The following is a 119,195-nucleotide window of genomic DNA, read 5'->3' as shown; positions in this document are numbered from 1 at the left end:
CTGTCTATGTTTAAACCAACCATGGCTTAGACATAAAAGCAATTCAAATCCAAGACAGATCCCTGCTGGGATAAAGATCTCCATTTAGAAAGCTTGTTGAAAGGGGAATACCTTTAGCAAGTGCTGGAAAGACAATAGGGAAGGTGCCCCCTCTGATATATGGTGGGATGGAGTTCCACAGGAAAGGTACCAGCACACTAAAGGCCCGATTCTGCTATTGTGTGGAACTGACCTCTGTTGCAGATATTAAATATTGCGCAGTTTGAAGCAACTGGAAGCATAAGAACTGGTCACAGATGAATGGATGGAGGCAAGATCCATAGAAAGCAAGGCAGATCTTTATTTTTCAACAGAGTTCCCTCCCCTCCTTGCAAGGAGGTAGGAGAGACCCAGAATGATGGTGCGCAAGCCCCTATAAAGACTTTTGAAATTGCCCACCTTGTACCCCAAGACCCCCCCCCCCCCCAGAAACATCATACATACATCACAGAAGGAGGCAGTCTCCAGCGGAAATTTGAGAATGTTGCTTCTCTCCTGTCTGCCAGGATACCTGATCATGCCTTACTTGATTGCATTTTCTGGGTAGCCTGGCCATGAGATGGTAAATACTTAGTTCCTGGATCTCTTACACCTATTGATAGTTTGCTCAGCTTAACATATACTTTCCAGACTGTATTTGCAGGAAATGGCCTTACAGTCTAAAGACAACTGGAAAGCTTTTCCGATTTCCTTCCTCCTTGCAGAGAAATATCTGAGGTCAATTTGGGAGAGTCAAAATGGCTTCGGTATTGCTCTCCTGTACAGTGGAACCTCAGGTTACATACGCTTCAGGTTACATACGCTTCAGGTTACATACACTTCAGGTTACAGACTCTGCTAACCCGGAAATATTACCTCAGGTTAAGAACTTTGCTTCAGGATGAGAACAGAAATCGTGCTCCGGCGGTGTGGCGGTGGCAGGAGGCCCCATTAGCTAAAGTGGTGCTTCAGGTTAAGAACAGTTTCAGGTGAAGAACGGACCTCCAGAACGAATTAAGTACGTAACCCGAGATAGCACTGTACAATCATACCTCTTGTTATGTTTGCTTCAGGTTGAGAGCTTTCAGGTTGCGTCCCGCAGCAACCCGGAAGTACCGGAAAGGGTTACTTTCGGGTTTCGCTGCTCGCGCATGCGCAGACACGGAAAATGAGGTTACGCGCATGCGCAGAAGCGGCGAATCGCAACACGCGCATACGCGGGTTGCGTTCTGCTCATGTTGCGAACGGGCCTCTGGAATGGATCCCGTTTGCAACTAGAGGTACCACTGTACTATTTCAGACATGTGGTTTATATACTCATGTGTATGTGTTTGCCTTGTACATTTATGAACATTTATTTTATATTTGGGACCTAAGAATTATTGTAACACACCCTCCAAGTTGCATGTTCCTTTAGTGAAGAGATGAAGAACGTGAGGCCTCTATCTCTCTCTGACTCCTTGCTCTGGGTCCTCCAGTGGCGTAGCGTGGGGGGTGCAGGGGGGGGCTGGCCGCACCGGGCGCAACATCTGGGGTTAGGGGGCGCAAATCCACGGGTTAGGGGGCGCAAATCCACGGGTTAGGGGCGCAAATTACTTGCCTTGCCCCGGGTGCTGACAACCCACGCTACGCCACTGGGGTCCTCCTCTCCTCATTTTACGTGGCTGAAATGTATCCTTGAACTCTGACAATGTCTTGCTTGCTAGGATGGAGGGCAGTGCCTGTCTGGCCCCCCCACATCTATGTTTGCCACACACACACACACACATCAATGGTTTGCGGCCCCTGCAATGCTGCTTGCAAGGGAATGTGGCCCTCAGTCTGACCTAGCATGCTGTGAGTGGAGCTCTCTGGATCAAGACCTTCAAGGTTTCCTCTGCTGGTGTTGCAGGAATTAATGTATAGGTTGGGGGGGGGGGTTGCCCCTCCAGCAGATATCATGCACATGCAGCCCACTACCGAAATCAGCACAATCACTTTTGTGACTTTTGTGATTTGTCCCCACAAAACGCTTCATCACAGTTTCCTCCTCCTTATTCAAAGGGCCTCTGCTGCACGATACCAAATGTAACAATTCCCTGATAGATGTATCTATGCACTGGCTCACTGGGAAAACTTCAGAAATTCATATAGACATGTGAGGTCAGCTACTCAGCAGCCCCTCTGCCTGAGTGATAATTCCTGGCATCCTGATACCTGAGTTCCAGACAGGTAGCCATTCCAGAAATAACAAACCCAGATGAAGACAAAAGGGTGTGATTAACTTGGCTGGGAAACAGGGAAATGTAAATATCTTTTTTGTTACACTTGATGGGTGTTTGGTGGAGGGCAAGGAGAACCATGGGGCAGGGTCCAGGATGCTCAGATTACTGCCACCAGACCTCCCCTTTCATGATGTAACCATGATGTATTAGTGATGTAGTTTTTTTGGGGGGGGTAACATGGGGATTAGCAGCTAATAAAAGTTTGGGTTCTCTTTTGTTCGGAGCTTCCATCTTGTTCCTTCTGGTGGCAGGTGGGAGTCCTGTCACGACAGTCTTCAATAAAGACCAAGCTACTGTTTTGCTCTGGTATTCCTGGCTGGTGTCCTTGTTTTTTGTCCAAGGGAGCCCTCAGATTTCTCTGTTAACACTGGTGTTATCAGGTTACTTCCTTACAGCATAAAAGGTGGGTAAATCCTCTTCGTCCCTGCCTGTAGAAAATTTGCTGCCGTGAATGAACCAGCTCGGCAGAGTTCGGTTGCCACAACAACCAAGCCCTAACACACCAAGCACACATGCTTAACGGCGCTCAGTTGTCTCCTTTCTACCGGGAGGCAAAGATTTGCCGCTTTGTGAAAACTCTGAAGCCAGCCAGCCAAAGTCTGATACAATATTTGCACACGTCTTAGCTGCCAGATTTTGTGTGGAATTTTGCTACTTTCACCTGCTGGTATGTATTCTTCCAATTGCAATTTTAGCTAAGAACAGTTGTAGTTCTGAGAAAACACACCCAGGTCTAAGCCCCACAGAAATATGGACTGCGGTTGTGTGGCAAATTCCATCTTTTTACAGTGTAAAGATAATCTACAAACTTCAGTTTGATCCTGCAAGTTTGGTGGTTGGAACCATGTATGTATGTATGTATGTATGTATGTATGTATGTATTATTATTATTATTAACATAGTGTTGTTGTTTTCCAGATGCAAGGAGAAAATGCCCTTTAAATGCTTTCAAAAGCGTTCCCTTAACAAATCCGGGCTTTTGGATTCCTTAAACGGCCAGCGCTGGCGTTTCCTGAAAAATGGCTTGGACGATTTCAGGGATGGTTTCCCTCCCCCTTGTGACAACATTGTCATCCGACGCCCAAAGGGGCTCACCCCTATTATTCTCCCTAGTAAACCTGAGGACCCAGGCAAAATGCAACAGAGGGCCAAAAGGATGCTAACCAAGCCCCAGACGAAGACCTCCAAAATCAGCCCAAATCTGCAAGCCAGAAGGGACTACATTGCTCAGATTGAGTACTGCCTTAGCCAGCACCCCTTAGCCCTCTACCCTCATCTAGAAGAAAGCATTCCACCAGAGGTAAGGTTCAACATTTGTGCAAAAATTATTTCAGCTAATGCTGAAACAAATCTAAAGGGTTGTCATATGGAGATATGATAGCCATCTTCAAATATCTTAAGAGCTATCACATAGAAGATGGAGGAAACTTCTTTTCTCCTGGTTAGGCCTCGAACCAATAGCTTCAAGTTACAAGAAAGGAGATTCCCACTAAACAACAGGAAGAATGGGGGAGGATTTTGTTTCAGGTCACATAGAAAGGCAAATCTACCTAATGCACACTTCCTGCAGCAACACATGAAATGAAACCAACTCATCTTTTGACATTCACACAACACATGGTAGAATTACCATTCTCTTAATTTTTAAGGGCAGTTTTCTGAACAAGCAATGTGTAGAAAAATGCATGTACAGTGGTACCTCAGGTTACAGACGCTTCAGATTACAGACTCTGCTAACCCATAAATAGTACCTCGGGTTAAGAACTTTGCTTCAGGATGAGAACAGAAATTGGGCAGTGGCAGCGGGAGGCCCCATTAGCTAAAGTGGTGCTTCAGGTTAAGAACAGTTTCAGGTTAAGAACAGACCTCCAGAACGAATTAAGGTCTTAACCTGAGGTACCACTGCACTAAATGCATGCATAAAAGTGGGTCTATTAATTAAAACAGCATGCAAAAATGCATTACATTAGGCAAAGTCACATAGAAACTTGTATACATTAGGAGAAATTTAAAGCAAGCTGCCGACAAATATTAATGAGGACTCTTTTTAAAAAATTGCAAACAGATGTGGAAATGTAGAGAAGATTGGAAAAATGAGAAACTGAGAGAAAATCAACTTGATAGATTTGCCTATCCCTAATTGTGACACAGGCCGTTTCCGGCTCACTTGTTTATTGAGCATGCATCCTGATCAGTCTGCGGGCAACTTAAATGACATTGTGTCGAAGCAGGCACTATCCACACTTTCCATTGCCTTTTTCTATCACTTTCCTTCTTGCAAACAGTCTAGTCCTTTGGGGAAGTGGGATTGTTTGCAAGAGCTACAGATCACATTTAATTGCACAGCTTAAATTTGCTGGTATTTGATTTGGATGATGATATTGTAAAGTTATATTCCCTCCTTCCACCCAAAGGGGCACAGGGCAGCAAATGAGAAAACATCTAATCACAATTTGCATGCTACCACTGAGATTTCACCACTGAAGGGGAGTTAGTGAAAGGAATAATCTGCTGTGCACCACCGGCATCGTTTGCTATATCTCTCACGCGATACCAACAGGGGATTCTCTGTAAAATACAAATGAGAGGAACTTCCCTTTTCGGGCTCTCACACCTCACAAATACGGTGGGGGAACAGGGTTCTTACTGCAGGGGACTTTTACTGATGTTGTAAGGGGCATCAAAGAACCATGCTCATAATAGACTGAAGCCAACCCGAAACTGAAGCCATCAATCGCTTGGCAGTTTGTGGTCCAAACTGAAAGGCCATCATTATTCCCATGCATTTTCCTGAATTTTGTTTATAAGGATTATATGCCCAGCTCACAATGAGGTCCATTATTTCTAATGCATTTCTGAGAAGTTTCCTTACATCTACGCTTGTTTGTAGAAAGAAGTTTTGGCTGTTTCCAAATGGGATTTTCTTGTGGTGCTGCTCACAGATGCAAATATTTCCCCACCAGCAGCAGCAACTGTAGAATGTTGTTGGCATCAAGATGCCAGCCTGTATTCCAACCCTCATCTAATCAAGGTTTGCCATTTCCTTGGAAAATCCCTTAAATTTCCTTTTTAAGAACATAAAACAGTGGTACCTCAGGTTACATACTGTTATGTACTGAGTTGAATAGGATCCAAACTGCAGCAGTCTGACTGGTCCTAGAACAATAGGATCCAAAATGCAGCAGTCTGATTGGTCCTAGAACAGTAGGATTCAGAATGCAGCAGTCTGATTGGTCCTAGAACAATAGCATTCAGAATGCAGCAGTCTGATTGGTCCTAGAACAATGCAGCAGTATGATTGGTTGGCAGGAACCACCCAATCATGCTCCAGACAGAAGTGAATCCACAACCTGATTGGCTTACAGTAGAATTCCGGAATTAGCCAGTCATGTGCAGCTCATTGTGTAAATAATGTATATAAAGCAGATACTTTGAGGGGACTTTCATTCATTCCTCCTCACCACTATGAGCTGATTAAAGAGCAGTAAATCACTTTGCGACTCTGAGTATATTTCACATACGCTTCAGGTTACATATGCTTCAGGTTACAGACTCCGCTAACCCAGAAATAGTGCTTCAGGTTAAGAACTTTGCTTCAGGATGAGAACAGAAATCGGGCTCCGGCGGCGCAGCAGCAGCTGGAGGCCCCATTAGCTAAAGTGATGCTTCAGGATGAGAACAGTTTCAGGTTAAGTACGGACCTCCGGAACGAATTAAGTACTTAACCCGAGGTACCACTGTACTCACAATATCCAAATGACCATTGCATATACCAAGAGTCTAATGACAGTCCCATGGCAGAATATCAATGTTTGGCAATTATAAGGCCCGCAGCGGCTAGAATAAAGATTAGGCATCCCCTGTTGCATAATTGCTGATTTGATTCATCTATATTCCCCAGCAGAACTAAGAGAGGGGATTGTACAATTTTCATACTACAAATTGATTCTATTTCTTTAAAGACAACAGACCAAAATTTCTACACCATGCTGGTGGCTGGATCTTACATTAGATAGGGATGGGAGAGTCTGTCACTTTTGGTTTCTCTCTGTTTCTCATTTTTCCAGTCTTCAGTTTTCCACATTTCCGTATCAGTTCATGAATTAAAAAAAATATCCTCATGAAAATTCAACAGCATTTAGTGCAAATGTCTCATGACATCCACATGTTCTCTGCTGTTTCCTCTAATGTACAACCTGAGGCAGAATTGCAAAATATGTCCCCGTCACCCCAAGCCAGCTAAGGTGGTATATATATCACCAGAGGCACAAAATCCCTTCCTCCTGAGATAAGGTTACCAGATGTCCCTGTTTCCCAGGGACAGTCCCTGGATTTGCAAATAAATCCCTGGACAAATTCCATCCCTGGAGTGTCCCCGGATTTCATCTAATGTCCCCGGGAAATGCAGCAGCGGCAGTCTCAGCAGCCCAGAGCAGTTGGCTCTGGCTGGCTTCAGAAGCTGCTCAGAAGTCCCCATATGATGGTGGTGCAGGGGCTCTAAGATGCAGCTTCCGGGCTGCCTCCACCTTCCCTGACCCCAGCAACTAAGCTGTGAAGGGAAGCTTCATGCTACCTATCGGAGCAGCCTCCCAACTCCTACTTGCGTGCAAGCAGGAGCGGGGCAGGGATCTCTCAGCTGTGAAGGGAGGCTTCAGCTGCCTATCAGAGCTTGCGTGCAAGCAGGAGTGGGGAGCAATCTCTCAGTTAGGCAACAGGAAGCCTCCCTTCCCAGCTGAGGGATTCCTGGTGAGGAATGTAGGAAAAAGAAACAAGATCTAAATAGATTAGCAAGGCAGACTATACAATTGGGAAATGAAATATGGGTAATAGAAATGGTGCAACAAGGAAGGAAATGCAAACATTTGCTAAAAGTAAAAATGTGCTTCGTTGCAAACAACTTTGCCAAGAACTGGAACAAGCTGCAGTTGGGAGCGATGCAGTTAAATTCTGGGCCTTAGTAGCATCAAAATCTGAGCAATGGAAAGCTGAGGTTGATGCACATATTATGGCTGGTAAGTGGGAAGGTTTCTTTTAAACAAGTTTTTAATTCACAATTTCTTAATGGCAAAGTATATTCTGACATCTGCCCCCCAGAATTGAATGAAACTGATCTGTGAACTCCTTTAAAGGTCAAATAACTGATAAATGCATTCAAATTGTCTTACTAGGTACAAAACTGAAACATCCCGTTCATCAAGCAGAAAACATTGCTATGCATTAGAAGTGCCACTTAATTTCCATATCGTGGTTCCCAGGTCTATCAGCATCCCTGGGACTGTCCCCACACGTCCTTGGTCCAACGCATGTAGGAGGTCACACTCCAGGCTTGCTGTTCTCATCTGTCCCAGGAGAGGGTGACCTAGCATTGATGACTCATTCTCATGACTCATCATAATAGTGTCATGCTTGGACCACTTACTCTGGTAAGGTTCATACTGCCTTCATCATCCATCCCTGCATTGGTGGTGAACTTCTATAAAATATTTCCTATGGTGATCTCCACACTTCCTATGATTGTGCCATAGTGCAATCAATTTAGCCTTAATTTTTAAAAAGAGTTGTCCCCCAGGGGTGCTGAAAGATACTCAGAGTTGCAAAGTGATTTCATGCTCTTTATTCAGCTCATAATGGTGAGGAGGAATGAATGAAGGTCCCCTCAAAGTATCTGCTTTATATACATTATTTACACAATGGGCTGCACATGATTGGCTAATTCTGGAATTCTACTGTAAGCCAATCAGGTTGTGGATTCACTTCTATCTGGAGCATGATTGGGTGGTTCCTGCCAACCAATCATACTGCTGCATTGTTCTAGGACCAATCAGACTGCTGCATTCTGAATCCTATTGTTCTAGGACCAATCAGACTGCTGCATTCTGAATCCCATTGTTCTAGGACCAATCAGACTGCTGCATTCTGAATCCTATTGTTCTAGGACCAATCAGACTGCTGCAGTTTGGATCCTATTCAACTCAGTACATAACACCCTATTCAACTCAGTACATAACAGGTGCCAACTTGGAAAAATATTGGGTTGGGCAGGTACATCCCGTCTCATATAATGATGAATGGCAATGCCCAATAAACAGCAACATCCTACAACCTGTGTGCAAATTTTGTGCAAATAAACAAAGATGAATGTAATGCATCACAGATGAAAATATTCCCCCCCCCCAAATTTTAAGGGGTATATGAATGCTTTTAAATAAATAAAAGTAAAATAAAAGCCAGCGACTGATACCTCAATGAGGGCTGGCTTAAATTTTGTTCAAGGAAGCCAAACTCTTGTTCCATTTACACTGAGAAATTATTTCTGGCTTGTTTTATTCTTAGCTTTTCAAGGAAGTTCTAAGCATCTTGGACCCAGAGATGCTTCCGATGAATGAAGATGTTGTTGCTGATGCTGACATTACACAGGAGCACCCAGTTCCCTCTGCAGTTCCGTCTCGGTTGGAGGACAAAAGAAAGAAGCAATCAGGGGCCATGCTCATTGGCTGGTGAGTGTCAGGGATCACACAGCAAAAGAGCATGATGGGTCGCTTCTGAAAGAATGAAGGTACTGAAATAATGATGGCGGTGGTGGTAAGGAAAAGATAAGTACCATATATAAACCAGAATTCCCTGAATGCCAAGATCCATGTTTGGGGCAGGTTCTTACACCAAAGGAGAACCCCAGCAGAGAATTAAAATCATGAAATAAGTGGCAAAGTAAAGCAGGGAAATATAGGCTGTTCATCCTTTAAAATATGTCCTTGTGAGTTCCAAAACTTCCCTCTTCCCCTAGCATAGAAAAAAACCACATGTTAGGTATGTTAAAATTTGTTTACTTACAACTTCTTCCAATATTAGTTTCAAACGCTTTTCCTTACAGCAGTCAGGAAAAGCTGCATAGGCAGTCATACCTGGCTTAATTACAGTGGTGAAAGTTCCTAATTATTGGGTAGGATTGGAACTCAAGAGTGGCTTGTGAGAGCCATGTGGCTAAGCTGGAGCAACCAGCTTAGTCCCTTCACATGCTGAGCTCCTCAGGCTGACTGAAGGGAAGCAAAGGCTTGATTGCCTGGTCCTTCCTAAGGTGAATAAAGCCTGGCAGGACAGCTTGCTCTATGGTATTAACTCCTTCATGCATTAATTAGACTTAAACTTGTTGGCTAAATGAGGTTGGTTATCCCATAGCTGCAGCACCTAATAATGTGGACAGCAGAAAACAAGGGTCCAGTGATACTTGACAGATTATGGGCTCCTCTAAATAACATGTTGATTTGTTCTCGAGATGCTATTGGGACAGTCATATGTGATTCCACTTCCATCTATCTATCTATCTATCTATCTATCTATCTATCTATCATCTATCTTGTATACCACTTCATATTTCAAGAGAAATCTCTAAGTAACTTACACATCCCAAAGAAAAAATATGTACAAATTCCACATACAATACAAAACAATGCTCTTTGTCGTCATCCTCCTATAGTTGCGCTATAAGAAACATGATTAAGCAACAAAGATATCTGAAAACAATGTACATAAGTAACATAAATAAGAGCCACATATTCAAATTGTACACAAAGCATCAAGATACAATTATGAAAATGGAACATAATTACAATATATGTATCATCTGGAAAATCTCACAAATATTACCCAAAAGCGCACATATAAATAATAACACAATCACCAAAACCATTCATAAGCACTCTACTCAAAACTACTGTATTTTTCGCCCTATAGGACGCACTTTTTCCCCTCCAAAAATGAAGGGGAAATCTGGGTGCGTCCTATGGGGCGAATGCAGGCTTCGCGGACCTCTCCGCAAACAGCAGGAGCGCTCCCGCTGCTGGCGGAGAGGTGCCTGCATGCTGAAGCCTGCGCGCGCTGAGCTCAGCGCGTCCAGGCTTCGCGGACCTCTCCGCCAGCAGCGGGAGCGCTCCCGCTGCTGGCGGAGAGGTGCCTGCATGCTGAAGCCTGCGCGCGCTGAGCTCAGCGCGTCCAGGCTTCGCGGACCTCTCCGCTAGCAGCGGGAGCCAGCACTGGGCTCCCACGGCTTGCAGAGAGCTGCCTGTTTGGGGGCTGGGGTCGGGGGAAGCTCGGGCTTCCCCAACCCCGCGCCTGGGGGGGAAATATTTTTTTTCCTTTATTTCCCCCCCAAAAAACTAGGTGCGCCTTATGGGACGGTGCGTCCTATAGGGCGAAAAATACGGTAATCTGAACACAAAACCCCCCACATACCCTATTATTATTCAACAGTTGCACTCTCCTTACATCCATCTGCTTCCCATCTTGCTCAAATAAAAGTAAGAAAACCTGAAACCTTTCCATATTAAGTGATAGTCAGCTCTGTCTCTGTTGCACACCCAACACCTGGAACAAGACCCTGAGGGACTGCTGAGAACTATGAAGCAGCTTATAGGGTTAGGCCTTGTGATGGCCTGGGACTTGGGCTTGAACTCGGAACCAGAGGAGTCTCAGTCTGCACCGGATTCTTTGCCTCAGGCATCATCTGAACCAAGTCTGGGGCCTGATCCTGAAGAGTCCCAGTCTGCACAGGTTCCCCTGCAACAAACACCAGCTGGGCCGAATTAGGGGCCTGAGCCTGCCCTGACTCCAGATGCGGGGATTACCTCATTGCCTTCTGCTGTGCCATCACTTACAGCTGCTCCACTACCGGTTGGGTCAGGGGAGGCTGAGGTGGCCCCTGGGTCTAGTAACCCACAGACGTCTCCCGAACTGCAGGGACTAAGATCTGAGAGAAGGAGAGATTCGCAGGAGGAGTGCTTGCCTTCGGGTGAAACAGGGAGGTGAGTCACCGGGGGATCAGGACCAGCCGCTACCCTGACAAAGATAAAAGGCTGTCGGACCCTGCCCCAGGTTGCGGGAGCAACATTGCTGTTTGCTAGAACCTGCCTCTGCCTGGTCTCCTGCCTTGTGTCCTGCCTGACTGACTCCCAGCGGAACCTTTGGACAGCGTTTCATGGGTTACCCCTGGGCCAGCACAGGCCTTTTCTATTTTTCCCCCCTCAGTTTGCATGTGCCAAAGTTTTGGGGGTGGTCCATTTCCAGTAACTGCACACCCCACAACTTCCTGCTGAAATCCCACGACTTTTTCTACGATAAATGTTCTGGCTTATTTTTTGTTCCACTTTACGGACAACCAATATGTGGCAGACAATATGGAGCTATATGGTCCAGTGGTCCGACATGGTAGAAAGCATCTCCAGATGTTTCTGTTCACGTTCCTCTGCCTGACTTCCCCTGAAATCATTTCACCCCAAATGTATTTTCTCCTGTCAAGGATTACTTCTGGTCTCAGAACCATATTAAGAGAAAAACAACAGGGGCAAAGCACTTGTGGGGAGATGGGCAGTGAGGTGCAGGGAAGGTTCCTCTGCCCCCTTGAAGTTGCCCTCGGTCACCCTGTTTTATAGCACAAGGACATACATTTTCCACAAAGATCTGCTGCAGCGTGTAATTTTGCCATGCTTAAGGTTGGTTCGGTCTGTCTGAAGGCCAGTGTAAAACTTGAACCACAGATGCACTGCCTGGCTCTTGAATGCCACCTTGTGGGGTTCAATGGGTCCAGTGCTTGCAGAGCCTTTGGAGAAAGAGAAAACGGTAGCTTCTGAGAAGAAGAGCCTGCTAGATCAGGCCAATGGTCCATCTACTTCAGCTTCCTCTTCTCACAATGACCAACAAGATGCCTGTGAGAAACCTTCAAGAAGGATCTGAGGACTCTACCCCCTACTTTGGTTTCCAGCAACTGGTCTTCAGAAGCATTGCTCCCTCCAGCTGTGATTTTGTTGTTGTTGTTTGGTCGTTTAGTCGTGTCCGACTCTTCGTGACCTTATGGACCAGAGCACGCCAGGCACTCCTGTCTTCCACTGCCTCCCCCAGAGCACGCCAGGCACTCCTGTCTTCCACTGCCTCCCCCAGTTTGGTCAAACTCATGTTCGTAGCTTTGAGAACACTGTCCCACCATCTCATCCTCTGTCGTCCCCTTCTCCTTGTGCCCTCCATCTTTCCCAGCATCAGGGTCTTTTCCAGGGAGTCTTCTCTTCTCATGAGGTGGCCAAAGTATTGGAGCCTCAGCTTTAGGATCTGTCCTTCCAGTGAGAACTCAGGACTGATTTCCTTAAGAATGGATACGTTTGATCTTCTTGCAGTCCATGGGACTCTCAAGAGTCTCTCTCCTCCAGCACCATAACTCAAAAGCATCAATTCTTCAGCGATCAGCCTTCTTTATGGTCCAGCTCTCACTTCCATACATCACTACTGGGAAAACTGATAGCTGTGATAGAATCATAGAATCATAGAATCATAGAGTTGGAATAGACCACAAGGGCCATCGAGTCCAACCCCCTGCCAAGCAGGAAACACCATCAGAGCACTCCTGACATATGGTTGGCAAGCCTCTGCTTAAAGACCTCCAAAGAAGGAGACTCCACCACACTCCTTGGCAGCAAATTCCACTGTCAAACAGCTCTTACTGTCAGGAAGTTCTTCCTAATGTTTAGGTGGAATCTTCTTTCTTGTACTTTGGATACCAGTGATAACTGGTAGGAAACATTTATCCAGCAGAGGAAGCTTCTAGGCAGGCGTTCAGTATTGGAGGAAGAACATAAACATAGACTTGATCTCCTCCCGCAGGGCCTGTAAGACAGAGCTATTCCGCCTGGCCTTCAGTTTGAATTAGCATGATTCTCATGGGAAAAATTAATGTTGTATATCGGAAAGATAAGGTGAAATAATGAAACCAGTTGAACTGAAATAAACCTCATAATATGAAATACAAAGAAATTTACTGGATAATAAAAATAACAAGAAGCAAAATGTATAACAGGACAAATGTAACTAATAGTAGTTGCAAATGAATATAGATAGACAACAAGAATTGTGTAAATAGAAGGATTTATTTGTGTACAAATATTCTATGGACAAAAATGGACAAATATGGAAGAGGAACAATAATATGCAAAATGGATAAATAGCAAGTGTGTATGTGGAGTATGTGACTGAAAAACCAATAAAGATTATTTTTTTAAAACAAAGGAATTAGCCTGATTCTCTATTCCCTTTTCCCTTTTCTCTTCTATGAAGAAACCCTTTCTGGGACCCCACATTTAAATTCTTCCCTGGTCTCCTTGCTGGCTCTAGTAGGACCAACTTGGCCAGTTAGCCCTGGTGATCATGTCTACTGACTGGGTCCCCCGCCCCCCATGACCCCTGAATTTTTGAATTTTATTGATATTGATGCTGCATTTTATGTTGTATTTTATGCTGTTTTATGCTGTTTTTAAGTCGCATTTTAAACAATGTTTTATATTCGCTGATTGCTGCCCTGAGGCTGGTTTTTAAACCGGGAAGGGCAGGGTATAAATAAAAAAAATATTATAATGAATTTATTATTATTATGGCTAGTAGCCACTGATATCCCTCTCCTCCATGAATTTGTCTAATCCATCACTGCCTTCTGTGGGAGTGGGTTTCATAGTTTTAACCATATGCTGTGGGGAGAAGTCCTTTCTTTTATCTGTTTTGAATCTTCCAACATTCAGCTTTGTTGTATGTTTACAAGTTCTAGTAAAAAGTCTAGTTCTAAGGATGTGGGTGGCGCTATGGTCTAAACCACTGAGCCTCTTGGGCTTGCTGATCAGAAGGTTGGTGGTTTGAATCCCTGCGACGGGGTGAACTCCCGTTGCTCTGTCCCAGCTCCTGCCAACCTAGCAGTCCGAAAGCACGCCAGTGCAAGTAGAGAAATAGGTACCATTGCGGCGGGAAGGTAAACGGCGTTTCCGTGCACTCTCATTTTTAGTAATGCTGTTTAGTCATGCTGGCCACATGACCCGGAAAGCTGTTGGTGGATAAACGCCGGCTCCTCAGCCTGACGTGAGATGAGCGCCACACCCCATAGACACCTTTGACTGGACTTAACCCTCTAGGAGTCTTTTAGCCGCCCACACTTTTTTTTTACAAGTTCTAGTGTTATGAGAGAGCGAGAAAAACTTTTTTCTATCCATATACTCCATGCAATGCATTTTTTTTAAAAAAAATAAATTTCTATCATCTCGCTTCATACTTGCCTTTTCTCTAAATTAAAACACTGTGAGGACATGTGACTCATTTATGCTTTTAAATATATTTTTTAGATGTTTTACATTTTATTTTAAATTGTATTCTTTCACTGCTTTGGTGTTTGCTGCCTTGCCCTTCCTCCTTGAGAGGAGAGGATAATGGAAATTTAACAAACAAACAAGGGAATGGGTTGCACCGTTAATGGTTTTGTTCTACAATTGCTTCCAGCAGCAAGGACCCCAAAGGCAAGGACCCGTACAAGTGGTTCACTAAAACAGAAATAGCAGCAAGAGAAAGAGAGGCCAGGATGAATTATGTCCCTCCCGTTGGCGAGAATGTGAAACAAGCTGCCAAGGAGTTCTGCAGGTGGTTTGATTCTCTGGTGAGCAAAATAATCCCTGCATGCAATCTTGCTGAAAGACCAGAAGTAGGTTTTATGCTGCAGATTAATGTCTCAATGTTGCATGTGGGGAACTGCAAAAGCAAGGACTGACTTGTCCGGAAGGTCCGTAACTCTGTGGCAGAACATTGCATACATTGCAGAAGGTCCAAAATTACAGTATTTTTCGCTCTATAGGACGCACTTTTTACCCTCCAAAAATTAAGGGGAAATGTGTGTGCGCCCTATGGAGCGAATGCAGGCTCCTTGGCTTCAGTGATAGCAACACGAAGCCTCCGAAGCACAGAGGGAGCGCTCCCTCTGCGCTCCGGAGGCTTTGTGTTGCTTTCGCTGAAGCCTGGAGAACGAGAGGGATCAGTGCGCACCAACCCCTCTTGCTCTCCAGGCTTCAGGGATAGCTGCCTGAAGCCTCCGGTGTGCAGCGGAAGGTCCCGCTGAGCTCCGCAGGCTTTGGGTTCCTTTTGCTGAAGCTGGGAGAGCAAGACTCTCCCGGCTTCAGCAGGGAGGGAGTTGCACAGCGCCCCTTCAGCCAAGCGGGAGGAGAAATGGAAGGGGCTCCGTTTCTCCTGCCGCTTCGCTGAAGGGGTGCTGAGCAGAGAGGGGGAGAATTTTTTTTCTTGTTCTCCCCCTCTAAAACAAGGTGTGTCCTATAGTCAGGTGCGCCCTATAGAGCAAAAAATATGGTAAATTCCCAACATCTCCAGGTAACACTGAGAAATACCTCCCTCTCTGAAACCCTGGAGAGCTACTGCTGGTCAGTGCAGACAGTATTGAGCTAGATGGACCAATGGTCTGACCCAGTATAAGGCAGCTTCCTCTTTTTCCTGTTGTGATTCTGTACTGGGGATCGGTGAATCTGACCATTTCTGTTCCGTATTATTTTCAGACCTTTTCATTCCATTTTCACATTAATCTGTGGGTTTTAAATTTACTCCCAAATTTGTATTTTCTCTCAGAATATGCAATGTTTGTATTTGTATTCCCTGCCATGTTTTCCTGTCAGAATTGATGCATTTCAACTTTAGCAAAATCCAGAACAGGTTAAGCTCCAGTCTGAGAGGTGTCGCTCATCAAGTCATATCAGTTGGAAGAGGAAGAGAGGATGGGGGGTGAGGAAAGAGATGTGAGTGGAGGGGCCCCTCTTCCCACCCTTTGGAGCCCCTGGGAAGCTCAACAAACCTGCTGTAACTGGACCTGGGTGTGGAGAGAACGTCTGAATGGGACACAATTGTGGGCAGCTCAGGGGCGGAGCAAGGTGGGTGTGGACCGCCCTAGGTGTCATCACTGGGTGGGTGACATTCGGCGCACCGCCTGCCCGCGACTCCTGCCTACCCCGAACCGTTGGGGCAAGGGGAGAGTTGAGCCACTTTGGCGGCCTTTTGCCCTCCCCTCTTTGTTTTGACAGCCCCACGCTCCCGGGAGCATGGGGAGATGATAGGAAGGAGGCTGGTGAGCAAACAAGCAGAGGGGTGGAGGGAAGGAGAGAGGCAGAAACTCCCTCAGGCCATCCTGTAACCCCCCCCCCCCAAAAAAAAGCTCAACAACTTTGGCCAACCCTCCCCTAAAGAAAGCTCAACAACTTTTGTCAATCAACAACTCCTGGCAATCACAATGAGTAGATCACAGCCAATATTTTTATACTGGGAGTAAATTGCAGTCTCTTGGGAGTCCAACTAGATTTCAATGCGGGGTGTGATTGTGACAAGAAATTTTCCGCACCGGGTACCACCTGACCTTGCTACGCCACTGGGGCAGCTGAGGAAGCAACATCCCCCTTGGGCCTGCCCATAGAAAACAAGTCAAGAGTTTCAAATTAGTGTGATGTCCACCGTTTCCAGAAACTCTTCTTGTCATGAGACTTTTGTGGATTAGCGAAGAGTTTGTTTGGACCTTGGCAAGAACCTAGAGGCTGAGTGGGAGGCTGTGTCAGAAGGAAAATGAATCGATACTGATTTTTATATATCAGTAACTTTGTATTGGGACGCGGGTGGCGCTGTGGTCTAAACCACAGAGCCTAGGACTTGCCGATCAGAAGGTTGGCGGTTTGAATCCCCATGACAGGGTGAGCTCCTGTTGCTCGGTCCCTGCTCCTGCCAACCTAGCAGTTCGAAAGCACACCAGTGCAAGTAGATAAATAGGTACCGCTCCAGCGGGAAAGTAAATGGCGTTTCCGTGCGCTGCTCTGGTTTGTCAGAAGCGGCTTAGTCATGCTGGCCACATGACTTGGAAGCTGTATGCCGGCTCCTTCGGCCAGTAAAGTGAGATGAGCCCCATAGATCTGAATCCAAACTGGACCTGCAAGCAGCCAGTGTGGGGCTTGCTATCAGTCTCAATCAGCTGATCAATAGGGAACTCCTTAGGTGCAGCTGATCCTTGATTGGTTATGTTCTGAATCACTAGAAGCCTGAGCTTTTTGTAAGTCGCCCTCCTCGCAAGATTTCATGCTGTTAAGACCTAAAACTGATTCTTAAGTTTACTAAAATAAAGATAAAAATCAAATGATTTTTTTATCAAGGGATATTTACCAAGGCTAATCTGCAATTGTGAATGGCGAAAATATACTCGAGTTAATAAATATCCCTTTTGTTGGAATATATTTATAAATAATATAAACATAAATATAAATATAAACCTGTTTTAATTGAATTACCATTCCAGGGTGGAGAGAAATACGACATTGATGAAGCCACCATTATAAGCCTCTTTGATACAAATTACCAAACCAAGCCCCCGTTGTCTGGCCCGATACACGTTGAGGAGCTGAACTATTTGCCTGCTGAGTTGCGGAAGTATGTAGGGATGCCATCTCCCCAGACAAGCCTGAGAAGCGATGCTCATCAAGGTAGCCATTCCAAGGTAAGCAACCCTTGGGTCCCCAGGTTTAGTCATCTTGTACTTGCTATGCTGTTCTTTGGGATAAAGCAAAGAGCTTGGGCAAAGGAGTGCTTTAATCTGCTTCAGTTGCATACAACTGAAGTGCTCTAATCCCTCTTGCAAAAGGGTGACTGTTATGTACTGAAGTTCTCACCCTGGGCCAGCAGGGGGATACTGCAGATAGTTCAGGTCCACATATGCAAATAAGGGATCGAAAGTGACGTTCAGTGATTGGATAGTTAGAGAAAGTTGTTACAGTTACGTTGTACTGGAGCTCTATATAAGCAGACTGGCTGAACCCTTCAGTTCAGTTCTGTTCTGGCCTGTGAATAAACAAGAGCTGTTTGAAGAATCGCTGTGTCGTCTGATATGTTCACCCACAACTTAACCGTGACAGTCTGGACGCAGGGGTCAGCAATTTTTTTCAGCAGGGGACCGGTCCACTGTCCCTCAGACCATGTGGTGGGCCAGACTATATTTTTTAGGAAAAAATGAATGAATTCCTATGCCCCACAAATAACCCAGAGATACATTTTAAATAAAAGGACACATTCTACTCACGTAAAAACACGCTGATTCCCAGACCGTCCGCGGGCCGGATTTAGAAGGCAATTGGGTCAGAACCGGCCACCAGGCCTTAGTTTGCCTACCCATGGTCTGGAGGCACCCAGTGTTTGAGATGCAGTTTTAAAAAATGCAATGAGAGATGATATTATTATAATATTATTATTATCATTCAGGAATCTTGTCAATCCAAGTCTGAGAAGATCAGGTATGGTGCCTGGTACCTGGACCCAAAGACTTGGAAGAAACAGAAACCTTTAGAAGATCCAAAAGCAAAAGACAGAAGCTCCAGGAATTCAAAGAGGGCATTGGGTGAAAAGGTATTACCAAATACTTGGGGGTGTGTGTATGTGTATGTGTGTGTGTGTCTTTCTCCGAATGAAAGACTCCGCATCAGTCATGCAGTCAACGAAAGAGTAACATTGGGATGTATAATACTACTACTAGTACTAATAATAATTTTATTATTTATACCCTGCCCATCTGGCTGGGTTCCCCCAGGCACTCTGGGAGGCTCCCAACAGAATTAAAAGCACAATAAATCATCAAACTTTAAAAGCTTTCCTAAACAGGGCTGCCTCCAGATGTCTTCTAAAAGTCAGATAGTGGTTTACCCCTTGACATCTGAAGGGTTCCCCAGGGAGGGTGCCACTACCGAGAAGGCCCTCTGCCTGGTTCCCTGTAACTTGGCTTCTCACAGTGAGGGAACCGCCAGAAGGCCCTCAGAGGAGGACTTCTGTGTCCAGGCTGAGTGATATATATCATGTATGTAGCTGTCACAAGATGTATGAATACTGGGACCTTAGGATGAAAGGTGGGTAAAAATGATGATGATGATGTGCAAAATGGGACCAGAAAAGTGAATGGAAAGGCAGCAGCAGCATCTCAGCCGCCTCGATCTTGGTCTGATCTCTGCTCAGATACATATTGCCCCCTCTTGCAGAATCCCTAACAATTGCAGTTAAGGCTCTCCCCCTAGTGGACTTAATTTGCACATCTGCTGGCTGAAGCCACTCCAGGAGGACCTCAACAGATTAATGGCTATGTAGTGCTCTGTAGATCCAAGTTGTTTAGGGCTTTGTAAAGGTAAAGGGACCATTAGGTCCAGTCGCGGACGACTCTGGGGTTGCGGCGCTCATCTCGCTTTATTGGCCGAGGGAGCCGGTGTACAGCTTCCAGGTCATGTGGCCAGCATGACTAAGCCGCTTCTGGCGAACCAGAGCAGTGCATGGAAATGCCGTTTACCTTCCCGCCGGAGCGGTACCTATTTATCTACTTCCACTTTGACATGCTTTCGAACTGCTAGGTTGGCAGGAGCAGGGACCGAGCAACGGGAGCTCACCCCGTTGCGGGGATTTGAACCACCAACCTTCTGATCGGCAAGCCCTAGGCTCTGTGGTTTAACCCACAGCGCCACCCGCGTCCCTAGGGCTTTGTAGGTCAAGATAAAATCCCTGCGCCTGGTTTACTAGCTTATATTGGCATCCGAGGCACTTAATGCCATTGAACTTAATGGGGGCTGTTGCGAATCATGCCTGCTCTGACTGCATAGCCCTGCTCATAATGAATGCCATCAGGCCAGTGTTCCACTTCTGGGGGCCCTGGAAACACAGATAATACATTTGTGTGTGTTCGCACTCAGTTGAGCGGTGAGGGAAAGGGAGAGACGCAGAGGGGGTGAAGAAGAAGAAAAGAGCTGGGGTGGGGGAAGGGAGGGGGGAAATAGTCCCTCAATGTGCATTCCCCCCCCCTGCCCAATTTTTTTATTGATTTTCCACATTTATCAAAAATAAAACATAACACATCACACAACCAAGAAAGACACAATACACTACAATAAACTACCGTATTTTTCGCCCCATAAGACGCACCGGCCCATAGGATGCACCAAGTTTTTTTGGGGGGAAATAAAGAAAAAAATGTATTTCCCCCCCAGGCGCTTGTGGGGCCGGCAGTGGGGAGAAGCGCTCTTCTCCCCACCACCCGCCTGCAGACCAGGTCCGGGGACAGCAGGAAGACGCACTGCGCCTCCCAGCTGTCCCCGGAGCTTGCAGGGCTGGCAGCGGGGAGAAGCACGCGTCTCCCCGCCGTCAGCCTCCAAACCACTTCGGGAGACAGCATGATGGCGGTGTTCCGCCTCCCCGCTGTCCCCCGCCCTTGTGGGGCTGGTGCTGCGGCTCTCCTGAAGCCTGGAGAGCGAGAGGGGTCGGTGCGCACCGACCCCTCTCGCTCTCCAGGCTTCAGCGAAAGCCTGCATTCGCCCCATAGGACGCACACACTTTCCCCTTCATTTTTGGAGGGGGGAAAGTGCGTCCTATAGGGCGAAAAATATGGTAAACACGAAAGAAAATTAATGTTAACTACCTAAATCTCTTTATATTGGTGACTGGCTTCCTCGAATCCCCTCTAACTGAATTTCATTATATCACCTGTATAACAGTTCTCCAAATTCATATTTCTCGTAATATTAACTCCTTTCATTTACTAACCTCTTCACCTTTGTTAATATTCAAATCCTTAATATTAAATGCCACATATTCTTGTTCTACTCCTAGTCCTATTTATTACTTCCAAGAATTTTCTAATTATCTTATCTCACAATATTTAGCTAGGTATTCTTTAAATTTCTCTCAATGTGCATCTTAACATGCTTTGGTTTGGAATCACTTTCCAGGATATGGAGATCATGCAGCTTCATGGAACGTACGCTTTTAAGGAATTCCTTGAAGGAAAAGGCTACCGGATCCCAGATGTAAGGCTTAAACTCACACATTTATTATCAGTGATCAAGAACAAGTTTGGTTGCTCCCTTTCTATATACTGAGGCATTGTTTTGGGGGGCTAGAAAATGCTTCTGAAAACCAGTCACTGGGAATCCCAAGTCAGGACAGCGGTATTTATATTGTGTTCATTAAATTCGTATACCGCCCTTCATCCATAGATCTCAGAGCGGATCACAACATATAGGGCCTAGGACCCTCTCGTACCTACGGGACCGCCTCTCCTGGTACGCCCCACGGAGGACCTTACAGTCTACAAATAATAACATCTTGGAGATCCTGGGCCACAGAGAGATTAGGCTCACCTTGACCAGGGCCAGGGCCAGGGCCAGGGCCTTTTCGGCCTTGGCCCCATGCTGGTGGAATGCTCTGCCACAAGAGACCAGGGCCCTGCGGGATTTGACATCTTTCCGCAGGGCCTGCAAGACGGAGTTGTTCTGCTCAGCCTGACTCCCCTTTTCTTTTTGTATAAGAACAAATATGAAAGAGGCCTCCCAGAATTCTCACAGGCCCATATAAGCTCAGTGTAAACACTTGGGCTGATGAGCACTTATTGTTCCCAACCCTAGCCCTGCGGAAAGCCTTCTAATTAGAATTTGATTTTGACCTGTTTTTAGGAGGTAATTTAATTATTGTTTGATTTTATACTAATGTTATGTATATACCGTATTTTTCGCTCTATAAGACGCACCAGACCACAAGACGCACCTAGTTTTTGGAGGAGGAAAACAAGAAAAAAATATTCTGAATCTCAGAAGCCAGAACAGCAAGAGGGATCGCTGTGCAGTGAAAGCAGCAATCCCTCTTGCTGTTCTGGCTTCTGTGGTAGCTGCGCAGCCTGCATTCGCTCCATAAGACGAACACACATTTCCCTTTACTTTTTAGGAGGGAAAAACTGAGTATTATAGAGCAAAAAATACGGTACTTGATGTTAGCCGCCCTGAGCCCGACTTTGGCCAGGGAGGGCAGGATACAAAGTTTTATTTATTTAATTTTATTATTATTATTATTATTATTATTATTAAACTACAATATGAAAAACACAAAATACGTAATAATTCTAAAAATTGTGCTCATCTCCTGCTTAAGGGCTTCTCATAAGCATCTGGTTCCCTACTGCGAGAACAGGATGTTGGAACAGATGAGATTTTGGTCCAGCAGAGCTCTTCCTTAGGAGGAAGAGGGCCTCCTCATGAGTCAGACCTTTGATCCATCTAACCCAGTATTGTCGACATCAGGGGTAGTCAACAGGATGGCCTCCAGATGTTGATGGACTCCAGTTCCCACCATCCCTGGCCATTAGCCATGCTGGCTGGCTCTGCTGGGAATTGTATTCTGGGGTGCAACACGTTGGCACTTGCTGGTCTATACTTAGCAGGAGTGCCAACTTGGCCCCATGACTGTGGGTGCTATGCAGCATGCATGGCCCTGGCGCTGAAATTTGTGGGTGCCCGGCTCCTTCATGAGGAATTTTGTGGGTGCTCAGGCACTCAAGAGCCCCAGGGAGTCAGCACCTATGGCTCTTAGGGTTTCAAAGGGCAGAGCAGATACCATATAGGAGCAGGAGTTTCTCAAACATGGGTCCCCAGCTGTTGTTTGACTACATCTCCCATCACCCCTAGTCGGCTAGGGGTGATGGGAGTTGTAGTCCAACAACAGCTGCAGACTCAAGTTAGAGAAGAAGAGAGTTTGGATCTGCTATCCCGCTTTATCACTACCCTAGGGAGTCTCAAAGCGGCTAACATTCTCCTTTCCCTTCCTCCCCCACAAAAAACACTCTGTGAGATGAGTAGGGTTGAGAGACTTCAGAGAAGTGTGACCAGCCCAAGGTCACCCAGCAGCTGCATGTGGAGGAGTGGGGAAGCGAACCCGGTTCACCAGATTACGAATCTACCGCTCTTAACCACTACACCACACTGGCTCTCAAACAAAGGAGAAACACAGGATTAGATTGTAGTCACTGGAGTGGCCTTCAGCAACCTAGTGCCCTCCATAGGTTTTAGACTACAGCCCCACCAGCCCCTTCCAGGTGGGAGTTTTAGTCGAGAGGTGTGAAAGACGCACTACAGAAAATAGTGAAGAGTTCCATTTTTTAAAAAAACAAACCAAAGTCTGTGTGTTTTGATCCAGTTCTTGCAGCAGATGTTGGCTGTAGAAGAAGCAGCTGGACCAAGAGTGGGGGTCCTGAGACGCTCCAGGAATGAACTTCAGAGGTGTGAAGAGCCGGGAGAAGATTTTGCATCAACAGTGGGGAATTAATATAAAAGCTTGAACTTATCAAGAGGAGGCCTAAGTGAGCGTGGGTCTACTGTAGGCCAGCCTAGTGGTTGGAGCGATTGCCTGGCTGGGTTGAGGGAGGTGTGGGGGTGAGCAAGCTGGTTTTGAGGGGGGGGGACTGGAATTGAGGTTCAATAGCAGGGAGCCAGGGGTCCTAGGGGGGGGCAGTGGAATTGGGGAGGGAAGAAGGAACCAGGCAGAAGATTTGGGGTGTCGTTTTGAGGGTTTTCACAACAGCACTTAAAGTGAAAGTGTTTTCGTACTAATGAATTTTTTTTTAAAAAAAGGAATCCTCCTATTGGGCAGGTTACTACCATTTTACTAATATTTTAATTATTATCTTCCCCCAAATCTTCCAGCAAAACCTTTCAGAACACTTTAGAATAGATAGATAGATAGATGATAGATAGATAGATAGATAGATAGAGAGATAGAGATGATAGATAGATAGATAGATAGATAGATAGATGATAGATAGATAGATAGATGATAGATAGATGATTGATAGATAGGTAGATAGATAGATGATAGATAGATAGATATAGATAGATGATACGTAGATAAATAGATAGATGTAGATAGATAGATAGATAGATAGATGATAGATAGATAGATAGATAGATATGATAGACAGATAGATGATAGATTAGATAGATAGATGATATGATTGATTGATAGATAGATAGATAGATAGATAGATAGATAGATAGATAGATAGATGATAGATAGATAGATAGAATTACTAATTTAAAAAGTGATGAAAAGGATTGGTGCATTTTAGGTGAACAGACCCTTCCCAACCCACATGGCTGCATCAAGCCTGCTTGTTTGGGCGAAAATGCAGCAGGCTATACATGCAGGCAAAATGCAGTAGTCCCGCTATAGTGTTGAAAAACCAGTTGCAATTCTGTTTTGCATTTTAAAGCAGAAACGACAGAAACGACAGTGATTAGGTTACCACAGGAAACTACTGCTAAGGTCTACTACTGCCAAGGAGCTCAAGGTAGAGTACACAGTACTCCCTTTCTTCATTTCATCCTCATAATAACCCTGTGAGGTAGGTTAGGCTAAGCAACAACTGATCCAAAGTCACCAAGTGAGCTTCATGACCGAGAGGGGATTTTAATCCTGGCCTCCCAGCTTCAAAGTGAATGGCAGATTAGGCATTTATGCGTAACTCGTGGTGCAAAAGGGACGCAGGTGGTGCTGTGGTCTAAACCACAGAGCCTAGGGCTTGCCGATCAGAAGGTTGGCGGTTCGAATCCCTGCGACGGGGTGAGCTCCCACTGCTTGGTCTCAGCTCCTGCCAACCTAGCAGTTCAAAAGCACATCAAAGTGCAAGTAAATGCAGTATTTTTTGCTCTATAAGACTCACTTTTTCCCTCCTAAAAAGTAAGGGGAAATGTGTGTGCATCTTATGGAGCGAATGCAGGCTGTGCAGCTATCCCAGAAGCTAGAACAGCAAGAGGGATTGCTGCTTTCACTGCACAGTGATCCCGCTTGCTGTTCTGGGCTCTAAGATTCAGAATATTTTTTTTCTTGTTTTCCTCCTCCAAAAACTAGGTGCGTCTTGTGGTCTGGTGCATCTTATAGAGCGAAAAATACGGTAGGTACCGCTCTGGCGGGATGGTAAAAGGTGTTTCCATGCACTTCCATGCACTGTTTTTGTCACAGTGTCCCATTGCACCAGAAGCGGTTTATTCATGCTGGCCACATGACCCAGAAAAACTGTCTGTGGACGAACACCGGCTCCCTCGGCCTGTAAAGCGAGATGAGCGCCGCAACCGCAGAGTCGTCTGCGACTGGACTTAACAGTCAGGGGTCCTTTACCTTTAACTTTTACATGGTGCAAAACAGTGTAGCTGCAACAAAGAGGACTAATTCAGCATGTCAAAAAGTGTAAACTGCTAGTTGCTTAGTGTCCCCAAAATGCTTTAAGGCTGCAACGAAGGGGTGGTTTGCTATAACTATGTTTTGTATTGCAGTTTGAATTCTTTGTAGTGACTTCTGCATTGGGATTGCCACTTTACACATGCAAAATAAATGTTTATTGGTTTATTACCTTGTTATTATTGACCTCCAGAAAGGGAACGTGGTAATTCCACTAGTCCAGCACCCTAACTACTATACCACACTCCCTCCCGGCTGTGCCCCAGAAGTAATTTGATGTAGCGCCAGTACTTCCAAGGAATTATGATAGCTTTATGCCTGTCAAAGATGTCGAACGCACCATGTGGAACCGGTAGAAGAGTTTGGATTTGATATCCCGCTTTATCACTACCTGAAGGAGTCTCAAAGCGGCTAACATTTTCCTTTCCCTTCCTCCCCCACAACAAACACTCTGTGAGGTGAGTGGGGCTGAGAGACTTCAGAGAAGGGTGACTAGCCCAAGGTCACCCAGCAGCTGCATGTGGAGGAGCAGGGAATCGAACCCGGTTCACCAGATTACAAGTCCGCCGCTCTTAACCACTACACCACACTGGTGCTTAGTCCCAATAAAATGACTGTGGAGATAATGAAAGGCAATATTTATTGTGACAACATGTAGGGGCTGCAGATAGGGGGAGGGATTCTATAAACTGCAAGAAATTATGGGGAGGAAACAGTAGGAGATCATTCTGCTGATACAGATATAGACATATTTTTTTATTTCAAGCATGCAGGGCAATGTGGGTATGTCTCTACACCACAGACTTCATATGGTTATTTCCCTCAACCAAGAGACCTGTACTTCTGTGAGGGGCGTTCGGAATCCCTAGGGATGGACAAATCCAATTCTCATTTTTGCAATCTGAAGTTAATTTCTGCACAATTCCACACCAGTTTGCAATTTTAAAAAAGAATCCTCATACAGCAAATTGGATTTCTGAGTGAAGTGCTCCAACTATACATGTTTTCTTTTAATCCGGTTTCTTTTCGATCCGGTTTCTCAAAAGCAACTTTCCGAGCATAATTTTGTATGCTATTTTCACTAAAAGGTACATTTATACGTAGATTTTAGCACAGGCCATGCATTTCTGTACACGTCAGATTTGGAGACATGCAAATTTTGAAGGGGAGCTTTTTTCGGAAAATGTGAATTGGGGGAGTTTGCCTTTAGGTGAGAACCGTATTGATTTTCCCCAAAGGATCCCTAACGGTGAACCCTCACTGAACTACAGTTCCCAGGATCCCTTGAGGGAAGCTGTAACTGGCACTATGAAGCTGACATAAGTCTCTGTGGTGGTGTAGATCTGCCCCACCATGCCTTGCACGATGATTTGGCTCTATGATCTAATCAGCATAGCAGGACTCGGGAGTCAAGGCTGTCTGGATGACCTCCGTCTTCCCACCGTTCGAGAACAGGCAGGAGGCCGTGTAGCACTTATTTCTGTCGTAGGTGTAGCAGGGTTGGTCGGGGTCGTTGCACATGCTGCTCTCCCCAGGCGCAGGGCGGTCGTTCGTGGCCTCGCCGTCTGCTGCAGCACATTTATCACAGCTAGAAGACAGGTGGCAGAGGAGGAGAAAGGTTAGCCAACAGATCCGTACAAAGAGAATCCACAGGAGGAATAGCCAATGCTCTGCCTTCCAGTTGTTGTTGGACTACAACTCCCATCGCCCCTGCCAGAGAAGACACGCCGATGCATGCTGCCCAGATCTGTTTTGGAGGGTAGGCGGGGGGGGGGGGGGACCCTCTAGAACAGCCTTTCTCAACCTGTGGGTCCCCAGACGTTGTTGGACTACAACTCCCATCACCCCTAGCTAGCAAGGCCAGAGCTCAGGGGTGATGGGAGTTGTAGTCCAACAACATCTGGGGATCCAGAGGTTGAGAACCACTGCTCTAGAACATGCTTAGGAGGTGGGGGAAGTTCTGTTGTGCAAGTATAAATCCTATTGCCCTTGGGATGAATTAGTTCGGGGTTCCCTAAACTAGGGTCTCCAGCTGTTTTTTATGGACTGACTGACTGATTGATGGATTAGATTTATATACCACCCTATACCTGGGGGTTTCAGGGTGGTTCACAGAATAAAATCAAGATATAGAACCACAAAATACATAATAAAAATAAAAACAGCAACCCAATAGCCCCCCCGCCCCCCAAAAAAACACATTTTAAAAGGGCAAAGGATGTAAATCAGATCAACCAAAGGCCTGGTTAAAAAGGAACGTTTTTGCTTGGCGCCTAAAGGTGTGTAATGAAGGCGCCAGGTGAACTTCCCTAGGGAGAGCATTCCACAGATGGGGGCCACTGCAGAGAAGGCTTGTCCTTGTGTTCCCACCCTCCGGACCTCTCGAGGAGGTGCACGAAGGAGGGCCTCAAAAGGTGAGGTTCATATGGAAAGAGGCGGTCCTTGAGGTATTGCGGTCCTGGGCCGTTTAAGGCTTTATAGGTCAAAACCAGCACTTTGAATTGGACCCAGAAACTAATTGGTAACCAGTGCAGTCGGCTGGGAGTTTTTGGACTACAACTCCCATCATCTCTAGCTAGCAGGATCAGTGGTCAGGGATGATGGGAATCGTAGTCTGAAAAACAGCTGGAAATCCAAGTTTGGGAAACCCTGCATTGCTGGATACTGCCCTTACTGCCCAAGGCAAGTGTTGGAGGTGTGTCCAGGGCTGATAGCGCTACATTCTGGATATGACCCAAAGCCAATATAGCCAAGATGGCACCAACTGTGCCTATGCTTTGTTGCAACTATAACACACTTTTCAGTGGCCTCAACTCTTTTAGTGCTACTTGAGCTTATTGAGATAAGTGCAATCAAGGGAAGCCCTTACAGCTTGGAGAAGTTGTAGACAAATCTGGTTCTCACTGGCGATGTGGGGTCAGAGATGTTCTCTCTGGTCATCAGGGGAACTCTGGAGAAGGCAAAGAGGAAGAGGAAGTTACAAGCCACATGAAATGCAGGAATGGAAACACAACTGTCATTGCTCTGGACCAGGAGTCAGCAAACTTTTTAAGCAGAGGGCCGGTCCACTGTCCCTCAGACCTTGTGGGGGGCAGGAGTATGCAGTGGAACCTCGGATTGTGAACGTGATCTGTGCGGGAGGCACGTTCGCAACCCACAGCGCCGCGTCTGCGCACACGCATGGCCCGATTTGGCACTCCTGCGCATGCGCAAAGCGCAATTTAGCACTTCTGTGCATGCATGAGCACCGAAACCCGGAAGTAACCTGTTCCGGTACTTCCGGGTTTCGGCGCATCCATAACCCGAAAACACACAACCTGCAGTGATCGTAACCTGAGGTATGACTGTATTTTGAGGGGGGGGGGGGATGAATGAATTCCTATGCCCCACAAATAACCCAGAGATGCATTTTAAATAAAAGGACACATTCTACTCATGTAAAAACACACTGATTCCCAGACCGTCTGCGGGCTGGATTGAGAAGGCGATTGGGCCAGATCCGGCCCCCAGGCCTTAGTTTGCCTACCCACGCTCTGGGCTGACAAGTTCTCTCCCATTGTTGCTGCGGCAACATAAAAACACTAGCAAGGGTCACAGTGCCAGCATGCCAGCTCCTGTGAAAACCAATTGGCTTGCAGAGGAGTGACGCCTATCCAAGCCGAGTGGTGGACATGAGTCTGAGCAGCACCAGGGTTACTATCAATCATTCTTTATTATTGCTATTGCAGATCTGCCATTACGTTGCAATCAAACACTTTTGAAGTTTGCAAGCCAGCAGAAAGATTTTTGGAATTGACAGAGCAGCAAAGGGCTAGGAAGTGTCTGCCCACATTGTGGCACATTCACTCTAGAATGGATCACTGACTACTGGCGTGGTAAGTTAGATTTAACCACCTGGTTCTTAGAAATACATGCTGATGCGTAGAATTTTGCTGCTTTAATAGCCACTAGTGCCCGAGTTCCCTGCAAAACCAGTTCCTCTGGACCAAATGCTGGATGAACCAATTCTTCTGGGCCATTCCGTAGATCAGTGGTGGGGAACCCCTAGGCTCTGGGCCGAATATGACCCAGAGGCCTCCCTGTTTGACCTGCGAGTTCATTCTGGCAAAGCCATGTCCACCTGCTGTCTACCTGACACCATATATAATATCAGCCATGAGGCAGGTACAGGCATAGCTGGGACAAAAAGGATTAGCAGGCACAGCTGATCAGTGGACTGGCAAAGCCCAATGCACAGCACCATGTATGGCTCTCTGCACATAGCTGCATGTGGTGCTTTGAAGTCCCGACAATTACCTGATCGTTGGGACTGCAAAGCACCGCACACAGGATTCTTGCCTGCATACAGTTTACTTTAAAACTGTGCTACTGAAAATGGGTCAACAGGTGATTGACAGGGAGGCAACCCCACACATCTGTCAAACGCGGCCTGCAGTGTGTGTGTGTGTGAAACAAGATGAACCGCTTCCTTCAGGCCAGTCCTCACATCTGGTGGGCTGTGGCAGCTTTGTGGGATTGCCACTGCACCAGCGTAAGCTCTGCTGTGTTGAGGGAGGAAATCACAATTTTGATTTGGCAAGGCGCGTCAGTGAGCCCTAATGCTCAGTGAGCGCTCAGTGAGCGCATCCGTGAGCCCTGATACTGCAGATGGTGACTGCAGTCATGAAATTAAAAGACGCCTGCTTCTTGGGAGAAAAGCAATGAAAAACCTAGACAGCATCCTAAAAAGCAGAGACATCACCTTGCCAACAAAGGTCCGTATACCTGTAGTTAAAGCCATGGTTTTCCCAGTAGTGATGTATGGAAGTGAAAGCTGGACCATAAAGAAGGCTGATCACCAAAGAATTTATGCTTTTGAATTATGGTGCTGGAGGAGACTCTTGAGAGTCCCATGGACTGCAAGAAGATCAAACTGATCCATTCTTAAGGAAATCAGCCCTGAGTGCTCGCTGGAAGGACAGATCCTGAAGCTGAGGCTCCAATACTTTGGCCACCTCATGAGAAGACTCCCTGGAAAAGACTCTGATGCTGGGAAAGATGGAGGGCCCAAGGGGAAGGGGACGACAAAGGACGAGATGGTTGGACAGTGTTCTCGAAGCTACCAGCATGAGTTTGACCAAACTGCGGGAGGCAGTGGAAGACATGAGTGCCTGGCATGCTCTGGTCCATGGGGTCACGAAGAGTCGGACACGACTAAATGACTAAACAACAACAAAGGCGGCTGCTCCCCGGGGTTTCAGGAATGAAACAACAACAATCAGTGAGCCTATGCAGATGGCTGAGCTCTCTCTCTCTGCAGCAGCTTGGTCATCTGTATGATGTTGTCAAGCCATTGGAAGGGTTTTATGGCTGCCAATAGCAGAGGTCAAGTGCAGTGCAGGCATTTCTCCACTTACGCATTACAGTGTGATGCCGGGAAATAAATAAATATGTTTAAATGGAAAAAGGGGTGCAGAAAAAGAAGGAAAACGGAAAAAATGGTGGAGAAAAAGTTGGCAAATGGCTAGCAATTCCAGGAGCCTTTGCACTGACCTCTGAGGCCTGTGGAGAGTTGGAGCTTGAGAAAGGAGGGTGTTCACAGGCTTTAAAGACTGTGTTCCCCACTATACACAATTTCATGTATATGTGTGGTACCCAGCAATGTAACCCCCATGTAAATGGGGAGATGCCTGTAATTGAATGTGTAGTGAGAGGGCCTTCCAGGATGTTCTCAGAGTCGAAGGAGGATTGGATGTGAGGAACCACCAGAGAGTCTTGTGGCATCTTGGGAGTTCACCCACCACAAATCTGTTGGTGCCACAAGACTTTTCATGGTTTTCGTTGCAAAAAGACTTAACTGGGCTACACCTGTGAAACTGGCAAAGTGATTGAGGTGGCGGAAGAGGGAGATACTAGAGGGCTGTACAGTACTGGTGTCCTGCTTGCTCTTCCGTCTTCACCACAGAAGCTGCTTGAAGAGTGAGATAATCCCGCTCCCCAAATTATAGAAAGGCTATGCAGCATTTATTTCGTCCCATTCGGTGGTTATGGCTTTGACAGTTGTGTATATGCCTCAGGAAAAGGAGAAACTTTATATGAAGTACCACTTACATGATGCGGATGTTTCTCTCCAGTATTTCCTCTTGTGGGTTGTCTTTGGAAGGGACGAATTTCGATGTCACCTTCACACACTGGCACTTGTTATCAACCAGGACCTTCTCTTCATCTTCATCCAGGCCATAATAAGCTGCCCATAAAACACAAGGTTTTTTAGACTGAGGAAGAAAAACGAGAACATTCTCTGGTGCCGATCTGCCAGATGTTTAGGGCGCACCTATTTTATCACATGCACATCCCGAAAAAAACGACGCCAACGTAATAATGAGATGCAAAGGGTGGGTTACTGAGTCATACTGAGATTTGCAGCTGAAAGATCCTGGAAGCCAAATTTAGGCTGCTAGGGAGGAAGTTGAAACCCAAGGCTTCAACGTGGCATTTTCAGACTCGGAGGTCTACGTATCTCAGGTTCATCACTGGGTTATAGGCTTGGGCTGGTTAGGCCTTCTGCAGGGCACCAGCTTGGGAAAGCCTGGACTAGCTGATAATATATGAATTTATGAAGCTGATTTACGCTGGATCAGAACACTGGTCCAATATTTTTTTATTCCAGCTGGTGACACAGCTCCCCTGGGGCTCGGGGCATTAATTGTTGCAATGCATCCCCAACTTTTATCATTATACAATTGTGGTATTATAATAAAAGGGGCGCTGCTGTGAGGGGGTATGGCTGCGACTGTCATGAAGACAACCTGCACTTTTGACTTTGCCACTGCACTACTTTTGCCACCCACTGTTTGGGGTCTCTGCCTTTTGCCCTACCCAGTCGCAATCGGCCCCAGCCTCCTTCCACTGCTGCCGTCCAGCATAAACAGCACAGGAGCCCTGCCAGAAAAAAGTAGCAACCCTGCACTGGCCACAATCCTCTCCACTACACTTCCTCTTCCTCCTACATTACTATGGGTCACCCCTGGGGCCATGCTGGATTCTTTTTCTTTTATCTGTCAGTCTGTATTCCTTCCCTTTCCCATATCTTAACCCCTTAATTCCATCTTACTTTCTGAATTTAATAAGTGGTTTCTACCATGAAGCTGCCATTATTAATTATTATTATTATTATTATTATTATTATTATAATCATTATCAACAACTACTACAACCATCAGAGCAGAGTCACTAGGGTCATTGGCAGGAATGCATGCAAACTCCAAGACATATTAAGATTCATATAATAATAATACATTTTTATTTATACCTTGCCCTTCCCGGTTCAGAAAACCGGGCTCAGGGCGGCTAACAACAAATTTAAAACACTTAATTGATGCAACAAAAAACAGCATAAAATACAGTATAAAACGTGAATAACAATAAATTCAGAATTCAAAAATCAATTTAGGGGGGAAATCCATCCAATAAACATTAGATGATCACCAGGGCTACCTGGCTAAATTAGTCCTATTTGGGCAATTGAGGAGACCAGGGGAGAATTATAGAAAGCAATGCACCAACCCCCAAAACCAGAAAAAAAATAGATACTTTAGCATTACTGGACACCTGGTGATCACCATTTCAAAACACAGCTCTGACATTGTAAGTATATCTAATGCACATTGTAGATTGCCTTAATCCTGATTTCAGAGCAGCCCAGTAGGATAAAATAAGCATCCCTTTTACTTTTAAAATGTTCAATCTAGATACAGTACCACCTTCTAGGTAAGAATTTTAGAGCCAATTAATATAGTGACGATTCTTCCCGGCACAAAAGCACTTTCTTTGCTTAAAACATTGTATCTGAGTTGCTTTCAGTGGACAAATGTTGCATACCTGTTCCAAGAATAGCTCCCCAAAAGACAGCCAGGGTTCCGCAGAGGATCCAGTAATTCTTCATTCTCTCTGCCTGCCTTCAAACACTCTCTGAGTTGTGCCTCTCTGCCAAAAAGCAGTCTGTGTGGCGGTGGCAGCCCGAGTTTCCTAAAAACGCCTGCCTAGATTGCAGTCAAGCTGTGCTAACGGTGGTGCAAAACACATCCGGACAGAATGAAACCACAAACTAATAGTGGTTTACTAATCAGGGAGGAAAACCCCGTTCTTCGAAAACTCTACTGGTGGGCATGATTATAACATCTCTCTCTCTCTCTCTTTGAACTTGGGTTTGCAATACACATAAAACACATACAGTGGTACCTCGGGTTACATACGCTTCAGGTTACATATGCTTCAGGTTACAGGCTCCGCTAACCCAGAAAGAGTACCTCGGGTTAAGAACTTTACCTCAGGATGAGAACAGAAATTGTGCGGTGGCAGCAGCGGGAGGCCCCATTAGCTAAAGTGGTGCTTCAGGTTAAGAACAGTTTCAGGTTAAGAACAGACCTCCAAACTTTTCCCATTCTTCAGTAAATCTCTGATCTCGTCGATTTCGGATTCTTCCTGTCAGTCTATCAAGTTCTGCAAAGTCCATCATCTTCATTCTCCATGCATAATTTAAGTGAAAAACAAATAACGCTTGTAACTTTTAATGAAGCTTTGTAAAAAAGAAAGATTAGAACTGGAGTGAAACAAGATTTAATTTATAAATTAGATGAGATTTTAGAAATGTGTAGGAAATTAAGAAGGGAAGGAATACCAGCCAAGTTGAGGGAAGTAAAAAAAAAAAAAGAGTGGATTTAAAAATTGTATGAATTGTATTAATTTGTTTTATTTGTAAACTGAATAAAAATTATATTGGAAAAAAAGAAAAGAAAAGAAAAAAGAACAGACCTCCAGAACGAATTACGTACTTAACCTGAGGCACCACTGTATAGACATAAAACACACATATGCAGGGAGATTAGAGAACTAAAACAGATTAGACTGCGAGAGTATTCTAAGAAGTATGATGCTTAGATTGTTTGCCTCTGGGTTAAGAAACTATCAATAAATTGTCTGGCAGTGATCTGATGTCACAAATGTTTCTGAGAAAGGAACACAAGTGAACAGCACAGGCAACGCTGACACCAAACCCTACATACATTAAGCATAATAGAAACATTGCCACCCGACCCCATTCCCACCCATCTTCCCCGCCTCCACCCGTTTTTTTCCTCCCCCTAATGTCTCAACAAATGAAACGGATTTGTAAAAATGTTACATGGAAAAAATACGAGAGACATTACACATACTTCTGTAAAACAAGAAAATCTTTAATTAAAAAAAAAAAAGCTAAAAAACAACCACAAATGCTTCTGAGAAGGTGATGCTGTTTGGCATAGAATGAATTTGGCTTCACTCCACTCCTGGCAAACTTGTTATTTTATATCAGGGTTAGGGAGTCTCAGGCCTGAGGGCCAAATGTCTGGCCCCTGGGACACTTTGTCCGGCCCCTGAGAGTCTCTCCAAGCCACACCCTCTCCCCAGCCACACCCTTTACCAGCATCTCTTGAGCATTTTGGGATTATTTATTCGCCCGGGCATTTTAAGTTTTGTAACCAGAGTCAGGCTGCTAATTTAGGATTCCCCCGACCTCACTGGGACTCTTTTCCTGCTGGCAGAGTCAGCAATGTTTGGCATCTTATCCCGGCAGCAAACCATTGGAACAGGCCTTGACGGCTGTGTTACTGTTAACTTCGGATTCTCTGCAGCTCACCTTAACCACAATCCACATCTATCCTGAAGTTTCTTGAGAAATTCACCAATAATAATAAAAATAATAATAAATTTTTATTTATACCCCGCCCTCCACAGCCAAGACCGGGCTCAGGGCGGCTGACAACCAATAATAAAAACAAGTTGATTAAAATACAATTTAAAATATTAAGATACAATATTAAAACAATTAGGGAGCAATCTCATCATAGGAGGAGAAAGGAAAAAGAAAAGGGGGGGAGGGAATCAAACTGATTCTGAGCCAAAGGCCAGGTGGAACAACTCTGTCTTACAGGCCCTGCGGAAAGAGATCAGACCCCGCAGGGCCCTGGTCTCATGAGAGAGAGCGTTCCACCAGACAGGAGCCAGTGTTGAAAAGGCCCTGGCTCTGGTTGAGGCTAATCTAACTTCCTTAGGGCCCGGGACCTCTAGGGTGTTGCTATATATGGACCTTAAGGTCCTCCGTGGGGCATACCAGGAGAGGCGGTCCCGTAGGTACGAGGGTCCTGCCTGGTGTTTTCCCCCTCAAACCAGCTCCCGTCTGATTTATAAACATAAGCCACATTCACTTTGCAGTTAAGCTGAGGCGTGCATATTTGAGCAGACGACAGCTTCATGGATAGGTGTTCAGGGTATGTGTGTTGCAGACAAACTAAATAGGAAATGTACATTGGGCATAAGGCATCCCCTCTCTGGTATGTACACCAACATGCAAAAGCATGGGACTGCTCATGTGTAGGGACCCTAAAAGGTGGGGATGTTTTACACCCCAAAGTTCACATTCTTTTAGAACCAAACATTCCTTGGTTTGGCCAAAGGCAAAACTAGGAACAGGCAAGACTCTAACCTTTGTGGAAAAAGGCAGACGTCCCAACAAAGGAAGAATGGATACAATAACTTATGGAACATGCAGAAATGGCGAAACTTACCGGAAGAATAAGAAATCAAGATAACCTATATATATATATATATATATATATATATATATATATATATATATACACACACACACACACACACTGGTACCTTGGTTTAAGAACAGCTTAGCTTATGAACAACTTGGATTAAGAATGCTGCAAACCAGGAAATAGGTGTTTTGGTTTGTGAACTTTGCCTTGGAATAAGAACATGTTTCACATTCTGTTGAGTGTGTTCCATTTGGAAATTGAGTCCCCCGCTGCTATGGGAAAGCATGCCTTGGTTTAAGAAGAGACAGAATCAGAATTCAAAATGACCTTAAAAGATTGGAGAAGCTAACAAAATGAATTTCAATAGGTACAAATGTAAGGTTCTGCATTTAGGCAGAAAGAACCAGATACAGAAATATAGGATGGGGGACACCTGACTTACTAGCAGTACATGTGAAAAGGATCTAGAGGTCTTGGTGGACCACAAGCTTAGCACGAGTCAACAGTGTGGTGCAGCAGCAAAAAAGCTAATGCTATTCTAGACTACATCAACAGAAGCATAGTGTCCAGATCAAGGGAAGCAACAGTACCACTCTATTCTGACTTGGTCAGACCACACTTGGAATATTGTGCCCAATACTGGGCACCACAATTTAAGGATGTTGACAAGCTGGAACGTATGCAGAGGAGGGCAACCATGATGATTGAGGGTTGGAAACTAAGCCTTATGAGGAGCGCTTGAAGGAGCTGGGTATGTTTAGCCTGGAAAAGAGGAGACTGAGAGGAGATATGATAACCATCATCAAATACCTTAAGGGCCGTCACATGGAGGAGAGAGCATGCTTTTTTTCTCCTGCTCTGGAGGGTATGACTCGAACCCATGGCTTCAAGTTGCAAGAAAGGAGATTCTGACTAAACGTTCGGAAAAGCTTTCTGACACTTAAAGCTGTTTAGCAGTGGAACAGTCTCCCACGAGAGGTTGTGGACTCTCCTTCCTTGGAGGTTTTTAAACAGAGGTTGGATGGTCATTTGTCATGGATGCTTGAGCTGAGATTCTTGCATTGCAGGGGGTTGGACTAGATGACCCTTGGGGTCCCTTCCAACTCTTAAGATACTGTGATTCCATATGCAGTATGTTTTACATTATTCGGCTCCTAACTTCGGTTTAATTTTGCCCCCAAACTCAAGATCCACGCCTTTAAACCAGTAAACTCATGTGCCTGCAGTGGCATAGCGTGGGGGGTGCAGGGGGGGCCGGCCGCACCAGGCGCAACATCTGGGGGTTAGGGTTAGGGGGCGCAAATCCACGGGTTAGGGGACGCAAATCCACGGGTTAGGGGGCGCAAATTACTTGCCTTGCCCCGGGTGCTGACAACCCATGCTACGCCACTGTGTGCCTGAAAGAGTAAAGTTAATTTTCTGATGACGCCTAGAAGTCACTTGCCTCTAGATCTCATGGCTCTTTGCTTTCCACAGTCCAGCTGCAGAGCTCCTTATATCAGCCTCTGTGCACATGGTTAAAAATACACACCTTATGACCACAGGAAGAGTTTCAGTTACTTTTCCAGTCATCAAGTACACGTTTGACAAAACCAGTAGGGGAAAATCAATAACAGGACAAAGTTACAAAAGTAGTTGATTCACACTCTGGACTTAATTTATCCAAGGGTTCCCCCGATTTTGTGTGTCAGACTCACACCTATTATGTCAATAGGATTAGCTGTAACTTATTTCACGCGGATGACAATGACTCGAGCTTGAAGCATGTGCAGAGTGCCCACTGATCACCAGTGAGTAACCACAGCCTGTCCCAAAGCATCTTGCATTATGGGGTTGGCCGGAGTCCTATGTCAGGTGTAATGGTTAGAGCAGGGGTCAGCAACCTAAGGACCATAGGCCAGAAGTGGCCTGCAGAGGTCATTTGACCGGCCCCCGAGCCGCCCTCGAACTGAGCTGCCCACTCGCGTGCTGCACTAAATCAGTGCAGCACAGCACGGGGACTCGCTTCTGTGGCGCTGTAAATTGCGTCTGCGCATGCACAGACACTGAAAATCGCAGGTGTGCAAGCGCAGATGTCAAAAATCGCAGGTGCGCCTCATGCATGCACGAGATCCAGCCTACGAAGGGATCTCTGCGGGACCGATCCAGCCCAGGCAAGATAAACCTTGCGGACCCCTGGGTTTGAGTTTCAGACCAGGCCGTGGGAGACAAGGGTTCAAATCTCTGCTCAGGCATGAAGCTCCCTGGGTGACTTTCGGCTAGTCACTGCCTCTCAGCGTAACCTGCCTCACAGGGTTGTCGTGGGGATTAAGCAAGGAGGATGGAGAACAACGGATGCCACCTAGAGCTCCTTTGAATAAAAACATATGCAAATTCATATTTTAATGAAGCTATTGAATTATATACATGGTATCTGAATATTTAAGCATCTTTACTTGGTTAAACGCCCTAATAGTTGCATTTCCTTTCCTTTAGAGAGCTGCAACTCTAAATTCCAGTTTAACTGGCCCTGCTGCACCTGCTCTGTGGTTTTCTTAAGAAGAAACTGGCACCTGCACTTATTTTGCATAGAACGGCTCTTGGGTTTGGTATCGGTTAGCCTGCTTGTTTCAGAGGCTTGTTTCAGAGGCACCATTACTTCACTCTGAGTGATTACAATGCCTTGCTGTATATCCCTTTGCTGATGTACACAGAGGGCACTAAGAAACAGCAGTCCAGCCCGACAGAACATATTGACTGTGGTAACTTAAGGTGGAAGGATAGCCCAAAAAGCAGCTTGAAAGCCTCCACAAGTAGATCAAAAAGGGAATTGTACTGGAAGCACAACTGGAAAGGTGGGAGGAACTGGTTGTATTTAACTTGGAGAAGAGAAGACAGAGGGACATGACAGCACTCTTCAAATCCCTGAAAGGCTGGCACTTAGGTCAAATACACTTTGGGACAGAGCTTTCCAAACTGTGTGTCATGACACATTAGTGTGTTGGCTGCAGTGTGTAGGTGTGTCGCTGAAAGAGGTTAGTTTAACCTCTGGTTTGGTAGCAAAACTGAATGACTGTGTTGCGAAATGATGCATGTCTAAAAAGTGTGTCACCAGCATGAAAAGCTTGGAAAGCTCTGCTTTAGCACCTTAAAACACAGCAAGGCCGCCTCTTCCCAAATTTCATCACTCAAAGCACAATTGCTTTCTCCACACCTGCAAGCTTTCCAACTCCTGTTCACAAAACCATCATCTGGGCATACGCAACAGTTGTCTCGAGTGCACACACCTCAGCTTAACTGCAAATTGAATGTGGCTGACATTTTTCAAATTGGATGGAAGCTCGTTTGAGGAGAAATGCACTGAACAGCAGGGTTTCTCAAGAATTACAGGACAGCTATGGGATTGTGGCTAACATCACGTGTACATGGTTTCAAACACCAGTGATGGGCGTACACTGGAGCCAGTGTGAAGGGTGATGCATATACAGTCATAGAAGAGTGCAAAAAATTGTTTTCTGGTGCCCTAGAAGACACTACTATATCTCATGAACTTAAGCTACAGGCAGGTAGGTGTCATTTCAATATTAGGAGGAAACCACTTGACAGTAAGAGTGGGTTAAAAAAAGAACCTGTTACTTAGATGGGTGGTGGGATCACCCACGCTGGAAGTCTTTAAGCAGAGTCTGGACAGGAAAAGTCATCTGTTGGGGAAAAGCCTCTGGGCTTCTTGCATCAAGCAGGTTAGACTCAGTGGCGTAGCGTGGGGGGTGCAGGGGGGCCTGGCCGCAACATCTGGGGGGGGGGCGCGCTCGCACTCGCAGCTCTCTGCCCCTACCTGGCTCACTCACTCTCTCTCACTGCAGTGCTGGCTGTGCGAATCCAAGCCGAGCCGCCGGGTTGCCGCCCACTGTGGAGGGGAGGGTGCCAGGCGTGCGGTGCGGTGCGGAGAGAGAGCGAGGGACTATCTGGGGGAGGGACAGTGCAGCGGGGGGGGGGGGGGCGCAAATTACTTGCCTTGCCCCGGGTGCTGACAACCCACGCTACGCCACTGGTTAGACTAAACCAGTGGTTCCCAATTAGCTAAGTACTGCAGACCTGTTTTTCAAAAGTGAAGCCATGGACTTGCTACTTTTGAAAAAACTTGATCTCTAGGGTAGTTTTTGTTATGTGACTGGTGCCACGGACGCTGCACCAATTCTTGCCTATTAACACCCTCCTATGTCATTTGGGGCTGTGGTTTTTACTCAGTTAACCAGTGATCAAAAGTCTTTTAATGGCCTCAAAACGTGCTTGCAAAACTCATGGAAGTGTTTATTGAATTTACGAGAACTGTAGGTGGAAGGTGTCCTCTCAGAAAAGGCAGCCTGTCTTCTACATTAACTACTAAGGCAGTCCCTGCTGAGGCAGGTACATGAATTATCTAGAAACAAAAAAAAGAATGTTCATTTCCATACAAGCCAATCGTTTTTATTAATATGCAAATTAATTTGGATTTACTATATTACCAGCAGCACGAGCCTTTGTAGGTCTACTCAGAAGTACCGGTATATTCCATGTATAGACTTGTATAGGGTTGCAGACTTACCGTATTTTTCGTCCTATAGGGCGCACCGGCTCATAGGACGCACCTCATTTTTTGGGGGGGGAAATGAATTAAAAAATTTATTCCCCCCCCCCCCAGCTGCGGCTGCCACCCCAAGCCTTGCGGACACCCGCCAGAAGCAAGGGGAGCCCTCCGGAGGACTCCCCGTGCTTTGGGCGGCAGGCTGCCGCCCCAAGCCTCGCGCGCTCGGCGGGACCTCCCGTCGGGCGCGCAAGGCTTGCGGACACTCGCCCGAAGCACGGGGAGTCCTCCGGAGGGCTCCCCGTGCTTCAGGCGGCAGGCTGCTGCCCGCAAGCCTCGTGAGCCTGTGGGAACTCCCACAGGGCTTGCAAGGCTTGCGGATAGCTTCCTCTAGCCTGGAGAGCAAGAGGGGTCGGTGCGCACCGATGCCTCTCGCTCTCCAGGCTTCAGCGAAAGCCTGCATTCGCCCCATAGGATGCACACACATTTCCCCTTCATTTTTGGAGGGGAAAAAGTGCGTCCTATGGGGCGAAAAATGCAGTACTTTGCTTAAAGTAATATATTTATCGATTCTGTTGATACATTGGCAGTCCTGAAGATGTAAAAATGTCAAGACCTGCCTTTCTGGATTAATCAAAGACCCATGAAGCCCAGGATTTTGTTTCTGATGGCAACTAGCAGATTATTCTGGGGAAATTCGCATGTGGCGGTCCATCTTTTGATATTCCAATGTACGCTTCAGTAATTGGATGTACACTGGCCAGCATCCATCAATAAACCTACCTTCTATGGCAGAAGCTGCTAATGTGTGGTACCCTACAGATGTTGTTGGACTCAAACTCCCACAATCCCTGACCATAAGCCATTCTGGCTGAGGCTGATGGGAGATGGAGTCCAACATCGAGAAGGCATCATGTTAGCTGCTTCCACCCTAACATACATTTTATCCTTTGGAAAAGCTAAAATTCGGCATCTGTCTCCATCTTGTGGCAACGAAAATGATCTCACGAGCAGAAACACCATTGCTTTTTCTGAATCAGGTTTCATCCAGAGAACCCAAGGCCTAGCAGTGTGAGCAGGGAGAGAAGAACAACACTGTCATTTCACACTTCCCACCACTCCTTCTGTTGCTAAAGCAGGGTGTCTGTGTGGGAGGCCTCAGGAAAAAATCCAGGTCTGTACTTTCTTTAAGGGAAGGGCCACCCTAGCTCAGTGGCTGCCTTGTAAGCAGACAACACCAGATTTAGGGTGGTGTGGAGCAGACAGGGAGCACAACAATACTTACATTTATACGGGTACCTACTGAGAAGACCCACTTAAAAAGCAGCTGTACCAAAATGAAATATTGTGGAAAATAATAATTATTTAGGGGGAAGGGGCGCTCAATCTTGGTCTTCTTCTGGGAGCCATATTACCAAACTCCACCCATGATGCAGCTGGTCCCAGGTTCGGTCCCTGCAGGCATCTTCAGGTTGAGTTGCGAGACTGCTGCCTAGAAAGCCGCTGCCAGTCAGTGCAGACAACACTAACCAAGATGGACCACAATTCTGACTCAGCATAAGGCAGATTCCTAAGGAGAAATAAATAGACATCTATCTGTCTATCAAGCTGAGTGAACAGTGAATTGCTAGTAACTGGCATCGATTAATATGTATCTTGGATCTGTGTGGCTGGTCGTTCTATTAAATAGAAGCAGCGGAAGAGGCTGAATGCACCCGCTGGGCAGTCCATTACGCTTCACGCTTTACGTCGGCCACGTGTCCCCCTGCGGTTCTCGCATGCGCACTTTATGCCTCGCCTCCGGCGCGCATCCTCCCCATCACCTCTCTATGCTTCTTATCGAAACCAGAGCGCCCCCAAGTGAGGCGGAAGGTATAAAGCAGGGCGCATCAACCGACCGGATGTAGAATTTACTCGCTTACTCCAGGCCGGAAGTAAAGCACCTCGAAAGCGAGGTCGCTGTACAGTTCGGGATCTACCGGAGACGCGTAGATTAAGGACGGGAAGCGGCAGGCTTACGGACGTCCGGTTATTTCCTGAACAACAAAATGACAATTGGGAATTAAGTGGCGGCGGCTTACCCGTTTCTCGTAAACCGGAAGTGAAAGCCTGTTTCCAAGGCGCACCGACCTTCGACCCGGAAGTAATATCGTGCGTTGGCGGCCGCACAGCAGCAATTCCGCACGCTGGTTTGCAGACTGCCGATCCGTCCGCGCTGCCGGCAACATGGGGAAGCCACGGCGGAGAATAGCCCCGGGCTTGAGGGCCTCGCAGCCGCGGGAGGAAAAGATGGAGGAGCCGGAGCCGGGAGCCCCGATCTTCACGGAGGAGGCAGACGATTTCCACCAGCGGCGTCTGGAGGAGGCAGTGCTGGCGGCGCTGGGCAGCGAGGAGGAGGAGGAGGAGGAAGAGGAAGATGGCGAGGAGGAGGTCCTGGGGCTAGAGCTCTCTGAGGAGAGTGAGACGGAGGAGGATGGAGGAGGAGGAGATGAGGGCGCGGACGACGACGAGGATGGAGGCGAAGGCGAGCCCCTGGATATGGACAGTGACCTGGAGGAGCAGCGGGGCGGCAGCGGAGACCCCGGCCTCCCCCATGAGTTCGCCTGGGGCCAGCGGAAACAGCTCTATTACGGCACTGACTACGGCAAGGCTGCGACTCGCTCCAAAGCAGCCAAGCAGAGCCAGGAGGAAGCCGAAGCTGAGGAGCTGGAGGAAGAGGAGGAGGCCCAAGCCATTCAGAAAAGGCTGGTGCAGAATCTGGGGGAGGATGACTACGGCCTGGACCTGATAGAGGCCTACGCTGCGGCAGCCCAGGAACCAGGTCGAAAAGAGTCCGGGTCGAAAATTGCCAAGGACTTGCAGTCTCTCTCTAAAAAAGAGAAGTTGAAGCTGTTGAAAAAGGAATCCCCCGAGTTGCTGGAGCTGATTCAGGACTTTGAAGCCAAGTTAACTGAGCTCAGAGATGAATTGGAGCCGCTCATGCAAATGGTAAAAGATGGGGTCATCCCAGAGGGAAAGGGCAGCCAGTATTTACAGACCAAATACCATCTCTATTTGAACTATTGCTGCAACATTAGTTTTTACTTGGTGCTGAAAGCCAAAAGGATTCCAGTCCACGGTCACCCCGTCATTGAAAGACTTGTAAGTTACAGAAATTTAATAAATGACTTGGCGATTGTGGACCAAAAACTGTCACCAGAGATTCGTCTGCTCCTTAATGAATTCCATAGTAGTGACACTGGTGATGTGGAAGGTAGGAAGCTTATTGTGCCTGCTAGAAAGCCTGTTAATAAAATCAAACCTAAAGTTGTTGGTGAGCTTTCTAATGGTAATGATGCTGAAGAAGCTACAGATGATTCAGATTTGGATGAGGAGGCTGCCCTGAATTATTATAAGGAGATGGAAGAAAAGATAAAGCTTAAGAAAAAGAGGAAAAGAGAAGAAACAGAATGTGTGGAAGACCTGATTATGGAAGAGGAAGCCGGAGATCAAAAGAGAGGTGCAACATACCAGATTGTCAAGAATAAAGGCCTCACACCCAGAAGGAAAAAGATTGATCGTAACCCAAGAGTCAAGCACCGTGAGAAATTCAGGCGAGCCAAGATTCGTAGGAAGGGGCAAGTTCGTGAGGTCCGAAGAGAAGAACAAAGATACGGAGGCGAACTGTCTGGCATTCGTGCTGGAGTTAAGAAAAGTGTTAAGCTTAAGTGATTCTCTTTGTATAATTCTTTTTTTTACTCGCTGAAGGCAATGAATGTGAGCTCAATAAATGTTCATTTTGGGGGTAAATAAATGCAATATGTATTTATTTTAACATGGAGAAAGCAGCATTGTTCATAGTATGCAAAGTTCAGGGCAACTGCCTTTCCCAGTTGTTTCGTTTGTCCAGCAGCTCATCTTTGCTCATCATCATCCGCAGTAACCAGGCACTGTGTTTAAATGTAAATCCCAATCACTGCATTGAGAACATAGCAGGTCAACAATCCTCTCACCTTCCACCACTTTTTGACCTGCTAGGTTGCATTTATGTGCAATTTTGACTTTTAATAACTGCATTGAGCTCAATGGGAATTCTCAGTTAATATGCCCAGGATTGAGTTCCATATACTTTGGCCTGACCCAGTAAGGCTCTCCTTAGTTAAGGGATCCGAGGAGTATTTAATCTGCATTAAGCTATCTTGAACATACACTTAGGGCTAGGCTGATCAGATCCAATGCAAAAGTGGAGACGGTCCTGTATGTTGTGGAAGATAAGAGCTTTGGCAGGTAAAGCTTCTAATGCATAAGTTTTATTTAATTTGCTTCATTCAGACTCACAAAAGCTTTCTATATACTTTCTATACCTTCTAAGTTACCTGTGTGCTCTACATTAATACAGTATAAATATTTGAAGCCACAGCTTAGCATATGGTGCATTGGTAGCTGGCTGAGTGGAACCAAAACCAGCCACTTTTTGATTTAGCAGGTATGTTTAACATAAAGACTAGAAACCATTTAGAAATGAACTGTGAGGGGATGCCTATAAGTACCGGTAGTTAATTTTTTAAAAGGGATATTAACCCTGCAGCATAGAGGCACATGCTGTGATGAGTTGTTTTTTTTGGGGGGGGGGTACTAACATTGTAATTAAAATTGTGAGGGGTTTTTTTTGGGGGGGGGGAGTTTAAGGCCACAGAAAATAGTGACTGGAAGTTACTTTGCAGAAAAGCTGTTATTTGTTGCAGGTGGGGAGAGGTCAGTCTTTTTGTAGAGCAAGCCATAATTTTGAGATGTGGTTTTAAGGACTGAAAGGTGGGACGAACTCTTGCAATGCATAGTGCTTTTTTACTGCTGCAGTCAAAGCCATGCTCTCTTTACAAAGCTTCATGATATTCCGTCTACCTTCCTCTCTACATCCTGTCCCCCCAAACAGCACAGTGGTCAGTAATCATGGTTGGTCCTCACTAGGCTGTTTTTGCACACCCCTTTAGTTCCCACCCCCAAAAATATTATTGCACTTTTGAAAATCTTAGCATTCCCCCAAGCCTATTGGATGGTGTCTTTGGTTTGATGCTTATGCTAGGGCATCAGAAATAAGAGTGAACCATGGTGTTTATTTGAAGTTTGTAAATCCTCTGTAATGTTTGAGAGATCACTTTGTAAAGGGAATAAAGTGGTGAAATGGAAGATTAGGGTAAGCTTTTTAAACGGGCTGCAGTTTTGAGTTTTTATCTTCTACAGGGAAAGTGCCCCTGTGCAGAAATTAGCAAACAGACCATGTCTGGATCATTTGAGGTAAGCAAATATAGACATATTCTTCTGTGTGCATTTACGAGGAGAGGCCATGCTTCACGGTGGCTTCTCAATATGCTTGCAGTAAAAGCCAAGCAAGTGTGTTTGATTAAGGAACCATAGGGTTGTTTTTTCGGCCTAGCCATAAATGGGGGGGGGGGGGCAGTCAAGGGGTAGAGTGGGGAAAGGGAACAATACTTTGATCTTTTGGTAGTAATGGCTGGTTAAGAGTTTCAAGCAGGAACTTTTCTGAGCGCTGCCTGGAAATGCCGAGGATTGAACCTCCCAGAGCGATCTTGGGCCAGTCAACTCTCTCAGCCTAACCGACCTATCAGGGTTGTTGTGAGGATAAAATGAGGAGGAAGAAAACCATGTACTGTGCCGCCTTGAGATCCCTGGAGGAAAGGTGGGATAGAGAAGAAATAAATATTAATTATAAACCTGAGACCTTCTGCAGGCAAAGCATGGTATCTACTACTTACCACCTCAAATACAGTATTTTTAAGAGAGCAGAGAGAAATCAAGTAAGGTTAATGTGTCACTCAGCCCTTACTAGGCATACAAAAGCAAATTAAATCCGCAAGGTGTGACATCTTCTGTACATGCTGAGGTGGTACAAATTTCCTTTCTAATTGCATCTGATATGAAAAAAGGCTCAGCCAGAGTATAAACTCAAATAGTGCATTTTCCTCAAGGGTTTTAAGCCCTAAATGGTAACGGTAACATGTAAATTACGTTTTTTGTGTGGCAGGGAAATGGGTGAGGGGATATAGTTCATTTTAGTTTAAGGAACTGACAACTGTGGTGGATTCGGAGTGGGAACTGCTCTCAAGTGTCCATTTCCTGGCAGATAGGAAGCCCACAGTGAACTTTAAGAAGGAATGGGAAAACTTTATACAGTGGTACCTCAGGTACCTCGTGCTCTGGTCCATGGGGTCACGAAGAGTCGGACATGACTAAACGACTAAACAACAACAAACCTCAGGTTAAGTATTTAATTCGTTCCAGAGGTCCGTTCTTAACCTGAAACTGTTCTTAACCTGAAGCACCACTTTAGCTAATGGGGCCTCCTGCTGCTGCCGCGCCACTGGAGCACGATTTCTGTTCTCATCCTGAGGTAAAGTTCTTAACCCGAGGTACTATTTCTGGGTTAGCGGAGCCTGTAACCTGAAGCGTATGTAACCTGAAGCGTATGTAACCCAAGGTACTACTGTAATGTACGGTACTTAAGAGAACACTAAACAACTAAAAACTTTGGCAGGATCTGAGTAACGCATGTAATGTATTAAAAACGAAGGTAAAATGGACTATTGAAAGAAAAAGAGAAATTAGTGATGGCCGCAGGAAAAATTTGATAATGGAAACCATGGAGGGGTGGTGGGAAGTCTTAAGGATTCTGGAAATCCTAAATGGGGATGATGCTGATGTTTGAATTCAAATGTAGAATGTAAAATTGAATAATATATATGGGGTGGGTGGGTGGATGTGTAGACACCCACCCACCCCACAGTGGCAAAAACTGACCAGCAAAGTGGTCTGTTCCCACACAGCCAGTCAAAGGGCAATAATGGTACACAAACACGCCATATTTCAGAGGCGGGAAGGGCACGAACTGACCCTAATGGGGTCGCCCTTCCCAGGGGGCAAGAACTGTGACCACTCCTGAGGGAGAAAGGGTCAAAACGGACCCACCCCACCCCACCCCCCAAAGTAAAGGGGTCAGAACCTACCGAAGTGGCCCCTCTTCTGAGGGAAAAGGAGAGGGGCAAGAACCTTCCCCTCCCCCACCACCACAAAGCGGCGGGAAAGCGGCCGTGAGGGGAGAAAGAAGAGCCAGGCAAGACGGGGGCGGAGCTCCGCGCGAGGCCGGGACGGCCCATCTCAACCTCCGGTCGGCCTGGGCCCAGTCAGGGCTTAGGAAGGGGGCTGGTCTAGGCGGGAGAAGGAGGCGCCGCCGCCGCCGCTTTCTTTCGCCCGCCCGCCCTGTGGAAAAAGTTGCCCGCTCACTCTCGCCGCCGTCCAGGAGGAGGAGGAGGAAGAAGGGAGAGAAAAAGAGGGAGCCGCCGCCACCCTCAGCCTCTGAGGGAGCATGGAGGGAGCGGGGAAGAGAGAGGCGGGCGACGGAGAGGGGGAAGCGGAGCGCGAGGAGGAGGAGGAGGGCAAAGCCGCCGCCGCCACGGAGGAAGAAGAAGAAGAGGCGCCCCCCGACTCGCCCCCTTTCTTCCTCCTCTACCCGGGCCGTGGAGGCGCCGCCGCGCCGGGCTTGCAGCCCCAGAGCGCCTGGAGAGCCGCCCCGCCGGGCCCTTGCGGGGTCCCCTTGCCCGTCCTGCTCAGCTACATCGGGCCCGAGAGCGGGCAGCAGCACCGAGCCGGCGGCGCCCGTGAGTAGTAGGCAACGCCGCTCCTCCCTTCCCGTCTCCCGGCAGAAGCTGCCTCTGCCGCCCTGGTTTCTCCTCTCTCTCCCCGAACCGCGCCCTGTGTGTCCGCCGCACATGGTGTGCTCGGCTGTCATCCGCCCCCCAACGTTGTGTAATGTTACGGGCAACTCTTGTCCCAGGGAGGGAGGGGAAGCCTCCTCCCTTCGCTTTCCTCCTCCTCCTTTTTTTGAGGGGAGTGGGCTCCTTTGCCGATACCCCACCCCACGAACAAGGTCCATGGGGTTGTAAAGCAAGCCAGACCATTTAGCACCGACCCCATTCATTACAGCAGCTGACCATCACCAGCTCACTCCAAGCCCTGCAAAAAACACCATCATCATCATCATCATCATCATCATTATTATTATTATTATTGATGCCCTCCTCCCATAGATATCAGGGCGGTTCACAGCATGAAACTACTAAGCGCATGCTAAAAACCAGAACAAAGGCAAACCGAACCAAGCCAGCAACCCTCCCTCGCCCTTATTTATGAAAGAAGCCTGTTAATCGCCTATCCGACTTTTAAAAAAGGCGCTGGAGGTTATTGAGATCGATGCAAGCTAAAAAGCATTGCAGGGGGTTGGGCTAGATGACCCTCTGGGTCCCTTCCAAGTCTACGTTTTTCTGAAAAACACGCACGCAAGACCCAACTGCAGTCCTCGCCCCAAGCAGCTATGTGTGAGACTTGCTCACCAGAAAGTGTGCCTTGTCTTGCTAGCTGTGTTTTTTGGTCTCTCTTCACCCCCCCCCATCAATTCCTATTCCTTTCTCCCTAATCTCCAATATTACATTTTCTGCTGGCTGACACGTTAAAACAGAAAGCCCTAATTCCCAGCTGTATTTCTTGCTGCAGTCCTACTGCCTACTCAGAAGTAAGGTCCTTTTTGATTCAGCAGGGCTTACTATCAGGTAAGTGCAGTTAGGGCTGCAGCCTTAGTGACCCAAGTTTTGGGTCCTTTTTAGGTTCAGTATTTCACTGCTTTATACCACCCCTACTCCACAACATTTGAAAACATCGGCTTTGTACTTAAACACAAATTGGCTGGGAACTTCATTCTCTGTGTCTTTATTAATTTATTTAAAGAACAACAAACTGGTGATTGCTTTAACTTTCTGATTTGAATCATGAGGATGAATTAGAAGAACTGCTGAGTCTTGAATGAGTCTTGCTTTGGAATTGAGGACTTTATTAGATTTTCTTCTGCCGTTTCATTTTATTTTGTTCTAAGGGCTTGTTTTAACAAAGAATTAACTCTGGAACTTCTGGTGAAATGATAAGGGGGTCTTTCTGTCTCCTTCCACAATGCCATTTGTCTTTTCAATAGGCATAGAGGCATTGGGGTGAGAAGATTTTGAGCGAATGAAAGAGTCAAACTCATTGTTTTAAGTGTTAGTAACTGCATTGTGTTAAGATTCTAGCAGCCTTGGGTGTTCAAGAGTTTTGTCTATTAAACTGATCATCATGATTGCTACTGTAATAATGATTTATATCGCACTTTAGAATTTTGCAAGCAAAAAAAGATTGTTTCCCCAAGGAACTCACAGTCAGTCCTGGCATAACATTCCGTTCTGCTGTTAAGTAGTCATAATATAGTAAGAAGAGCTTTGCTCAAATGTGGAGGTTAAATGTGTTTCTTGCACTTGGAGGCTTCTAACACTGTGCTGATGGCTCCCTAATGCAAGAAGGGAAAATGTTATGTGATTCTAAAGAGAAGGGGATATTTGGGTATGTCTCCCAGATGAAATGTTGCAGGTTTCTGAATTGTACTCTTGCAGTTGTAAAGAATAAAGCATGGAAGTGTGGGGCACTATTAGAATGTGTGTAAAATGGATTAACAGAGCTGCAAAGATTGTTTCCCCCCCCCTAAAAATGTATACCCTGCCCCCTCGTGGCTTATCATCCTCATAATTGCTTACTTGTGTAAAAATACAAACAAACAAAAATACAAAACAATAGCACAGCACATGATGTAAGCTCCAGTCAATAAAAAACTCATAGCGGCTAAAATGTTAAAAGTTTGCAATGTTCACCTGGGGAAATAGGAAGTTCTTTGCCATGTGGTACCAGTTCATAAAATGTTGGGAGGGCATTTCACAGGTTGGATACCAACACCAAAAGGGCAGGCAGGCTTTCCCTGCTTGCCACCTGCCTACTTCCAATGGTGGGGACATGTGGAGAAGTGCCTCAGATGTAGATCCCAGCATGAGGGCACATCAGTGTTATAAGCATAGGTAGAAAAGCTAGGAGGCAAATGGCTCCTGGAACCTGGGTTACAGGCACAAAAGCAGAATGGCTAGTCGCCACTCCCACCCCCCAATGCAGCTGCACTTACTATTTATTTATTTTTTAAATGCATGAACTAATACACAATTCACACCAGTGACACATTGTCAACACCACATTTTTAATAGATACAAGAGCGGATTGTCCAGCAGATACCTAGGCCCTAAGCCATGCAAACCTTTAACTGTGAGCATCTGCTCTTTGAAGTGAGCCTGAAAGCAGACCAAATAATTATCAGTGATCCCAGTGTTGAAGAAGAATGTTTGACTGTGATGCCGAGGTACCAGTTTAACCTGCCTGGTGTGATATACACTGGATTGTTTAGAAATTACTGAAGAGTTAGTGACGTGTCAAGCTAATGAACCAAACCTTTGTGAGTTAGGCATTTGTGGGTTTTTTTAAGCAGAGGAGGAAACTCTGGCAGAGAGCTTATTTTCCCTGGCTGAGGCAATAGAGAGAGGCAGCAGTAGTCCTAGACCTGTGATTTCCCTTTCTTCTAGGAATAGCATTGGGATAATGTGAATTGGGGTTCTTTTGAGGTACTTTTACTGCCCTTTGATGATTGCCTATTGTTCCATGATCACCTACCATCTTTTGTTTTTAAATACTTTTAAAAAATCTGTCACAAAAATTAGCATCTGTGTTGGATAATAGGGAACAATGTTGCGCTGCATAAAACACCCTTACAAAGTGTTTGCATATTTATGCTGTTGTTGTTGTTATAATAATAATAATAATAATAATGTTTATTACCTGCCCTTCACCAACTGGTCCCAGAGTTGGTTACAATAATTTAAAATTCAGTGTTAAAAACCGTTAGTATGGACCCTAAAACACAGATTCGGATGCCAAAGGCCAGGGCACAGAGATGTGTCTTCAGCAACAGTCAGGTTTACTTTGAATGTGCTGATCCAAAGCTACACGTATATGTACCTGAGCTTTAAAAGCAAATTACTACGAAGTCTAAATAATCAATATAAACCACAATCAGTTTGTACACATCATATTTTTGATCTCCCAGTACTGCTGTCTCATTAGGAAGGCCACTAAAATCAGTACAACAACTGTTTGCAATAACTTGTGCGGAAAAAGATGATAGGAGGCATTCTCTTTTCTGGGATAACAAAGGAAATGTTTCCGCTGTACTCTTGGCTCTAGCCTCCAACTCAAGGCCTCATAACTGCTTCAAAATAAAACCAGTTCAGGTTTTCTCTGTATTCCCAAACCTGTATATAAATTAGGTCCACAGCCCAATCCTACCTCATATACCTTGAAGCAAGATTCAACAACTTTCAAATAGTTTGTTTAGGTAAGGTAAAGGTAAAGGGACCCCTGACCATTAGGTCCAGTCGTGGCCGACTTTGGGGTTGCGACGCACATCTCGCTATATTGGCCGAGGGAGCCGGCATACAGCTTCCGGGTCATGTGGCCAGCATGACTAAGCCGCTTCTGGTGAACCAGAGCAGCACACAGAAATGCCGTTTACCTTCCCGCCAGAGTGGTACCTATTTATCTACTTGCACTTTAATGTGCTTTCAAACTGCTAGGTTGGCAGGAGCAGGGACCGAGCAACGGGAGCGTTGCAGGGATTCGAACCGCTGACCTTCTTATCGGCAAGTCCCTAGGCTCTGTGGTTTAACCCACAGCATGCAAATCCCTGCAAATAATTTTTTTGTATCTTCACAGTGACTCCAAAGCTGCGCATGCATTACAGACTTATTTTTTTTCTCTCAGTTCATATTGAAGCAGTTTTGGCGGGGGGTGGTGGGATTGAATGAAAACTCAATATTTCATAAGGAACAGCAGATTAGGTATGGCTAATGTGTGTATACCACTTCCCAAACCAGCAATGAGAGTGCACTTGATGCAGAATAAACACGAATGTGTACACAAGCCTTATAATTTGCCTACAAGACCATACTGTCAATGTATTTTTCCCTGTTGGTGTTTGTGGAATCATAAAATCATTGAATGCGTGGTATGGCTGAGTTATCAGCTCAAAGTTTACCCTTCTCTTCCGTTGGCTTATTCAGTGTCATCAGTTGCTATGTTGTACCTGTGTGGCTGATGATGGGTGCTGCACTTGTCTTGAAGTTGACATTTAGCAATGCAGTAAAAAGTTATATTTTTGACTTGGGTATAGCATGGGACGAACACACAGGAAAGTTCAAGCACCCATATCAACTTATAGCAGTGTGTGGTATTACAAGGCTCTTTGACCAGGATGCTTCCACCATTGCTGGCAGTCCGCCCCCCCCCCCCTTTTTAGTGAAGACATTTCAGGCTGCTTTTATGATTAGACAGCCCCCTTGCAGACACCTTGGTAGTACTGTACATGAGAGCCTCTGCTATGGTTGCGGCTAGGCAGTGCTCAGTTGGAGGTGAACACTGGCATCCCTGTGCTGGGGCTGTACATATGGGTGCTGGAAAGTGCATGTTTATTTTGGTTCCAAAAAGAGCTGTTACGGTTGTACAAGTGGTAGCTGTTAGGTGTGTTTCCCCCACATAAAGGCACTTGTTATCACAAATGACACTTGTTTGTGAATTTTTTGCCTAGTTGTGAGCCTCATGGGTGCTTCTGTAAGTGCCAACCAGCCCTTTTACTCTGAGCAGTGTGGAAGATAATTTCTTTTCTTTTCTAGTAGTATAAATGCAGGACAGATTACATATGCTTGTCTCTAAGATTCTGCTTATCTCAAGGCTTACCTCCCGGTCAGTTCCTATTCTTGTAATATATCCACGAGGACTATTTTCAGTTTATCTTCCAGTTCAAGTACCTCATGCTGGATTAACCAGTGATTTTGTGTACATATATGCTGTTCCTAAAATGAAAGAAATTCTTACCCTGATTGATTTAATTTTGATTTCTATAAATGTCTCCTATTCTCAGTTGCTTCTCTCTTGATGTAGGGAATAACCTTCCAGGCTTCTAATTTCATGTGGCTTCGAATTTCCCAAGGAGCTGATTGGCACTTTCTATAGCATTGTATGTACTGCTGAACGAGTATGTTAGAGCAAGCTTTCAGACTATGACAGTAGCAAAACATGCACAGATGGCCACTGTGTTTCTGTATGTACTTTCTCTGATATGTTAGCCGTAATTTGGTCAGCAACCTCATGATAGTGCTATGTCCTTTGAATTTGTATCCATCTGAGAGTTTGCATTCACACTTCTCTTAATGTGGCAATTTCAAACTATTCAGTATTTTGGCACAGTTCTGTGAATATAACATTTCTCCTGCAATAGGAGTGGGACAGTTTTACTGTAATAATTGTTTTAATGCAAAATTGAATGGTATTGCCTTATTCAAACTTGGTTTATGGGTCTTAGACTTTCTACTGTCATATATCCTTTATCTGTTGCTTGTGTATAGAATTTTATGCACAGTTTAAATATTTGTCCTTTGTGCATTTTGGTTTTTTGGCAGAGCACCTCTTAGATTTAGAGCCATCTGAAAGTTCATTTATGGTTTTAAAATGTGCACAATTCTCCCCAGGTTTTTTTTTATCTGATAAGTATATGGTTCATTTATTCACTCTTTACAGCAAATTCTTAATGAAGATTTTAAACAAGAGCCAGGGCAGAGACATGATTGACACAGTACTGCTTTCCTGTAACATATGGATGTAACTTCATATTCTTCTCAGTATGGAGTACGTTTTGGTCATCAGATACCCACCCAATAGTAATTCCCTCTTGGACTCATGTCTCAAGCTTCCTCAACAGCACTAGGTTTAAAGATACACTTAAGTCTAGGCATCAGATGATAGCCATAAGTAAAACAGATGGGGCCTGTATCCAAGAACTGAAAAAGTGTCCCTCTTCATTTATCAGTCTGGTGAGAAATTGTGAGGTTAATGAATAAATTAGAAACATGCACATATTGGGTTACAGATTGGAAAGATAGCTTTGCTGAAGGTTGACTATGATCTTCTATAGAGATTTTGGGCATGCATTGACCTTGCAATTCTTCTGGTGTATTTACCAGACCTTATCAATAGAATACAGCTTTGTAAATAAGCAATGCTCCAGCAGCCATCTTCATTTCGATGCTGGATGTGGAAAAGGGAACTTCTGTCCCCTGGCAGCCTGCTTGATCTCTATGCTTCATGCAGAAGAGGGATGCAGTGCTCTGTACTTTTCCGCCAGTTCTCTCTCTCTCCCCCCCCACCCCCCCGCCCGCATGCAATTCTTCGTTGTCTATGGCTAGCAGGAGAGTGGTTAAATCCAAAGCTGATAAAATATAATGTCATCTTTGTTCTTCAGGCATTAATGCTCTTATTGGAAACTGACACACTTTCCAAGAAGTTATAGCATCTAACGTATTTGCTAATAATCAGCTTGTGCTTAATTTTTGTTGCAGTCCCATGACCCCAACTATAAGATTCTTACTTTTGACTGCTAATGGGCATGTTTTACATCTCTTTGTACTGTGAGACAGGCTGAGGAGAAAAGCATGCATTGTGTTATGCCTGTGATCGCAGATTGACTAGCACAGTCTGAGAAGAGGCTGTGGATGCTGAGAGCAAGATCAGCTTCATTTCTCTTCCTGCATCAGCAGTAGCAGCAGCAGCATCTATAAAGCATCCTGGGAATTGCCTGCTCTACGTTCAGTGCAAGCTGGTCACATGAGTCTGAATTTTCAGTTCAGTTCATTAGTCAGCCATTTTGGTCAACACCCTGCTTACTGCGCACAACCAATCCTATTATCACTCTGTATCTTGGCTTGTCTGGAGGGGTGAGAGAGCAAGAGAGCCTCGTCGATTTCTGCAATTCTGGATGTGTTTTCTTCAATGCATTTTACCATTTTGGATTTATTTATTTTTAAGCATCTTTAGGAAATAGTAAACAGAGCTTCTCCTACCCTCTGAAGGCCAAATTTGCTGTGGTCGTTTACCAGTACGTTGCTCATAGTCAAATTGAAGAAAAGAGTGTGTCTTGTGGAAGAAAACAGAGGAAGAGACCACAGAGGAGAAGAGGCATCTTTTCTTCCCTTTGCACTGTGCCTTGCCTTTCTCAGACTTGTGCAGCTGCGTGATTTTTCAGCAGCTCTTTTTTGACTTAGCGAGGTATTTCCCCCCCATCATCAGAAAGCCTTCCCCCCCTTTTAGCCTATATATTTTATTTTATTGTTGTACCAGCTGAGTCATCATGTCTGCTCTGACGCCTCAAAGCGATATGCCAACCCCCACCACAGACAAGATCACACAAGCTGCCATGGAGACCATCTATCTTTGCAAATTCCGAGTGTCCATGGATGGAGAATGGCTCTGTTTGCGAGAGCTGGATGACATCTCTCTTACGCCCGACCCTGAACCTACCCATGAAGGTATGGTTGCGTTTTCTATGTAGGGAGGCCTGCAGATCTTGTTTTGGGTTAAAGAGGCTGGGAAGGAGGGTCTGGTCTTCACCACCCCATAACTTTATGTAGGAATATGGGAAACTTGACATATTTTAATTGCTTCATTGCAGTATAACCTAATTTGATACAGATTTCCAAAACAGCTGCTGGACTTCTGCTTTTAAGATGACTCACCTGCATCCTAAACAACTCCTGTTCTCATTTGCTTTGTTTTTCTTAGACCCCACCCCTAGCAACCAAGATATATCTCTGTGAGATGAAGTTGTGTATTTATGTGCAACACTTCAAATAAAGAAAGCTTAATGTTTCAATAGTAGCATTTTGATCTGTGTTTTCTTCTTTAAATATTGCTTTTGAAAAAGCTTTTGTTTTATAAATGGAGCTGAATTTAGAATTTTTATGAGGTTGGGAAACTCCTGTGTACTTTCAAAGCTAGATATTGTAGCAGGTGACTCTTTCAAAAATCACCAAGTATATTTACATGGACTTGCTGTCATTTATAGTGTTCTAAAGTCTGGATGACATAGGCAGAAAATACATTTTATTTGGGAATTAAAAATGATACCTCATGGCAGTCTATTTTGTAAGAAGGGCAATTTAGATGGTAGGAGATGCTATTGGAATTAGGAAATTGAATAATATAAAGGCTTGTCCTTCAACTCCCCTACATCTCTTCATTTGAAACAGTAAGGCACCTGGAGCTGGCAGATACAGCTATGTCTCTTAAAACCCAATGGGTTACTCATTGGATTCCTGCTTTGATGGTTGCTGTGAACTAAAGGTGAGAGCACAGCCCATTTTGTAGCATCATGCCCCAGTTTAGTCATGTCTGCAAAACCTGTACCACTTGGCATTGTCACTGTCAACAGCCTTTAACCACACTGAGTTTGTTTCAAGGTGAGCGTTGTTTTTCATTTTGTAGTGTACAAAAGTAACCAAGGCTGGCTCCCAAGCATTTTAGCTGGGAGACTTGCCAGTGCAGTCCCCCCCCCCCTTTGTTCACATGTTGGTTCCCATCTCTGACCCGGAAATGAAACAGAGCTTCTTTGTGCTGCATTGTCTTCATAACCCACTGCCAGCGGCTTGTGGAAATATTCAGGTTTCTGTCACTCACCAGCTGGTTCTAGCCCACCCTGTGGGAGTTGGTAGCAATAAGTAGCAGGTTTAAAATTAAAGTGGTAGCAGTTCAAAAGTCAAAACAAGCATCCTTTTTATCATATCTTGGTATGTGGACAGTACTGTTGTTAGTACATCATGTGGAATAAAACAAGCAATTGATATGGCAAGCATCAAATGACTTCAAAGTCCTGATTAAAAGGATGCAGCCATAGACTCCTATGGTTTGTAGTCCGTGCAAATGAGCAAATAATGAGGTGCTTACGTTTGAGGAAATTACTTGCTTACTTGCTTAGCATGAATTAGAAGTGTCCACGTACTTCCTGTCTTGCTGTGCTTACTACAGGAGAGTCTTGGTGTTGATTGGATAGAACATGTCTTCATTCTTTCTCTGAGGGTTCTCCTACTTTCTTTTGATATTACTTATTGTGCTGTGACAGACTCTGCTACAAATGTAGGGCAAGCCATCTAAGTATGGCAAATGAGATTTTGCTGTCGTCAAATTATCTAACACTTGGAAAAAAGATACAGACTATTTTTTTGCAATTTCCTCACCTAAGTAGATCGATAGTAAGTCCAAGTCTCTGATAAAATACTTACAAACTTATTATGATTTATTGGGATGTAGGTGTCTTGACCTTAGGGAACACACACACACACACACACACAAATACCATCAGTGATATTTTTTTTCATTATTTACAAAATCTTGTTCCATCTAAGATTACCATGGCTGATAATCAGAAAACTATTTCTTTAATGGAATTATGGCCAATATTAGTTGTAATTGTTTGCATTTCTGGCATTGTACACTTTCCAGTGTTACGTGAGCACCTTTGTTTATTCTTTCCCATACAGCACAGTAGTTAAAATTTCTGCTAATGATAGCAGGTTCGGTACTGACTAGTTAGTCCAAAACTAATCTAAAATAAGTGCAAGAAGTGTATCAAAAGAACTCTTCAGATTTTTACAGCTTGCCCCAGCTTGGTGCCCTTGAGGTGTTTTGGACTATCAACTTCAGCCATCATGGCTAATGGTAAAGAATGATAGGAATTGTAGTCAAAACCTCATGGAGGGCACCAGGTTGGGCAAGGCTGCCTCAAATCATTGCATGTTGATAATGTGTTTGGGACTGCATGAGGCTGTAGCTCATTGGTAGAGCATCTGCCTTGGGTGCGGGAGGTCCCAGGTTCAATCCCCACCAAGTCCAGGTAGGGTTAAGAGAGAATCCTGCCTGAAACCTGAATAGCTGCTGTCAGTGTAGACAGTACTGAGCTAGATGGTCTGACTCAGTTTAAGGCAGCTTCCTACTTCACCATAATTATTAAGAGTTTCAAGATTCTAAAGCATAGTGGTATTTATTTTAGAAGTACAGTACTCTCAAATGATGGTGCAGAATTGTAAGACGTGGAGTTTTGCAAGATGCAGCTGTCTAAAGAGAAACGTGGCGCCACTTTGGATTTTCCCTTTTCATACCTCAAGCAGAGAGGAATTTTCATAGCATTTAATGCAGAAAGGCCTTTTCTTGAACAGCTTCTGAAGTGCACTAGAATTCTCTTAAGAGATTATGTGAAACTGCTTTAAAGGCAAGAAATATATTGTTAGAAACAGGGAGGGTGAACTCTTGCCTTCAAGACTTGTTTGTGGACTTCCCTGGTTGAAAACAGGATGTTGGACTAGACGGGCATATGGTCTGATCCAGAAGGGCTCTTCCTATAGTTTTCTTGCCACATTTCCAAACTAGGGTCCAATAGTTAAAACTGGTATCATTTGAGAAGTGTTACACAAAGGCAGCCTGAAGAAAAGTGTGCAAGAGACAAGGGGTGCAGGTTTGAGGATCAAAGTTACACTCTCAGCATCGCTTCCTATGAACTGATGAAAGTAAGATGAAACTGTTCAACATTCTAGCAGAGATCAACTCAAAATATAGCTGTGACAAGTTTTCTGATGATAATGTTTGATATAAAATATCAGCCATTTTGACATGGGCAATGTGGCTTCACATAGCCATGAAAAAATGGACTTGACGGAAATTTATCTGCATGTGAGTTGCTGTTCCTGCTGCTGAGGCTAGACAAGAAATCTGATTAGGATTGTTTGGTTCTGATGTTGTAGCCATCACCATTTCATGCTTTCCACATATTCCCACTGAGCAGGGTGCAATGTGGTTATGTGAGGGCAAGCACAATGCACATACCTACCTTGTCACCATACTAGCATACCAACATGTGCCTAAAAAGCGACATGTGTTTGTATGAATGTAAAGAACCAAGCAGTTGTGTGCTCATGGAACAATAAAAAGCACAGTAAATGGTTTGCCTCCCTTTGCATGATGAAAACTTACAAAATGCTATTTGGTGCTGCATCCTGCAAGTAGTTTATTGTAGGAGGGCGAAAGAATAGGGCTCTGGTTGCAGCACTTTGCCTAATACCGACAGCCTGAGCTGAAGGAGCTTTTGTGGCATAGTGGTTAAAAGAATGAGATGAGCTCGAAAAGCTATGTGCAGATCTTACTTCAGCCAGGAGTTCACAAGGTGACTAAGTAAACCCAGGGCTATTTGATGGGTGAAGTTCCTGGTTGACACTGATTATTTGGGTCCACCTCAACCTGAGCTCAGGCCTGGTTTTGGGACTGAATCGGCCTTGGTCACCCGGCCCCAATATCAAGAGAGGTACAGAGGAGTGTGAACCTGTTACTCTAAATCTCTCAGTGGTCATTAGGAGTTTTGGAGTATGGTGCCATCAGTACACTGATGAGAGACAGCTCTTTTTCTCCATAGCTTCTGAAGCGGCTGTGCAAGCCCTGGACCACCTAAATGCAATGGTGGAGTGGATGAGGGCCAATAAATTGTGTTTGAATCCTGGGAAGATGGAGGCTTTGTGGGTAGGTCATTCACGTTTCTGGAAGGCCGGACACTTTCCCGTTCAGAATGGGCTTGGAGTCCCCCTAAAGGTGTACTCTTGGATTCACCTTTGTCATTTTAGTTCCCAATAACCTCTTTGGTTAGGGATGCCTTTTACCAGCTTCATTTGGTATGCCAGCTATGTTTTTATCTGGATCGGGATTGCCTACAGTGGGGGGGGGGGAGTATTCGATCCCCTGCTAAATTTGCCTGTGGAGGGAGCTGAAGGTTCGAGTAGCTACACATCAGCCTCAAAATCTTACTGACTTGGAGAGGATCTGCAAAGAGGAGTGGGACAAAATACTGGTACCTCCTGAGATGTGTGCAAACCTGGTGGCCATCTACAAGAAACGTCTGATCTCTGTAATTGCCAACAAGGGTTTTGCCACCAAGTACTAAGTCATCTTTTGCAAAGGGATCAAATACTTATTTCACTCATTATAATGCACATCAATCTCTGACTTTTGTCTTCTGGGTCTCTGGAGGTTTTCCTGCTGTTATTCTGTCTCTCACAGCTACAATAAACCTACCATTAAAATTATGGATTGGTCATTTCTTCGTCAGAGGGCAAACGGGCAAATTTAGTAGGGGATCAAATACTTCCCCCCCCCTCACTGTATCAATGTAGTCCATGTATTGGTAACCTTGAGACAGGATTACTGCAATGCACTCTATGTGGGGTTGCCCATGGGCCTGGTCTGGCGGGTCTAGCTGGTGCAGAATTCAAGAATTAGACTGCTGATGGGGGGCAGACAGTCAACAGCATGTAACACCACTGCTAAAACATCTGCCCTGGCGGCCAGTATACTGTCAGTTCAAGTCTCTTGTGCTAATATACAAAGCCTGAACAACTTAGGTCTAGAATACCTGAAGGTTCACCTTAGCCCTTTTATTCCAGCTTTGATCACTGAGATCATCCGTTGGAGCACTGTTAATTGACCCTTGCATTATAGAGCTCTGACTGACTTAAACTAGAAGTTGGGCACTTAGTGTCCCTGGTCCAATGCTGCGGAATACTTTTCCATCAGATATTCGACAAGGAGTTCAACCTTTTTTGGCTGCAGAAATATTCTTGGAAGTGTGTGGGCAGTGCCTGGTGAATTTTGAAACCCAGAGGAGTTAATGAATAACATTTTTAGTGTTCAAATGGCAAAGTCTCATGTAGTTCTTAGCCCCACTACACAACTAGCAAAAACAAGAGGAAGAAATGCAAGTTAAGGGGTAAGAAATAAAGAATGTTTATGACTTGCTGAATTCAGTTTTGATTGCATAATTTAAACGACCTTGTTCAGATTTATTTGTATTTAGTTTTTTACACAGTATAAATCTAGCCCTGTGCAACTTGCTGCCTCTGAGTCTCAAGCTCCTCCCTCATTTGTAGTATGGAGGCAACACTACTTAATTTCTAAGTGCTGTGCAAATAATTTTGTTGCATCCCAAGATCAGTGACCTTAAGGGAGTTCATGGAAGGATAGTTTCCAGCAAACATTGCATCCTCTAAATGCTTCTTTGGAAAGCTGAGGTGGCTGTCCAGTGTGGTGTGGTGTGCAGGAGGTCTCTGGGGGAGGGAGGGTATAGCCCAAAATTGGGTTTGCCCCCTAAGAAGTTAGCTTAAGGAAGATCACAGAAGGAAAGTTTTTGGCCCTTTCTTTCCTTCCTTCCTTCCTTCCTTCCTTCCTTCCTTCCTTCCTTCCTTCCTTCCCCCAGGCAGCCATCCTAACCCATTCCACATTGCTCAATAGGGCACCCTAACCCTCTGGAGATGCTTTTTGGGGGTTGCCAGTGGCTATAGGGGATGGCAAACTTTTCTTCTGTCAGTTTCCATAAATTAAGCCGCCTTAGGATCCAAATAGATGTTTCATAACAGCATCTGCTACAACAAGTCTTTCCATTGCAAAAAATGAAAGATAAGAGCAGGTTTCTTCTGAGTTCTAGTGTATGTGAGCACAGGAAAATGCGCACACACACTAATAAAATGTTGAGGAACAGTGTCTATTAATATATGTATTTACATTAAAATACAAAAATACTACTGCTACTAATAATATGCAACATACAAAGGTTTTAAAAGAATACAACCAAATATATATTAAGACACAAATGGTTAAGCATACCTCCAGAATTCTGACCACCTTTGTAGTTCGTGTTACTATGTTTAATGGGCTTGCAGAATATAAAAACACGAAGTAGGACATCAGTTCTGAGATATATATATATATATATATATATATATATATATACACATATATATATCAGTTTTGTGCATTGACATATATATATATGTCATACATATATATATATATATACATATGTGTGTATATATATATATATATATGCAGGTTTTGGTGTCCTCGGGTGTCTTCCCGTGTAAAAGTTGGGGTGTCTAGGCGACGTTTCGACGAGGTCTCACTCGTCATCTTCAGGCTGGTGCTTTCGGCTTCTTGTTACTGGAACAGAGCAGGATCTCAGTGTTTGAGTTCCTATAAATACTGTTGAGGAGGTGTGGTGTATAGCCTCCAATGTTCTGGGCAGAGAGGAGGTTCCCAGGCTAGTGTGCCTTTTCTTCTTTTGTTCCTTAATTACTTGAGGGATATCTTGAGTGATTTCTTGAGTGATTTCCTGAATCCCACTTAGGTGGGTCATTAGGTGTGGATTAGTTGCTAAAGCCTTCGTGTCTTGAACTCTTGAACTTTGTGAAGAGTTTTTCTGAGAAGATGGCTGTACTGCACTTGGTTGTGCTCTGGCTTGGCTTCGTGTATAGGGGCGAGCTGTGGTTTTGTGGCCTGTGCCAGCCAGATCTGTGTAGGGGTTGCAGGGGGGTGCAGCATCCGGAGGTGCCACCCTGGTTTGGCTACTGGATGGTGTCTGTAATTTATCTGTGGAGAGGGTCTGGGTTTGGGTCTGGTGTGGTTGATTGGTGATGGCGTTCTGTGTGCCTCTGGATCTGGTGTCAGATTTTGTGGGGAGGGCTAATTTCCAGATGTCTGGCAAGCGGGATGTGTCGTCACGCTTGTTCATGTTGTTCATTATTCTCTTGTGGTGATGAATGCCGTCAAAAAAGAAGAAAAAACTTCCTCTCTTTTCCAACACATGAAAGAAACAGGACACGAAATTAATTTTGCAGATTCCAAATTGCTCTTTAACATGGAACATCACCACAAGAGAATAATCATGGAAGCCATCGAGATAGAGAAACACCCTCACAACATGAACAAGCGTGACGACACATCCCGCTTGCCAGACATCTGGAAATTAGCCCTCCCCACAAAATCTGACACCAGATCCAGAGGCACACAGAACGCCATCACCAATCAACCACACCAGACCCAAACCCAGACCCTCTCCACAGATAAATTACAGACACCATCCAGTAGCCAAACCAGGGTGGCACCTCCGGATGCTGCACCCCCCTGCAACCCCTACACAGATCTGGCTGGCACAGGCCACAAAACCACAGCTCGCCCCTATACACGAAGCCAAGCCAGAGCACAACCAAGTGCAGTACAGCCATCTTCTCAGAAAAACTCTTCACAAAGTTCAAGAGTTCAAGACACGAAGGCTTTAGCAACTAATCCACACCTAATGACCCACCTAAGTGGGATTCAGGAAATCACTCAAGAAATCACTCAAGATATCCCTCAAGTAATTAAGGAACAAAAGAAGAAAAGGCACACTAGCCTGGGAACCTCCTCTCTGCCCAGAACATTGGAGGCTATACACCACACCTCCTCAACAGTATTTATAGGAACTCAAACACTGAGATCCTGCTCTGTTCCAGTAACAAGAAGCCGAAAGCACCAGCCTGAAGATGACGAGTGAGACCTCGTCGAAACGTCGCCTAGACACCCCAACTTTTACACGGGAAGACACCCGAGGACACCAAAACCTGCATTCCTGTACCCGTGAAAATCTACGAAAGCATATATATATATATATATACATATATATATCAGTTTTGTGCATTGTGCATTGACTTATTAGGATCACTTTAAAATGTATGCTGTTTTCATACTCAAGTTTCTCTGCTACTCACAAGTTAATACAGGAGAGCACAAGATTATAGCTCTCTTGTGGGAAGAAAGCCACGATGGGTGTGTCATTTGCTTGCTCCAGTAATCCTAGTACAGGCAGATTACTGAAGCTCTCTGCCTGTACTCGGAAGCAATGCTCGGAAGCAAAGCAAAACTCAGGTTTACGGCTCTGCCTTTAGGCCTTTACGGAGGGAAAGAAAATGTAAGTATGAACCTAGCATAATAACTGATTTTAGAATTGGTTCCTGTTTGACAAGATATTGAAATGATTGTGCTTGTGAGGCAAGCTGCGTCCTTTGTTTTCTCAGGACATTTCTCTCCCCGCCCCCACTTAACCTAACAACTCTGCTGAAGTCCAGTGTGCAGTGGTTAATTTTTGTTTAATGGACTGGGTGCTATTCGGGCATTGCTAGAGTACTGAACATGGTACTACCAATAAATTTGGCTGTATTTAAGTGCAAGCAATATCTTGAGATTTGTTTTAACCTGGTGCCTTACCCTAACCTTGGTTCAAAACAAGGGAACAGATTTCTTCCTTTTATTTGGAGGCATTTATTTTTGAGGTGGTTCTGAATTGTACCATAAAACTTCTTGGGTAGATTTTTATACCTAGTCAGGCAGGTTATAAATCCAGTTTAAGCATATCCATGCCACTTGATTTAAAATTAATGTGTTTGTATGACTTTGAAAGCTTTAAAAAATGACCCTCTCATTGTGTTTAATAAATTCAGTCTGTTGCTTTATGCAGACTATACTAACTTATGAATTTTTAAATCTTTAACCCCTTTGGTACGTATCTGGTATACCAACCCCCCCTTTGTGTTCCTTTTCTTATCTTGATTTTTCAGTCTTTTCTTTGAATCATGGCTTGCATGACATTTTTCTTTCTTTTCCTTTTTCGCTGTTTGCAAAGACTCTTGGGAGGATTTGACAGATTTGGTGGAGCAATTGTGCGATGATACAGAAGGTGCGTGCCACACCAACATCTTTCAGCTATTATTTCCATTTCATTTTCAACTGGCTTTTCTTGTCTGTCTTTGAGCTGGATCACCAGGTACACTCCAGTGATAGCAACTGGATCATACATGTTTGTAACTATATTGTGCTGACCCTTTCCTTTGTTAAAATGTTTGTTTTTCCTTTTGAAAAACCAGTTGCATGTATTATCTTCTCAGAATGCATCCATACTGATATTCATTTTGGGGAGTGAGAGGTAGCACAGCCCACATCAAGTTCCATGGCTTGTTCACTGTATAGCGGTCTACTTCTGAAGTTTTGGGGTGTCTTTATACATGGGTACAAAAGATCTCATAAAGGACCATACAATTTCCTACATGTGGTTGGAAGACTGCTCCTTCACTCTCTTACTTCCCAATCATTGTTCTACACCATTTCCTTCCTTATTGCCGACTTCTAAAACTTGTGCGGAATTCGAGTCGTCGTACCTGTTCACCATAGATATCTTGCTGGTTTCTTCTGATAATTTCATGCAGCAGAAGCAAAGTGTGGTGCTTTATGATCCCATGTCTGTTTCGTTTTTCCTGGAACACTTCCTCAGAATTATTGTAGTGCAAATGGATGCACAGAGTGCATGTGTGGGATTGTGCAAATTCATTATTGCTGTAGAACAAATACAGTGAAGAGGCAATGTGAATATTTGGGAAATGCCCCCATGATATCAATAAGTGTGCCTCTGCAAGACAAATACAGGGGAACCTCAGTTTTTGAACATAATCCATTCCAGAAGACCGTTCGGCTTCTGAAACGTTCAAAAACCGAAGATCAAAGGGTGGTCGGCAAAATCCATTGGAAAAATGGAGAAATGCGCCTTGGAAACTGTTTGACTTCCGAGGCACGTTCGAAAACGGGAGCAATTACTTCTGGGTTGCTGGCATTTGGGTTCCGAATTATTCGTCAATGGAGACGTTCGAGAACCAAGGTTTGAATGTAATCCTTTATAGAGGGTGGGGATTAAATGGGGAAATGGCACCAGCAAAAGGGGATCTACTCCTTGTGTTTCCTGATCAGATTTCCTCCCGTTGTGGTGGTGTTGTTTTTAATGTGGGAGATTCTACCACAACCATGAGTCTCCCACCTTGTGTCTAGTTGTGCCCTAAGGCGTACTTTATCGCTGTCTTGAGAGTTCTGTTTTCACCTAACCTTGTTGTACATATGGTGTAGTTGCTCATGTTTTGTTTAGCATTTAGAGCTACACTTGCTTTCGTTGACAGGAAGAATGGGGATGTACAGAGGAAGCAAAATCCCAGAAAGAGGAAGGATGGCAAACATGACCTTTAGTCCCTTCTCACAAGATATGTTCTATAGAGCAGCAAAACACACATTCCATGGAGTTGTAAAAACATTGTTTGAGTTGGGTCACCTTGAAGTGAGAAATTCTTAGGTTGTAATCCTGCACATGCATACCCTGGAGTGAACTTCCATTAACTTATACGGGGCTTTCTTCAGAATAGGATTGTGCTGTTAAGAAGATTGAAAAAATGTTCATCTATGTATTACACATTTGAAAGCAATCACATTAAATGCTGAAGCTGCTGAAGGAAGCAAAGAATAATGGTACAGTCTAGCGCAGAAAAGCTGGTGAATTGTTATGCAGACTTTTAAAAAATTGCAAACTGATATGGAAATATGAGATTGGAAAATGAGAAACCAAAATTGACAGATTTGCCCGTCTGTAACTTGCCCTGGCCCAAACCATTGCCATAGATTTTGTCATGCGGGTTTCAGGTTTTTCATGTGGAAATTGGGGACAATCTAGTTTATTAATCCACTCCACTAACAGAGGACATTGTCTAAACAAGGTGAGGTAGCGGTTCAAAGAGGTCTGGGTTCAGATTTTGAGCTTTTTAGAACCAGTTGCAATGGTTGTTTTAGTCAGGCAGATGTTTTTATCTGTTCCTGTTTGCCTCACTGCAGAACTAAGATCAGGCTTCCTAAAACTTGGCCCTCCATATGTTTTTGGCCTACAACTCCCATGATCCCTAGCTAGCAGGACCGGTGGTCAGGGATGATGGGAATTGTAGTCTCAAAACATCTGGAGGGCCGAGGTTGAGGAAGCCTGACTAAGATAATTATAGCATCCTAATTGACAGAGGAGGGACGCGTGTGGCACTGTGGGCTAAACCACAGAGCCTAGGACTTGCCGATCAGAAGGTTGGTGGTTCGAATCCCCGTGACGGGGTGAGCTCCTGTTGCTCGGTCCCTGCTCCTGCCAACCTAGCAGTTCGAAAGTACGTCAGAGTGCAAGTAGATAAATAGGTACCGCTCCAGTGGGAAGGTAAACCGCGTTTCCGTGCACTGCTCTGGTTCGCCAGAAGCGGCTTAGTCATGCTGGCCACATGACCCGGAAGCTGTACGCCGGCTCCCTCGGCCGGTAAAGCGAGATGAGCGCTGCAACCCCAGAGTTGGACACGACTGGACCTAATGGTCAGGGGTCCCTTTACCTTTACCTAATCGGCAGAGGATATGATTCATGGGGACAATGCCCCGTGTTGCCTGCTCAAAATGTTAGGGAAGCATTTGCAATTTGATTACAGTTTATACATGCTTTGCAGTGAAAATAATCCATTTTAAATCTGCTTTCTGCTTTGACTCATTTAAACAAATGCATTCATGTCAGTGTATTAGATTATGTTGCTTTTCCACTGTCTGTCCTTGTAGTGACTGCAACACAGTGTACTTTCATGTGGGTTTATATTAACAAAGTAGTTAGCCAGCTTCATTCAGCAGCCTTGTTAGTTAGCTGAGAAACTTGTTACTGTTGCAGTTTTGACTGTCTCTCTCACATGTATGCATTTATATGCTGATATGATCTTTGGAGTTGGTTAGGAATACAATGTCTGCTTTGTATCTGGACATCCTCCTTTGAAAAATATGTCAGGGAAAATATGTCCTCTGTTGGAATACAGTTTCATAGTGGCTGACATCACTCTTTCAAGACAGATACAGTGGTACCTCGGGCTAAGTACATAATTCGTTCTGGAGGTCCGTTCTTAACCTGAAACTGTTCTTAACCTGAAGCACCACTTTAGCTAATGGGGCCTCCTGCTGCCGCCACGCAGCCGCTGTGCGATTTCTGTTCTCATCCTGAAGCAAAGTTCTTAACCCGAGGTAATATTTCTGGGTTAGCAGAGTCTGTAACCTGAAGTGTATGTAAGCTGAAGCATATGTAACCTGAGGTACCACTGTAAGTTGTTTTACAAATCCCAAGGCCTATATTGCTACAATAAAATTGTATTGTACAATAAAAGTAGAGAGAATGTCAATATGGGAATGTCAGTAAATAGGCAGATTCAAATTATATGTGATTAGTTTGTCTTGTCTTCGGAGGCAGAGGAGATGATTCATTGGGATATACGTATATCATATATTTGATAAATGAGATCAAATACACTTCTGCGGATTTCATTCCTCCAAAAATAGTTATAATGTCTCATTGGTCAGCAACCAGCTTTGCTTCATTTTGGGAGCACATTTCAGGCATTAATCTGTCATTGCTGCTCTCAGTTTTATATATTGAGATAATCAAATGTTGTGTTTCTGATTAAAAGCATGCACACATTTGAGCTTCACCTTGACATTCAAATTTGACCTCAGTGCATGCATTTGTAGTCCAAGACCAAATCTGCTTTCCATCTATACCCTTTTGTCCTTGTTCCCACCTCCCAATGTGTTGATTCATATATTTTAATTTTGCACGAACAGGCCATGCATGCAGGAGTCAGCTGACTGACGTGTTCCTTTCTTTTAACGTGTCCACCCAGGAATTGCATAATAGCAAACATCCAAGAATTCTCTATTCACTACAAGCTTGTGTGTGCATACTTTACTTTATGTTCAGTCATAAAGTGACAGGCTTTCCTCACTCAAAAATAGGAAGATGGTTGTGCGAAAAACAGTACAGTGACATACAATGAAAACAACAGGGGGGATATGATTATGCAAATAAAGGCTGAATGAGTGAGTGAGTGAATGAAGAGGGGGAAATGAAGCAGGGAGATCTGCAAAAATAATTGTTCTTCAGTTTTCCAGTATTGCGGAAACATTTTTTAATTATTTTTTTATTTTAAAAATGGCTGCAGTTGTGATTTCTGGAGCCCGCTGGAAATAGGCACTACACAACTGGAATTAAGAGTGATGTATATCATTGTGGAAGAAATTGAAACAAAACAGTAATATACACTGAGATCAAATTTTATAAAGCTTTGGAGAAATAATTGTTTTTCCGTTTTTCAATTGTCAATATTTCACAAATCTGTCCCCCCCACCCATGTAAAAAAGTACCCAAACCAACAGGGTTGTGGAAGCTCACCAGAAATAGGAACTACTGCCGTCCGAGCAGTACTGGTTTTAGGAGGATCTAGAGCAGTGGTTCCCAACCTTTTTTTGGCCATGACCCACCTAACCATCTCTAAAATCCTGATGCCCCTCCTTCATGATATAATTCTTATTATTCAAAAAATGAACTCCTATTCACGTGTTTGCCCATGTGGCTCATTGGAAGTGGAAACAAGTCTGCATGTATTGCTGCACTGTAGTTACTACGAGGATCTACGCCTGACCTTTATTGTCCCAGTTCTACAAAAGCTTAAAAATGAATCAGAACTCCAACGTATGAGAGCCTTGGTAGAAGATAAGGTTCCTGAAATTACGATCAATGTTGCCAAATTCTGCGTAGCCGCTATTAGGCGCAGGAAACAAAAGCTCTCCAATGTCAATATGCAGGCAAATACTTAATTCTACTCATGCTACCTAATTTTAAATTGCTGCTATGGCCTAATCTGTATTGAAACTGTCCTTTGTTTTCTCTGGTGTTATGTTTCGCTGACTAGCTGTACGAGTTAATCTGGTCTGTGACCGTTTAATAAAATTTGATTCACGTGGAGGAAGTCTAAAAGGCCATTAATTGTTCATAGCTCATTCTCAAACTGCCCCCCTTAAAAATCAAATTGTCCTCCTGTGGGGCTTGTGCCCCACGTTGGGAACCACGGATCTAGAGGGCATAGAAAGGGGAGCAGCAAAAATGGATGCTTGAGCCGCTTCCAGGAAAAAACTGTCTGCTGTTTCAAGTTGTGTGGTTTGGAGTTGTGTTTTCCAAAACTCAATGGATTATCTCTAGACTGAAGAAATCCAAAATTTCACAGGAAAGTTATCAGGACAGGAACTATTTGGGTAGGGTGCCATGTGGACGACCTTACATAAAAAGGACTGCTAATTGCTTCAAATATATATTAAACTCAAGTGTGGACAAACCCTTGGTTAATGTTGGAGCTCACACATATTGCTTTTAATTGCTCATGAAACAGAATTCTGGGCAGAAATCCTGTTGATATCTTTTTTTGGTTTAATTTGTTAAATACTGCTTGCATGTAATTTGTACATATACTTTGTTTGTACATATACTTTCTCCAAATTTTATTGCTTATGTAGTTGGCTTGACTGGCCGTTTCCTGAGACATTTATAACCTAATTGTGAATGTGTGAGTTAGTGTTACATGCAAAGGCATTTTCTTGTGCAAAACAGGCTTAATTTAGAACATAAATACAGATTTTTAAAAACTTGCTTTAAAAAAATGTAAAACAGATGTTAGGGATTTTAAAATGGGTGCTCAAGAAAATGTCTAAAACACCCTAATTTGAGGTGCTTTGGAGACTGTCTAGTTTGGTTTCGGTCCGAGTCTGAATCCTGATATGAAAAAAAATGAAGCTATTGGACCAAGTTTGGAGACAAAGACAGACATGGATGACACTTTCAGGCTTGTTGCGCCTTCTGAGGGGATGAATCCTGCCAAACTTCAAAAGGATACCTACAGTTGTTTTCCTACTAGGGCAAGATTTAGAATTTTGAGGTGGATAAAGAAAATGACTTGATCTCTCTTATTGTTCTGTGGGCAATTTTGTAGGAAAATAGCACCCACTAGAGAGAGGTGCTCCTAGATAAGAAACCTGCCAAATTACAGATGAATATACTGTATCTGGCAGGGTTGGGGTTTTTTGTGTGTGTGCTAGGTGTCTTTAAAGTTGGGTGGGTTTTTTTTGTGGGGTGAGGATTCGCTTCCCTCTCTGCTGTTTTACAGGCAAAAACGTTATCATGAAAATGGTATACATTGTAGAGGTGTCCCTAAGAAAGCAGTCTGCAGCTTTTCCAGAAGAATGGGTGTAAGGGCTATGGAGTTATGATGAATAGGGTTGAGGGGAAGCCTTAGGCTTCTGTTCTGCCCCGTTGGCACTAAAAGTCATAGGAACTGAAAGCAAAACTGATTTGACAGGAGTGGATGTGTGAGTATGTGACTAAGATGCAAAAGGACCTTAGTATCCCACATTTTTCCAGCTAGCTGTACTAGCAGGACCAACAAAGAGCACAGATAAGAATAAGATGATGCAAGATACAAGGTGATAATTGCAGCATCCCTTTCCCAAAACACTGTGATAGGAGAGCTCTGGAAAAATCATTCCCTCTGATTAGAAGCTAGATCTGTCAGTCACCAAAGAGCTGTATCCTCCTCCTCCCTCTGCCCATTCTGCTGTTTTCCTTATGGCTAATTTCTCTAGAAAATCCCTGCCACAAGTCTCTTAAAACCTTTTCCCCAGAGACATTCAGTTTTTCTTTGTTTACTAATTTAAATATTCCAGTAACTGAATCACTTTCGGCTCTGTCTGATGTGCTGCTGTTGTCATAGTTTTAAAAAACAAGACCTAAAGCTTTGGTTTCTACAAATACTGTGCCTTTCAGTATCCATAGTGTCCCTTATGTTAAAAATAACAGTTGCCCCTTGAAAATGATTTTCCGTCAAGGCATTTTTCTGACCAAACCTTGTCTCTGTGTTTTGTTGCAGATCCCAACTATCTCATGGCTAATGAACGCATGAACCTGATGAACATGGCTAAGCTGAGCATAAAGGGCTTGATTGAATCTGCTCTTAATCTTGGGAGAACTTTGGACTCTGACTATGCACCCCTCCAGCAGTTTTTTGTAGTGATGGAACATTGTCTCAAACATGGCTTAAAAGGTGGGTGATTGTGATGGCAAACCTACTTGAGGGATTAGGTCCACAATGTTAAATTGCTATTCCACCGCTGCATGTGGTCACTTCTTTTTTTTTGTCCTATGCACAAAGCTGCCCACAGAAATAATACTTATGTGGGTGTTATTTTATTTAGCATATTTTTATTCTGCCCTTCTACTATTTAGGTCTTCAAGGCAGCTTACAAAAATGTTAGAATAAAGTTGTTTTCAATCAAATTAGGCAGGGGCAGGCTTCTACGTGAAGGTGTTCCCACCCATTAATTTTCTTAGGGCCTAGAAGAAATCAGCAGACTTTCTCACACAGTGCTCGCTGTCTGTTCTGGAGGTCCAGTCTACCCCCTGGTATTGCCTTCCAGCAATGCCACAGTGGCAGTAGCAGGACCAAGAGAGACGTCTCTGTAAAGTGTGTCACCCCACAACAATATGGGAGCAAAACAGATAAGTGTCCTGGTCACAGCCATTCCTGGCACACAGTTCTCTCTGTAAGCAACTGACCTGATGTCACTTAAGAGCCAATCACAGGAGGAGAGAGAGAGAATTGCCCTCCTGCCTGCTGATAATCAGGTTCTTCAGAAAATTGAGGTTCTGGAGCCAAACCCAGCCCCTGAAGGGATGCCAGTTGGCTCACCAGTTGCAGCCTAAAAGGGGGTGAGCGTGCAAGTGTTGACTCACAACCCCTCCCTCACTTCTCACAGGTGGAAAAATAGTTCCTGTCTCATCATGCATACTGTAGCAGAGACTTCTGTACTGGTTGCGATAGAGCAGTATTTTTTCATTAAAGGCCTAAGCAAACTTTTCTTTTATAATGAGTCTGAATCCTGGGACAGGAACTATTTTTCCACCTGTGAGAAGTGAGGGAGGGGTTGTGGGTCAACACTTGCACGCTCACCCCCTAAAGTGGATTTCTAGCAACTTCTGTTGCCAAAGATGCTTCTTCCTGCAGAACTCTTATACTTCTAGTACTCACCATGAAGTTGTTACAGTAAGTGCCACACTTTTTAACAACAACAACAAAGAGGTGCTGGTGCTGCGTACCTTTGAGTATCCCCTGGGGGAAAAAGCACTGCATTACAGTATTTGCTGAAAAACTGCACTGGAGAGACACTCAAGTCTGAAAACAGGAAATGAGAAAAGGGGGAAGAAAAAACGAACTGCTTCTTTCTTCTCGCAATTGCATACCTGCTGCCATCTGCATGGCTCCTTGTCTGAAATAATTACACTGTTCGCAGAAGGATTATAGAGCACAGCAGAGCATAGGATAAAGGTGAAGGAGCAGTGTAAATGGATTAATATTTTGGGTGGGCTGTTGTATATGATTTGTATTTCTAAGGCAATTCACATGATCCCATTGTAATTTTAAGATGTTGATTCAGATATAAGGAGTAACAATGCTTTTATCTAGCCAAGAAGACTTTCCTGGGCCAAAACAAGTCATTTTGGGGACCTCTGGAGTTGGTAGAGAAGTTTGTCCCTGAAGCTGGAGAAATCACAGCAAGTGTTAAAGATCTGCCAGGGTTGAAGTAAGTGAAGACTTTTGTCTACCCTTTCAACAAGAAGCTGGTCAGGCATTTGCCAAGGATGCTGTAGGGCAGTGGCCATCAACCAGAAGTCTATTCATCACACAAATAGTTAGCAACTTGCCCAGCTTTCCACAGCTCCTCTGCCTTCAGTTTAGCTGCCTGTTTCCTGTCATGTCTGAACTGGACTAAAATGTCAACTCTGTGTGCAACAACAATGAAACAGGCAAATTCAGCATTGCAAATGAAGAGATTTGAAAGCAATCTGTTGGGCCATATTTGAAATATTATGGTTCTGATTCCCCCAACTAAAAACTAATTTTCTTGCATGGAGCAGGAAAAGATCATCTTAGTGAGCTACAGTCTGCATCACTAAAATAAAACATTGTCTCAATTTTACTATTTATTTTGGGTGTGGAAGTTGGAATGTAGATTATATAACAGCATATATCTTTTTGTCTCTGGTATTGATAGGACGCCTGTGGGTAGAGGAAGGGCATGGCTTCGCCTAGCTCTCATGCAGAAGAAGCTTTCTGAGTACATGAAAGCCTTGATAAACAGAAGGGAAATTCTCAGGTTAGTAGTTTGCTGTTTCTTGACCCAGAGAAGCCTTGCTTTCAATAAAAGGGGATTTATTACATAAGCAAATTGTTCTCTGTGGGTATCTTCTCTATGCGCCTCTGTATTCATAATTTGACGCATTGTTGTTCTGGCACTTCCAGAGGTTGTTTTGATAGCAGCATGGGTGGAATGTATAATCTTGTTTGGAGACTTGTTAAATTGTCATAATTTCTTTGAATACCTGCCTGCCAGCATTGAAGGCTCTAGAAAGGAACTCAAAGGTTTCCCGTAGACACGACTTTACCCTACACCGAGAAGGAAATGTGTACACGGTCACAAATTTTTGAAAGCGCTTAAAATTTTACTAGACATTTTACTGTAGAAAAATAAGATAAACAGGTTCCTGTCTGCAGGCTAACCTTGCATATGAAATGAAGTGAGACTTAATCTTGCTGGCAGTAAATGGATTGCAATTCAGGAGAGTAGGAATGCACAGCAGCTGCCCATTCTAAACTCTGTGGGTGTGTTTCTGCATGCGCACATACACGTTCTCTCTGTTTGCTCTTGAGCCACTATAGGTCAGAAATACACATATAGAATCATAGAGTTGGAAGGGACCACAAGGATCGCCTAGTCCAACCCCCTGCAAATGCAGAAATCTTTCACCCAACTTGGGGCTTGAACCCATGGCCATGAGATTAAGAGTCTCATGCTCTACCAACTGAGTGTAGACTATAGGTAGATAGATTCAATGTAAAGAATGCATGCGGCGATTGCCTTCTGTTTTCTTTTAAAAGAATATAGTTATGGAAAACCATTTCCTTGCTCTTAATGTTTTCGGAATTTTGAATTTTTCTCTATTTTTACATGCCTGTTGGTTATTCATAACGACCTTGATGCAAGCAAGCCGTTCAGACTTCTAACATGGGCCTCCTCTTGCACATGTGTCATGATCCCATCCTGTCTCATGCGGTCTCATGAGCCATGAAAGAAAAGTTTCCGTTTTAATCCTGAAATGACGCCATGGCAAATACTGGAGCTTTTCTACCATGACCCCAAGTACTTCCCGCACTTACTGCTATTTTATTTTAATATAACATCCAGGATGAAGAAGAGCCCTATAAAACTTGCTGACTGCTTTCATAGAATCATGGAACTATAGAGTTGAAAGGGACCCTGAGGGTCATCTAGTCCAACCCCCTGAAATGAAGGAATTCTGTCTACAGCTGTCCCAGGGTGGGCGCCAACCACCAGCCTTCTGGCTTACAGACGGACACACTGACCCATTGTGCCATTTCTAAGCCAGTGTTGTAAAGTTTTGATCGGTTGACATTTTGATTTATTTATTTTTTAATTCTGAAGGCCTATAAATGATATATTTATAAAATTCACTTGTATTTTGCAATGAAAGTGGCAGGAAAAGAAAACTTTAATCAGTTTATCTTCCCTTTTGCAAGTTCTCAATGGACAAAAGATGGGGCAGCCATTATTTTTTCCATACAGTGCCACATAGCATCATTCCCTGGGAGAGGCATTTTCGTTCAGCCACTCTCAAAGTGCAGAGTAGCCAGGGGAGTGTAACTAAGCCGCTTAGCGAATGAAAAATGTTTTTAGAAGGAAAGAAGGCATTCCTGGCCACCTTAGAATCATAGAATCATAGAGCTGGAAGAGACCACAAGGGCCATCGAGTCCAACCCCCTGCCAAGCAGGAACCACCATCAGAGCACTCCTGACATATGGTTGTCAAGCCTCTGCTTAAAGACCTCCAAAGAAGGAGACTCCACCACACTCCTTGGCAGCAAATTCCACTGTCGAATGGCTCTTACTGTCAGGAAGTTCTTCCTAATGTTTAGGTGGAATCTTCTTTCTTGTAGTTTGGATCCATTGCTCCGTGTCCGCTTCTCTGGAGCAGCAGAAAACAACCTTTCTCCCTCCTCCATGTGACATCCTTTTATATATTTGAACATGGCTATCATATCACCCCTTAACCTCCTCTTCTCCAAGCTAAACATGCCCAGCTCCCTTAGCCGTTCCTCATAAGGCATCGTTTCCAGGCCTTTGACCATTTTGGTTGCCCTCCTCTGGACACGTTCTAGTTTGTCAGTGTCCTTCTTGAACTGTGGTGCCCAGAACTGGACACAGTACTCCAGGTGAGGTCTGACCAGAGCAGAATACAGTGGCACTATTACTTCCCTTGATCTAGATGCTATACTCCTATTGATGCAGCCCAGAATTGCATTGGCTTTTTTAGCTGCCGCGTCACACTGTTGGCTCATGTCAAGTTTGTTGTCAACCAAGACTCCTAGATCCTTTTCACATGTACTGCTCTCAAGCCAGGTGTCACCCATCTTGTATTTGTGCCTCTCATTTTTTTTGCCCAAGTGCAATACTTTACATTTCTCCCTGTTAAAATTCATCTTGTTTGTTTTGGCCCAGTTCTCTAATCTGTCAAGGTCGTTTTGAAGTGTGATCCTGTCCTCTGGGGTGTTAGCCACCCCTCCCAGTTTGGTGTCATCTGCAAATTTGATCAGGATGCCCTTGAGTCCATCCTCCAAGTCATTGATAAAGATGTTGAATAAGACCGGGCCCAAGACAGAACCCTGTGGCACCCCACTAGTCACTCTTCTCCAGGATGAAGAGGAACCATTGATGAGCACCCTTTGGGTCCGGTCAGCCAGCCAGTTACAAATCCACTGAGTGGTAGCATAGTCAAGACCGCATTTTACCAGCTTCTTTACAAGAATATCATGGGGCACCTTGTCAAATGCCTTGCTGAAATCAAGGTGTGTAATTCAACCTTGTGTAATTGTTTGCAATAGAATACCCCCTCCAAAAGCAAGGTATATTCATGCCCCTCTGAAGTTATCAAAATTGCCCCACAAATCTCTCTGTATGTATTGAGGGATGAAGGATCTGTATCAAAACCTAATAATCCTCTGCCCCATTCTCCCAGCCTTGTTTTAAAGTTGGAATCCCTGCTTCCGGTGATTGAATAATGTAGATAATTGAACAAAGATTCTCTTGCAGAGTGACTGGCTTGGCTTCCAACGCCTCCTGGCTAATCATCACAAACTACCGTAAAACTTAAAAGCTTTCTTATCAACTCATCCACTAGGCTGAGCGGTAAATAACCATGAGTAGATTTGTTGAAGTCTGGAATATAGTGATTTGACAAGCTTTATCTCAACTTGTTTTGCAGTGAGTTTTATGAACCTAACGCGCTAATGATGGAAGAAGAAGGTGCCATAATTGCTGGTCTTTTAGTAGGTCTGAATGTAATTGATGCAAACTTTTGCATGAAGGGAGAAGACTTGGATTCACAGGTGAGGGATATTTTGTTCCCCTATATATTCTCTTCAGTTGTGTCCATTTGGCTCTTGAAAAAGTTTTTTAAAAAAGGGAAAAAAGGCATAACTGGGATGCAATTTGGCTAGTCAGTGGCTGCTACACAAATCAAGATTCACTGAACTCTAAATAAAGGATTTTCCTACTTGTTGAGGCATTTTTTGCTTAGGGAACTAAGATACTTTGCGTTTTGGTTTTGTATTTTCTTGGCATTTATCAGTGAAGAGGGTTTTTGTTTTTTTAGGTTTTACTGTATGTCTGTTTCCATTTGAAACAATATAGCTGTTCTCTGCACATCTCTAAGCAGCCGTTTCTTCATTCTTGTTACTAATTACTTTAAAATAGTAAAATAGCCTGTTAGTTTCTTTTCCTTTGTTCTGATTTGAAGTGAAAGCAGAATAAAGGAAGTCGTCTCAGAACCAGGTGAAAGCATCCTCAAGGGAAAATCTGTACTTTCTGCTTTAAAAAAAATAAAATTCTGTTGTGTTGAGCAAACACACATTTTTCTGTACAGAATCACCATTTTTGAAATTTTAAAAAAATATTGACTTGCTCAGTGTTCATGAATAATTCTTGGACTTCTGAGAAAGTTGAAGTATGATAGGAGGGAGAGATGTGAGGGTAAGTGAGGGGCATTCAAAACATCTATCTGCACGGACAGCTGACTGTGAAGATGTCAAGCTAAGCTGCCCTCCTCAAGCAGTGTGCAAGTTCTTCCATACCATGGGGCCTAGAAACCTGCATGTTTAAGAAAGTTTATGGGATCCATATTCTTTGCTGGCTTCTAGATTTATAGATATAGAATTGTAGATTTTTAAGCCTGTGGGTGCTTTTTCAAATTCGAGAAAGTGTTGTGGGCACCACAAAGGCACTGCATCCAAGTACACATCACAGCTTATTCTGTTAGCTACAAAAGAATGCTTTTTCAAGTCTAATTCCTGAAGAGTATGCATTCCCTGTGGGTGTCAGGAAAGCGATATGTGCACCCGCAGGTGTTACGCTGGCGACCTTTGTTGTAGAGGATTGATAACCGTGTCTATGTTTGAACAGAAGTAGATCTCATTTGCATTTTCTGTTCATATATATTTGGATGTGGCCTGGGAAAAAATGTGTCGGCTATGATCTGTTGTGCTACCCTACTCCTAAGATGCTGTCTGCAGAAGAACTGGACTGATATTAATTTAAATATAGTTCCCATCTTCTCTTGGTATCTGGGTTTCATTCTTAGTAGGAAGAAACACACTGATGGCACACTGCGGCCATGATCCAGCGAGATGAATTACTCACTTGCATGCAGTAGTGTGCTTTCACTGGGGTTTCCCTCATTTCAAACAGCTGTTTAAAAGACCATTGGTGATGTGAGAGCTGCTGCTGAAAAAGTAGAAAATAGGAAGATCTGAGCATGCAAAGCTGGCTCATCTACCTGATTATTGCCCATGTAATCATAATAAGGCACTCAGTTTTTCATGCAAGAAGAAATATAGTTGTGTTTTGACCTGAAGCATTACTGACTTCTCTTGTAGGTTGGAGTTATCGATTTTTCAATGTACTTAAAGGATGGGAACAGCAGCAAGGGAAGTGAGGGGTAGGTAATCTTTCTCTGGACTAGTGCATCAGAATGTTCTATGAAACTATATATTAGTTTGAACTTAACAATTATGCTGCTTTGTACTTTCCCTCCTAATAATAGCCCCAGCATTCAATTACAGGCTTAACACAATCTCATTAACCTTTTGGGAAACATTGTAACCACTATATAAATTCAAAACTGTTTTGGGGTGGGATCTGCTAATATTAGTGTTAATATTGAAGCCTTGAAGGTTTACTTCTTTCCTGAAATAGGCTGTACTAAAGTGATCTGAATGCCAAAATATTTAGCTCTGAAGTACAGATATGGAGCCTGAAAACACGTGTTCCTATATTCTTTTCTGTTAAAGAAATTTAATACAGCAGCTGTGACTTAACTTACACAGATGCAAGATACTGTATGAGAAGGTGTTGACAGAAATACTAGCACAGTTATTAAATTAATGTCCCCATTGGTTACTACTTCTGTCACTTTATTGTTTAGTTTTTAAATAAATTATCTTTTGCTTTTGTCATGTTTACTATTCATCATTCTCACTCATACATACTTGGAAATCAAGGTTTTGCTTTCAGTGGTTCAACTCAAGTCTTGTTTGAGCTTCTAAACTTACAACATGCAAACCATGGTTTGGAGCTACTTGTCAGCTTTTGAGTTTTCTCAGCACTCAGCTTGACGAATTCACTTCTGTCCTTGTGGTACAGCACTCTCTGGATTTTGAATGCTGGACGATGAATGATGATTGTAGGCTTGTTAATTGAGACATCATACCAAACAATAGCTAACAGAAACTTTGGTTTGCAAACACATTTCAAACCATGTTTTTAAATTCTGGTTTACTACCTGGTTATAAGCCATTGTTTGTCCATTCAGATATCACACCAAACTCTACTTAAGCTTCTCTAATCATAGTTTGGAATAATGTTGGAATTAAGTCCAGTTTGTCTGATTGTTATGGAATGGTGTTATAATGTTTGCTAAACTACAGTTGCTTTCAGTCTTTTTTCTTTTCATAAGTACAACGACAATAGAACGAGTCCCCCACCTCCCCATCTGGTTCATATGCATCTGATATATAATGTTGAGCTGCTATTTCTTATTATTAATTGTGTCCCAATTCCAGAGATGGTCAAATTACTGCAATTCTGGACCAGAAAAATTATGTGGAAGAGCTGAACAGACATTTAAGGTAATGTGTAGTTTTCCTATATAATTATGACCTGTAAAAGACTTGGTTTGTTAATGTTGAGTTCTTTCATTTCAGTATAATAACCGCAGGTCTCTTAATTTCACAGTGCCACAGTCAATAATCTGCAGGCGAAAGTTGATGCTTTAGAAAAATCCAATACTAAACTTACTGAGGAGGTAGGTAGAAATCAAAGAAATGTGCTTTTTGTTCATGTTTGGGAGGGAAATATGTTTCAGGTATTAAGTTAATTAGAACTGAATGTTTGATAATTTTTCTCACATGGACGGAATACCTCTTTTGTAGTGGAGCATGATGAGGCAGATATAAAGGTAAAGGTAAAAGACCCCTGACAGTTAAGTCCAGTTGCGAACGACTCTGGGGTTGCGGCACTCATCTTGCTCTACTGGCCGAGGGAGCCAACGTTTGTCCGCAGACAGTTTTTCCGGGTCATGTGGCCAGCATGACTAAGCCGCTTCTGGCAAAACCAGAGCAGCGCACAGAAATGCTGTTTACCTTCCCGCCAGAGCAGTACCTATTTATCTACTTGCACTTTGACATGCTTTCGAATTGCTAGGTTGGCAGGAGCTGGGACCGGGCAATGGGAGCTCACCCCATCGTGGGGATTTGAACCGCCAAACTTCCAATCGGCAAGCCCAAGGCTCAGTGGTTTAGACCACAGCGCCACCCGCGTCCCAAGGCAGATATGGAACCCTGTAAAAACAAAAACAGGCATTTTCCTTCAAAACTTCTGTGTGTATGCAAATTGTATGCATATTTTAGCATGTTAATGCAGGATGGCTGACCAGCTAAAAGCACCAATCCTATTTGTATTTACTCAGAAGTAATTCTCAGACATTTTACTAGTACAAACCAAACAAATAACATTATGGCCTGGAGATGTCAGGTAAATGACTATTTTGGTACAAGACTTGGCAGACACCTACCCCAAGGAAGGCATATGTTGGTAAGGACAGGAATCATGATCATGGAATGGTAGGTTAGAGGAAGCAGGAATACGAAGTTGTGGGCAGAGTGGTCCAAAAGGCCTGACCAGGGAGTCCAGCACAGGTTTAGGGAGCATGAAAGCCTGGGTAGCTTTGGTTCTTCTTTGGTCTTGGTTTGAGGCCATTAAGAACTGTCAGGACCAGAGGTTGCTACACCTTTCTTGAGCAACCCGTCACAGCTATCTTCTACTGGCCAACTTTTGTATGTGTAAGATTTCTCATGATTTGTCTTGGCATTAAGCAATGGGAGTTCTGCAGTTGCCCTAGTCCAAGTTCATTTTAACTCTTGACCAAGAAAGTCACAAAAAGTGTTGTTGTTTTTCACTTGTTGCATTGTTCTCATTGACACACACAGCTTGCTGTTGCGAACAACAGAATAATAACACTGCAAGAAGACATGGAGCGAGTCAAAGAAGAAAGTTCATATATTTTGGAATCCAACAGAAAGGTCAGTGTGTTTGTGTGTGTCTAGCAACTGCAGGTAGATCACGTCCCACTACGTCACTGCCATGGAGTTGCCTGTACACAGTGCAACTTACTTTTCTAGGACCTGAAGGCATTTTACTGCAAAGTACCTTATTTCTCCTGTTCTCTGCCTTTGTTATACTGTGATCTGTCCTGTATGTGTATTGACGTGCCAAATTATAGAGCTCCCTTGGAGAACTTGGGTTGCAGAAGGATCCTCATGCTGTCATTTGCTTGCATGCATTAAGATCTGAATGTACGCTATCCATTGCAAACACACACTGATGTTTAAATAATTAGTGTGGCCTTAGGTATCATAGTAGCTACACAGATAAATTAACAAAGAAGAAGAGGAAGAAGAGTTTGGATTTGATATCCCGCTTTATCACTACCCGAAGGAGTCTCAAAGCGGCTAACATTCTCCTCTCCCTTCCTCCCCCACAACAAACACTCTGTGAGGTGAGTGGGGCTGAGAGACTTCAAAGAAGTGTGACTGGCCCAAGGTCGCCCAGCAGCTGCATGTGGAGGAGCGGGGAATCGAACCCGGTTCACCAGATTACGACTCTATAGCTCTTAACAACTACACCACACTGCTCTCCAAAGATGATGTTTTTGCATGAACTTATCCAAAAGAGAAAAATCAGAAGTTACATCATTTAATCATTGTGATATTTGTTGAGTACCAAAAACACAACAACAAACCCCCATTGCTTTTCTGATTTAACAGCAGGTACCCAAGCAAGACAGAACTGCAGATGGACATGCCCTTAGTGAAGCACGGAAACACTTAAAGGAAGAAACACAGCTGCGGCTGGTAGGTGGCACAACTCAGTGCTCAGGTCCAAGAGACTGTTACAAGCCCTGCATCTCATGCTGTGAGAAGTAGCATTCATTGTAAGCTGGATTCTGCTTAATCAGATGTGAGAAACATCACTTTGATAAAGTAGGGTGGAGCCTACAAAGGCTCATCTCACCATAAATTCAGTAGCATTCAATGGGCTAAACTAGCACTGCTGCTCTTCTGGATTTGTATAGAAAATTCACCTTTCATTTTTTGTGCTGGAGGAATGGACAGTGTGGGTAGATTTTTCATATTCCAGATTTCATATGCTGTAAATGTATGTGTGTGTGTGTGATTTAGGATGTGGAAAAAGAGCTTGAGGTGCAGATTGGAATGAGACAAGAGATGGAACTGGCCATGAAGATGCTGGAAAAAGATGTCTGCGAGAAGCAAGATGCACTGGTGGCACTCAGGCAGCAGCTTGATGATCTCAGGGCCCTAAAACTCGAACTTTCCTTCAAGCTGCAGGTAAGCAAGCAAGGCCAGGTTGGCTGCTAGGTAATGACTCACTCCTCTTAGCTTTATGGGGGAAATTTGCAGGGTTTGGATATGAGGCACCAAGGTTCAAATGCTTGGTCAGCCTGAAGTTCAAGAAGAGGCATTCTCAACCTCACTTGGCTTGCATGATTAAATGTTATTACCTCCCCTGAACTCTTGCGGCATTGTAGGCATAAGAAAGAAACATAGTGCTGTAGTGGAGGACAGCAGTCATCTTATGCCCTGCTCTGTAGGGTAATTTAAGTGTGTTTCTCTGTGAAAGGACACTTAACATCATCTCTGTACTGCACTGCACTGTGCTCCTTACAATTTCTCCACATGGAACTATCTGGGCTGCAGCAGATATCACAACAGCTACACCTTACCTACACTTTACCTTACTTAAAAGGATGTCACATAGAGGAGGGAGAAAGGTTGTTTTCTGCTGCTCCAGAGAAGCGGACACGGAGCAATGGATCCAAACTACAAGAAAGAAGATTCCACCTAAACATTAGGAAGAACTTTCTGACAGTAAGAGTTGTTCGACAGTGGAATTTGCTGCCAAGGAGTGTGGTGGAGTCTCCTTCTTTGGAGGTCTTTAAGCAGAGGCTTGACAACCATGTCAGGAGTGCTCTGATGGTGTTTCCTGCTTGACAGGGGGTTGGACTCGATGGCCCTTCTGGTCTCTTCCAACTCTATGATTCTATGATTCTACCTCTGAGCAAGAGGTTGGGAAAGGGCTGTGGGATTTGCATCTTTCCTCTGTCTGTATGTCTCTCTCCCCCCTCAATCTCTCTTGCTAATTTTTCCCTGCCATGGTTCAGTGTTGCACATGGAGTGCTTATAACTCAGCATTTGAATTCAGGGCCTGTTGCTTCTCCCTATTTGGTTAATCATAGTTATAGTGATACCATTTAGTCTTGCACAAGCTTTACATAGATAAGTTCAAAAGCCTTGAAGTAAACCTTGTGTCGAGAATCTTAAATCCTTCAAATTTCATTTACTGTATTTTAGCCATATACAATACTTTTAATGTTCAACGTGTATTTACAATAATGTAAATTGTTAGGGATGCGGGTGGCGCTGTGGGTTAAACCACTGAGCCTAGGACTTGCCGATCAGAAGGTCGGCGGTTCGAAACCCCGCGACGGGGTGAGCTCCCGTTGCTCCGTCCCTGCTCCTGCCGACCTATCAGTTTGAAAGCACGTCAGAGTGCAAGTAGATACATTATGTTTACATAATGTAAACATTATTTACAATAATGTTTGGTCCCAGCTCCTGCCCACCTAGCAGTTTGAAAGCACGTCAAAGTGCAAGTAGATAAAGTACTGCTCTGGCGGGAAGGTAAACGGCGTTTCCGTGCGCTGCTCTGGTTCACCAGAAGCGGCTTAGCTTAGTCATGCTGGCCACATGACGCGGAAGCTGTCTGTGGACAAACGCCGGCTCCCTTGGCCAGTAAAGTAAGATGAGTGTTGCAACCCCAGAGTCATTTGTGACTGGACTTAACTGTCAGGGGTACCTTTACCTTTACCTTTAGGCCACTTCAGCACAGCTTTGTGAAGCTGGTCGTTGCAATTCCAATTCTGTAGCGAGGCACTGTGGCCAGTAGTGTGATTTGACAAACACCATGCACTCAGCCTATGCTTGAAATAGGACTTGAACTCGTGTCTCCCTTTTTTTGTCCTCTGGGCTTTCCAGGTCTTCCACTGCAACTATTCAGTGTTTGTGCATTTTTCTCTCAGTTTGGTACTTCAGCATCAACAATACTCAACAGCAAGATGCAGGTGACTGCTGCATAAATAAATAAGGATGGTGTTGTGGTTTTTTTGCCTTCCTAGAGTTCTGACCTGGGAGTGAAACAAAAGAGTGAACTAAACAGCCGCTTGGAGGAGAAGACAAATCAGATGGCTGCTACCATTAAACAGCTCGAACAAAGGTAAGATTGAAACTTGCTTAGTAAGCAAAACACAAAGTTGGCCTTCAGTTGGGTGTTTTTTTTTAAACATACTCTTAATGTACATATTTTTAGGATATTTGAAAATGGAGGTTAAGCATTTTCAACATGGTGCACTACAAAGCATTACCCTGAAGAAGCAGACACAAGTAATTTCCTCCATCTCCTTTGCGTATAGTGAGAAGTTAGTTAAAGTGGGCTGATTATCCAATACGTAACCTGGAAAAAGGAATTTGGCCTAGTGAGGACTGCATGGCAGTCATGGATATGGCCACATCACACAAACATGCACTGTTTCTCTCACACACATACATACACAAGATATGAAGCTCCTCCTCCTTCAAATGATCAATCTGATGACTGGGGAGGGGGTGATTTGCATTCCCATCAGGTTGCTGGACTTGGAAGAAAGGGTTAAACCATGCCTACTTTCATCCCTCCCCCCTTTTTTTATCGCTGCTGCCAAAATTGAGGGGTTCTTGATGACACCAGAGAACTTGTTTGGAAGGGCCACCCCAAACCAGGCTGTAGCTGCCCCTGTCTGAGCGCTGAACCTTGCAAATACACCAGATTTAGCCGTACTGAAATATCTATCGCTATATCCACTGCTGTTACTGAATGGAAATCAAGACCGGTTTCTTAACACATACATAGTTGTTGTTTGTATTTTCAAGAAAAGCATTGACATTGAATTATATTGTCAGATACCTGTTGAATTAACTGGTGTTTTCTTCTGCTGTCAATTTCCTCCTCTTCTTTCCCTCCATTTCCCCCTTATCATCTCCTTATCATCATATAGTGAAAAGGATTTGGTGAAACAGGCAAAAACCTTAAATAGTGCAGCAAACAAACTGATTCAGAAGCCCCATTAGGCTTTTTTTTTTTGCAGCTGGTCGCCTCACAACTCTTGACATCTCAGCTCAGTTATGAGGGGAAAGCAAAAAGAGATTGAGAATTTAGATGTCAGACTTAAATGTTGTCACCTAAAGTTGACTTGGAATTTGGTGGATTTCTTTTTCTTTCTTTTTTTTAAGCATCTGTTTGGTTTGGAAATAGAAAAGGTAGCCTATAATCTTCCTTCCCTTAGTTATTTGTTGCTTAAACTTTACTAAACTACAAATGATTTGACCAGAACCTACTCCATAAAATTATAAGTAAAAACAGATTTGTGGGGTCTGTCCATACAATTGATACCAAGTGTATACAGCACAAGCTTTTTACTCTTGACAGGCTATTGGAAAAGTGTGAAGCTTTCCCCCTGAAAATTCTCAGATTCGCGGGAAGCTGAGGTAGTTCCCTCTGTTTCCCTGTTGTGAAGTGTATGAAGAAAATACACACATGGAAGTTAAAGCAGTTGGGTGCCTGCCGCAAGCCATGAACGTTTAGCTTTTCTGTCCCATTTGATCTCAAGACCAGAACAAGCTCACGTCGAAAGAACTTTCCATTAGAAGGGCCTAGTCCTTGTTTACCAAAGGCTTGTCTGCATTGCACGTTTCCCACCCCCGCCCCAACTGTGCATTTATCACAAATTTATGTAGACGGAAAGTGGGTCTGATATGCACAGTGTGCTCAGCACACAACTCAAAGGATGCACCAGTTCACAGATATTGTGCGTCCAACCACCCCAGCTGAAATGGGGCGAGATTACACTGTTTTGCTTTATAGCAGAACAAAATCTGTTTCTGCTTGGACTTGCTCTTTTCACCTTTTCTCCATTGCATTTAGATACAATTGTCTTGTTCGGTGTCTTTTCCCACCTGCCCATTCCAATGATCCCACAACCCCATTATTTTGATATAATCCACTGTACATGGACGTAAGGAAATATCCAGAGGAGGGCAGTAATAACACAAAACAAATAATGCAAACCAAAATTGTAACGAACTGTAACCAGAATATTTTGCAGTGCAAGGACGCACTAAGACAATGCGCCAAGGCCAACCCTTTTGCATTAGAGAAAGACATATGCATTCAACCCCCTCCAGTGACATGGATGTAATGCCTAGTCGCTAGCTATATTTTAAAATGGAAAGCCCTTTTCGTTTCTGCATTGCCTTCTACCTCTGCCTTCATTTCCCTAAAAAATAAACAGTGGTTCTCTTTTCTAGAAGGACTCTCATAATAGGTGTGTGTTATCTTCTCTTCCTCTTTTAGGAAAGATGGAATAATGTATTTTGCAGAACAGTTCATTATGGTTCTTACCTTGTTTAAGAGGATGAATGGAACTGGTAGTGTTTTACTGCTGGTCAGTCATTGACTCAGAGTAGCTACAGCATACGATAACTAGATCGTTATTGCTTAAAGTTGCCTTTTGATCTTGTTAACTTTTGATTCTAAGTGTTTGGTTCAAACAGGGGACTTACCGAAAGACCGACTAAAACCTAGAAAGCATAGGAAAACACCTTGCTGGAACTCAAAATAACATCATTTTTTTGTTTTGGGATTAAATTAGGGGTCTTTCTCGTGACTGCAAGAGTTCACTGTGCTAGTTCCTAAACAGCCTTTAGTGTGTAGAGTCATTATCAATACTCGTCCAGCTGTCCAAATTAGTTTTATAGTTTTAAATAGTCTGTTGTTCTTTTTTCAGTTCCCTCCCATGGAAATCTCCTGTTTTGTGTTCAAGCAAAATGGGGAAAATTGACTTTTTAAAAGATGGGGGAGGGGAATAATTGGCTGATTTTAGAATCTAGGGGGCTGAATCTTACTCTTGTATTCCTTGTAAAACTGGCAGAGCAGATGTTTTGCTCTTTTCCTTTAAAGTAACAATCCTTAAGAATTACACTTTGGTGTGGCATGTTTGTAATTGTACCCAGTTAATTTGGAGCAATGTCTATTTAGGCACCAATTTAAATTCCATCCTAAAGTAAACATGTTTCATTAAAATATCCAATTGGGTGGCGAGGATTATTACGATGCCACACCCCTCTTGTAGTTAGGATTTAGCTTTCACATGACCAAAAGACACTTGGCTGGCTTAACATAGGCTGCACTATGATTATCATGCTTAGAGAGGACAAGGGAACAAATACACAGCTTCCGAATTCTAGCCCATAATTCCTTCTGTTTAAAATGTCCTTTGAAGTCATGCTTCAGAGTCATACCTGGTTCCTGCTAGTTGGCCGTAGGATGCCTTAGTTTGGGTGAGAACAGAGGAGGATGGTCCCTTACCTTAGAATAATGGTTGGAAGCGGAAGCTGTCGCCATCTTAGCCCTTCAGAGGATGGTCTGGTGGGCTTTGTTCTGGTTAAGGAAGAGAAAATGTTATTTTGCTGATTGATCTTGACGGTGATTTGCTAATGAGTCAGTCCCCTCTGTCCCTCTCTTCTCCACACCGTTGGCTTGAATTGCTGTGCTTCTGCCAGCCACTCACCAAGAAAGGGTCAGGATGTCAAACTGGGCACATGATACAGTTCTTCATACTTTCCATAAGTTGAGAGGTTGTGACAGTGGGATGCTTTCAAGGACGTGATGCTTCATCAGCATCCTGAGCTGGTAAATGGAGGACTGTGCCATATGCCTGATTAAATCACATTTGAGTCTGTTTCAAGATGGTATTTCAGAGGTGGACTGGAATATGTGATAGCTCCATAATTTTTGCTGAGTGACTGCCTCTATTTGTCCACCTTACAGTTAGGCCACTGTGCTGAGTATATGCCACATAGCTGGTGAAAACATGCAGTCTGAAATCAGCCCCTCTGTTGTGAAAGTGCATTTTTCTCCCTGCCCCCCCCCCCCCAATTGCAGTGATGCCTCAAGTAGGTTGGGAAGCCTAAATACTTGTCCACGACTTTGTATCCACTCTGGATCCGTGTGTGTTTAACCTGATGTAACAGTTGTGGAAGAGACCAGACAAATGCACTAATTTCTTAATATAGTAGGTAACCCATGATGCAAGTTCCAATTACTTGTATAAAGCTGCAATGTAACGTAAATTTAAAAGAAATGACTTACAAATACTGTGTAATTGAGATTTGCTTTGACTATGGATAAAAGTGATGTTTTATGTTTATCATCTAATGACTGTAAACTGTAGTTATAGAATAAAAAAAAATTGAAAATAGAAGTTTCTTCTGCCTGGTTCACCTCCATTTTGATTTTTCTTTAGATTTCTTTTGGTTCCCCCTCTCATTTCCTGTTCCCATACTTTTCCTCTCATCTTTCATTGGGCTCAGTTTTTTCTTTAATTTGTTGTTTAACCTCAGTCTTCCTCCCCACCATGGCTTTTGTTTTTTATCACAAGTTCATGTGGCTCAAATCCAGATTGCAACATGCAGAGAAGGAGCGTCAGTCCCTGGAGGAAGACAATCGGCTCTTCAAGCAGGAGTTTGGGGATAAGATCAACAGCCTTCAGATGGAGGTGGAACAGCTCACCAAGCAGCGGTGAACAGAACTGATTTATTTGTGTGTGATTTTACTGAGCAGCCTTTTTCCAGCTCTGTTGGAACATTTTGCATGTTCCGCGTATTTTGCAGGGTTCCTCACGGGTTGTCATAGCAAGCCTCTCCAAAACAAGGGTGACTTTTTGAAAATTCCAAACTCTTAAGTTCTTGCTTGTGTAAGTCCATATACATCTTTTAGTAGAATCGTAGAGCTGTAGAGTTGGAAGGGACCACTAGGATCATCTTGTCCCACCCCTGCAATGCAGGAATCTTTTGCCCAACGTGGGGCTCAGACCCACAACCCTGAGATTAAGAGTCTCATGCTCTGCCAACTGAGCTGTCTCAAAGCTTAAGGCTGAAGAAGAGCTTCTTCCCATTAGTGTAGCCAGCCAATGTAAGTCAGTACAGACGGACCTCGGAAGTCGAACGGAATCCGTTCTGGAAGACCTTTCGACTTCCAAAAGGTTCAGAAACCAAGGCGCAGCTTCCGATTGGTTCCTGATTGCACAGGCATGCCAGAAACAATAGCGGAAGCCTTACCGGATGTTCAGCTTCCTTTTTTTTTAATTAAAAAAAAAAACTGGAACACTTCCGGTTTTTGATCGTTTGGGAGCCGGAACGTTCGACTCCCAAGGCATTTGGGAGCCGAGGTATGACTGTAAGTCATATGACTTTTAAGAGTTGTCTCCTCCATCTTCAGCAGCGGCCTGTGTGCTGTGTGCCTAGAGATCTGCCTGGATTGTCACCCATGTGTGCAAATCTGTGGGCCAATTTAGAAGAACCACAAGTGAATGTTTTAGAATAGAATCATAGAATCATAGAGTTGGAATAGACCACAAGGGCCATCAAGTCCAACCCCCTGCCAAGCAGGAAACACCATCAGAGCACTCCTGACATATGGTTGTCAAGCCTCTGCTTAAAGACCTCCAAAGAAGGAGACTCCACCACACTCCTTGGCAGCAAATTCCACTGTCGAACAGCTCTTTCTGTCAGGAAGTTCTTCCTAATGTTTAGGTGGAATCTTCTTTCTTGTAGTTTGGATCCATTGCTCCGTGTCCGCTTCTCTGGAGCAGCAGAAAACAACCTTTCTCCCTCCTCTATATGACATCCTTTTATATATTTGAACATATATTGAACATATATATTTTAAACGATGCCCACACAAACGGGCATACTCATTCACCACTCCTTATGTTCTTGGCCTTTGTGATACTCGTGCACAGCTAATATTGATCCTCTACCTGTTCATGCAGGAGACATGAGAAATCATAAGCTGTGCATAGAACCTGCAAGTCTCCATGCAGCGGAAGTGCTGTTGATGCACACTGTTCTTGTGTGCAGTGGTGAATCATGGCTCATGTGCCTCCGGGTTTACCCATGTCTTTCTGTGTCCACACTGAGTACATAATGATGTATTCTGTCATGGATGCGTTAGTTGAGATTCCTGCATTGCAGGGCGTTGGACCAGATGACCCCCGGATCCTTTCCAACTCTACAATTCTATGATTCTATGTGCTCTAGCAATTTAAAAATGAAATGAAATTGGTCAATGCAGGAACGTAGGAAGTTGTCTTATACTGAGTCTGACCATTGGGTCATCTGACTTAGCGTTGTCTCCAGTGGCTGTCTAGGGCTTCAGGCAGGAGCCATTTCCAGCCCCAATTAGAGATGGTGGGGATTGAATCTGGGACCTTTTGCATGCAAACCTGATGCCACACTGCTTAGCTGGGTACCAGCAAGGCTAGCAGAGTCAGAGGAGGGCGAGGCATTTACATGCCTAAGGGAGGGGTTACAAAGTTTGGCATTGGGATGGGCCAAGGGTACGACTCGGATGCAATGCCGTTTTCTTCAGAGGGGTCGTTTTTGAAATTCTCAATCTGGAGCATAAAAAATAGGAAACCTTTCCTTCTTTCAGTGGCCTTTTTTATTGGGTCAGTAAACTACAGCTTGTCCTTAACACACTTTCTCTCCACGCTGCTACTTCAGGGGCCAGCTGGAACTGGAACTGAAACGGGAGCGAGAGCGATGGTCCCATTTCCACCCTGGAATTCAAGAGAACAGAAGCTTGCACAGCCAAAGCAAAGGATTCCAGAAGGCCGGATTTAAAACAGTAATGTTCTTCTTCTGCTTCTTGGTGCTTAACTGTAGCTTTAATTCAGTTACTCTTTTTAACCTGTTAGGATTCTTCTTATTTTACTGTTGCTGTTGTTGAGGTTTGTGTTTCCTGTTGGTCACAGTGAAGCATAAGTATACTGTAACAGCTTGAGCTGATTCAAAGCTGGTGAATTTCCTGCAAGGGCATTGCTAGGTTATTTAAAAGGGCACAGACCCAGAGCACAAACATGCATTAGCTAATTTGTAGGTCTAAATGTAAATTTAGGACTTTGAGTATACTTATTTGTTTATTTATAAGCTCTTTATATACCGCCCTTAAAAATTAAAAAATCAGGGTGGTGTACAGCAATATAGAAACACTAAAGGAATATTAAAAGCAGTAGAGAAAAAGGATTACCATTACTGGCTGGTCAAGAATATTTTAAACAACTACATCGAGAGATGTCTTTAAGTCAAAAGTGAGGTTGCCGGAAAAGTGTCCCACAGAATGGGACCTGCAATGTTTAGTGCCTGACTTGATTAAGATGGTGAGTGGCTAGGGTCTCACTAGCACCGTGGCAAGTAATGTGGTTTTTTTTTTAAGTTAAAAAAACAAACAGGGGGGAAGGGGCAGGTGACCTGGAGGTTGGCCTCCAAACTGCTGCTGATAAAATTCCCCTGTGCACGTGCAAATTGCATGTAGAAAAAAGTAAAAAAGGTAAAAGCAGCCTGCAAATCGTCCATCAATCCTCATGTGTGTAAATTGTAGCTGCCTGTTTTGTTGCATGCATAAGAGTAGCTGCTGCTTTTCTGCATTTGTGCTTACAGCAAATAAATAAATAAATAAATAAATAAATAAATAAATGAAAAAAGAAAAAAAGGAGAGAGGTATATGCGGGTGTACGATTGTTGTGTGCATGCCCCTGCCTCCTGGCTGGCTTTAAAACTCTGCACTGCTTACAGAAATTTTAATATAAGCTGTTCTGTGAATTTCCAAAAAAATTAAATAAATCAAGATCAGTTCAATTCGTGAGAACTAGAGGACAGAGCCTACTCATTAATGGCCTGTATTCTGTGAAACTCCCTCCTTTTAATTGATGTAATTTTATTTGATATGCTGTGGAGGGAGGGTGGGGTGTACTGCCAGAATCATATTTAAAAACACCACTGTTTACTTAAAAAGAGAGAGATTTAAATAGGACATTTTATTGTAATCTTAAGTTTATCATTGTTCATCTTCTTGGGAGGACTTTTTTCAGAAAGGAATAGATGTTCGGTAATAGCCTGGCAGCTGAATGAACACTAATCTGCCAAGATGGTTGGGGACCCCCTGAAACTGATTTGGGGGAGTCACAGCAAAGAGGAAAGGGATGTTGCCCGTTTTAAATAAGTGTGCAAGTAATTCTTCAAATAAACTGGTCTGAAATCATTCAGGGCTTTAAAGGTTAGTACCAGCACATTAAATCAAGCCAGGAAATGAAGGATAACCACACGCTTCTTCAAATATCCCCAGAGTAACACACGCACACGGCAATTTCTGTTACCACAATGCTCGTTATTTTCTCTTAAGTGATCTCTAGTTCTTCTAGTAGTGGTTGGTAGTTTCATGGTGGCCAAAGGTTTGTGGATTCTGGCCGTTCAGGAAACTAACAGCTATTGCTGAGGGGAAGGGAAATGGACACTGCAGATATTATTTCTTGTGTGTTCTTCTTCGATCCTTCAGTATCTGTTTCTTCTGACAGGATACAGGAAGCAAACACCTGGAAGGAGAGTCTCCGTGGAGAACACCAATAAAAGAGGGGCAGACAGTTCTTCCAAGCAAGTATGGACCATATATTCAATTCATATTCTCTTTGATCACACAGATGTTGGTGGCTATGATTCAGTGGCCAGTTTTTCAGCTAGTAAGATGACTTCTCGTATGATTTCTGTAGACTCACACACATGAAATTTTATCTGATGTTTGTGCGGGACATCCTTGCAAACAATGGCTGAATTTAGACAATTGTGATCCAGACATTTTTCAATTATACTATATTTGCACACCATTTTTAGGATGTGTTCCAGCTATGATAAGTACTCTAGGGAGGATAGTTAACATCCCATGATAAGTTATGCTGAAGGTGGCATATCTGAAGAGTGAGCTTTGCTGTGAGCTTACAGTTGCTTTATTGCAGGGCATTGGATGCCCAGATTCAGGATGCCAGATTCCCTCCAAATTGCTTGGCCATTGCAGTGGTTTTTAGTGACCAAACAAAAACTTAGGGAAATTGTTGGGTCTGTTCAGGTAGCACAGATATCATAGGTAAAGGTAAAGGGACCCCTGACCATTAGGTCCAGTCGTGACCGACTCTGGGGTTGCGGCGCTCATCTTGCTTTATTGGCCGAGGGAGCCGGCGTTTGTCCACAGACAGCTTCCAGGTCATGTGGCCAGCATGGCTAAGCCGCTTCTGGCAAACCAGAGCAGCACACGGAAACACTGTTTACTTTCCCGCCGGAAAGTAGACCTATTTATCTACTTGCACTTTGACATGCTTTCGAACTGCTAGGTTGGCAGGAGCAGGGACTGAGCAACGGGAGCTCACCCCATCACGGGGATTCAAACCGCCAACCTTCTGATCGGCAAGTCCTAGGCTCTGTGGTTTAACCCACAGCGCTACCCGCGTCCCATAGAGACATATAATACAAAACTCCACACATTGTGGTGGCTCTTCTTGAGAAGTGATATTTGAACTATTGGCTTGTGCTGAAGTGTGAAACAAGCAACTTTCATGTAGATGTGCTCTTCAAAGTGGTTTATGTGTCTTAGTTTTGACAATTGTAGAAAGCACATCTTAGTTTCTGGATCCAAGATGTGGACAAGCAGAGCTCTCTTGTAAATCTAATCAGATGCTTACTAAGTAGCTAGAGGGCTTTGTGTTTGGATTTTGAGAGTTCATTGCACGGTGGGCTGGTAAAAACCTGGGAGTTCATAACTTCAACTTTATGGATTGTATTCTGCCATTGACAAAAGCTTGGTATGAGGCACGGACAACCAACCCTACTTTATGCTTGGAGCATCTAAGTATTATGAATGTGTGTGACCACATTACCATTATGACAAATCAGAACAAACTTAATAGCCAGCTTAGTAAGATGTGGATGAAATAACATTCAAAGTCAATGTCTTATTTCTCTTCCAGGGCACCTCCTATCTTGCAAGAGGAGCATGTAAGTCATCTGTGTTGCTTATTTTAGAATAGTCAATAGCCAAGAGCCTTTAACATGCGGGAAAATATTTAAAATGATGAATTGCTAAAGAGGCTGAGTAGCTTGAGGGGTGTGCAGATGGTTTTGGGATGCTGACATGTAATTTTGTCTTTGACTTACTTGTCAAAAATCAAGAAGTTGGTTTTAGAATGTTGGCTTATAGATTTGAAGTTTTACTTTTGTTTTTGTAAATTTCCAAATATTTGTGTATATATATTTTGAGCATTAAGTGAAATGTTAAAATGTTGTATTCTGGACCCCTGCCTGCTGTAAACATGTTATCCTCCAATGAGAACAGAAGCGGTGTTAGAAAATTATTTTGATAAACCATAAAATTAATGAAGAAAATCCAGTCTGTGCAAAATTCCTGTTGTTCGAACTTTTGGCCCTGGTGTCCAAGCTTATATTTGTATTATTTGTAGCCCATCCATCTGACTGGGTTGCCCTAGCTACCCAGAGTAGTACTGAATTTAGTTTTGTAGTAAGTAGTCTGGGAATTGACAGCTTAAAGGGACTGAGCCTGAATTCTATGTATTTCAACATGGGGGATAATACTGACTTACCTTATAGGATTGTTGATAAGGATTACACAACTAGCCAATGCGTATGAAGTGCTCTGACCACTTCAGAGTACTATACAAATATTACTATAAAATGGTAAATTCAAATGAGTTCTGCTTCAGTGTTCAAAGCGCACAAACTCAGAAGGGAAAGTAGTGAGTTTGGAGCCTACTCAGCTCATCTCAGATTTAAGTCCGAGTGGGAGGGCTTCAGCATATTGTAAGCAAAACATTCACGAGACATCAAAAGGCTAGCAAAAAAAAAGGCCTAACTGTATGTTTAAATGATAACATGTTTTTCAATTATTTAGGAGCAGCCCCTTGGACCTGGCAAATTAGAGTTGTGCCAGCTGTGTCAAGAAGAAAGTACACAGAGCAAAAGAAAGGTAAAATAAAACGGAGTGGCTCACCTGCTTAACTTGGGGAAACCATCTCCTGCCCCAGTTGTGTACTCGACAGCCTTTTGTAGATGCAAACTTTTTGACTTCTCTCCTTACCTGCTTTATGGGGGTTGTGCGTGCAACAATGAGAGGAAGTAACTGCCCAACCTGAGCCCGAAGGACAGGACAAGCTAATAACGTGAAACAAACACAAGGCAACTTCGAGATTCTCTGCTCCTGCTCCCTTGAGGAGGAAATGTAATGCTGGTTTTAACTTCCATTTGTTTTTCTCCCCTCTTCAGAACACCTGCAAGAACTGTGGCGGGGTGTTCTGTGAAGACTGTTCAGCAAATGAGCTGCCCCTTCCTTCCAGCATTTACCCAGAGCGGGTCTGTAACCTGTGCCACAAGCATCTGATGCAGCAATATTCGGCAAGCCCTTCGTAGGACTCCAACGGCGATAGGCAGCGGTCCTGTCAAAGGCAGCTTATTTCTACCAGACGGAAGCTTCTGAACGCTGCAACATCTTGGAGAGTTATTCAAAAGAACACCTTTGTCTGTTTTTGCAGAATCAGAGTACGTGTTGGGGTGGGGGGCTGTGAATTGACCAATCAGCCCTAACTTTTAAACCTTTAAAAGACCTGGGTGAACCACTCCCGAGTTCTACCCGGATTCTGACATGCACTGGTGTTACAGATGCTTTAGAGATGAACAAGCATTAGAAGCAGGTTCTGTAAATCTTGAGATGTTTAGTTTTTGAAGACACAGAAGATATTGGTGGGGGTGTATCTAGACACTGCTCCCTGGGGGATAGCAGTGCAACCTGAGCATGGGTGCCCATAAGGATAAATAGGACTCTTCCTACCATGGCACTCTTTTTACTTCTCTAGTGCTTGTAGGGCCCCTGTCAGCTATGCAAACTAGGCATGTGCCTTGCCTAAGCCACTTCATCCTTTATTTTCAGCCTAGGGCAAGGACACTGAGCCACTCTCAGTCTGATTTCCTAAGATCGAGCTATGCGAATGTACTCTGCCTTGCCAGCAGACCTGTGCGACCTGCAATTTGAGCCCTCGCTCCGAATTACAAAACCCTCTAGAGGGCTTGGTGGTGCATTCTACCCATGTTTTATAGCCTACAGAATTGCACATACGTGTGCAAAAATGTAGCAGTTGAATAGGCTCCACAAGTCTTTGGCGCTAAATTAGGTGATCTGTAAAAACAAACTACAACTGATTGTCTGGCCAAAGATGAAAATACAACAAATGAGTTTCTTTTTTGCCTGAACTTGTGTTTTCTTTAGGGTTGTGCTTTATACATGCTGCTGCTTTAAAAAATGCATTGTATGTAACCAAAATATCTGAAAGAGAATGTACTGTGTACAAAAATTATTTTGACTGCACAAAAACTCACATGTCTGGTGGCCTCTCAACTTGGGAGTCTATATTTTTGCAGAATACCCACAAGGACAGCAACCGATTGTAAATGACTTGACAATTTATTTTATTTGCAAAGCTGCTTATTCAAGCTGTAGATGTGATTGACACAATAGGACTATGTGGGCAGTACTCCCTATTTATGTAAATGTAATTTTAAGAAGGCATATATCGCAATACTGCTGCTTACCCATAAAACAATGGGTTTTTGAAAACCTGTCAAGTGTGATATAGAATATACCTTGATCTGCAAAGATTACTCGGCAGCAGAGGTTGACTCTTACAGTGGTGGCTGCTTTCTTGAACCGTAGACCACACAAAGTGTGTTGTGTGAAGAGACCTACTTGTACTGGAAATTAAATCAAAACTGCACAATGTATTTGAATCCGTACAAAACTGCTGTATATTTTGTTTGCTATGTTTTGTTCTGTGCAGACAATCTTTACTATAAACATACTGAAGTTTTACATGGCTTATTTTATGATACGTTATATGGAGTAGAAGGGTATGTGGCTTTAAGTCATGACTGATCTGAAGTTCCAGCTATAACACTACAATTAGTTACTGAAATTTAATAGTTTAGCCTTCCCAAGCGGTGGCCCTCCAGGTAGCTCAAACTATCAGCCCAAAACAGCTGGAGCATCAAAGGTTGAATAAAGCTGCTGTAGTCCTGGCTTTAGACTTCATTCTCAGGGAAGACATGGTTAACCAGTAGCACAATTACATCCTTGCAACTGTAGAGAGGAAAATATAGCTGCAAGCAAGAGGAACTGTAGAGTATGTCTGCTTACTAAGCGGTTCGCAATTTAACAGAACCACCTTTACCATCACGGTCTTGTAAAGACCCCAATATCTCCTGCAACCGTTTTGCAAAGTTTTTTTGCAGATAAAGTCGCTCAGATTCGGAAGGAGGTAGACACCACCATGGGAGTAGGGCTGGGGTGGGAAAGTGCTGGTGCTCTGTGGTCGAGTTGCATGGAATCAATTTCAATCCGTTACCCCCAAGGATGTGGACAGGCTACTTGGACGCATGAAACCAACCACCTGCCTCCTAGATCCTTGCCCATCCTGGCTTATAAAAGCTAGCCGGGAAGGTCTGGGAGATGGGCTTCGCGGGGTGGTGAATGCTTCTCTCTCTGAGGGAGCGTTCCCAGACCCGCTGAAAGAGGCGGTCATTAAATCGCTTCTTAAAAAACATCTTTAGACTTGGCCAGTATGGCCAACTATCGCCCAGTCTCAAATCTTCCATTCTTGGGCAAAGTGATTGAGTGGGTGGTTGCTGAACAACTCCAGGCATGCCTGGAGGATGTGGACCATTTGGATCCCTTCCAATTGGGATTCAGGCCTCATCATGGGACTGAAACTGCCTTGGTCGTGCTGGCTGATGATCTCTGGCGGGCTGGAGACAAAGGTGAGAGCTGTTTCCTAGTTCTGCTGGATCTCTCAGCGGCTTTTGACACCATCGACCATAACATCCTTCTGGACCGTCTAGAGGAGCTGGGAGCTGGCGGCACTGTTATATAGTGGTTCCGCTCCTTCCTTCTGGGCCATGTCCAGAAAGTGGTGTTGGGGAATGAGTGTTCAGACCCCTGGGCCCTCACTTGTAGGGTGCCTCAGGGTTCCATCCTCTCCCCCATGCTTTTTAACATGTACCTGAAGCCGCTGGGAGAGATCATCAGGAGGTTTGGGCTGGGGATCCATCAATATGCAGATGATACCCAGCTCCACCTCTATTTTAAATCGGAACCAGTGAAGGCAGTGATGGTCCTGTGTGAGTGCCTGGAGGCGGTTGGAGGATGGATGGCGGCTAACGGATTGAGGTTGAATCCTGACAAGACAGAAGTACTGTTCTTGGGGGACGGGGCAGGTGGGTGTGGAGGTCTTCTGGTCCTGAATGGGGTTAACTGTGCCCCTGAAGGACAAGGTGCGCAGCCTGGGAGTCATTTTGGACTCACAGCTGTCCATGGAGGCGCACAGGTCAGTTCTGTATCCAGGGCAGCTGTCTACCAGCTCCAGCTGGTACACAAGCTGAGACCATACCTGCCCACGGACTGTCTCGCCAGAGTGGTGCATGCTCTAGTTATCTCCCGCTTGGACTACTGCAACACGCTCTACGTGGGGCTATCTTTGAAGGTGACCCGGAAACTACAACTAATCCAGAATGCAGCAGCTAGACTGGTGACTGGGAGCAGCCGCCGAGACCAGTGGAATTGACAGTGGAATTTGCTGCCAAGGAGTGTGGTGGAGTCTCCTTCTTTGGAGGTCTTTAAGCAGAGGCTTGACAACCATATGTCAGGAGTGCTCTGACACTGAGGTCCAGCGCCAAAGGCCTTTTGGTGGTTCCCTCATTGCGAGAAGCAAAGCTACAGGAAACCAGGCAGAGGGCCTTCTCGGTAGTGGCACCCTCCCATCAGATGTCAAAGAGATAAACAATTACCTGACATTTAGAAGACATCTGAAGGCAGCCCTGTTTAGGGAAATTTTTAATGTGTGACATTTTAACGTATTTTTAATCTTTGTTGGAAGCTGCCCAGAGTGGTGGGGTACAAAATAATAATAATAATTTACTTAGTGTAAACCCATTGAAATAAATCTAAATGGCTGTTAGGTCCATTAATTCTCATATGACTTAAACTAAAGCATGTAACACAGTCAACATGTTGATGTACACAACAACTGCCTGTTCCCCTTTATTTTAACACGGGAGCTTTTCACTATGCATTTTAAAGTGCCTAGTCCTTGGCTGCTTTTGTATTTCAAGTGATACCAAGAGTATTAGAAACACAGGGATTGGCAAACCACTTTTGATGGAAGGCTCTTGTGCTTAACAGCTCAATGACACAGTACCTTATATTGTGGCAAACTTGCCTTGTAGACGAAACTATTTTTATGGAACTTTTTGTATCTTCTGGTTTTCTATAAACCCTAGCTGCACTACTGATCGTACACAAAACTGACCAACATATTTACTTTTGAAAGTAGCTTCTATGTGCAATCAGAAGAAACGTGTGGTTCTTAGAGGTCTTATGGTTAATGGACTGGTATTGCCTTTGAAAGCTGTGTTGAAATGTGTCAAACCCAGATAAAGAACCCTGAAGCACAGTTTCTGCATTAAGAAAAAAAGCTTTCATTTATTAAGAGTAATACATCGACTTGATCAGACAGGCAAAACTAATAAGCAATGTTTAACACCTACTTGTCTAACACCTACTTGTCACTATACTTAGTGGTAGCAGCAGCAGTTGGGCTCAGCTTCACCTATCAAACTTGCTGGTCTCTACTATGAAAAGAACAGATTTATACAGAGGGGCCAAAAGCACCTGGCGATCTTTAATCACCCATCTGAAAATCCTTTCATTGTCTAGCTAGTTTAGTTGAAAAGCTGAGGTATGGGCACATTCTGCATATGTTAGCAACCATACACTTCATATTCATCTGGGATTTGGCTGCACAAGTATAATGCTGGCAACGGTCTTATCAGTCCTCTCGCATGTCCTGGCAGAACCAAGCAAGGTAATGGTAAATTCAAACCATTCACATGGTAAAAATCAGTTTTCATGTAAGGAATTAGTTGGATCCAAGGGCTGTTGCATCACATCAACCTAACCATCTTCCTAGGATGAAGACTGAAAGCATTAAGTCTTTACCACACACATGACAATCTCCTACCTTCCGAGTTAAATGTTAATGCAGCTGAAGCTACTTATGGAGAAACAGCAGTTTCTTTATAGCCAGTATTCAGCACCCTATCTAACATCTAACCCAAAAGCCCCATGTGTGCTCTGCTGAGCATATGCTGCAATTCAGCTTCCCTATCCTGGTCAATATTAAGGGACTTTCTTTGGGCAATTATCTCCCCTATGGGGCATTTCAGTCCTATGGTGACCTACAGAATTCCTACCATGAATTACTGCATCAGAGCAGTTCTGGCATTTAGTTCCATGCAACAGACTGGTGCAGATGTAACACTGTTCTACCTACCACCGATAAGCAATTGGCAGCAGGCTACAGAATCTCACACGTCTCCCCCTAACTTTGTTTAACTGTTGAGTTGGCATTGAAATCAGAGCCCACGTCTATCTTGCTTAACCACGGTGAAACAATCAGCAACGCATCTGAACCATCCGTGCTTTAGAAACTGACATTTACGTAACCCTGTGTGAATCACAGCTTGGCCCCCAGTCTACCAGGACATGTAACAAGAAGCTTAAGGACAGTTCAACTTTAATTTTGGTTTTAAACAGATCCTGCACAAACCATTTGTAGGGTTGCAGCTGCAGCTGCTAGATTTACTTTGAAAGGCAATTCAGGAGAAAAAGTGTCCTGTAGAATTTATCCTTGCTGGTTACGGGAACGCCTATATTCCAGCTCTAGGAAAATGTGCAAATGAAATGCATCTTGATTTATCCTGTTGGGAAAGAGGGTGTTGAATTAACAAATATGAATGCAAGTCATCCTGGCCCAATACCCTCCTCTTTCTTTAGCTCTCAAATGTAACACAACAGTAACATGCTGGGTGTCTTTAGCATTTGGAGAATCTCAACAGTCCTTATGCCTGCAAACACAGGCTTAAAAGACTATGAGAGCTATAATTAGCAGCAATCTTAGCCCAGGGAGGTTTCCAGTTGTCAAAGAGCAAAGCTCTCTCCTCAGCAAAATTATACAAAAAAATTTATATATGCAGAATTTAGTTTTTAACTTTCTTTTAGCAAAGCAGACTTAAATCCTGAATACGAGATCTCTTATTAGTGCTGCTCTAAATTTGGTTGACTGCTTTTTTATTATTAAAGCCAACTCTACCACAAGGTATTTAACTAGAGACAATGTTAGAAAAAGTCACAATCTACGTAAGAACAGAGAAGAGATTACAAAAGAAAAACAGAAAAAGAATTACTGCTTCCACTAGAAAATACCCTTTCAATTTTCATCCTGAATGCATGAGTATAAGAGGGGAAAAGCTTCCTATACATCCAGTAACCTGATCAGAGAACAGCATACACAACTTGTTCCTAATAGCCACCAGTTTCCCACTACCTTACTTCTCTAATATTGTGCCATTATTTACTGTTTGCCTTTAAAAGCCTTGAATTACCTGTATTTTTCGCTCTATAACACGCACCCAACCATAACACGCACACAGTTTTTAGAGGAGGAAAACAAGGGAAAAAATATTCTAAACAGTGGATGTATGATTTTTGTGGTTCATGCTGTGGCCACAGACATGTGATCTGACAGTGAGTTTGGAGTAGCCCAATGCAAAAATCCTGAGGATCCATGTGGATCCATGCTTTGTAACCACATTTTTGCACCACTGCGGCCCCAGGCAACAGTGGGTGCGTGATTTTTTTGGTGCAAGATGTAGGCATGGACATGCTATGTGATCTGATGGTGAATTTGGGGTGAGCCAGTGCAAAAATCCTGAGGATCCATGTGGATCCGTGCTTTGTAACCACGTTTTAAGTGGGGACGGAAGGAAAAGCACTCAAGGGACAAGGAGCACGCGTGGGGTGTGTGGAGGAGGATGCTGCTAATAATGCAGAAGAGGGGTTTAAGGGGAGAAGAAGCACGCGTGGGGTGGGTGGAGAAGGATGCTGCTAATAATGAAGAAGAGGGGTTTAAGGGGAGAAGAAGCATGCGTGGGGTGGGTGGAGAAGGATGCTGCTAATAATGAAGAAGAGGGGTATAAGGGGAGAAGGCTCCTCTCCTCTCCCACTTTGCTCCTTTAAAGCAAGCAGGCTATGCTTTTCTCCCTCCTCCCCGCTTATCCCTGGCTTAGCGAGCTGAAACTCTGCTGCTATTTAGCGAGCTGAGTGGGGAGGAGAGAGGGACAGAGAGCCTGCTTGCTTTAAAGGAACCAACCGGACAGGTTCCTCTCCTCTCCTGCTTTGCTCCTTTAAAGCAGCAGGCTCTCTGTCCCTCTCTCCTCCCCACTCAGCGGCTCTTCTCCCGCTTTGCTGTTTCAAAGCGAGCCACGGAGGAGGGAAGGAAGGGGAACCATGGATCCTCTGCTCACGACTGCAGCAGATTCCCCCCCCCCCCCGCCATCCGTAGGCATTCCCTCCATAACACGCACAGACATTTCCCCTTACTTTCTAGGAAGAAAAAGGTGAGTGTTATGGTGCAAAAAATATGGTAAATGGAGTAACATCCCATAGGAGAATTTGCACCTTAAACCAAAAGGTTTAAGCCTGAAATTGCCCACTGTAATGGAGAAAAAAGACTTAGCAGTGGTTACACATCATCATGGCTGCATCCTGTCTCCGGGATCAGAGACTGCAAGCCTCTGAATGTCTGTTACTGGGGAGCTGGATACCCTTCAAGACCTCCAGAAGCATCTGATTGGCCGCTCTGGGAAGTTTTAATTCACTGCAGCTACAGATTGGATTATCTCTACAGCTGCTTACTTGACAAACAGTCTGGTTTCCTAGAGAAATTCAAGTTTGCCTTAACACTCACCTATACTTTGGGAATTATGCCATCGTCACTGGCAACCATTTTTTCTGCTTGGCGATGAATTCAGGAACAATTCAATGTATCTATGCTCTGTAGGAGAGAAGAACAGCTTTAACTTTCCGTTCATGCTTTGAAATGTTTGTGCAGGAAAAGTTTATGCAGCAATGCATATCACTTATCAAGCACTACATGCCACCATTTACCTGATACCTACATTACTGACCTCAGTTTTTCCAGAAAGCCAGTTTACAGCAGACACAGCTGCTTAAAGTGGTCCCTCCACAGCTGTGTAGTAACTTCTGGAACTGCAAATAAATGGTTTTCTCTACATCCACTCACCCCGGCAAAGCAGCTTGCAACTGGGATGACCAAAAGCGCAATCAAAACGTTTTTTCCCATTTGCTCCACTGCAAGATCTCTTGCTCTCTCTAACTATTTGCAAAACTGGATCATCTGAATGCTTCTGGAATCTTTTCTTATACTGACTCAAGGCAGGTGTGGGAAGGGCAAAACAGAGAACCTGTCATCTTTCTGTTCCCGGCAGTTTACATCAGAGGAGGACGTCTTCGCAAGGAATTTTTAAAGTAAGGAAAAAATATGTACCTTCTCAAAGAGCTCTTGCTATATACAACTTCTGCTTCTGGTTTGACACTGCTGTGCCTCAGCAGTCCCCTTCTAATCCTGTGTCCCCAGGGAAAATGCAGAAGTTCCACTTACGCACGTTCGACCTGTTCTTGGCCATGGCTGCAATCGCATCTTCGTGTGTCTCAAAGTGAACATCCGCTTCTCCCGTTGCTTTCCCGCTTGAATTATATTCCATAGTGATCCTCACCGGTTTCAGGGGAGCAAAGAACTTTAAAGAAAGGCATGTGGGGTGAAAGTCAAGATTTAATTATCAAAATCTGAAAACCAAGACCGAGCAGAAGCAGTGGAATTACTGTTCTATATTTGAGACTAGCAGTAATGTGTTAAAAAGTCTTAGCTGCTGTCCAGACATAATAAGCCAAATTGCTTGTTGCACAAAACTGGACCTGTTCCACAACTGAAGCTTACACACTTTGCACTGTCATCAAAAAGCTACTTTGGACATGTCCTGCTGAATTTTTTACTTGTTTTCTTAAAAAGTGCAGACCATGCCGTCCCCAAAACTGCTTTTAAAAAGGTCCTCAGTTCAGAAGCTGTTCACCGTGTGAGACTGATGTTAAAGAAAGATCATCTCCACTCTCTTTTCATGTACAACAAAGTGGTTCTGAGCATTTTCCTAAAGGCCAGGAATCAGTCACAATCAAGATGGGGAGCCTAATTAGTACTGAAGGAGTAACAGGCCAATAAGCTGTTGAATGTGAATATTACAGTGTTACCATTCACTGTCTCAATCCTCTCGAAGACTTAAACGTTGAAATAATATTCTAATGTGCTCTTGATTTTCCTGGTGGCACAAGCTTATTGGGAACAGGTCACAAGTAGTGGCATTCAGGAGAGAAATGCAGGGATGAATAAGTTTTAGCAAATTGTTTGCAGAACTGCTTCAGGCTAATCAGGACTTGTAAGTTTCGGTGACTGACAAAAGCTAAAATTCCCATTTTGAAGGATAAATACAGCAGTTCCTAATAAAATTGTTCAGGATATTTTAAATGATCTTACCCCTACGTACATTTATAATATCTTGTGCAGTTGCTTGAAATGGCAGACCCCTCAAATGAACAAAGTGAAGTGAGGAGAAACTCCCAGACTCCGACACATCCCGAGGCTTTTCAAATGCTTGCTTAAAAACTTCTGTAAGGTAAACAAGGTCAGAATGAATGTGTGCAAATTACAACTGTGTCCTGTCTGCCTCTCTCCAACATGTGGAGGACATAAAGAGGCAGGTCAAAGATGTCTCAAATGATAAGTATTGTATGGACTTACCATTTTCTTTATCACTTTCATACGTAGCAGTCGGTCTTAAGGCCTCATTCAACTCACTTTCGTCAAAAACAGATTCGGAATCTTGTTTCAGAGTGGGATAGCCCATCATCTTGCCCCGGAAAAAGCCATTGTGGGTTCGAATTTCACTCTTTTGGCTTGGGAATATTTCTATGTATCTATAATGGGGTTTTTTTTTAAGTGAGAAGAGTTAGATCAGGATTGATATTTACCAAATGCACAAAGGCTCAGTTCAGACAGCAAGCTCCTGCACTACTTTTGCAAAAACCAGAAACAGACAGACAGAGGAATGTATTCAAATCTACATAAGAACTAAACCAGAATGTAAACCCAGGTCTGTCACATCCAAACCACAATTAACCTATGTGTTGAAATTATGGCTTACAGGGAAAGTTCAAGCCTTCGTTTGCCAGCTCAGATATAAGAGCAAATAGTTAAATGCAAATGCAGAGAAAACTGGAGCGTACGAGGGGATGAGGGAGCATACAAGCTCAATGTTCATTCATGTAATGCAAAACCATTATTTATTACATGTGAACTAATTCAGAGTATTTTCTCTCTCTCATTTATTTTCTTGACAAGCTTATAAAGCAAGTCAATATTATTATTCTCATTTAAAATGACAACTGGAGCAGAAGATAAGGCTCTGTTGAAATCTACCATGTGAAATCCATGACTGACACCAGAACTCAAACCCAGGTTTCTCCAGTCTAATATCCTCTGCTAGCTACTTAAACATACAATACTGGAATGTATATACAGTGGTAACTCGGGTTAAGTACTTAATTCGTTCTGGAGGTCCGTTCTTAACCTGAAACTGTTCTTAACCTGAAGCACCACTTTAGCTAATGGGGCCTCTTGCTGCTGCTGCGTCACCGGAGCACGATTTCTGTTCTCATCCTGAAGCAAAGTTCTTAACCCGAGGTACTATTTCTGGGTTAGCGGAGTCGGTAACCTGAAGCGTATGTAACCTGAAGTGTATGTAACCCGAGGTACCACTGTATGTAGGTACATACAATCACCCTCTCTCAAGTCCTGTCCCTCCTTACAACAATCAATTCAGCATAATGTTTTGATTGGAGGAGACAGCATACACCCAACTTCCACCTGCTTTTTTTTTTTTAAGTTTCTGTTTTAAAAATATATATCTTCCAAGAGAAACATACCGGCTCCCAATTTCCTCCTTATGCTTCAACAAGGCTTGATTAGCCATCTCAGGGGTAGCAAACACCACAAATGCTTCTCCCGTTTTCCTTCTTCCCCTCTGGTCCATAACAAATGTTATGTCGACTATAGTCAAACCTGCAAGAGAAGGCATTTCAGTAGTAGCAGGGCACATTTTGCTCTGTTCTTCCTAAGAGGAGCAAAACGTGAACTCACGCTCCATGATAAAATTGCACACCAAAGGCTGCCTTAAATATAGTGGCACTAACACTTTAGCACTTGGTTCTTGTACAATTTACAAACTGACGCAAAAATGTTATGGATCAGTCTCAAGAGCCTGAAGCTAAACATACATGAAACAAAAGACTCTCCTGTTTCTACCTGCATCCCTTTTGACCTGCTCCCATTGAATTTAAATACACACACACACACACACACACACACACGATACCCAGGAGGCCCCCTAGGGCACTTGTTCATACAGCACAAAATTAGATAAAGCAGATTCAATATGATGGTATGTCCAGCTTTGGTTCACTGCCAGGTGTCAGATTAAACCTAAATGTGAAACAATGCATCCATTTAATTCTACCCTGTGTGACAAGATATCACCACCACTAAAAACAATTTTCTGAATTATTCTGATACTTGACTCTTCTGGAAAAGAACAATTCCACTAATGCTATCAGACCATCCTTGTATTCTCTTTATCAGAATTCTTCCTGATCTGAAAAAGAATTTACTCATAATTCTTCCTGATCTGAAAACAAGGGGTTTCTAGTTATATCTAAACCTGCTTCTGCATTTTCCCCACCCCTCTGAGTTAACTTTTCCTGCTCACCCTAGAAACCCCATTTGACATCTCCATACCAGGTGTACAACAAACAAGATTCTTCTAAGGTGATTTTTTAAAAAAATCCCCATTTCATTAGACGACACAGGCTCACAATCACTTGCTCACAGAATCGCTACTCCACGCAGAATCACCTGAGAAGAACTCAGAAATATCCATTTCATTGCAGCTGTAGGGAAGGCCTCTCAGTCTCACCACTCCATCGTTTGTCACAGATGTTGAACTGGAGTGCAAGCTCTTCATGATGGCATCAACATCCTCATTATGTATTTCAAAAACTGCAGTGGGGAAAAAACCCACAAGAGTTTTTTTGAATAGTGCGGTGAATAGTTGAATAGTGTGATGAGTTCTTGAATCATACTTAATCCTGAGCAAAAAAAGCAGCTTACCTTCCACATAACGCTGACCCAGATATCTTCTGTGCTTGTCCAAGGCGTTTTGCACATCCTGTTCTGACTCCAGTTCAACCAAAGCATCTCCTCTGCGTTTGCCATCTTGGTTTAAGAGGAAGTGGATGCCATTCACACCATTTCGAATCTTGCTGCCTACAAGGTTATTAAGCAGGCAGATGAAGGAACTTCAGGTGCCTTCTTTTCTGATTCAGATGCAACGGGACATTTTGATGTTTCATACCAGAATGCCACTAAATTCCCCTACACCAAAGGAACAAGGCCTGAATGAGGTAGCCCTATTTGGATGACTGTCCAGTATCTCCAGGGTTGTATTAAAAGCTCCAAGGATTCAACAACTCCACTCAGCTACAGAACTGGGAATTCAGTATGTTGGCACATCTACTGCTGCTTTTAAAGATGCTCTTCCATGGTGTGCCAAGTTACTTATAAACCCTCTGCGCTTATTAAAACATATAACAATGATTAATTGCTTTAGCCAATGAGTACGCCTAGGGAATTGTGAGCTTCTGGAAATAGCCATTTTACAGGCTCCACAACCAGGAGAAGCTCTACAGAAATGTAGGCGATCAATACAGTTCTGAACAGATTCAACAGAAGTACACATATTGTGCCAGCATGGAAATCTAAACTTAATTAATTGGTTAGCCAGAACTCCTGCATAGTTCAATTCAGCATATGTGCCTCACATTAGTGTATGCAGCCTTATTTACTGGAAACATTTTTATCCTGCTCTACAGCTGGAAAGGCTCTCAGAGCTGCTTAGAGATCAATACAAACAAAGATGTTCCCCGCCCTCTCATTGGCGTGGGGGAAGCTGCCTCCTCCTAAATCAAGTAAATAAATAAAAATACTTAACTAAAAGTAGAAATTGTAGAAAGATTTTGACAGATTTTTCTGAGCACTTGGGGTCAAAGGAAAGTAATTTAAAACAACTGTTGTTGAGACGTTTCATTCTGAATCTGCTAGACAAAGCCAGACAGAGGATGGTGACAGGTGGGTGTCCTGCCCCCCACAACATAAATCCTGGCTGTGCCCATGTGCCCTCTGGCTGAAAGAGACAAACTGCTTTAAGTGCATTGCCTCTCCCTCCTGGCAGCCCCAGTTCTGACCAGCCTCCCTGCCCCCCAATAAAAAACCCAAACATGCAACATTAAAGCATGCATTTTATGTGATTTGTAGTCCAGACCCTTAGCCACGTCACCATGTGGGTTGGTCAGGGGGGGAAATGAAATTACCTGAAAAAAAGTTGAGAACATCTTCCTCGGTGCAGGAGTAAGGCAGACCCTGGGCCCGAATAAGATACACATCATCTTCCTCGCCACGTGACTTAGTTGGAGATGGGTCATACTCTGAGAGAGGCGGATATTCATCATGAAATGGAGGGCTGTGCTCCTTCAAAGAGAGAGTTGTCGTTTCAACATTATATTTGTAACTAAGCATATAATCAGGGCACAATTTATGAGTCAGGAATATAGGTATCTGCCTCATGCCGAGTCAAACTATTGGTCCATTTAGTTCCGTATTATCTAGACCGGGGTGGGACCCATGGACCTATTTAGGCCTGTGAGGTCATTTCAGCCAAGCCATGCCCACCTTCCCTACACCTGATGCCATACACTGGAGGAGCACTACTTGCAGGGCTTCTTCCGCACATGAAATCAGCCGATTGCTTGCAAGGTTTGTTTTCAAATCACATGGGCAAAAATAGGTCACCTGACATCACTGCAATGTGACAAGTGGACTGAAGCATCCTGTGCATGTCCCATGCAGGGACCAGATTGCTTAAAAAGCACATGTGATACCCTAACATGGCTCTGAGGCATGTCCTCATTATCACAAGTGTGTCTCTTCAATGGGATGGGAAATTTTCTCAGCACCAAGGTGAAAACACATTATGATCTGGATGATGAAAAGAGTCTATGTTACATATTTGCTGAGAGATATAATAAATAAATAGATTATTATTATTAATATAATTTGAAAGGAAAGCAGAACTGAAGGAACAAGGGTGGCATCCTTGATTACTTCAAATGACTCTCAATCAAGAATGTGGATTACAATTGCTGCTTTAATCTTAAGTATGCGCAAAGAGTGGGGAAAAATAAACTTTCCTCAGTTACTAGGACCACGTGGTGAAGCAATGGGTACCTAGCTGAATTTGGATGTTTTCCCTTAAACATCTGAGGGCCAGGGTTAGTCAACAATTAGGTGAGATTGAGGACTCAGCTATATAGCTGCAAATAAAATGGTTTAAGTGTGTCTGAAGTGCAATATGAAATGTGACACTAGATGGTGAGCCTTATGGGAAATTCAATGCATTTCTAAAAACACTTTTTAAAAAAAGCATTTTCAGAACAGTTTTTATACCCACCTCACTCACATACTGGCAAATCTAGGCTGCCCAGTTATAGCTGATTGGGAGGTCTTGTGCAACAAACTCATTTCTCCAAAAGATTTGATTTTTGGTAATAAGCAAAAAACTGGAAAAATGCACTGGAAAGTGCTGGATAACACTTGCTTTGATGCAACTGCCATCTAACTTCCCCACAAACAAGTCAGAATGATGCCCACTGAATGATCATGTCTTCCAATCTCTCTGCAAACAAATCCAACAAACCTATTCAAAAAATAGGTTGTCTGGAAGTACCTCCAGTGTTAGCAAAGCATATTTCCATCAATTCATGAATTGGGTATGTTAGAGATAAAGGCTCCTAACAAAACTGGTGGATGAAGAAACAAGAAGGCTGCACGGCTTTCTCCAGAATTTGGAATATTAGTTAGAGATGTGGGTAGGGAACTGGGATCTATTACTTATTTAGTTATTAATTTATATGCCATTCTTCCTTCCCAAGGTGTTCAGGGTAGCACCCTCACATTAGGGGGGTCACAGCTAGGCAGCCAGCAGTGCTGTTTTTTGCATGGCCAGCACCATACTTCCACGTGTCCAGCCACTAAAACCCTGAGGCTTCTCCTTCTCCTGCCATGCCAGGTCAGAAGTAGGACTCCAGTACGCAAGGTCCCTTTCCCATCCAGCAGATCCCCTCTCCCCACCTCACCCCAAATGTAAGAATGCTCAAGAAGCTTCTGTAATATCACAGAAACTGTTGTCTTCTCGTTGCACTAGAAAGGGCAATGGGGCGACCTGAAAACCCAGCAAACAGCACCCAGGTTTCCTTCCCATCTGGTCTGCTCCAGGAGAGAAAGAACACAGAATAGCATGGTCAGAAGGACCACCCTCAAGCAGCTTGGCTGGGGAGAGAATCCCCAAACCTGCTCTGGCTACATAATCCAGTCACCTCTGCAGCTGCAGTTTAGGAAGACAAGTGGTTTCTTCCCAGTCCTTCAGAATACAATACAGCTTCACCCTGGGAAATAGGGGTGGGGGGGTGGGGAGCTTCTTTGTTGGGAAGAGCAGGCAATAGCTCAGGGGTCAGCAACCTTTTTCAGCCATCCCTCAGACCATGTGGTTGGCCCGACCATATTTTGGAAAAAAAATATGAACAAATTCCTATGCCCAACAAATAACCCAGAGATGCCTTTTTAATAAAACCACACATTCTACTTGTGTAAAAACACCAGGCAGGCCCCACAAATAACCCAGAGATGCAGTTTAAATAAAAGGACACATTCTACTCATGTAAAAACACGCTGATTCCCGGACCGCCAGTGGGCCGGATTGAGAAGGCGATTGGGCTGCATCTGGCCAATGGGCCTTAGGTTGCCTACCTCTGCAATAGCTGAAAGCAGCAACCCCCCAGAGGTCTCAAAGGACAGGATCACTCTGGACATCACAAAAAAGCTTCTCCCATAACTTGGATCGAAATGCTACCCCCCCAAAAAAACAACAACCCTGTTACAAGGCCTCTACACCAACGCGAGTCTTTATTTGCGTTCCTGTGCTTTTAACTTCTTGTATGTTTCAGATTCTGGCTGTGTTCTTTTTTCCTTTTAGTGACGATATCACTGTTTCATCTTGCAAGATGCAAGATCTTGTGCAAAGCGCTTTTGAGGGTTTTTTGTCGTACAGCCAAGTGGCATATAAACCTCAGGAAACCACCCAGACCAATAACATCAGTTTAAAAGGTACCCCTGCCCGTACGGGCCAGTCCTGACAGACTCTAGGGTTGTGAGCTCATCTCACTCTAGAGGCCGGGAGCCAGCGCTGTCCGCAGACACTTCCGGGTCACGTGGCCAGCCTGACGAAGCTGCTCCGGCGAACCAGCACCAGAGCAGCACACGGAAACGCCGTTTACCTTCCCACTAGTAAGCGGTTCCTATTTCTCTACTTGCACCCGGGAGTGCTTTCGAACTGCTAGGTTGGCAGGCGCTGGGACCGAACGACGGTACCGCACCCCGCCGCGGGGATTCGAACCGCCAACCTGACGATTGGCAAGTCCTAGGCGCTGAGGTTTTACCCACAGCGCCTCCTGCGTCCCCCTAACATCAGTTTGGGGGAGCAGTATTTTGGCTTTGTGTGTGTATGAATATATGTACGTACAGTGGTGCCTCGCAAGACGAAATTAATTCGTTCTGCGAGTTTTTTCGTTCTGCGAGTTTTTTTGTCTTGCGAAGCACCACTGTGTATTGACAGTTTCCCATAGGAATGCATTGGCGGTTTTTAAAAAAAGGCGCAAGACGTTTCGTCTTGAGAAGCAAGCCCATAGGGAAATCCATCTTGCGAAGCAACTCAGAAAATGAAAAACTCTTTCGTCTTGCGAGTTTTTCGTCTTCCGAGGCATTCGTCTTGCGAGGTACCACTGTATGTATGTGTGTGTGTGTATGCGCATGTGTGTTTGTGTGTGCACGTGTGCATAAGTGAGCAAAAGGAAGCTGAAGCTACACCGTCCACAGAGAGCCCGTCCCAATTCCCACTCAGCCATAAGGTACGTGGGGTGACCTTGGGCCAGAGTCTGTCTCCGTCACCCCCCCCAGCCCACCTCAAAAGGGCCGTCGCTAGGATAAAAAAAGGCACCACCCGCCCTGCAAATGCGCGAACACGATCCCCTGTCGAAGGCGGAGTGGGGTGGGGAGAGAAAAACACCGCAAAGTGGTACAGAAACGAAATAAACAGCATTTTCCTCACGCGCACACTTTGGGGAGGCTGTGTGTGTGGAGACCCATTTCCCAAAGGCGCCCCTAAGTATTGGGGGGTGGCGGTTCCCCGTTTCCCCTCCCCTCAGGAGGGCCCTTACCTGGCTGTAGCATCTCCCCGCGAGGTCCGGAGGCAGCAGCGAGCTCCTCAGGGCGCCGAAGCCGGGCAGAGGCCCGGCGGAGCTGGCGAACCCGCGGCTCTGCGTGGCTGCCCCGAGCAAGAACAGGAGACGGCGGCGGCCGGAGAGGCCGAGGGAACCGGAGGAGGAGGAGGCGGAGGAAGGGGCGGCTGAGGAGGAGACTGAGGCGGCGTGGCGCAGCGGCAGGCAGGCCGCGCCGGTTTGGCGGCAACTGCTGCAGCTACAGCCGCAGCCCCGGAGCAGCGCGCCCAGCACCCAGCGCGTCCCGGCCATGGGAGGAGGCGGAAGCCCCGGCGTCGTCGTGGTGGTCTCCTCGGCTGCCGCTGTCGTCGCCGCTACGAAAGCCTGAGGCACATGCGCGGCGGCGGCAAGCGGCCTGCAGCGGAGCCACGGCGGGCAGGGAGGAGCTGCGTCAGGAGGTGGCATCCCAGGAGGCCCCTCGCTCGGCCCGCCCCTCACGCCGAGGCCGAGGCTTGGGCCTTGCGTGAGGGAACTTGGGAGGCGGGAGGGCCTTGCTCCTGGCAGGCGCAGTGCGGCCTAGCGCTGTGAAGGGGACTCGGTTCTCCTCAGAGCGGGTTTATTTGGGGGGTGGGTGGGCTCAGGAGAGGACTTCCCCCCGCAGCTTTGGGTAAGGGGGTCGACCACTAGAAGGCCCTGTTGGGCCCCAACACCTGAGGAAATCGTGCAATGGTAGAGTTGGAAGTAAGGGAGCCAACGCAGACTGAGACCCTACCTGCCCGCAGACTGTCTCGCCAGAGTGGTGCATGCTCTGGTTATCTCCCATTTGGACTACTGCAATGGGCTCTATGTGGGGCTACCTTTGAAGGTGACCCGGAAACTGCAATTAATCCAGAATGCAGCAGCTAGACTGGTGACTGGGAGCAGCCGCTGAGACCATATAACACCAGTCCTGAGAGATCTGCATTGGCTCCCAGTACGTTTCCAAGCACAATTTAAAGTGTTGGTGCTGACCTTTAAAGCCCTAAAAGGCCTCGGTCCAGTATACCTGAAGGAGCGTCTCCACCCCCATCGTTATGCCCAGACACTGAGGTCCAGCGCTGAGAGCCTTCTGGCGGTTCCCTCACTGCGAGAAGCCAAGTAACAGGGAACCAGGCAGAGGGCCTTCTCGGTAGTGGCACCCGCCCTGTGGAATGCCCTCCCGCCAGATGTCAGAGAGAAAAATAACCACCAAACTTTTAGAAGACATCCGAAGGCAGCCCTGTTTAGTGAAGCTTTTAATGTTTAATAGGTTATTGTATTTTAGGGTTTTGTTGGAAGCCGCCCAGAGTGGCTGAGGAAACCCAGCCAGATGGGCGGGCTATAAATAATAAATTATTATTATTATTAGGGGCCAAGGTCCCTTTGTGATCCCCCCTCAATAAAATATTTGAGGGAGCCGGGCCCCCACCCCAGAGTTGATGGCATTGCCATTCAAAGGGTGTGTGTATCTTGTGATGGATTAGGTGGTGCGGGGCTTACCTGCCCCCCCAATAGTTTACTCAAGTTGGCACCCCTGGTTGGAAAGGACCTCAAGGGTCACTTAGCCAAAAAAACCCCCAAGATAATGCAGGTTTGTTTGTAGGGTGCTGAAGGGCCTTTGCTTGACTGATGCTGGATTAGAAGGTGCATTTCTGTTTGAGGACGCCTCCGATTTGGGTAGTCGTTCAAAAAGTTTAAACTGCCAACAAGAAGATTAGTACTTCCGCTAAAGCGAAAAGCAAATGACAACATTGGATATACAATTCCAAAACCATGAAATGAGCTATACAGTGGTACCTCGGGTTAAGTACTTAATTCGTTCCGGAGGTCCGTTCTTAAACTGAAACTGTTCTTAACCTGAAGCACCACTTTAGCTAAAGGGGTCTCCTGCTGCCGCCGCGCTGCCAGAGCACAATTTCTGTTCTCATCCTGAAGCACAGTTCTTAACCTGAGGTTAACTATTTCCTGAAGTGTATGTAACCTGAAGCATATGTAACCCGAGGTACTACTGTATATTAATGCTGGTGGTCAACAAAAGAGGTTTAAAGACTGTCTCAAGGCAAATCTAAAAAAAGTAGTATAAACACAGAGAACTGGGAAACACTGGCCTGCGAGAGCTCTAGTTGGAAAACAGCCTTTACCAAAGGTGTCATGGGCTTTGAAGACGCTCAAACTCAGGACACAAGGGAGAAACGTGCTAAGAGGAAGGCACACTTGGCAAATCCACACTGTGATCCACTCTTGCCTGGAAACCAATGTCCCCACTGTGGAACGACATGTTGGTCCAGAATTGGACTCCACGGTCACTTATGGACTTACTATTAAAACCGTGTTTATGGAAGACAATCTTACTCAGCTATGAGTGATCGCCAAAGAAAATGATTCGCTTAACAAGTCATCTCCCCCTCCCCCATCTCAAAATAGACCTTAAAAGAGTACATACCAAATCTGTAATTGCACATTTTTACAGTTTTTATGCTACCATGTGTGGCTGTCTAATAATCAACTTTTTATTGGTTCACAAAGCCTGAAAAAGACATATCGCAGCCAAAGGGTTTTGTGAACCTTCAGCTCTATGGCCATTCCAGAGTAATTCGTTATGCCCATTTGGTAGAGTGGATAACCTCAAATGACAGATCTGATTTAGCGTGTCTTAACAGTTTGTGGTTATGTAACACTGCAGTAGACTACCAGAGCTTCCCATACTAGAGTAAGCATCTCAACTGACCCATAACCCTTTTCAGTATGACAATAACCATACGGTAGAAACAATATAATTCAGGTTATATAATTATCTCACATGGCAGTTACTGAGCCAAAATAGTACTGCTGGCTTGCTGCAGTAACAATTGGAATTTACGGTAATATATATTGAAATGCAATATATTTTGAAGAGAATAATAGGTCTGAATTTTTAGGGTATGTTTTATTATGCTTCACTGTGGTTCTCTGCATTTATTGTATTTATCTAATTTTACATTCCAGTCCTAAGCACACTTATTTGGAGGTCAGGCTGATTGATGTCAGTGGAACAGTTTTAAGAAAATGTGCTTATGTTTGCAGTAAAGGGGCATACCCACACAAACAAAAACCAGTGTTTCCATAGAACTCGTCAAGTGGAATGCCAGATCTCAGGGCATTTCACTTCTTCAAGGCTTGGTTAGGTATCTGATCTCTGCTTTGATAAACATTATTCACATGTGTAATAAAGGCAACATATGTTAATCAGGTTCAAGATAGTGATGTAAAAATTAATCTGCTTCATAGTTTGTTCCCAGGTGGGAAAGTTTTACTTGAAATAAAGAGGCAAATGCTGGAACCAAAGGCCCAATAAAAATAGAGATCCTTAATACAGTATTGCTGCAGTAGAACCAATTATTAACAGGCAAAGAACAGTGGCTTCATGGTAGAAAGGTACAGGTTTTTCTGCTACCAGGGAGGTTCCTTGACTTTAATTTCATGTTAATATCTAAAACATTCAGCTATCGCTACTTTACAAAAAGACACACCAAAGAACATTTCTCGGATTAATTAAAAACATCTGATAATCTAGTTCATAAAATAGAGTATTTAAAACAATTTTATTTACAAAAGATATGTATGACCAGCATTTGAATTTCCTGATATTTCTAAAGGTAAAGAAATAACCAGTGGCTTCCCCATTGATTCTTTAAAAAATATTATTATTGTTGTTAATGTACAATGAAAAAAGCCATACATCAAAACTGAACAAAAAACAAGTAGAAATAATAATAAAGTAAAAAACACAAAGCATTATAACAAAAAGAAAAGAGGTCTTTTGACTACAGACCTGACCTCCGGTCTACTCCTTAATTCAATTACATATAACTTATTGCCGGTAAAAACTATTATGGTTTAACTGATTCTTGGTTTTTCTTTTATCTCACATCATTCTTGATACTACTACTACTACTACTGAAATTAGTCAAATGCTGCAACAGAGTGTAAACTTCTGTAATCATTTTTCAAATATATTTTAAAGACTTACCATTTTGAAAGAAATACCTGTTTTGGTTTATTCTTTATTTTTTCAGACAAGTTATCCAACTCTGCATATTCAGTCAATTTTTGGATGCAGTCTTGCATAGATGGAAGTTTGTCAGATTTCCAATGTGGAAACCCCATTGATTAATTCTCCTGTCAATTTAACATACAGTAATCGTTCCTGCCAATAAGATTCAAAACAATCCATTTGACTAGTCTACATTTATAAGTGAAATAATCAAAATGCATTTGGCTTTCCTGGCCAAAGATGGGAGACATGGGGCAATTTTTTTGACATAATAAAATTTAGCTGCTTTGATGTGTTGACTGAAGATGGTGTGTACATGCGTTCAAGGAGCAATGTGGGTCTGTTCAATCACCAGAGGTACTACCCACCACACCCCTTCAGGCATTAGGCAAGATATATTTAGCATACAAAAAGTCAGTACAACAGATGCCACACACACACACAGTCCCACTTCTACATGAGTAAATATTTTTCTATATACAGTATTTGAACAGTGTTGCAGAGCTATGAATACCCAGCTGAGGGTAAGGCATTGAATACACTGGGATTTACTTCCGAAATTGGGGCTATAAAGCGAAATGTAAGTATTATAAATAAAAAAGGTAAGAGAGCCTGCCCATGTTGCTTAGTTGGCAGACAGAACATGCAAATGTGCTGCCACTGTGTGTGTAGCAGTTTCAGTGGACCTTTTCACCTCGCCTAGATCCCCAGCTATGGGAATGGGTCCATGACAAAGGTAGAGAAAGCAAAGGAGAATCTATATAATGGGTAGGCAAACTAAGGCAAGGGGGCCAGATCCGGCCCAATCGCCTTCTCAATCCAGACCATGGACGGTCCGGGAATCAGCGTGTTTTTACATGAGTAGAATGTGCTTTTATTTAAAATGCATCTCTGGGTTATTTGTGGGGCATAGGAATTCGTTCATACATTTTTTTCAAAATATAGTCTGGCCCCCCACAAAGTCTGGGGGACAGTGGACCGGCCCCCTGCTGAAAAAGTTTGCTAACCCCTGATCTATATGAAATAAACCATCCATCCACACTGCAGGTTCCCTTCAGCTACTCTCAGGAGTAAGGCCCTATTCATGAGCAAAGCAGGAAGCAGCAGAGGCTGGACAGCTGCATATGGACCAAAGGAACTGGAATGCAAGTAACCCAGCCATTGGACCCCCTTTTCACACACACATGCACACACTGCATATGGCAATCAAGATGACACAAAGTGCAGTAGGCTGACATAAGTCTAGGTAGGGCCAGCTGTTTCTAAGTTGTGCTAGGTAAAGGTAAAGGTACCCCTGCCCGTACGGGCCAGTCTTGACAGACTCTAGGGTTGTGCGCCCATCTCACTCAAGAGGCCGGGGGCCAGCGCTGTCCGGAGACACTTCCGGGTCACGTGGCCAGCGTGACAAGCTGCATCTGGCGAGCCAGCGCAGCACACGGAACGCCGTTTACCTTCCCGCTAGTAAGCGGTCCCTATTTATCTACTTGCACCCGGGAGTGCTTTCGAACTGCTAGGTTGGCAGGCGCTGGGACCGAACAACGGGAGCGCACCCCGTCGCGGGGATTCGAACTGCCAACCTTTCGATCGGCAAGCCCTAGGCGCTGAGGCTTTTACCCACAGCGCCACCCGCGTGCTGGCTTCCTCCAAATGGTATCTTGAGCAATGAAGAGCAATATTAATTATGTTGCACCAACTCAGGCTTATCACAGGTTGGGCAGATGAAATTTGGAAGAAGGGGCATGATGGTTGCATATATTGTGAAGATTGTTGTTGTTTAGTCGTGTCCGACTCTTTGTGACCCCATGGACCAGAGCACGCCAGGCCCTCCTGTCTTCCACTGCCTCCCACAGTTTGGTCAAACTCATGCTGGTAGCTTTGAGAACACTGTCCAACCATCTCGTCCTCTGTCATCTGCTTCTCCTTGTGCCCTCCATCTTTCCCAGCATCAGGGTCTTTTCCAGGGAGTCTTCTCTTCTCATGAGGTGGCCAAAATATTGGAGCCTCAGCTTCAGGATCTGTCCTTCCAGTGAGCACTCAGGGCTGATTTCCTTTAGAATGGATAGGTTTGATCTTCTTGCAGTCCATGGGACTCTCAAGAGTCTCCTCAAGCACCATAATTCAAATGCATCATTTCTTCCGCGATCAGCCTTCTTTATGGTCCAGCTCTCACTTCCATACATCACTACTGGGAAACCATAGCTTTAACTATATGGACCTGGTATGGATTTAACTAGGGAGCCGCCCAGAGCAACTGGGCAACCCAATCAGATGGGTGGCTAATAATATTATTATTATTATTATTAATAATAATAATTAATGATAATGATGATGATGATGATAATAATAATAATAATAATGTGTGTGTTGGGAGCTGTAACACCACATGCACAGCGTTATTATTCCCTCTCAGGAACACAAGCTCCCATTTTCCCCGC

General features: G+C 44.2%; 5 protein-coding genes across 15 annotated transcripts; 3 read left to right on the top strand and 2 right to left on the bottom strand.

Moving 5' to 3' along the window:
- Positions 1 to 2,763: 2,763 nt before the first annotated feature.
- On the top strand, positions 2,764 to 23,656 carry LOC310657616 (protein FAM47E-like). 3 transcript variants are annotated; one of them, XM_083398551.1, is made up of 8 exons: positions 2,765 to 2,949; positions 3,201 to 3,582; positions 8,616 to 8,779; positions 14,580 to 14,733; positions 17,410 to 17,607; positions 18,366 to 18,509; positions 20,864 to 20,941; positions 23,100 to 23,654. In XM_083398551.1, exons 2-8 carry the CDS (start codon positions 3,214 to 3,216, stop codon positions 23,226 to 23,228), a joined length of 1,236 nt encoding a protein of 411 aa, XP_083254677.1. In that variant the 5' UTR covers positions 2,765 to 2,949; positions 3,201 to 3,213; the 3' UTR covers positions 23,229 to 23,654. The 3 variants fall into 3 exon arrangements, with proteins under 3 accessions (XP_083254679.1, XP_083254677.1, XP_083254678.1); XM_083398552.1 differs by having other exon boundaries at positions 2,766 to 2,949; positions 14,583 to 14,733; XM_083398553.1 differs by lacking the exon at positions 18,366 to 18,509 and having other exon boundaries at positions 2,764 to 2,949; positions 23,100 to 23,656.
- A 2,103-nt stretch (positions 23,657 to 25,759) lies between these two features.
- Positions 25,760 to 33,269, bottom strand: JCHAIN (joining chain of multimeric IgA and IgM). The gene is made up of 4 exons (XM_083398829.1): positions 32,997 to 33,269; positions 31,227 to 31,362; positions 28,006 to 28,086; positions 25,760 to 26,724 (listed from the first exon to the last, which is right to left on the bottom strand). The coding sequence occupies exons 1-4, from the start codon at positions 33,058 to 33,060 to the stop codon at positions 26,520 to 26,522; spliced, it is 486 nt and encodes a 161-aa protein (XP_083254955.1). The 5' UTR covers positions 33,061 to 33,269; the 3' UTR covers positions 25,760 to 26,519.
- Positions 33,270 to 42,078: 8,809 nt separating this feature from the next.
- Positions 42,079 to 44,037, top strand: UTP3 (UTP3 small subunit processome component). The gene has a single exon (XM_083398480.1). The coding sequence runs from the start codon at positions 42,471 to 42,473 to the stop codon at positions 43,953 to 43,955; it is 1,485 nt and encodes a 494-aa protein (XP_083254606.1). The 5' UTR covers positions 42,079 to 42,470; the 3' UTR covers positions 43,956 to 44,037.
- Positions 44,038 to 47,322: 3,285 nt separating this feature from the next.
- RUFY3 (RUN and FYVE domain containing 3) lies at positions 47,323 to 97,175 on the top strand. Of its 9 annotated transcripts, none has more exons than XM_083398389.1 (19): positions 47,335 to 47,896; positions 64,546 to 64,599; positions 71,486 to 71,659; positions 73,079 to 73,196; positions 73,668 to 73,769; positions 76,954 to 77,077; positions 78,623 to 78,684; positions 79,808 to 79,873; positions 79,980 to 80,049; positions 81,233 to 81,325; positions 82,070 to 82,156; positions 82,484 to 82,651; positions 84,499 to 84,596; positions 88,875 to 88,994; positions 90,980 to 91,103; positions 92,830 to 92,909; positions 94,270 to 94,297; positions 95,208 to 95,282; positions 95,579 to 97,175. In XM_083398389.1, the coding sequence occupies exons 1-19, from the start codon at positions 47,605 to 47,607 to the stop codon at positions 95,720 to 95,722; spliced, it is 2,079 nt and encodes a 692-aa protein (XP_083254515.1). In that variant the 5' UTR covers positions 47,335 to 47,604; the 3' UTR covers positions 95,723 to 97,175. The 9 variants fall into 9 exon arrangements, with proteins under 9 accessions (XP_083254512.1, XP_083254515.1, XP_083254507.1 ...); XM_083398382.1 differs by lacking the exon at positions 47,335 to 47,896 and adding an exon at positions 54,779 to 55,549; XM_083398385.1 differs by lacking the exon at positions 47,335 to 47,896 and adding an exon at positions 63,702 to 63,834.
- Positions 97,176 to 99,811: 2,636 nt separating this feature from the next.
- GRSF1 (G-rich RNA sequence binding factor 1) lies at positions 99,812 to 113,489 on the bottom strand. Its single transcript, XM_083398474.1, has 10 exons — positions 112,710 to 113,489; positions 108,753 to 108,909; positions 107,494 to 107,649; positions 107,239 to 107,382; positions 106,254 to 106,389; positions 105,070 to 105,245; positions 104,816 to 104,937; positions 103,879 to 104,014; positions 103,165 to 103,251; positions 99,812 to 101,116 (listed from the first exon to the last, which is right to left on the bottom strand). The coding sequence occupies exons 1-9, from the start codon at positions 113,172 to 113,174 to the stop codon at positions 103,190 to 103,192; spliced, it is 1,554 nt and encodes a 517-aa protein (XP_083254600.1). The 5' UTR covers positions 113,175 to 113,489; the 3' UTR covers positions 99,812 to 101,116; positions 103,165 to 103,189.
- Positions 113,490 to 119,195: the final 5,706 nt, after the last annotated feature.

This window comes from Podarcis tiliguerta (assembly GCF_965153285.1).
Source record: "Podarcis tiliguerta genome assembly, chromosome: 9".
NCBI classification, from domain to species: domain Eukaryota; kingdom Metazoa; phylum Chordata; class Lepidosauria; order Squamata; family Lacertidae; genus Podarcis; species Podarcis tiliguerta.
This window is presented reverse-complemented; position numbering and strand designations above follow the sequence as displayed.

Bases quoted from the DNA above. Each gene is read 5' to 3' on its own strand.
- LOC310657616 (XM_083398551.1), top strand. From the start codon at position 3,214: ATGCCCTTTAAATGCTTTCAAAAGCGTTCCCTTAACAAATCCGGGCTT. The intron at 8,780-14,579 runs GTGAGTGTCAGG...AATTGCTTCCAG, and splicing joins GGGGCCATGCTCATTGGCTG to CAGCAAGGACCCCAAAGGCA. The intron at 17,608-18,365 runs GTAAGCAACCCT...ATTATCATTCAG, and splicing joins ATCAAGGTAGCCATTCCAAG to GAATCTTGTCAATCCAAGTC.
- JCHAIN (XM_083398829.1), bottom strand. From the start codon at position 33,060: ATGAAGAATTACTGGATCCTCTGCGGAACCCTGGCTGTCTTTTGGGGA. The intron at 31,363-32,996 runs GTATGCAACATT...TTTTATGGGCAG, and splicing joins GGGAGCTATTCTTGGAACAG to CTTATTATGGCCTGGATGAA. The intron at 28,087-31,226 runs GTAAGTGGTACT...TGCCTTCTCCAG, and splicing joins GAGAGAAACATCCGCATCAT to AGTTCCCCTGATGACCAGAG.
- UTP3 (XM_083398480.1), top strand. From the start codon at position 42,471: ATGGGGAAGCCACGGCGGAGAATAGCCCCGGGCTTGAGGGCCTCGCAG.
- RUFY3 (XM_083398389.1), top strand. From the start codon at position 47,605: ATGGAGGGAGCGGGGAAGAGAGAGGCGGGCGACGGAGAGGGGGAAGCG. The intron at 80,050-81,232 runs GTAGGTAGAAAT...TGACACACACAG, and splicing joins ATACTAAACTTACTGAGGAG to CTTGCTGTTGCGAACAACAG. The intron at 82,652-84,498 runs GTAAGCAAGCAA...TTGCCTTCCTAG, and splicing joins AACTTTCCTTCAAGCTGCAG to AGTTCTGACCTGGGAGTGAA.
- GRSF1 (XM_083398474.1), bottom strand. From the start codon at position 113,174: ATGCCACCTCCTGACGCAGCTCCTCCCTGCCCGCCGTGGCTCCGCTGC. The intron at 107,383-107,493 runs GTAAGCTGCTTT...TCCCCACTGCAG, and splicing joins GGGTCAGCGTTATGTGGAAG to TTTTTGAAATACATAATGAG. The intron at 103,252-103,878 runs GTAAGTGGAACT...TCTCTCCTACAG, and splicing joins CAAGAACAGGTCGAACGTGC to AGCATAGATACATTGAATTG.